Source organism: Abramis brama (assembly GCF_963993115.1).
Source record: "Abramis brama genome assembly, chromosome: 3".
Taxonomy (NCBI): Eukaryota; Metazoa; Chordata; class Actinopteri; order Cypriniformes; family Leuciscidae; genus Abramis; species Abramis brama.
In genome coordinates this window covers 6,776,101-6,917,563 of record NC_139965.1, presented here as the reverse complement: position 1 = coordinate 6,917,563, position 141,463 = coordinate 6,776,101, and the positions used below count along the sequence as shown (strand labels likewise).

At 40.8% G+C, this 141,463-nt stretch overlaps 5 protein-coding genes and 2 long non-coding RNA genes across 10 annotated transcripts in view; 6 read left to right on the top strand and 1 right to left on the bottom strand.

Annotated features, from left to right (window-relative positions):
- The first annotated feature begins 23,519 nt into the window (after positions 1-23,519).
- On the top strand, positions 23,520-35,532 carry LOC311079163 (sterile alpha motif domain-containing protein 3-like). Of its 2 annotated transcripts, none has more exons than XM_084108369.1 (6): positions 23,520-25,105; positions 27,444-30,475; positions 31,264-32,240; positions 32,391-32,549; positions 32,865-32,960; positions 33,949-35,532. In XM_084108369.1, exons 3-6 carry the CDS (start codon positions 31,266-31,268, stop codon positions 34,264-34,266), a joined length of 1,548 nt encoding a protein of 515 aa, XP_083964495.1. In that variant the 5' UTR covers positions 23,520-25,105; positions 27,444-30,475; positions 31,264-31,265; the 3' UTR covers positions 34,267-35,532. The 2 variants fall into 2 exon arrangements, with proteins under 2 accessions (XP_083964495.1, XP_083964496.1); XM_084108370.1 differs by lacking the exon at positions 23,520-25,105 and having other exon boundaries at positions 25,141-27,508; positions 30,337-30,475.
- A 6,407-nt stretch (positions 35,533-41,939) lies between these two features.
- On the top strand, positions 41,940-44,717 carry LOC311079183 (aerolysin-like protein; the record flags this gene model as incomplete). The annotated part of the gene is made up of 2 exons (XM_084108395.1): positions 41,940-42,125; positions 43,538-44,717. 2 exons carry the CDS (start codon positions 41,940-41,942, stop codon positions 44,297-44,299), a joined length of 948 nt encoding a protein of 315 aa, XP_083964521.1. The 3' UTR covers positions 44,300-44,717.
- A 2,088-nt stretch (positions 44,718-46,805) lies between these two features.
- On the top strand, positions 46,806-51,041 carry LOC311079217. The gene is made up of 3 exons (XR_014605365.1): positions 46,806-48,605; positions 49,941-50,127; positions 50,856-51,041. It is a non-coding gene; the product is annotated as an uncharacterized lncRNA (long non-coding RNA).
- A 921-nt stretch (positions 51,042-51,962) lies between these two features.
- LOC311079177 (aerolysin-like protein) lies at positions 51,963-65,382 on the bottom strand. Of its 2 annotated transcripts, none has more exons than XM_084108389.1 (3): positions 65,069-65,382; positions 62,845-62,971; positions 51,963-55,487 (listed from the first exon to the last, which is right to left on the bottom strand). In XM_084108389.1, exons 2-3 carry the CDS (start codon positions 62,912-62,914, stop codon positions 54,520-54,522), a joined length of 1,038 nt encoding a protein of 345 aa, XP_083964515.1. In that variant the 5' UTR covers positions 62,915-62,971; positions 65,069-65,382; the 3' UTR covers positions 51,963-54,519. The 2 variants fall into 2 exon arrangements, with proteins under 2 accessions (XP_083964515.1, XP_083964516.1); XM_084108390.1 differs by lacking the exon at positions 65,069-65,382 and adding an exon at positions 64,828-64,898.
- An 8,986-nt stretch (positions 65,383-74,368) lies between these two features.
- On the top strand, positions 74,369-80,943 carry LOC311079176 (C-type mannose receptor 2-like; the record flags this gene model as incomplete). Its single annotated transcript, XM_084108388.1, has 4 exons — positions 74,369-74,405; positions 74,498-74,854; positions 80,064-80,414; positions 80,579-80,943. 4 exons carry the CDS (start codon positions 74,369-74,371, stop codon positions 80,941-80,943), a joined length of 1,110 nt encoding a protein of 369 aa, XP_083964514.1.
- A 32,284-nt stretch (positions 80,944-113,227) lies between these two features.
- LOC311079156 (Fc receptor-like protein 5) overlaps positions 113,228-141,463 on the top strand; it is a 353,766-nt gene continuing 325,530 nt past the window's right edge. The window contains exon 1 of the mRNA XM_084108360.1: positions 113,228-113,292. Within this exon, the coding sequence (XP_083964486.1) occupies positions 113,265-113,292 (28 nt within the window). The 5' untranslated portion in view covers positions 113,228-113,264. The remainder of the gene's footprint in view (positions 113,293-141,463) is intronic.
- LOC311079216 overlaps positions 118,472-141,463 on the top strand; it is a 246,342-nt gene continuing 223,350 nt past the window's right edge. Inside the window, exons 1-3 of one of the 2 annotated variants that reach the window (XR_014605363.1) lie at positions 118,472-118,578; positions 119,078-119,152; positions 119,243-119,813. This is a non-coding gene — a long non-coding RNA (uncharacterized lncRNA). Of the gene's footprint in view, positions 118,579-119,077; positions 119,153-119,242; positions 120,235-141,463 lie in introns of those variants that run through there. The other variant, XR_014605364.1, reaches the window with a different exon arrangement.

Sequence of the window (141,463 nt, the reverse complement as noted above, 5' to 3'; positions counted from 1 at the left end):
ATTTTGCAAACGGGCTAGACGGACTCTCAGCCGCGCGCCGTCTCTGGAATCTACAGAACATGGAGAGAATGGATCAAACGGGGGCAAGCCGGCCTTAGCATCGGCACTCACCTCCGCCCCAGCACTAGCTCTACCGCTCCGCTTATCCTCATCATCCATAAAGTTGAGATTTGCCACTGCAACGTCACCAATAACGACATTACCTCCCGCCTCATCATCACCCACAACATTTGCCATAGGAAGAACACTGAGCTCTCTTAAACGCTGTATCAGCTTACTCTTTATGTCACTCTTAAGAGCCTGTCTACTCACAACAAACTGATAGTGGTCAGCTATCAGCAATAAATCTTGTTCTCTTACGAGAGTTCTCTCGTACTGCGTTGAAAACGCTACGGGAAAAGTCTCTTTTCACGAAACACTGAAGCAAAAATTATCCTTTAATTTTTCATATATGTAAAACGCGTTGCGGCAGCAGCAGACAGCTGAAGCAAGACGGCTTGTCTGCTCATTGGCTGCTCTGCGGCAACTGCATAAGCCTATCGAGCGCAGGCTGATGCAACATCAGACCAATGAGGGCGCTTCGCGCCCTCCTCGCCACTTCCCGCCGAGACGGGCGTGGCTTACCTCTATAAAAGGAGCTCGAGAAGGCTGATTCACTTGATTTTTAATCTCTTCAGCGAAGCGCACGCATCGCTGGATCACGGAAGCAGCGTCGTTTGAAGCAAGCACTTCAGCGGGACGAGCCCTCGAAGCCGCTGGCCTACGCCGCCTTCTACAGCCGTACCTGCTGCGCTTTCCGACGCCCATATCCTTTATTGTGCTCTGTTTTGTGTGTGTGTGTGAGTGTTCTCGTAGCACTCACCCCCTAAAAGAGCGGCGTCTTTCTAAAGATGCCTAAATCCTGCGGCTCGTGCAGAGCCCCACTCGCCGGGGGAGACGACCACGTCATCTGTGTTTCCTGCCTCGGTGAGGACCATGCAGCGCTCGCGCTCGCTGACGGCGGCTGCCCTCACTGCGAGCTTTTGCCTATGGTGGCTCTGAGGACCCGCCTGGCATCCTTCTCGAAGCCTGCATTCACCGCCGCGATGCCGCGCCGTAAGAAGCGCCGCTCGCAGCGGGTCCCGGAACCCTCTCCACCCCGACCAAGCTCGCCGGTTCGCCCGCCAGCTTCACCGACCTCCCCCGAATCACTTCCTGATGCTCAGCGCCCGCAGCCTGCCGCCGCTTCATCAGAGGAAGTTGTTTCGGAGGCCGCGTCAGGGGAAAAGGATTCCTGTTCTCTCCTCGCTTCAGGCAGTGAGGATTGGGCGAGCTCTGAGGACCTCGCGCCTCCTGCCCAAAAGCCCTCAGTGAGAGCCAGCATTGAGACGGAGCTCATGCGAGTACTCGCGTTGGCCGCGGCGAGCCTCGGCCTCGAGTGGTCTGCACCGGAGCCCCCCTCTCGCACCCGGCTCGATGGTAGCTTCCTCCCAGGTGAGCGCAATTCTCCGGAATCTAAGCCCGCTCCTTTTCTTCCTGAGTTACACGAAGAAGTTGCGAAGGCTTGGAACGCGCCCTACTCTGCGCGTACGCGCTCATCTGTGTCGCCTGCATTCTCCTCACTGGACAAGGCGAATGAACGAGGCTACCTCTCTCTGCCGCCGGTGGAACAGGCTATAGCGACCCATCTGTGCCCGCCCTCTGCTGGACGGCGGACTAAACCGGTGTTGCCTTCAAAAGCCTGCCGCATGACGTCGACGCTGCTCGCGCGAATATTCTCCGCCGCTGGGCAAGCCGCGTCAGCGCTACACACCATGGCTACATTACAGATATTCCAGGGTGATCTCCTCCGTAAATGGGACGAGGTTGGACCTGATGCAGTCTGTATTGCGGATTTGAGGAGTGCTTCGGACCTCACGCTCCGAGCCACCAAAGCTGCCGCACAAGCCATGGGACGCTGTATGGCTTCCGCCACTGTCGCTGAGAGGCACTTATGGCTGACGCTCACGGAGATGGCCGATTCCGAGCGCATCCATTTCTCGACGCCCCGCTGTCTTCCGCTGGCCTCTTTGGTTCTTCTCTCTCCGAGTTCGTGGAGAGATTTACCGAAGCCCAGAAAGCGTCTCAAGCCTTCAAGCACTTCCTACCGAAGCGCTCTGGTTCCGCGGCGGGTCGAGACAAACGGACCCCGCGAACCTCACAGCCTCAGCCCCCGCCTTCGGCCTCCTCTTCGCAGCAACCTCAACAGCGCAGCTCGAGACCCCGCTCTCGATCGAGCGCCCGGCGCCCCGCGACCGAGGATTGTGGTGAAACCAGAGGCCCCGAAGAAGTCCTAGCCCGCCTAGGGAAGCGCAGGTGTGTGAGTCCCGTTGCGGCCGGCCTCCCACCCAAGCGCCTCGCTGTCTCAGCCCCAAGCTTCGCGGCTGTCCCAGCGTTCCCTTTCAAGGGAACTCGCGTTGCGTCGAGTTTGACGCTATGGGAACGCTTTGCGTGATGACGTCTTGAAGCACATGTAAAATCAGTCCAATGGTGTGGCGGAACGTCAGAGGCGGGTGACGTCACGTACCAGGAAGCTATAAAAGCCGGCCCGAAACAGAAAACGAAAGCTTTCTGAGTCTTCAGTTGCGCTCTGTGTGAAATCTGTCTGTATATTTGGTGTTGTCTGTCTATATCATATATATATATATTCAGTATGGCGAGCGAGCAGCAGTTTAGAGTGTGTGTCCATCCCTGCCCGCGTTATTTAACGGGAGGTGACACACACACTCTTTGTGTTGTTTGTTTGGGAGAGGAGCATGCCCAGTCAGCACTCGAGGGTGGTGACTGTGTGCATTGCTGTGCGCTTCCATTGCGTACGCTCCGATCCCGCTTGGCTCGGTTCAATCCCGACCACGCTCCCCAGGGCTCGGGTCCCGCCGCTGCCGAGGCACGGCGTCGATCTCAGACCTGGGGTTCACAGATGGATTTATCAGTGGATGTTGAGACGGGCTCTGCCTTATCTCAGCATCCGTCTGATAGATCCAGTGCCTCTTATCAGGGTGTGGAAGCACGCACTGCGGTTTCTTCCCCCCCGATAGAGGTACCAGTACTGCAACTATCCAGCTCTGAGGAGTTGGATGTTGTGAGTATTGTAGCTGAGTCTGAGGATTCGCCACCTCAGTCTCATGCGTTTGAGGAACTGCTCGATGTCATTACTAGAGCTGTTGACAGACTGTCTATTGAGTGGCCAGAAGATAGGCAGGACGTTCGTTCGAAAAGTAAGCTCGACGAACGCTTCCTGCCATCTCGTGTGCAGCCCCAGCGCAGGAGCCTGCCGTTTTTCCCCGATCTCCACACCGAGGTGTCGAGATCGTGGGCGAAACCAGTGTCATATCGAGTGTATACTGCACAAACATCACACTATTCATCCATTCACAATTATAAAGAGCATGGTTATGGGGAGATGCCGAAGGTGGAAGAGACGCTCGCGAGCTATCTCTCTCCAGCAACGGCATCTTCTCTGAAGGCTCCTGCACTTCCATCCAAGCCAGTAAAAGTTACTTCTTCCCTGGTTCATAAAGTTTATGCCGCCGCCGGTCAAGCTGCAGCGTGTTTACATACAATGTCCATAATGCAGGCTTACCAGGCTGAGTTATTGGGTGATTTTGAGGAGGGCGGGGGTATTAGTGCTGATGCGGTGTCTGAACTGCGTAGAGCCACGGATTTGTCTCTCAGGGCCACCAAGGAGACGGCTAAATCCATCGGCCGCTCTATGGCAGCCCTGGTGGCCACTGAGAGGCATCTGTGGCTCAACTTAAGTGACATAAAGGACAAAGAAAAACATGTTCTTTTAGATGCACCAGTATCCACGCAAGGGTTATTTGGAGACGCAGTTAATAGTGCTGTAGCGAAGTCACAAGAAGCTTCAAAACAGGCAGCTGCACTTCAGAAACTTCTCCCCCGCCGTTCTTTCTATGAGGCTGCTGAGCGGGAGCAGCCTCACTCCTCTAAAAAGAGCGCTGAGCACCGCGCCACTCAGAAACAGAGCGTTTCCTCCCGTGCTCCCCCACAAAAATCTCGGGGACACGGAGGGCGCTCTCAAACCCAGCAGTCTTCGAGGGGTAAAACGGATCTGCGGACCGTTATTACCGCCAAGAAGGCTGCTGGGAAAAAGTCCTGATGTCTGAGGGCTCAGGACAAATGAGGGTAGTCCCCCCGAAGCAGAGCGGTTAACACCTCTTTTCACGGTGCCCGTCTCTCTTCGGTGCCCTCAGGGGACCGTTCTGCCAACCCTGCCGCCTCCGGCGTTACAGGGCGCAGCGGTCTCCGGCGAGCACATATCTCAAGGTCCACCCGGAAACGTAGTGGCCTCGGGATGCCCGCCCCCTCTGAGGAGGGTGCTAGAGCAGTCTGTTTGGTCGTTCCCTGCCGGTGCGCCGTTACAGGGCGACGAACCGACTGCTCAACAGCAGGAGAAAAATACGGTGCCGTCTCTCTTCGGTGCCCTCAGGGGACCGTTCTGCCAACCCTGCCGCCTCCGGTGTTACAGGGCGCAGCGGTCTCCGGCGAGCACATATCTCAAGGTCCACCCGGAAACGTAGTGGCCTCGGGATGCCCGCCCCCTCTGAGGAGGGTGCTAGAGCAGTCTGTTTGGTCGTTCCCTGCCAGCAGTCTGTTTGGTCGTTCCCTACTCAACAGCAACAAAATCCAGAAACCAGTCTCGAGAGACTGGTACCTCTAGTAGAATCTTTGACAGCGTGGAAGCTACTGTCAAATGTTTCTCGTTGGGTCCTGCAGACCGTGGAAAAAGGGTATTAGATACAATTCTAGTAACGCCCACCGCGGTTTATGGGGGTCCTGCCCACAATGGTGGGCCCCGAGCAGGTTCTGGTTATGGAACAGGAAGTAAACACTCTGTTAGAGAAAGGGGCCATAGAATATGTACCTCCCTCCAACAGGGAAACCGGGTTTTACAGCCGGTACTTCATAGTTCCAAAGTAGGACGGGGGATTGCGTCCCATTTTAGGTCTTCGAGTTGTCATGCAGCTCAAGTTCAAAATGTTAACATTGAGACAATCGTGCCACAGATTAGTCCGAGGACTGGTTTGTCACGATAGACCTCAAGGACGCATATTTCCATCCGTCCGTGTCATTGGAAGTTCCTGAGGTTTGCTTTCGGGGGCAAAGCATACCAATATCGAGTTCTTCCATTCGGCCTGGCTTTATCACCCCGCACTTTCACCAAATGCGTGGATGCAGCTCTGGCGCCTCTGCGCCTCCGGGTATTCGCATCACGAACTACATCGACGATTGGTTGATTTTAGCTCAGTCGCATTAGATGGCGGTTCAACATCGAGATGTTGTTCTCGCCCATATGAAAGAGTTGGGGTTACGGCTGAACGCCAAGAAGAGTGTGCTTCTCTATTTTAGAGGACCACTTTTTTAGGCGTGGTTTGGGATTCAGTGTCGATGCAGGCGCGCCTGTCATCGCCACGCTTCGATCCTGGCAGCTGTGAGAAGTGTAAAGCTAGGCCAGCTACTCACTGTCAAACAGTTCCAGAGACTGTTGGGTCTCATGGCAGCAGCTTCCAACGGGATACCTTTTGGACTGCTGCACATGAGGCCCCTGCAGTGGTGGCTCAGGACCAGAGGGTTTTTCCCCGAGGGGCAACCCATTTCGCACAATCAAGGTCACGCGGTGATGCCTACGTGCCTTGGTTATGTGGAAGAAACCTTGGTTCCTGTCCCAGGGCCCAGTGCTGGGAGCTCCTTGTCGTCGCAAACTGCTAACGACGGATGCTTCCCTCACGGGTTGGGGAGCGATCCTGAGGGTCGCTCATCTCAAGGTCTGTGGGAAGACCATCATCGTTCCTGGCATTCTATAGCCTAGAGATGTTAGCTGTCTTCCGGGCTCTGAGGAGCTTTATCACAGGTCTCAGGGGACACCATGTGTAGTACATACGGACAACACGTCGGTAGTCGCCTATATCAAGGGGGTCTGCGCTGGCACGCCATATCCTCTTGTGGTCCCAGGGGAAGTTGCTGTCACTCAAGGCAGCCTACATCCCCGGGGTCCAGAATATAGGAGCAGACACTCTGTCGAGACAGGGGCCGAGGCCCGGGGAATGGTGGCTCCACCCCCGAGGTGGTGGAGCTGATATGGAAATTTTAAGTGGATCTGTTTGCGTCTCGAGAGACGTCTCACTGTCCACTTTGGTTCTCCCTCACGCATCCAGCTCCTCTGGGACTGGATGCTATGGTACAGACGTGGCCGAGGCTACGTCTGTACGCCTTTCCCCCAGTTGCTCTGCTCCCGGGAGTTCTGGAAAGAGTTCGCAGGGACCGGGTTTGCCTGCTTCTTATAGCCCCGCGCTGGCCGGGCAGAGTATGGTTTCCCGATCTTGTGTCCCTCCTCGACGGGCCTCCTCTGGAGCTACCCGTCAGGAGGGACCTTCTGTCCCAAGCAGGGGGCTCGATTTTTCACCCCCGACCAGAACTGTGGAACCTGTGGGCTTGGCCTCTGAGGGGGCCCAGCTCATAGAGTCAGGTCTCTCAACTGAGGTTGTTGAGACCATTCTACAGTCCAGAGCTCCCTCCACGAGGAAACTTTATGCCCTGAACTGGAGAGTATTCACCTCTTTGTGTAGTGACCGTCGGTTGGATCCAGTCAACTGCCCAATTGGTACAGTTCTGGAGTTCCTGCAAGAGCGGTTCACTGCAGGTCTGACCCCGTCCACTTTAAAGGTTTATGTGGCGGCCGTAGGTGCTTACCATAGTCCTTTGGGTGGAATGTCTGTGGGGAAAGACCCCTTTGGTATCTCGTTTCCCTCGTGGCACTTGGAGGTCCTCCTCCCTTTCGAAATCGGACCAGGAGGCGAATAATTTGCTTTGCCCTGTTCGGGCGTTAGACGCGTATGTCCACAGAGCTGCCCTGTGGCGTAAAAGTGACATTTGCTCCCCTAACAAGGGAGGTCCAGTGTCTAAGCAAAGGATGAGCAGTGGGTGGTTGAGACTATCTCACTTGCTTATGAGGCGGCTGGACAGCCTTCTCCTTTGGCTGTCCGGTCGCACTCTACGAGGAGTATGGCGGCCTCTAAGGCCCTTATATCAGGAGTTTCGTTACAGGACGTTTGTGATGCGGCAGGCTGGTCCTCACCGCACACTTTCGTCAGGTTCTACTCTCTGGATCTAGACTCTGCTCCAGGGTCTCATGTTTTGTCTTCCTAGTGCTGCTCACCAGATTTCACACAGGACAGACATTTGTAGCTATGGAGGCGTTGGTATAGACGTTCCCATAGCGTCAAACTCGACGCAACGCGAGTTCCCTTGAAAGGGAACGCCTCGGTTACGACTGTAACCTCGGTTCCCTGAAGAGGGAACGAGCGTTGCGTCACCTTGCCATATCTCCTTCATGCCTGTCAACACGACTTCAGACTTTACGAAGCTTTCGTTTTCTGTTTCGGGCCGGCTTTTATAGCTTCCTGGTACGTGACGTCACCCGCCTCTGACGTTCCGCCACACCATTGGACTGATTTTACATGTGCTTCAAGACGTCATCACGCAAAGCGTTCCCATAGCGTCAAACTCGACGCAACGCTCGTTCCCTCTTCAGGGAACCGAGGTTACAGTCGTAACCGAGGCGTTTTCTGCAAAGCGCAAGCCTGTACAAGTGCCCGCTTGCCTGCACTCAAAAGCCGTTTTTACGGCTACCCAGATATGTCTCGAAAAGAGTGTGATTTCTGGTGTCCCGGCCACGGCCGATGGTGCTATAAATGTAGTGTTGATGCCCACTCCTCTGTGCCCATCCATACACATAAGCACAGCCCTGCACTCAGGGCTCGCGCAAATAAAATCGACTCTGGTCGATTGCGCCCCCCACATAGTAAAAGTGCCCACTACTCAGTGCCCACGAACACTATGTCTATCAGATCACAGGCTCTCTGTAAAAACGAGACCTGTGAGCGCGCGCGCGCTGCTTACACAAGCAGCGTGCCCCAAGCAGTAAATGTGCCCGCTCCCAGCCCACATCTACTCGCACACATGAGTCCTACGGGGCTCGCGCAGCCCTCCCTCACTCAGTCAAACACTGTTGTAAGGTCGAGGGCGAGCGCTCCGCCCACTGTATTAAGCGCGCCCCCCCGCCTCAAATGCCGCAGGCATAACGCCTATGTTTGTGAGCCCCGTAGCACCTCTGTCGCACGGCGAACAGAGCGCGCTCTGTATCCGGCCCCTAGCCAACCATGCAGATGCATGGGCAGCGCTTCCCGGGGTTTCGGACTGGGTCTTAGGCATTATAAAGAGAGGCTTCTCGCTACAGTTTTGTCGGCGGCCTCCGCGCTTCACAGCGCGCGTCGAAACTTCGGTTCCGCTGAATGTAGCACACCTACTTCGCGCCGAAATATCAAAACTGATAAGCAAAGGGGCGATAGAGCTTGTCCCCCGTGTTCAAAGCGAACAGGGGATATACAGCAGATACTTTCTAGTCCCCAAAAAGGACGGCGGTATCAGACCCATTCTGGATCTAAGACGACTGAACAGAGTATTAGTGAAACGCCGTTTCAAAATGCTCACAACCAGCAAAATTCTTGCGCATGTTCGCCGAGAAGACTGGTTCATGTCGATAGATCTGAAGGACGCGTATTTTCAAATACAGATAGCGTCACATCACAGGCGATTCTTGAGATTCGCCTTCGAGGGTCAGACATACCAGTATACAGTCCTGCCTTTCGGCTTGTCCCTGGCACCTCGTACATTTACGAAATGCATGGACGCAGCGCTCGCTCCTCTCAGACTCAGAGGCATGCGAGTGCTGAACTATTTGGACGACTGGTTGATCCTAGCCCAATCACGATCTCAGCTCATAGAGCACAGAGCCATTTTACTCGATCACCTCGAGAATCTTGGTATCACGGTCAATTGGGCGAAGAGTTCACTGAACCCCAGCCAAACGATTCAGTTTCTGGGTATAGTTCTGGACTCACAGTCTATGACAGCGCGGCTGTCGCCACAGCGCGCGGCGATGTCTTTCCGCCGCGGCGCTTTCACCCCGCTCAGAAAATTTCAAAGGATGCTGGGTCTCATGGCCTCAGCATCGTCAGTTCTCCGGCTGGGCTTGCTCCGCATGCGCCCGCTGCAGTTCTGGTTGAAAGCGCGGGTTCCGCGCAGAGCGTGGGTGTCCGGTCATTTACGCCTCAAGGTCGATCAGGACTGTGTCACAGCCCTGGTGCCTTGGATGGCGAACGACTGGTACCAATCAGGTGTAAGCCTGGGGACTTCCTCGAGGGTGAGGATGGTGTCTACGGACGCATCCACCTCGGGATGGGGAGCGCTGCTCGAGGGCAGACCGTCCTTCGGCCTATGGTCGGAACGGGAAAAGCTCCAACACATAAGCTGCCTAGAAATGCTGGCAGTGCACAACGCGCTGACGCGTTTTTGTCCCCACATCAAGGACCAACACGTCATAGTCCGTTCGGACAACATGGCAGTGGTGTCCTACATAAATCGCCAGGGCGGTCTGAATTCCATACCCCTGTACAGGCTGGCGAAACGCCTCCTGCTATGGGCTCAGCACAACCTGCGCTCGCTGAGAGCAGTACATGTGCCCGGGCTGCTGAATGTGGGCCCGGACAGACTGTCCAGGAACAACGTTCCTACGGGCGAATGGTCTCTACACCCACAAACAGTCCGGCTGTTGTGGGAGAGATTCGGCAAAGCGGAGGTGGACCTATTCGCGTCCCGCGAAAATGCTCACTGCCCCGCATTCTTTTCAAAGACCGACAGCGCGCTGTCCCAAAAGTGGCCGCGCTGCCCGCTATACGCTTTTCCCCCCGTCTCCCTCCTGCCTCAGGTGTTGGAACGGGTCAGGAAAACGAAATGCCCAGTGCTGCTTGTAGCACCGTTCTGGAAGAACCAGGCATGGTTCCCAGTTCTGATGCAGTTAGCAGACATCGCTCCATGGCCAGTGCCGTTGAGGAGAGATCTCCTCTCGCAGGCCAGGGGCTCGATCTGGCACCCACACCCGGAACTATGGTCCCTTCATGTGTGGGCGCTCAATGGATACCCGTTGGTCTCGCAGAGGGAGTCATGAATACCATCACGGAGGCTAGAGCGCCGTCAACCAGGCGACTCTATGCTTCAAAGTGGTCGGTTTTCTCCGGCTGGTGTACAGCTCGGAGCCTCTCACCCCTCGAATGTGAGGTAACGGAGGTTCTCTCCTTCCTACAAGAGCTGCTGGATAAGGGCAGATCCCCTTCCACGCTCAAAGTGTATGTGGCGGCTATTTCAGCGTTCTCCGGTTCAACGCTGGGTCAGTCACTAGGAAGGAATGATTTAGTCATCCGCTTCCTCAGGGGAGCTAGGAGACTGAATCCACCCAGACCTCCGTCAGTCCCTATGTGGGACCTTTCTACGGTCCTGGCGGCCATGAAAGGTGCCCCTTTCGAGCCTATCCAGTCAATCAGCCTCAAACATTTGTCTTTCAAAACAGTGTTTTTGATGGCTCTCGCTTCAGTGAAGCGCATAGGCGATCTGCACGCGCTCTCCGTGAGCCCGACGTGCTTGGAGTTTGGTCCTAATGACTCTAAAGTCATACTCAAACCTAAGCACGGCTATGTGCCGAAATCCCTCAACACGCCTTTTCGGGCTCAGGTCATTTCCCTGGCTGCCCTGCCGGCGTCGAGCGAGGAAGGGGACTCGAGTTTTCTTTGCCCTGTTAGGGCTTTAAGAACTTATATGTCCCGCTCTGCTGCCTTTAGACAGACAGAGCAGCTCTTTGTCTCGTTCAGCGGACGTTCCAAAGGAATGGCTGTTTCAAAACAAAGTCTATCCAGATGGATAGTTGACGCCATAGCGCTGGCTTATACTGCCAAGGGCATTCAATGCCCGTTGGGAGTCAGAGCGCACTCTACGAGAGGCGTTGCCTCCTCGTGGGCTTGGTCCAGCGGGATTTCCTTACAGGATATATGTACGGCGGCAGGCTGGGCCTCTCCGTCTACATTTATCAGGTTTTATAACCTAGAGGTTCCCGCCTTACAGGCTAAGCTTTTGTCGGTGTAATCTAATTACAGGCGCAATGCGCTACCGACTATACTGGGCAGAACTGTGTAAGACCCACGTTTTCCCACATTAGTGCAGGCTCCCTACCCTGGCTATGTGATGTCATATTCGCGTCTGTGGACATGTCTATATAAGGACGGAGGAAACCCCTCCTGTCTTTAGACTCTCCCTGTGAGGTCATGTTAAGCCTGCGGACGCTACAATAAAGGGAATTAAGGCTTCCCCCCCTTATTCCCTGACTCTGTGTGAGTCTATCTGGTGATTATGCACTGTATGCCTGAAATAGCTTCCGGTGATCAGTGTTCTTATCCCAGCACGCACGGCGTTTTGCAAGGGGTTCCCGTAGCGTTTTCAACGCAGTACGAGAGAACTCTCGTAAGAGAACGCACTCGGTTACTAACGTAACCTCGGTTCTCTCTAGAAGAGGGAACGAGTACTGCGTTCCCTTGCCGTGCGTTTGGTTCACTCTGGTTCGCTTCGGCGATCAAAATCAAGTGAATCAGCCTTCTCGAGCTCCTTTTATAGAGGTAAGCCACGCCCGTCTCGGCGGGAAGTGGCGAGGAGGGCGCGAAGCCATCATTGGTCTGATGTTGCATCAGCCTGCGCTCGATAGGCTTATGCAGTTGCCGCAGAGCAGCCAATGAGCAGACAAGCCGTCTTGCTTCAGCTGTCTGCTGCTGCCGCAACGCGTTTTACATATATGAAAAATTAAAGGATAATTTTTGCTTCAGTGTTTCGTGAAAAGAGACTTTTCCCGTAGCGTTTTCAACGCAGTACTCGTTCCCTCTTCTAGAGAGAACCGAGGTTACGTTAGTAACCGAGTACGTTTCCTGCAAAAACTAATCTGTTCCAAAGACGGATTGGCAATAAACCTTTGCAAGTTAAACATCTCCATAATGCACAACCAGCAAACGAGCGCGACAATACCAGTCCGCATAAGTAGACTATGCCGCTAAAATAACGTAACATCAGTTGCCACCAACACACACACAAATCATCACAACTATAATTTTATTTTAGGATTTAACTATCCCGGACGAGAACCCCATTAAATGTTACAAACTCTTATGAATTGCAAGGTCAGAAGAGTAAACATTGAAGTCATGACCCTATTTGGTGTGGTAAAGGTGGCAAAAGACAACATGGCAACAAAATAAAGCGGAAAAAGATAGTTTATTATACATAAATGAAATAACTATACAAAAGAAAAAAAGATAATGATAATAATAATAAGAAGAAGAATAACAATAATGAGGAATGAATATAAACGATGAAAAAAAACAACAACAGGCGGCTTGTAGATCAAAAAGATACTAGAAAGATAAATAAACCAAGAGTAATGAGAGGACGCAATTAGTGAAGCCAAAGAAATGAAAGTAACAAAACAAAACTCGTTCTAACTCGTAGTTAAACCTCTTACCTAACTAATAAACAAAAGAAAAGAAAAGACAACCACTCTTCAGCTTCACACGCCCTAACTTCCTTACTCTGCCTCACAAACAAAACATACAGGGGGTGGCATTCACTTCCTTACCTGATGTTCTATACAAATCGAGTTACCTACGTGTTTGTAATGTAGGTCACGTGACATATAAACTGTCCTCTGAGCTCGATAGGGTACTCTTTCCGTAACACGCCAAACAAAAAACAAAACTGAACGAAAAGAGAAAAAAAACAAGGCAACAACAAAACAAACGGCAGGAAACAAGTTGCATCCACGCTCTACGTCAGCGTCCTTTTAACTGCTGTCGAGGAACTCGATTGGCTGCAGTGGAAGTGGCGTCACGCCACGGATAGCAAACGATAGCCCTCCAGCAAACGGGAGGTGGAGCAAACCTAAGAGCGAGAGAGAGAGAAAGAGAGAGAGAGAGAGAGAGAGAGAGAGAGATACACAGGCACGCGCAACCACGCAGGGACGTAACAACACTGATAGCAAAAAAGCATTTCATGAGAGAAAAAAGAATATTTGAGAGAAAAAGTTTTCATACCAATAGCAAAAAATAATAATATTTGAGACTAAAAAAAGTTTTGAAAGTATTTTCTCATAGAACATAAAAAAATATAAATTTGAAATTTTTAAAATTATTTCTGAGAAAAAAAATCTCTCTCAAAATACTTTGAAAAAAACTCTCAAATATATATTTTTTGCTATCAGTGTGAAAACATTTTCTCTAAAAAAAAGTGTTTCTCTCAAAACGCTTTTCTTTGCTCTCGATGCAATTTCTTGCTCTCTTGTCAGGATTTTGCTTTTGCTGTGAGAATTGTGTCATGGGCGGGGCCACGTTCCTATTGGCCAGTCGGTGAGCATCGTCTTGTCTTGGGAGTCGAACTGAATCATTACACCATTGTTCAGTTCACCGGCATATATGCCGCCTTATGTTATGTTGGCCATTTCAGTAGATTTACTCACTAACATTGTTGTGGAAACACATTAAGCATGGAAACTAACATATGGTAGTATCGCGCTACAGCGCACATTCTATCAGCTGCAGTTCTGGCGCCTCAGTCCCAATACTGTAAAACTCGACGTACATTCACACCACATGTTAATGCAGTGGTAGAGTTACACTCACAGGACACTGCACTTATTTGCAATCACAAAAGTTCATTATTTGCTCGTGCTTTAAAGCTCTGCCAGGTAAACATTTCATTGGCGTTCTGTTCTCACATGATGCACTTTTTCTGAGCGTGTACGCCCGAAGCGCGCGCGCACTGTCAAACAGCGCCAAACTGGATTTTTGTTGGGTCAGACCCATCTGCTAGCGATGGAAAAATATGCACAAAACAATCCACTTTTAAATTTTAATTTATCATCAGATGGACAGATCATTTCTCAGGGGAGGCAGGGCTTATCCTAGTGTCGAAACACTTGTGAAACACTCCGAAGCTTCATTTAGCCGTAGTCACGTGACATGGGTGTTTTGAATCACGCTTCGGATCAGTGTTTCGAAACATCTCGAAAAGCTTCGGAACGTCAGTTTCGCGTCAGCCATCCCTATGATTTGTGCACAGTGTATAATGTGGAAAGAGGTGTGTTTCCAGCTATGTTCAACTCTTCAACTTAACCAGTATAAAGTGATCTAATCTATGTAATTTGGGTCTATAATGTATATCTAGATTGTGCTTTTGAACATGTATCCAATCTTTATTTCTCATATTCTGTAATACATTCTATCGTTTTACTTCCAAATATTACGCTGGTTTTGCGGTTCTAAAGAGTATAATGTGACTGTGCATGATGTTTTGAGGGAATATTTGTTTGATTCGTACAAACATTATTCTTATGTTATTACTGATATGTACATCCAGCCATTTTATTACTTTCTTTATTTTTCCTTTAACAACAGTAATGGATTGTTATTACTTTAATGTGTAGGCTACTACATAATGTTAAACATGTATACAAAGTGAGTTACGTCAGCCTGAGATCGCAAATGGATGCTTGCGAGGCAAGACGCACTTGTTTTCTTCACTCTTTCCAGTTAATATTGTGTATAACGTGGAAAGAGGTCTGCGCAACAGATAGTATTATGATCAAATTGTCCTATGTGTACGGTGGCCGAGAAGGGTCACAACACAAACAAACGCCACAACAACTACATATGCAGAAAACACCTCCAAATTCAGAAAACACATGCAAACGCCACCACAACAACTACATATTCAGAAAACACATACAAACGCCACAACAACTACATATTCAGAAAACACATACAAACGCCACAACAACTACATATTCAGAAAACAACTTCGTCGATTTCACATCACGTACGCTGCAAATATTCACAGCACGAGCAAATAGGGAAACGAACTGCAAACTGCAAAGACACAACGGAAATGTTTCCAGTGGGGCCATAATCAGTGACGGCTACAAGAGGTAAGTGTTTCTCTTTTATTATGACAGACTTGTCGATGTGCTCTGATACCGAAGTGGTTTTGTGTGTTTTCAACATATTAAGTTATTGTCCCCATAACGTATTAGTCCACGCAGATAATTGTTAAACGTTCTGCCAACGTTGTTAGCTGGAAACTAGCTGGCTAGCTCGCTTCTGGTCACTAAATAGATGCATTACCGGTGTTTGTACATTGTTGTCCTGATATCTGAACTATTTATTTATTTTTCAGATTGAAATGTTCTGTCCGTTTTGTGCTGCAAACCACTTCGGTATCAGAGCACATCGACAAGTCTGTCATAATAAAAGAGAAACACCAGAGAATGTCTAATAAGGCCGTAGACGGGCTCTGGAAACACTTACCTCTTGTAGCCGTCACTGATTATGGCCCCCCTGGAAACATTTCCGTTGTGTCTTTGCAGTTTGCAGTTCGTTTCCCTATTTGCTCGTGCTGTGAATATTTGCAGCGTACGTGATGTGAAATCGACGAAGTTGTTTTCTGAATATGTAGTTGTTGTGGCGTTTGTATGTGTTTTCTGAATTTGGAGGTGTTTTCTGAATATGTAGTTGTTGTGGCGTTTGTTTGTGTTGTGACCCTTCTCGGCCACCGTATATGTGTTTCCAGGGTCAATAAATACAGTCGTTTTGAAGCCATCCTGCTGTCTGCTGTGTGGAATTCCTTATGTACAGAACTGGATCTGCTACACTTGCATATCTCGCATTACATGTGGAACTCTCTCGAAAACTTTTACTATTACAGCTATCGGGATTAATGAATCGTGAGAAGTTTAGGTATTTAGATCTATTCCCATCACATAAAAGGTTGCAGTGATGAGCAATGAGCAGATGACAGCCTGTTGATCGCGTGAATGAAGATCTTATCTTTGCAACAGTTTCTGCACTCTCACTAATGATTTCACCAATGCAAACATGAGGGGTAAGTACAGTAAGAGCTTCGTTGTGCAGCGTAACAGCGTCATTGATTTCATAACGAGTTTTGGCAAGTGTCCAGATAAACTCGCGCTGTGTGATTGACAGCTTGGGTGACTGGCAAAGGATTGTTCTTTGATCGCTATCTGTATATTAATCACAGTTTAAGTAAGATTATTTTCATCCTGCTAAGTGAAACGACGTGAAGTTGATCGTTTAGTCACTGGCTTGATTTACTGATGCATAAACAGTATTGAACGACTTTGAGAGAAAGATTATCTGTCTGAACTTGAACAATTACACATCAGACATTCACATAACCCACTGGTTCTTCAGAGGCTCGGATGAAGGAATTAAAAAAATACTTTTGTGTTCATTTGTACATCCAAACACTGAGCAACTGCCATGCTTCGCTCGTTTGCAAGCCATGATGTCTCTCGAGGAAAAAACAATATTGCGCTCGCGCAGCTCATTTTCTCATGGGCGGCCAAAGAAGAGAAAGGGGAGGTGACCTTTCCCCTTATGACGACATAAGGGGAAGATTTCTAGATTCGCCTGTCTGAGCTTTCATTTTCTCAAAAATACCCAGGGCTTGGTTTACACCCATCAAAATGTCTAGCCACTGGGGGACCATAGGCAGGCTAGGGGAACTCATATTAAGGTTAAAAAACCTCATAAAGTGAAATTTTCATGCAATGGGACCTTTAACAAATGAAACCTTGTTGTAAATGATGTACTCATATGGGTAATAATCAGTCGATTATAAAGTTAATAAAGATAGTCAAAGCTTTGAACAAGAAACACTTACTGAGACATCTCGTCTGGTCGATTCACTTCACCTCTATCAGACATTAAGCATTTTCAAAGATTACTATAAAGATCATTCATAACTAACAATACATAGTGCTGCTATAGATGTATATATATTGTGTGTGTGTGTGTGTACTTATTGTAGTTGAATGTCACTTTGTTCTGTTTTCCTGTAAGGACCTATGCACAAAATATTTTATTCATGGGACAGACTTAAAGTTGTCGCAAGTTAAGAGGTTGATATTTATATAATAAAATAATCTGTTAAAATGCTAAACAAAAGTTAAATAAAAATGTTTCCTTTCATAATTTTTAACAAACAATTTTTGATTATTAATAAAGTTTTATTAAAGGAGATTTTCAAATAATTATTTTGCCACAATGGCGCCCCCTCCCGTCCGGCGCCCCAATGCACTGCACACCCAGTTTTTGCACCACTGTACAAGTTATGGTGAATCAGGGTGAATCAGGGACGGGTTATGACTTGCAAAGGCCCTGGGGCCATTTATCTCCAAAGAAAAGTGCAATATGTTATAGTGTCCTTATCAAATTGCAAAATGCTACAATTAAATTAAACATATGAAGTGCAGACTTTGCTCACATTATCAGCTCAAGATCCAGTGTTTTCAGAGTGGCTCGGATCAAAAGTTTTTACTCCATTGCTCTCTCTAGGTCCATTTTGTTGGATCATTTAGAAATTAGGCAATGTTTTAAAATGTAGTCTTCAACTTATAGAAAATAGTTCTGTTTCCAAGACCTTTCACATAAAGACAGAAGCTCAAAGAGTGGTTTGATTTATTTGAACCACTCTTTATGAAGGCCCCAAAACCTCTTATAGAAATATTGTCCATAAGAGGTTTTGGGGCCTTCATATTCACATAGAGCCAACAGTAACAGAAGTTTCCAGGGAGCCCTCATAGCCTTGTTTAAGGGCCTTGCATATGCTATGAGACATATATTCAAGCATAAATAAACATTTTGATGGGATTTCTGAACCCGCCCTGTAATGAAATTCACTTGATTATTTGAGAATTTCTTACAGAAAGTGTTAAAATGCATGACTGTGTTAAAAGTCGATTTTTAACATTTTTAAATATATGCAGTGTACACTTGGCTATTGTAATGTGATTCATTTTGAAGTCTAAATAATGTTTAAAAAGTTCACACTGGCAGAATCATGTTACAATCATACACACAAATCCATAATAAATACCAACAGCACACTTAAAAACTACAGTTACACGCAAGAAAGTGTGTGTTGTGTCTGACCAATCGGATTTTGTTGCTCGTTCTCGTGGTTTGCGGATGAAGTGAGGTGGTCACATTCCTGAGATTACATTTGACATCGCAGCCTGACCTTGACAGAAGTAAATATCCTTCACCAAAAGTACCGGAGAAAAAGTCTCAGCTGTGCTCAGATCTGTAAACCCTACAGTTGCTTTGGTTTTTCAGGCTGCACCCGTTTCGCCCCGTGGCTCAAAAGGGACGCAACAAAAATAGGGACACACGAGAAAGCCAAAACAGAATGCAAAAGTTATTAACAAAATAGAACTTTACAGAAAAAAAAAAAAAGATTAACTATACAAGGTAACAGTGAACAAATTCATAATCCGTGCACGCTTTCGAACCTTATTCTTTCGCAATAGTTGTTTTGTAATATTCAGTTCCTGTGAAAAATTGTGGAATACTGTTCCAGTAGGTGAAGTTACACAACAATATTCTGCTTACACAACAATAATACTTGGATGTAATATTCAGTTCCAGTGAAAACCTGTAGTTCCCTTACGAGAACGTTCTCTCGTACTGCGTTGCAAACGCTGTGGGAAAACTCCTTTTCTCGAGAATATTGAAGCCTTTATTTTAAAACGCATTGCTGCAGCATAAGCGAGAGCATCAGGCTCGCGCGAGCTAGCTGATAGGCTATGCTGCATGCAACTGCACGAACCAATGGCGAGAGAGCAGAGGCGCACGAACCAATCAGAGAGCTTGGCGCCCTGCCATACTCGAGCGCGCCAGATAGGGCGTGGCAGAAGAGTATAAATACAGAGAAATCTCGCCATAAAACAGATCTAATCTCCTTCAGCTTCGAGACTCACCTCTTCGCTGAAATCTCCAGAGAGAAGCCGCTCGTCGTTGAGAAGCCCTTCAGCGGAACAGCTTCAGGTTTTGGCAGATCATCCTCGCAGATCGCCGGCTGAGCGTTTCCCTGTGGCATCCGACGAGTATCCTTTTTGCACTATCTAAAAGAGCATACCGCTGTTTTCACAGCGCGCGAACAGCGTTGTTTCAAATGTCTGTTTGCGAGTCCTGCGGGGTTTCCCTGCATGTGTCTGACAGACACACACTGTGCGCGGTCTGTCTCGGTCCTGAGCACACCGAGGCAGCGCTCACTAAAGGCGGCTGTCCACACTGCGACAGCATGACCATGGCGGTTCTCCGGTCACGTCTCGCCCTCGCTACTTCAGAGGGCGAACCCGCTTCACTTCCGTCTTCGGCGCCCCACGAGCCCCGTAGGAAGAAGCGACGAGATCAGAGGATCCCCGAAAGCGGTGAGGTTGAAGAGCTCACGCCGGGTCTCTCCCCGCGTGCTTCACCCGCCTCCCAATCCCCGGTTCTGTTCGTGAGAAGCGACCAACGCCCCTCTCTCGAAGCGGCGGGACTCGTTTCTTTTGGCGGATCGGCGGATGAGGATGACGCTGTTTCTGTGGCGGCATCCGAGAGCGAGGAATGGTCGGGCTCTGTGGACCCCGCCCCCTCTTCTCTGAGCAATCGTCCTGACACACGTGCGAACATCGACGCCGAACTTTTCCGTGTCATGTCTCGCGCTGTCGACGAACTAGGACTCAACTGGCTTTCCCCAGCTGAACCTGCAAGAGGCCGCCTCGACGAGTGGTACCTGCCGGGCCGCCAACAGGCCCCCCGTCAGCGCGCCGCTCCTTTTCTGCCGGAGGTCCACGAGGAGCTCACTAAAAGCTGGCGCGCGCCCTTTTCAGCGCGAACGCGCACTTCCGCTTCTCACACCCTCTCCTCTGTCGACGGCGCTAAAGAGAAGGGCTACGTGTCTCTTCCCCCCATCTAAGAAGCGGTCGCCGTCCATTTATGTCCTCCCACTGCAGGCAGTTGGAGGTCTAAGATGACGCTGCCGTCTAAGCCCTGCAGGGCCACTTCAGCTTTAGCCGCCCGTGCCTACGCCACCGCTGGCCAAGCTGCCTCGGGGATTCACGCCATGGCCACACTTCAGGCGTTCCAGGCCAAACTCCTCCGCTCCATGGATGAGTCAGGCCCTTTCCCGGACACCCTGAAAGACCTCCGTAGCGCTTCAGACTTGGCGCTTCGGGCCACGAAGACCACCGCTCAAGCTCTCGGCCGCAGCATGGCCAGTTTGATTGTGCTTGAGCGCCACCTGTGGCTTAACTTGACGGAGATCAAGGACGCAGATAGAACCGCCTTCTTAGACTCTCCGATCTCCACATCTGGTCTCTTCGGCCCATCTGTCAGCGGCTTCGCGGAGCGCTTCACCGAAGCACAGAAGGCTTCTAGTGCTATGAAGCACTTTCTCCCCAAACGCTCCAGCTCGGCTTCACGGCGTCCCAAGAGCGCGCCGCGGCCAGAGAAGTCAGTTCCTCAGGTTCATCAGCCCCGCCCAGCGGCTGAGACCGGTCAGCGCTTAAAGCCAGCGAAACGTTACCCTTTCCCTAAGCGCCAGGGACCCAGACCGAAGCTCACGCTCGACCTCGAGCCGAAGAAGCCGTCCTAACCGGCAGAAAGAGGGGTTCATGTCCCGCCGCGGCCGGACCAGCCCCGAAGATCGCTCGAACACTGCTCACAGCCCCCTCTTCAGTTCAGGCGGCTGGAGTAGTTTTAAATGCAGAAATAGGGCCTGCTATCTGTCATGCACCTCTGCACACAAACGCTGTTTTAACAGCGACCCACAAAAAGCACAAATCGAGCAAAATTTCACTTTCATGTCTAGTCGAGCCCCCGTCTCCGGGCGCTCAGTCTTCAGATATGATCATACCTCTGGTTCATCGGGCTCTGGCATGGCAGGCCATACCCGGAGTCTCAGAGTGGGTAATGAACATCATAAAGCGCGGTTACTCGCTTCAGTTCTCCCGCAGACCACCACGCTTTCGAGCGGTTATTCAAACTTCAGTAAGGAGCACACTAGTTCATGTCCTCCGCACCGAAGTACAGGGTCTGCTGGCAAAGGGGGCTATCGAGAGAGTTCCCGCTGCACTAAGCGAGTCAGGGTTTTACAGCCGTTACTTCCTCGTTCCGAAGAAGGACGGCGGCTTAAGACCCATTTTAGATCTCAGGCATCTGAACAAAGCCCTCATGACACGGCCGTTCAGAATGCTTACAACCAAACACATCCTGGCGCAAATTCGCCCAGGCGATTGGTTCTTTTCAGTGGATCTAAAAGACGCGTACTTTCACATCCAAGTGAACCCCCACCACAGGCCATTCTTGAGATTCGCCTTCGAGGGGCAGACATACCAGTACACAGTTCTACCTTTTGGACTGGCACTGGCACCTCGTACGTTCACGAAATGCATGGATGCAGCTCTCTCCCCCCTGAGACAGCGGGGAATGCGCATCCTGAACTACCTCGACGACTGGCTCATTTTGACTCAGTCAGAGGCGGAGTCCAATACTCACAAAGCCTGGCTTCTCAGTCATTTAGAATGCCTGGGGCTCAGGGTGAACTTCTCCAAGAGTATTCTGTCCCCCAGTCAGCGTATCACGTTCCTGGGAACAGTTCTAGACTCCGTACTTATGAGAGCGTGGCCCACTTCTACCCGCGCTCTCTCAATCCAACAGCTCGCCGCGTCGTTCACGAAGGGCACTCATGTACCCCTTCGAACGTATCAGAGGATTTTGGGCCTTATGGCTTCGGCAGCTTCAGTACTCCAACTAGGTCTACTGCGCATGCGTCCTCTTCAGCTGTGGCTAGCACCTCGGGTACCCCCTCACGCTTGGCGTACAGGTATCCTGAACATCAGGGTGGACCAGCATTGCATTCTAGCACTGGCCCCTTGGATGAACGCCAGCTGGTATCAGCAGGGCGTGAGCATGGGAGTGGTCTCAGAAAGGAGGGTCATTTCGACAGATGCCTCCAACTCAGGTTGGGGAGCCCTGTACGAGGGCAGGCCTGCCTCCGGCCTCTGGTCGAGCTCGGAGAAACGCCTACACATAAACTGCCTCGAGATGAGAGCAGTTTTTCTGGCCCTAAAAACCTTCCTTCCACACCTGGCAGGACACCATATCTTGGTCCGGACGGACAACATGTCAGTGGTGTCCTACATAAATCGCCAGGGCGGTCTCAGATCCCGCAATCTGCTCGCCATAGCTACCCAGCTGCTACTTTGGGCTCAGACCAATCTGCGCTCGCTCAGAGCAGCTCACGTGCCGGGCACGTTGAATACAGGAGCAGACATGCTCTCTCGGGGCAACGTTCCCCCAGAGGAATGGTCTCTCCACCCCCAGACAGTTCTCCTATTATGGGAAATCTTCGGACAGGCAGAGGTAGACCTCTTCGCCTCAGAAGACAACTGTCACTGCCCAATCTTCTTTTCGAAGAAAAAGGACGCGCTGGCCCACGACTGGCCCAATCGTCCCCTTTACGCGTTTCCTCCGGTCTCGATGCTGCCTCAGGTCATCGAACGGATCAGGAACACGGGGTGTGCGATCCTCTTGATAGCTCCTCTCTGGCGGTCCCAATCTTGGTTCCCAGAGCTGATGCAGCTGTCAGTTTCAGACCCTTGGCCAATTCCTCTGAGGAGCGACTTATTGGCTCAAGCGAACAGAAGGATATGGCACCCCCGTCCCGACTTGTGGGCCCTTCATGCCTGGCCGCTCAACGGCTACCCCAGGACCTCCCAGAGGGCGTCCTGAATACTATTCTGGAGGCTAGAGCTCCGTCTACTAGACGTCTCTACCACCTTAAATGGTCAGTGTTTTCCAGCTGGTGTCAGGCTCGAAACCTCGACCCTCACTCTTGTGAAGTACCGTTGGTTCTTTCCTTTCTCCAGGAGCTGTTGGACGCGGGACGTTCCCCGTCCACACTCAAAGTGTACGTGGCAGCCATCGCGGCTTTTCACGTTTTGGTGGCTGGCTCTTCTCTGGGAAAATGCGACCTTATTGTTCGCTTCCTTAAAGGAGCCAGGAGGCTCAACCCGCCTCGGCCTCCCTCAGTGCCGGCCTGGGATCTTTCTCTGGTTCTACGGGCCCTCAAGGGACCCCCCTTTGAACCCTTGGGGTCCACGGACCTAAAGTCCCTTTCCCTGAAAACTGCTCTGTTACTGGCACTGGCGTCAGTCAAAAGAGTAGGGGACTTACATGCGCTTTCCATAAGCGCTTCCTGTCTTGAGTTTGGCCCCAACGACTCTAAAGTCCTTTTGAAGCCAAAACACGGTTACGTGCCTAAGGTGCTCTCTACTCCGTTCAGAGCGCAGGTAATTTCGCTGTCGGCCCTCCCAGTTTCGGGAGAAGACAGTGATGCTCATACGCTCTGCCCTGTTAGAGCGTTGAGATTATACTTGGAGCGTTCGGCCTCGTTTAGGCAGTCCGAACAGCTCTTTGTCTGTTTCGGGGGCCGAACCAAAGGGTTGCCGGTCACGAAACTCACGCTATCCAGATGGATAGTTGATGCTATTGCTTTAGCATACACCTCACTGGGCCTTCCTTGCCCCATGGGTGTCAGAGCTCACTCCACGAGAGGCATCGCCTCCTCGTGGGCTTGGACTAGTGGTGTCTCTATTGAAGACATTTGTGCGGCGGCAGGCTGGTCAGCTCCGTCCACATTTGCGAGATTTTATAACTTAGAGGTCCCTGCTTTACAAGCACGGGTTCTCTCAATCTAACCTCGGCTCTCCGATCCGGGTTAAATTTCTAAGTTGTATGGGAACTTTACATGGGCTGGCCCCTTTCGCCCTAGCCTATGTACACACCAAGTATCTTTAGACCCGATGTTCTGGTCTGTGGTATTCTGGCTACTTTCTATCCCGGAAATTCCTGGATTAGAGTAGCCACGAGACTTAGCACGGCGTTTTAAAAAGTGTTCCCACAGCGTTTGCAACGCAGTACGAGAGAACGTTCTCGTAAGGGAACGTACTTGGTTACTTACGTAACCTCGGTTCCCTTAGAGATAAGGGAACGAGTACTGCGTTGCCCTGCCGTGCTATCCTCGAACATCAGGTATTTTCGTTCAGTCGATTAGACCTGTTTTATGGCGAGATTTCTCTGTATTTATACTCTTCTGCCACGCCCTATCTGGCGCGCTCGAGTATGGCAGGGCGCCAAGCTCTCTGATTGGTTCGTGCGCCTCTGCTCTCTCGCCATTGGTTCGTGCAGTTGCATGCAGCATAGCCTATCAGCTAGCTCGCGCGAGCCTGATGCTCTCGCTTATGCTGCAGCAATGCGTTTTAAAATAAAGGCTTCAATATTCTCGAGAAAAGGAGTTTTCCCACAGCGTTTGCAACGCAGTACTCGTTCCCTTATCTCTAAGGGAACCGAGGTTACGTAAGTAACCAAGTACGTATACACAGGTGATGTGTAATATTCAGTGCCAGTAAACTCCACCCGCTGGAACAACTGAATAACTGCACTGTAAAAAATCCAACTCACAAAAAGTTAGACTAATTATTATATTTAAGTTAACTGGACAATTAAATGCAAAAATGTTGGCTTAACTAGTGAAAAGTCGTTGGTTCAACAATTGTTGAACCAACATAGTATTAGTTGTAAATTCGATTTGTAAATGCGAGTTAACAAGCATACAAGTTGGGTTGGAAGTTGGAGCATGCGCACTGTAACGACCACGAAGTTGGCGCATGTGCAGTGAAGCGCGCGAACACCGAACAGTGGAAAGACGAAGGAGCCATTTTGACCATCAGCGTGCGAGACCTACGGATTTACTTGCATCCAACTGCACCCAACGTGTTTCTTCTCAAAGTCATCGTTTTATGTAAGTAATAAGTAGAATATATGCATTATTTTGAAGTTGTTTGTGAAATTAGTATGTATTATTGATCGCAAAGCCCTGTTAACGCGTATGCATGGTATGATTTTTTTTTTCTACGAGCAAGATTAACTGTTAAACAAGTCTCCTAACTTGCATTCAGCATGTAAAATGTTTATAATAGAATCTGAGGTAATCGTTTTGAGTTAAGAAGTTCGAAATCGCCACTTATTTTAAACTAACTTTATTTAGTTTGGGATTTTTTGCAATAACGTGACACCAAAGAAATATTTTAAAGTCGACTCTTTATCTTGAATTTATAGGCTAATGTTATTCACACACGCGTTGCCGTGGGCTAATATAAATTTCCCATTTCAGACAACTCAAAGTCAGTGAAAATCTGCACATTTCGTCCTTGTGCCATTTGCCTGGCTAGGCATTCTCACGTGTTTCTACTCATCGGAATCGACAAGACTGCTAAGTTAACGGCTCATTTAAAGTAAGTATCATTTTATGGAGTTGATTTTGATTTGATATTAACATATGCACATAAAATCAATGAATTTGCAAATGTATTTTGCTCTCCACAAACATGCATGTCAACTTGTGTCTGTAATTTATTTGATCTAATTCAAAGTAACGTTACCACAAATTGTATTAACAAACATGTCTTTTTTGTAACAGTCTCATCCCAAAACGTCATATACTATAACGTCAATATGAGACGGTTCGGGTTATGGTTAGGTTTAGGTATGGGTTAGGGGTACCGCTAGGAGGCGCTGCTGGTGCGCTTATGTCTCCGTCTCACATAGAGGGTTTTCACGACGCGTCATCAATCCGGAAGTCGGCCATTTTGGAGGCACTGAACGTAAACAGTGCCATTGAACTGAACGGACTCGCAAATTTGGCTGATTATTGCTTCTGAAAAATGGTCAAGTTTTGGTCTGTACTCATCGGTCGCACCGAGAAAAAACATTTATAGTTCTATAGACTGCCGAAAATTAAAGAGAAGAGTGCAAAAAACTGATGAAAGATGGCGTTTGTGGTTGAGAGAGGCACAGCATCAGCCACATGTGTAAATGAAGCGTTATGGCTAAAATTTTGACGTAAAATAGTTAACTATGGGTACATACACGCTGTCAATCCGACTATCTTTGTATCCGATTGGAATATGATCTAAAATGATGTCCACACTGTATTGCAACTGTTCAGGTCCAATTTGTGTGTCCACGCAGCTCTTTGACAACACGGCAATGATGTTGCGTTGATGGAGGGGTTTGCTTTTGCAATATAAATGTTTTCTTATTTAAATTTTACAATATGGAGATGTGTAGCCGCTGCGCTGGACTACTGCGTCTCGAGCTGCAGAACTGTAGGAGGCTGGTACTGTATGCACAACTCTTTTTCCGCGCCGGTTTCAAAATACTTTTCAAAAATAATAATGTTATGCTTGTCCGGCACTTTGCAACAACACAGCCTTGTTTCGGCTGCAACTTTCAGCATGTTCCCTATAACAATGTCTGATGTTTACATTTTACGTGGCGTGAGAAAGTCACATAAACCACGCGAAAGAGCGTTCAGACTGGTGGATTTCCTGATATGTGATTTGAATAGGATATTAAACCACATATGGATGTAGCTTGAAACGGATTTCATGTGCTTTTTTTTGGACTGACAATCTGAACGTAGCCAATGTCGGGATGCGAAATAGAAGTAAGGACTAACGTTAGTTAGAGAAGCTAGCTCGTTCGGATCTTTACCACATATTAACTTAAGTTTGTCAAAATGTTGAGCTCTTTCCTGCTTTAAGTCCTTCTCTATATGATTTCGCAGCTTCCATGTGTTGTTCCCGTGGTTTAGACATCAGAAATTAGTGTAACAATGTGTTCAGTAGTACATAAACAGTGCAATCCATGCTGTTGTTTACATCCGAGTAACCTCCAATATGGCCGCGCATCCGGGTAACTGACCAAATCGTGACGTAGGTGAAAACCCTCTATTGATGTTGTAGGGGTACCCTTTTCGTTGTATGTGGTCAAGACACGTCAGTAATGACGTCTTGGGATGAGACATTTGTACAAATCTCTGGACATTCATTTAATTCTGAATTTCACAGACACAATTTTAAATGTTTTTTTTTTGTTTGTTTGTGGACTGCAAAGAAATTAGCAAATTTGACCAAGTTCATGAATTTGAGTGCATGTATTTAAAAGTGCAATATGTTATGTTACATTTTTTTTAATAAAATAATGAATACGTATGTGTTTGCATGTAAAGAAAAATCTGGCTACATGCATATGTCCACAAACATCCATTTATATAAGAAATATAATTACATCACACGGACCGTTGAGGCTGAGCGATATGGCTGAAAACTTTATCACAGTATCAGTGTTTCATATCGGTCAATATCGATAATTATTGATCTTTTTTATGATAATTTTATTAATTTTTTTTTTAATATTTAAAATATAACATAACATATACATATTATATATAAATATATTACATGTAAACCTTTTTTATTTTAAACTTACCTTCTGGTTATAATCCCCACAGTTATCAAGGCTAAAGTGCAGCAAATCGTCGATAATGTATACTGACTTCACCCTGTGCTGCAATATACGTTTAGTTTTACATTCATTTAACGTTACAGAAATCAGCTTGTAACGATTGTAACTGTATTGACAAGCATAACATTATTGTGCAGTGTGCCCTTTAAGAGACAGATAATGTCACGTCAGACGTGCGTTGTGATAATGTGATAATGTCATTAAACATAACAATATTGCTGGCCATAAACTGAGAATGTGCACGTCTGGTGTGCTGTGCGATAGGCTACCTCGAGTTGTCCTGACCATTGATGTCCTGACGCGCACGCTGCGCTTCCCGTGACCGTCCGGTGAGTGACCGCCTTTACTCCCCTGTCACTCCCTATGCTAACTCCCTACGTTGCTAGGTTACGAGAGAGTGAGTTCTTTTGTTCATGCAACCAAACTTGCTTCGCAACCTCTTTTTCTTCCGGCGAAGATTTTTTTTTATCGAACGTTATATCGAATGCGTTTTTTCTTGATATCGATTACGTGTCTATCGCGATACATATCATTATTGTTTTATCACCCAGCTCTAATGCTTTTGTATTCATTTTGGGTTTTAAGGTTACATGCATACAGTTCTGCTCTAGCAGTGTCCTTATGTTTGGATTTCAGATTTTGGCACTCATCAGCACATGCAATGCAAAATTTGCAAATTTTCCCACTCTGCTCAAGATGTCCTTCTGAAACACATTAGACTACGACATGGAGGAGGAAGAAATTGGCCCTGTTTTTATGACAATTGTGTCTGCACCTTCAAAAACCCAAGTTCACTTAAATCACATCTTTCCAAAATACACAACAGAAGCAGAAAAAGAATAGAAAATTCCACATTTTTTTGTGATTTGTGTGATTTCAACGAGATCTGCACTGAAACTCAGTTGTTCTCTCATCTTGGAAAACATCTACGGAATAAAGAAACTATTCTGTGCCCCTTTCAGAGATGTGGATTCAAAACAAATAATCTCACAACCTTTAGCAGTCATAGAACAAGAAAACATAAAAATCAGACCGTCAAAGATTTCAGATTAGTATGCAAAGAATCAGAAAAAGTCTTCGATGACACAGAGCCAGAGGTGTACAGTGATCCTGAAGAAGGACCATCATCACATGACCAAGACAAATCTATAGAGCAGAACACAGAAAGTGTTGATGCTGAGACGCTTGAACATAAACTTGCGCATCTTTTTCTTTCTATGCAAACTGTATTGCATATTTCTAAAAGTGCAATACAAGAAATAGTGGAGCAGTTACATGACATTTTCCATTTTTCTAAGTTCCTTGCGGTTGATAAAGTAAGAGAAATACTTGCTAATCATAACATATCAGATTGTCAGGTTGTCCAAGACATTACAGATGCAATATTTCAAACAAATCCTCTTTTTGTAACTACATCTGCGAAAGGCAAATTATCTACAGATTACAGAAGAAATTTATATTTTAAAGAGCAATTTGCAGTGATTGAACCTACTGAATATTTGTATGACAAGTCAAAAAAAAATTCTTATGTTTATGTTTCTATTACAACCCAGCTACAATGTTTATTAAGCCATAAAGAGTTTTTAGACAAGGTTGTATTTAATCAGGAGTCTTTGCCTGGCCATTACAAGTCTTTTCAAGATGGAAGATACTACAAAGAGAACAAACTGTTAGGTGAAGAGGATGTTAGTATTTCTTTAGGGTTATACATTGATGACTTTGAAGTCTGCAACCCCCTCGGTACCTCAAGAAAGATACATAAAATTACTGCTGTATATTGGGTCGTTCTAAATTTGCCATCAAAAAGTCGCTCCACTCTCAATTTAATTAATCTTGCAGCTCTGGGAAAGAGTGATGATGTGCGATTGTTTGGTTATGAAAAGTTCCTCGACCCATTGATAAAGGATGTAAAGTCCCTGGAACAGGTGGGGATATTTGCTCCAGCTTTACAGCAGTACATAAAGGGTACTGTGTTTTGCATTTGTGCAGACAATCTTGGTGCCCATGGCCTTGCAGGCTTCCAAGAAAGCTTCATTGTTGAGAAATTTTGCAGATTCTGCTTAATATCTCAAAAACAAATTGCCAACACTGAGCCTGGAGATTTTTTGTTAAGAACTCCAGAACAACACAACTCTCTGGTGGAGGAACTTCAAAAAGGTGACCAGCCCCAAAGTTTGAATGGTGTGAAAAAGGAGTGTGTTCTTAGTAAGCACTTATCCTACTTCCATCCAATCACAGGATTTCCTGCAGATGTTTTACATGACTTTTTTGAAGGGATTATTCCTGTTGAACTATCTCTGTGTCTTAAGCACTTGATTTCAAAAGGATTTATATCACTAGATGAACTGAACAGTCGTATCAAGTCCTTCCCTTACAAGTATGCGGACCGTGTAAATAAACCACAGAAAATTCCCAAATCTATTTTTGCCAAGGGAACAATTGGTGGCAATGGGCACGAAAATTGGACACTCTTGCGATTGCTACCTCTCATTATTGGATCCAGCATACCTGAAAATGATCCGGCATGGGAGATTTTGATGGACCTCAAACAGATTGTAGAATTGGTTGTATCTACAAAGTTTTCAGAAGAGACATTATGCTATTTGGAGGCTAAAATAGCAGATCATCGGAAGTTACTCACAGAGACATATCCAGATTTCAAATTAAGACCAAAGCACCACTTTGTCGATCATTACCCACACCTGATCCGCTGCTTTGGGCCATTAGTGGAATTATGGACCATCAGATTTGAGGCCAAGCATAGTTTTTTTTAAAAAGTGGTGCATGATACCCACAATTTCAAGAATGTGCTTCTCACTCTGGCAACAAAGCATCAGCAAATGTCTGCATATTATTTAGAAGGACATTCTCTCTTCAAGCCACAGTTATATGTTGAGAACATTAAAGTGGTTGAGACCAATTCTTTAGATACAACACTGAGGGTAGCCGTGACCAAAAAATGTCCTCATAAAAAAACTGTTTCTTTAAGCTCTGATGTACGTCTCCAAGGTGTCAGATATGTTAAGGACATGGTCATTTCTGCTGGCCAGTGCAGTGGTTTGCCAGAATTCTTTAGGATTGTTAGTATTATGATTGATGAAAACAATGTATCATTTATCTCTAAAAAACTGTCATGCTGGTATTTGGAACATTACAGATCCTTTGAACTTACTGAAAGCAGTTACACGCCAATAGATATTCTGGAGCCGGAGTCTTTGAATGATCCCACCCCACTGCAAGCATATAAAGTAGGAGGAAAGCTGCTGGTATCTCTAAAAGTCTTCCTCCATTAAAAGGTAAGTGCTTTTTATTGTTGTTTTTCAATTAGTTTGTAAGAAAGTAAATTTTCTTGCAATATGTAAATCTTGCTGTGGTGAGCATGATGAGGTTGAGGGCCATGAGAGAATGGCATTAGGCCGGTGGTGTGATTACTGATGACCGACACCTGCGTGATGCACCAGTCTTGTATCTCTCATGGAGCGGAAGCATAAAAGTAGGAGTAATCACAGTGAAGGACGAGATGTTCACGATCGTAGTTCCTACTTTTATGCTTCTGCTCCTCCGTTAGAGATACAAGACCGCTGAGACATGCAGATGTCGGTCATCAATAATCACACCACCGACCTCACGCTGTTCTCTCACGGCCCTCAATCTCGTCCTGCTCACCACACGTGTATTCTCATACACTGCAAAAAATGCTTTTCTTTATCAGTATTTTTGTTTCGTTTCCAGTCCAAATATCAACAAAATTCTTAAATCAAGATGCATTTACTAGATGAGTTAAAGGCCATACAGATATTTAGTCTTGTTTTCTTTTTAAATAAATCAAATTTAAGTGAGTTGTTGCTTAGAACAAGCCAATGGCACTCAACAGAAAACAAGACCTAATATCTTATGGCATTTCACTCATCTAGTAAATGCATCTTGATTTAAGAATATTTTGATGTTTGGACTAGAAACAAGACATAAATACAGAGTAAGAAAATCATGTTTTGCGGTGTAGTTTACACAAGCTTAGTGTGTAAAGTTGTAATTATGCCTTTCACACATAAAACAAAATATTTAGGATATCTTGTCTCCACAGAAATGTTGCTTCGGGTTTACATCTCACCCCAAAACATTAGGAAAATCAACCTTCCACAGCTGCCGGCCTCGGTGGATGATTTACAAGCAGAGCTGAAGTTGAAGTTGCAGCTTCAGGGAGAGTTTATGCTACAATATGAGGACCCCGACTTTGGAAATGAACTGTGCAATTTATCAGACATTTCTGAACTGCCTGCAGAAAAGGCTGTGTTAAAAATTGTGTGGGACAAAGATTTATCTGTTTTTGATCAGTCTGATACACAATCTGTTTCCTCCCTTGGTACTGCCAGTGTGTCCTCAACTGCTTCTCCTCAGACCTCATCAGCCATCATTCAGAGCAATATGAGAAGTGCATCACAGTGGCCCTCACCCTTTCCAATTCCTACTTTCTCGTACGATGTTGAGTTGAGGCTTCAGAAAGGAAATGACGTTTATGATCAAACAAGCAAAGCTTTAAGTTTACCAAGAGAAATGAAGTCACACATTTTGGAAAAAATTGCAGAGACAATATTTGCTTTGAAAGCATATCCACGGCCTGAGGAAATTGAAGATGTTGCTTCTGCACTCGTACTGAAGCATCCCTGCCTTACAGAGCCAGGAAATGGCAAAGGATTTGATGGCTGGAAAATGAGTATAAAGTATAAACTTGGTAATTACAGATCTAAACTCCGTTCAGCTGGTTGCAACGAAGTCAGTATCAACAGGAAAAGAGGAGGTGATGGAGCAGGTGCTGTGAAAAAGGCCAAACGAGGAGAGGTTAATTATTTGCCAGATCATCCTACAGGCCAATCTGATGATTCTCTCGAGGAGGAAAGGCTCTTCTTGGTAGAGGAAATGAAGAAGAAAACCAAGAATGAAGTGCTTCTCAATCAGAAAATGAGCTTGACTTTCTCCCTCCGACGAAAGGAGATTGTGGAAGTAGTGCCAATGGTATCTGAAGTGCTGGAACGATGGCCTGCCCTGTTTCTTCCAAATGAGGTAAAATGAAGATGGTTGAAGTGAAATTATTTGGGTGTAGATGATCTTTAATGCATTTTATTGTTCTGTTGCTTGTAAATGTCTGTTGTAAGCCATTTGAAGCCAGTTAGTCAATGTTACGACCAAGACCTGTTTTATTTCTATCAACAGTTATGTAATGAATTCAAACGCATTACCAGTGTGGACCTCCTCGATACTTTCAGATCAGCAATACACCAGCACACTCCACAACTCCTCAAGTTGTACAGAGCAAGAAAGGGGGCATTTGGAAACGAAATGGAAGATCTTCTCAACAAGCTTGATCAGCAGGTAACTTGTTAAAGTTACCAATAGATAGATGTTTTTAAAAAACGATTTATAAGAGCCATTTGCTATTTTATTTTCAGAAGATATTTTTGAAGAATTATGACAATGTATGTCAAGTGTTCACTAGCTGATTAGATTTTGGTTCTGAACTTACTGCATACAATACTGATTTCCTATTAAAGCCATCTATTTTGATTCATGGGCTCATTAGCAGAGGCTCTGTGACTTAAAAAATACATGCAAACTCATAACAAAATTAAATTAATAACAGTGCATTACAATATTTTTGTTGTTGTTTTGTACCCATTTTTTTTTTAGACCACAAATATTGTGTCTCATAGAAGGCAAACCGTCCTGGAAGGTCTCCCAGTGTTTCTCAGAGAAGACTCTTCAGCACTTTTTAGAACATGCCAGGTGAGTCATGTTTATTACTTATACATCATCTTGCCATGGTAATGGGAATTTTTGTGTTAAAGGGATGGTTCTGAGTAATTTCAACCTTAGGGTCCTTTGCACCGTGACCTTGAGCCAAACCCCCCCCAGGTGGGTGTTTAACTCATGGTCATAGTGCAAAGGACTCTAGGTTGAAATTACTCTGAACAACCTCTTTAAAGGAGAACTCCGATTAATTTTAACATGGAGATATTTTTTATTTTATTTTTTTGTAAATTTGGAGTGTACAACGTCAAAAATCAGTGTTGCCTACACGTGTTATCCTCTTTTTAAAATTTGCACCCTGTTGACTTAAATGGGACTAGTTTTAAACCTGCTTTTAGCCTCTTAACATCCTTGATATGACATTTCAAGTGCCCAGCCATTATGAGTGATTCCTTCAAGAGGGAGTATGGTGAATATGACTGACTGCATTAGATGTAAAAGATATGAATAAAAGTGATGTTAATTCAGCCAGCACACATCGTGTTTACATCCTGTTTTCGGTCGACTGTTCGACAGTACCCAACAGTGTACACTGTTCTATGTACTGTAAAATTATCTCAATGTTAAAATTGACTGAAGTTCTCCTTTAACAACAAACAGATTGTTTTGATTATTCATTAGTTATTGATTTAAAGTATATTTTTGCAAATACACCATGATTCAGTCAATGATTTTGTATGCAATTTGTTAATCTCTAATATTTTGAATTTTAATGAAACTGAACATATACCATCTTGGTTATTATAATTGCTTTTTTGTGATGTAGCTTATTCAGGGCAGTACTAAATTGAAAAATAGCCAATTGTATTTTGTGTATTTATGTACTTTATAAAATTATTAACATCTTGCAGATTCTGCAGGTGGGATTGCAAAATTTAGAGCACATCAATTACTTTTTTTGTTGTTGTTGTTGGTGTCAAGTGATACTGATTTATTCTTTTTTTATTATTATTATTATCATCAGGACAAGACTCCAGAGGACAGACAGACCAGAGGGATGAAGGTGGGAATCCTTATTGTAATTGAAGATGATGCCTGCCCCAGCACACTGCCCAGTGTCATCAAATTTTCTGTTGTGTTGGAGGAGGTAATTGTACTGAAAGATGCTGCAGATTTGCAGTCTGCACTTGCTTACCTCTTCGGCCTTCTGTTTGCCTTGGATTTTGAGTACCCGAAGCAACTAAAATACACTTTCGAGGTTATTGAGAAGGTGTTCATGGAGATGGGCAGCACTCATTGTTCTCCTAGGGTAATGTCCCTAAAAAATAAGCTATTGCTGTGATGTTGCATTTATCTTAAGCATTTAAGATGCAAGTACATAGTTTTTTTTGTATTTTTTGAAATGTGCTTGCATTTTGTTTGATTTTTTTTTTTAACTGTAAACTTGATTGTGATAAACATTGTGCCACTCTTTCAGCACTTTAAGGCCAAACGTTAACCTGCACTTGCATATACTTGTTCGGCCTTCTGTTTGCCGTTGATTTTGAGTACCCAGAGAAACTGAAATACTCTTTTGAGGTTATTGAAGGTGTTCATGGAGATGAGCTCTCATTGTTCTGCTAGTACCTCAAAACTAAGATTTTACTGTGACTTGTTTTTGTTTAAACTGTAAACTTGAGATTTTGATAAACATTGTGCCACTCAGTCAACACTTTAAGGCCAAACGTTAACTTGCATGTGCACATACCTGTTTGGCCTTCTGTTTGCCTTTGATTTTGAGTACCCAGAGAAACTGAAATACTCTTTTGAGGTTATTGAAGGTGTTCAAGGAGATGAGCTCTCATTGTTTTGCTAGTACCTCAAAACTAAGATTTTACTGTGACTTGTTTTTAAACTGTAAACTTGAGGTTGTGAAAAACATTGTGCCACTGTTTCAGCAATTTAAGCCCAAACGTTGAAGGAACACGCCAACTTTTTAGGCCATTAGCTTATTCACAGTATACCCCAGAGTTAAATAAGTCCATACATACCCTTCTCATCTCTGTGTGTGCTGTAACTCTGTCTGACGATCCACTGCCAGCCTAGCTTAGCACAAAGACTGGAGGCAAATGGCTCCAGCTAGCATACTGCTCCCAATATGTGACAAAAAAAACAGACCTTGTTATTTATACTAGCTGTAACTATACAAATCTTAACATGTAAATAGGAAAATGTTGGTGTTATTTTGTCACTTATTTGGGATTGGTATGCTAGTTTGAATCATTTACCTCCAGTCTGTGTGCGAAGCTAGGCTAGTGGTGGGTGTGTCAGACAGAGTTACGGCATGCACAGAGATGAAAAGGGTGTGTATGGACTTATCTAACTCTGGGGAAACAGTAAATAAGCTAAAGTCCCAAAAAGTCAGCGTGCTGCTTTAACTTGCACTTACATTGCTCATTTGTGTTTCATATTAACAATTTTAAATGTTACGCATAGAACGTGTCAATGTGATAACACTTTGAATGTTAAAGAAAAAGTGTTTTTTCTGCATTTTGTTTTATTACTTTAAGAATAAGTATAGCTGTTGAACATTGTTTTTTGCTGTTATGAAATAAAACTTCCAACAAAATTTCAAGAATGTAGTAGTTTTATTTTTTTAAGCCTGTAATGTTTAAAAACACATTTTTAGTCCACTTAACATACTTTATTAAGTTAAGTTAACATAACATTAAAAGTTGAAATTTTAGAATTTTCTAAGTTTTTTTAACTACAAAAACTCAATCAGCTGAACAAAAGATCTTAAGTTGGGAGAAATGTGACTTTACTTAGTGAATTGAGTTAAGTGAACTACTTGATTTAAAAGTTGAGTAAACTCAAAAAAGCCATGCAGCAAGTTGCCTCGAAATTTTAAGTTAAGTCAACTTTTTTTTTTTTACAGTGTGAATATTACACCTGTTCAGTTTTGCAAACTGTACTCACATATTTGTGGCCTATCCCTTATTTTAGAAATCAGTTTTTCTGTATATTGATTTATAGTGTATTGTTAAGATGAATACAACTTAACTGAATTTTTCTATGATTTGGCGATGGGGTGTGTAATGTATAGATGACATGAAACCAACCGCATGTGGTTGAACTGAAACCACCAAGGTCTCCCATATTTTGGTACCCAAATGTTGACAGGTATGGTGTTTACTGAGTTCATAAATCACAGAGGTAATGTGAATCTTGTCTGGATGTTACAGGGTCAGATGAACACGTGTGTGTTTATTGAGTTCATAGTAACGTAATCAACAGTTTCCTCCAAAGGCGAGATCTTTGAGCAGCTGCACGACGTCTCCTTTGTGCAGACATTACAAACATTGCAAACGCTGAGGAAAACTTCATACGTACTAGGTAGAGTTGTCGAGTTACTGATGCTATGAGGTGTTAGTGAACCTGTCGCTTGTATATATATATATATTTTTTATTGCAGAACTTCTAATTATATACAAGATACCATAGTTGTATCTTTAACAATGAACAATCACAATGATCAAAAACAGCCTCATATTCACAATCACATTCACACATTCACGTTCACATATATGGACAATTTAGTGATTCCAGTTCACCTATGCAGTAAATCTATGAATTTTATTTGCAACAGTACAAATATCTATTAACTTTTTTATAGATAAAAATTTATGTAAATACTGTTTCTACTGCTAACTTTTGTCCTACTGATTTGGTTCAAATCAGTTGAGCCAGAAGTCAATTTAACAGATTCATTACAAAGTTAATTCAAATGATCTTTTTTTTTTTTTTTTTTTTTGCATGCAATTTGGTTAAAAATAAACAAATACTATGATTGTAATTGGCATATGCTTCATTTAAATGTCTTAACACTTTATTTTGATGGTCAATTTTGAATATTCTTTTGACTATAAGTAATGTTGCACCTATGAGTCAACTAACTCTCATTAGAGTATTAGTAGACTTTCTGCTTAATATCTGATAACTCTTTATTGTGATGGTCCTCCAACAGACATGCACTGACTATAAGTAACTTTGCAACTACGTCAATTTATCCTACTTAAATTAAAAAAATAAGTTTTCTGTAAAGTAAAATATATTATTATTGCTATTATTTTATGCTGCCCTCCAAGTATAAGCCTACAAGGCACAACAAACCTGTTTTTTGTGAATTTTAAATCGCAATTTTTACCAGATATTTTCAGAAACCCAAATTTTCCACAAATCGTGCAGCCCTAGTTAGTGCTGATATCAGCATGTTCACAGTTGTTTTTTACAGGGACCAGATGCCACTGATGAGTCCTGCTGACTTCAACATTCACATCTCTTTAAACTTCTCATTATATTGTTTTATGTGAATGAGCGAACAGGATGAATTTCATATCGTTTTGAAGCAAACATTCTAGGCTACATGGTACAATTTTCAAAAGTCTTGTGAACAAATAATCATTTTGGGTATTATGGCCTTATTTCAGTGACTAAAATATATATATATATTTTTTTTTTCTCACAAACCACGCATAAACGTAATTTTCTCAAAACTACAAACTTTTACGTACATGCTGCACACATATTATTGTAGCAGAGTTTGTGCTGAATACAATGAAATCAGACTTTAGCCATGACAATTTTACAAGCAACAGAAATAAGCACAAATGTCAGAGCATGTCAGAACACCTCGAGGGCCCAGAAAACATCAATTCTGCAGTAGTGATGTCCGTTGAAGTGGCTGCGTTGCAACAGCGGTCTAGAGGCGCTAAATAGACTCCCACAAAATATAGTGATAGGCTTAGATGTCTCTTTCTGTAGCACTTAATTAAAAGCACACCTATTTTGTTTCTCCATTTTAATCTCAGGCTTAATTCACAACAGCTGCTTGGCTGTTTGGTAACAGACCTGAGAGTAGAGTACTGAACTCAATGGAGCGGTTTAAGATTTCCCAACTATAGATTAGACACGATTTTGTAAAATAGAATAAGAATCCTAAATCAAGTTAAGTTAATTTACAATTCTGTACCATGAATTTGTGAAAAATCCTAAATTAACTTGTCAGTTCTTAACTTAAGTCTTAAGATAGAAAGTTTCTGTAATATGCCCCCTGGACTAGAGTTAGAGTTATAGAGTTAGTGATTCATAGTTTGGCGAGGCTGACCTCTGTCGATCGTTAGAAAAACTATTCTACTTTATTCTACTTTTACATAGTTTTGCATTCATATTTTCATTCAGACCTAACCTTTTATCAGAATGTTTATATTACAAGCTGCATTCCGCATGGTTTTAATATGACACTCTACTTTGTGAGGTGGAGCGGATTACCTTGGAAATCATTGATCAATCACTCGGGGTGTGTTTTATGGACTGCCTGTCCCCTTCAGAGCTGTATTTAAGCAGCAGACTCACCAAACACATCACACTTTTCCAGCTTTGACCAGACGAGCTGCTCTTGAGAAGAATTTCAGACTGCAGTCATCCAAGTAAGTATACTTTCACTCAAGGGCACTTGACTTAAGATGTAGCTAGCTAACAGTTTATAATACTTTGCATGAGATTATCCAGCCCAATTTCCTCCCACTGCGTATCTATAGCATGAGTTCATGTTTTCAATTGCCATGCTTTTTATGCAAAATTTACCCATTGACTTTAATTGGTTGTCTAGCAACTGCATTCCAACAGGTTGTTTAAATGAAAAGTCAAAATATGTTTAAGTTAGGTTTAAAATGTTATGGGTAGGTTTAGGGAAAGGTTTGGGGTTATATTTACGAAAATAATCAATCTGGATCTGGGCCTCCTCAAAAAACTGGATGAGAAAAAAATCCATATTATAAAAATAAATCAAAGCAAATATTACCAAATGTGACATGAAAAAGTGTATAAATCTATAGTTTTTCTAAAGTAGCACTGTCCAACAGTGGCATCCGCGGGTAAAGTTACAGCGGGAGTCCGCTGTGTTCCTCTTGGCCACGACTTATGTTGAGGAGCTGCGGGAACATTTTAGTACCACGAGAGCAACTCAAAAGCATAAGGAGCCTAAACTAAGCCTAAGCCTACTGCTCTCTATTCGCTCTCGCAGTACTTTGATGTAATTCACCGATCGGTCTGTGCAGCGCCGGTTCAAGTCCAACAAGCCTATTATCAGGGTGCTGGAGGGCGGGACATGATGCTACATAAACGCTTTTTGACTTTCTCAGTTTGTGTAAATCTACTTAGGGTTCAGAGAATTTATTTTTTCCCACAGTAATTTCACACGTCTCATACAATTATGTGGTTTTGTTACAGTGTATACGTTTTTCTTGATATACCCCGATGGAAGTGAAATGTGACAACATGCCCCATAGGTGGAGTTCATTGTAACATGACCATTTGACAGCTTAAAATGGTATCTGATCTAATCAAAAAAAAAAATATATATACAAGACAAACTATAATATTTTCTGTATATTATGAGAATTTTTTTTTTTTTTTACCTTTGATGCATGTAAACCTGTTGTAGGAGACTCCAAAACAACATTAGGAAACTTTAAAATAGCAGAATAGGGGCACTTTAAAGAACCATATCAACTGTTAAATAACATATTGGATATTACAATAATATCAGATTTAAAAGAGGGGTCATTCACCAATGTTTAATGAATACAAGTTGTTTTATTTTCTTTAACAAAAGTTTTTTCATTTTTTTTTTTGAGAAGTAGAAAATCCCGCGGCACACCACTATATAAAAATATAAAAAAAATTGCACAAACATGCATTGCTTCAAATGGCATATAAAAATAGATATTAGGCTAAAAAAAAGTAGTACTTACATTTAATGTGTAAGCTTAAGTCAGATAGGAACACAGTAAGTATGATGTTGTTGGTGATGCTAAAACAATAAATTTACATATTGTCGCTGTCGGGCGGAAACCTTGTATTTAAACACTGTCGTCGAAGTTGGTATTGTGGCTTTATGGTCAGTGTCATTATAATATTTTAATTTTATGAAAATCAAGCTCAAATTGAGTTACATATGGCAAGCCGTTTTAACTTTTATTCATTTCCAGGATATGAATCCTTGATATCAACAATTCAATTTTCATTAGTTAAAATGATAGTTATTGATATCAGGAATTAGATTTCTACTAGTAACAATGGCTATTTTTGATATCAGAAATTACATTTCCACTAGTAACAATGATAATTCTTGATATCAACAATTGAATTTCAACTAGTAAAAACTATAATTCTTGATATCTGTTATTGTATTTTCACTAGTGAAATGTCACCATAGGCTGCCATTCAAAATTAATTGTTGATATCAAGAATTTATTTCTTACTAGTTGAAATTCCAGTTTCACATATCAGAAATACAATTCTTATTAGTAAAAACATTTATTTTTGATATCAAGAATTCAATTGTCACTAGTTGAAATGTCTATTCTTGATATCAACAATTGAATTGCTACTAGTAACAATGTTCATTTTTGATATCAATAATTCCATTTTCACTAGTGACAATGTTAATTTCTGATATCATGAATGTGATTGTTACTATAGTAAGAAAGCCATTTTAGATATCTGAAATTATATTGATATCAGAAATACATTTTCAAATATCAAAAATTAAAAAATGTACTAGTAGCAATTAAATTGTTGATATCAAGAATAGACATTTCAACTAGTGACAATTGAATTCTTGATATCAGTAATTCACATTTTTACTAGTAACAATGTAATTATTGGGTCCGTGTACTTTTTTGTTCATTCATTATTCTATTTCGGAATGAAAGATGAAATTTAAAAAAGGGTGCAGCTTTGTTTTTTGTTTAAAAGAAAAAAAGCAGAAATGGCTGTATTGTTTTCCAAATGTATTGTTGTCATCAAATAATAGTATTAGAAAATTGGACGACATTTCCGATCGTTTTTTAATTTGTAATATTTATTTGTACGTTTATTGTATTTCATTTGACTGATCCCATCTTTACCCGGAAGTAAATTACACCGTCGTGCAAAGTCATAGATATATACACTAGATGTCGGACATAACCTATTTATGTCCGACACGGTCAGACATGTATTTATCATTGAGTCCAGAGAAAATTTAAAGGAACACTCCACCGTTTTTTGAAATAGGGCTTATTCACCTTCTTTTCTACATTTAGATAGGTAGGCAAATGCATTTTTGTCTCAGTGCATGCATTGTTTTAGTTTGACAGGGTCGGCGCTAGCTTAGCTTAGCATAATGAATGGAATCCTTTGTTGCCAGCTAGCATGCCCTGAGTAAAAGTGACATAAAAAAAAAAAACCCACCTAATTACTTCTTGTGGCCTGCATATTGAGAACAAGTACAAATAGTGATGCAGATTAACACTAGGCGATTTCCTAGGCAGATATTGACTTGGGACTATATTAGGGGGAAGCACAGGCGAAGCACTGCTACTTGGGCGCAGAGATATCACGCCCATGTAGCAGTGCTTCGCCTGTGCTTCCCCCTAATATAGTCCTTAATATATAAGTCAGTATCTGCCTAAGAAATCGCCTAGTGTTAATCTGCATCGCTATTTGCACTCGTTGTGAATACGCAGGCCACAAGAAGTAATTAGGTGGAGTTTTTTATTTTTTATATCACTTTTACTCAGGACATGCTAGCTGGCAACAAAGGATTCCATTCATTATGCTAAGCTAAGCTAGCGCCGACCCTGTCAAACTAAAACAATGCATGCACTAAGACAAAAATGCATTTGCCCACCTATCTAAATGTAGGAAAGAAGGTGAATAAGCCCTATTTCAAAAAACGGTGGAGTGTTCCTTTAAGGTTTTGATATTAAGATAATCTACTTTAGCATGTTTGCCTATTCAGACACACCTGATTCAAGTCAGCTTATTAGTAGATACTCACAGACCTGAAATGAATGGGTCAATTAAGAAAGAAGTCCAGCGTGTGCTGTTGTTGTGTCTACAGAAACTGGGTTGGGAAACACTGCAATAAAGTGTAAAGCTGATGTTAATTCTGGTCTGATATTATTTTCAGATCGATTTAATTCCAAGATGTCCGACACAACAACTCTTCAACAAATTGGTGGACAAGGAGGTAATGCATTCTCATTTACTGGTCAGAACAACGGTGCCAGTTTAGAGAAGATTGGAGTCTGGGTGGGAGGATCGCAGGTGAAGGCTGTCCGGGTCTGGCTTTCAGATGGGAGAGTTGAAACTTTTGGAGTAAGTTCTGGACCGTATCAAGTAGAGGTCGACCGATTCATCGGTTTCGCCGATTAATCGGCACCGATAGTTGATTGTTGGAACTATCGTTATCGGCAAAAATACATACCGATAGTTTTTCCTGGTTGCGTCCATTGCTGGAGCGGCTGAGAAGCGCGCGCTGTCATTCATTACACAGTAAGAGAGAGCTGAGAAGGGTCTGCTGGCATCATGCAGTACAAGAGCGGCCTCTAGAGGTGTAATAAAAACTATCGCTGATGCCTCGTGTTGTTTATTTCGACACGTGATTCTGCGTGCTGCACTGTGAGCACATGCTGACATCAGATGCGCGTTTGCTAAAATGTATGTATACAGTACATTTTGTCATATCATTATAAAGTGATTAATTTGTTGACTAAATGCTGCATTAGTAGAGAAAGAACAGCACAACAGTATGTTTGTTTGCCTTCAAGGCTGAGGATGCTAACATTAGTAGTACCTCAAGCGGTTAAAACACTGACAAAAATAAACGTAAGTCCGACCCGAATGTTTAATGTCACAATTGTTACCTCTATTTGCATTAGTTTATATCCAGCTGGTCACTTTTATGCATTGAATATGCAGAGAAGTTGCATATTTAAAGCTAGAGACGTAAGATAGCAAACTGATATGTTCATACAGCCGACAGAAACATAAACAAACCATAAAAGCATTCGATTTCGGTTATTTTTTCATCATCACTTTAATACATATTTTGTGATTTTGATTAGATAATCATCAAGTGTTTATAAAATAGAAGCAAAAGTGTGAGACTACATTTAATATTTATTTAATTTCAATGCTCTTGTAGATATTTAAGCATGACTGTTTGGCTTTATATGAAATAACACTTACAATAAAATTCCATATGTAACATTAACTAAGGTTAATAACTTCTGTATAAGGATTGTTCATTGTTTGTTAATTAACATGTACTAATACATTTTTAAATTAAGGTTTTTATTTGTTAACCATAGTTAATGCACTAATCAAACTAACATGAATGATCAAGGTGCAATTGCATTGCTCAAATATTATACCGATCAAATTTTGTTACTTTTTTATTCATTAAGTTGGCTTGAAAAAGAACAGTTAAACAGTTGCATTTTGAATGTAACTGGTTTTATTTGTTATTTAGACTATTACTTTTTGTTTCAGTTTGAATGAATGTCTTTTATTGACTTCAATATTTATTCATATTATATATTTATTTCATTTAGCATGTTTTCATGGTTCAATACAGTTTTATTATGTTTATAATAAAGTTCAGCACTGTTTTACTTGGAGTGCTATGTTTGTTTTTATCCAGTATAAATTTTAAAAACTATCGGTTGATTAATCGGTTATCGGCAAGTATGGCCCAACCTAGCTATCGTTATCGGTAAAATCCACTATCGGTCGACCTCTAGTATCAAGAGTACAAGTTCACACCTGGTGAGTGTTTCACCTCACTGTCCCTGTGGGGGAACGGAATAGGAACACGTCTTGGAGCCATCAAATTCAAGACCAGTCTGGGGAAAGAATTTTTTGCAAAGATGACATTCTGTTGTTTACAAAAAGAATATCCCATTGATGTCGGGTCTGGATATTGTTTGGGAGTCGTAGGAAGATCTGGTTGGGACATTGACTACATGGGATTCATGTTTCTCAAAGCAGTTGAATCAACAGTTCTCACCGATGTCCACTATCCCACTCTCCACCAACTGATACCAAAGGTGACAGTAGAAGAAATCAAATCCCTCACTTTCAGGAACAACTCCTCCACCACACAAAAACAAAAAGTTGAAAGCTCAAAGAAAATAACTAACAAATCTTCATGGTCTGTGGGTGCAAATTTATCTTCAACATTTAAAATGGACGTGAAGGCTGCAATTCCAGAGGTTGTAGACATTACTCCAGGAATTAGTGTCACCATTGGAATTGAAAGTTCTTATAGTCAGGAGTACACAGATGAGAGAACCGAAACTCTGTCTACAGATGTAGATGTGCCACCAGGGACGAAGCTGCATGTTTCAGTCACTATTGGCAGAGCCGCTTTTGACCTGCCTTACACTGGCACAGTGAAGATGACCTGCAAGAACGGCAGTGTGTTTGCGTATGGAACCAAGGGCACATACAAAGGCGTCACTTACTCTGATATCAAAGTGGATACCAAGGAATCTCCTCTGTAATGTCAAGACAGATTGCACATGTAATGCACAAGTTCTTTGATTACTTCTAATTGTGTCGATCATGTATCAGTTGCTTTACATTCAGGCTTCATTGCATTTTTTGGGGTGGTGTTTGGGTGTTATGGGGAAATACACTGTATATATATTCAATATTTGTTGTTTTCAAATAACCTTATATAATACCAATACACAAATATTCATATAGCTTCATACTTTGTGTAATCACTTTAAAATAATCTCCAGATACTGATTCTGTAATAATGTGTTTAAAATGACATTTAATAATAAAAAAAATACAATTTATTAAATAAACCCTGTGTTGCAAGCATTGTTCCCTCTACTTTTCTTATTTTCATTACTTTTCTCTAATGGGTGAACATTTCGGCCACATGAGCAACGGTCTTTATACCAGACCTGAAAAGGGAAACAATGTGGTTTTAATTATATAGTTGTAACTTGCAACTTTAATGTGCTATTTCTGTTTGATTTGACCCTTAAAATAACTTAAACTTTTAAAAACAAGCAATTCAGGGTCTCCAGTTGTTTACAGTCCTGTATTTTCTTTTTTTTATTATTAAATCCCATGCAGAACAGTTAAACTCTTCATATTAATTCAATATAGTAATATGAAAAAAGAAATTAAAGCAGTTACACTGACTTGGTTTGTGACCTTCTGATCAGTGTCAGTGATCAAGTATTAGTTCTTATATATTTAACTGTAATTTTCTTGGATGTTCAGGGGAACTATACATTCAACATGTTTTTAATACAGACACATATGGTGTGTTCACACTCGGCATGTTTGGTTGGATTAAAACAAACCCTAGTGTGATTGCTCTGTTAGTGTGGTTCATTTGAATAAGTGTGAATGCTGCCATCTGAACCTTGGTGTGAACCAAATAAGCAGACTGAGAATGCTGAAAAGAGTCTTTTCAGCATTCCAAATGGCAAAAAGTTATGTAGTTTAAAAATAATATTTTTTTATTGTTTATAGAATTTTTATTTTAAATTAATTCATTAATGATTTAAGTAATAATTTATGTACAATATTAGACATTTTTGAAGTAGAAATCCATTTTGAAAGTTCAAAACACTGTTAATTACAATAACTAGGTTAGCTGAAAGAAATATTGTTAAAGGTCCCGTTGCATGCGATTCCATGTTTCAAAGTTTAGTTAGTGTGTAATGTTGTTGTTAGAGTATAAATAATATCTGTAAAATTATAACGCTCAAAGTTCAATGCCAAGCGAGATATTTTATTTAACAGAAGTTGACTACAAAAAACGGCTGGATTGGACTACACCCCTCTACTTCCTTCATTAGTGACATCACCAGAACCGTGTTTAGACTAACCTCCGCCCACAGGAACACAGGCGTATTGATGGCGAAATGTCAACAGACGGTTGATGTTTATCTATAATCGGATACCGCAAAAGTTTAATTCGAAGTTGTTAGTTTGCTCTGTCCATTTCACCACGGACTGTTTTTCTAACCTGGGATAATATCAAGCAGGCTTCTCTCAGCGTTTCATACTGACGAAGGGGGCAATTTCAACTATATTCCAGCAAGCGGTAAGTAGTGATTTAATATGGAAGTAGCGATCACTCTTCACATCGTTTCTCTTAGTAGGATGAAAATAATCTTACTTAAACTGTGATTAATATACAGATAGCGATCAAAGAACAATCCCTTTCCAATCCCCCAAGCAGTCAATCAATCACACAGCGCAATCTGGACACTTGCCAAAACTCGTTATGAAATCAATGACGCTGTTACACTGCACAACGAAGCTCTTACTGTATTTATATGCCTCATGTTTGCATTGGTAAAATCATTAGTGAGAGTGCAGAAACTGCGTTGCAATGATAAGATCTTTTTTCACGCGATCAACAGGCTATCATCTGCTCAACGCTCACTGCAATTTTTTATGTGATTGAAATAGATCTAAATACTTAAAAAACTTCTCACGATTCGTTAATCCTGATAGTTGTAATAGTAAAAACGTATAATAGCTGTAATAGTAAAAGTTTTCCAGATAGTTCCACATGTAATGCCAGATATTTCATATGGAAGCATTTCAGCCAATCACAGCAGTGGGCGTTTACACTGAAGTCTCACAGCAGACACGCCCCTTCAAACAGAGTGTTCAAACCAGGGAATGAAATCAGGCTAGGAAATATGCCTTTTATTTCTAAATTATAACAATTTTTGATCTAAAAAACATACTAACATTATAAGGGCACCCCTGGAAACATGATAAAATAATAAAAATAATCCATGGAATGGGACCTTTAAAAAAAAAGGTACAAAGACTTGTCTTGGACTTGGCCTTTAGGGACTTGTGAACATGTCTGCTATTAATCATTTTTATAATCAACTGTATGTTTTGTCATCAAATGAGATGTTTGCTCATTATGTATTTACACTAGTTGAGGAGTTATTATTATTATTATTTTAATTATTATTTCTAAAGATTTGGAACATTTTAGTAATACTTTGTAGTGATTCCAAATGACTTTTCTTTTACAGATCTCCATGAAGTTTTCGTGTATCTGTAACAGCGACCTCCTGTGGAAGTTCTACATATCCCTTGAAAAGTACACAATTCCTCTCCTAAAACTCTACAGGAAGAATGAATGCGTTTAGAGAAGAAATTAGGACTCTTTTGGACAAGCTGGATGAACAGGTAGATCCTTTAATTGTCACGGAACACTAAACGAGAGACGAGGATTCAAGTGCAGAGGAGATTTAATAAATAAACACAGACAAAGTACAAAAACTCAGAACTCAGGTATCCAACAGACAGGAACATCAAGGACAGGTAACTCGGACAACGAACCAGCACAGGACTACAAACACAGGGAGGCTAAATAGGGGAACAAACAAAGGAGGGAAATGAGAAGGACAGGTGGGACAAATTAACCAATAATTAGATAGCACTGAACTTTGTGTCTTGCCTGGCTCTGTGCGCACACAGAAAACAGTACGCAAGTTCCAGTCTTCTTGCGCTTGATGTTTAAACTGACAGGACTTAAAAACACATGCAATTGATAAACTTTCACTCTATGATGGTTAAACTTTGCAATTAATCCGCGAATCACAAGCGTTAAGGGCTGGGGGGCAGCTGGCCCATACGGATCATGAATCATGGATCAGCTACCTATTCTTGACATCCCACATCCTGCGATGTGACTATCGTGCACTGTCAGAAAAAAGTGTTTTTGAACACTTAGGGTACAAATGGTGAAGTTGTACCCTCAATGGGTCATAGTTAGACCTTAGGGTACTAATATGTAATAGGGTACAAAAGCAATTTTTAAAAGCAGTGTAGACGAAAACTATTCAATGTTTATTTAAAATTATGTGGGGTACTTTTACTTTGCTTCAAAGTACAAGTACACGCATTTGACCAGCCAATGGGATTGTAGCCTGCGCAGTGCACTTGAAGAAGTTGGGAGGGACTGTGCACAAAAAAATGACGGTTATTATTCAGAAAGAGGAGGAGGATCTTCTTCAGAAATTGAAAGAAGCCGGAATAAATATCACAGAAGACGAAGCACAGAAATTCAGAGGTATGTTTATTTTTAATTATTGTGAAAATTCGTTGTTATGTGCACACCCATCGCTATGGGTGGGCCATAGGGGTCCGGGCCCGCCCCCAAAAATGCTTGTGCCTGCCGTAATATATATCCGTAAGTGGTTGAAAAGCCCACCAACAGTCTCATCTGCCAAATTGGATACGACACCGACACCTCCTGATGTTGTAGTTGGAGAAGGAGACCCTGGACGACAGTCTGAGCCTGATGCTAGTAGCTCCGTGGAGCCCGACCCTGGGCCTGGCAGGAACTGCCCTGGGCCTGGTATTAGCTGGAACTGATGTGGTTGAACCTGAATATAATGTGGCTTGTGAGTTTCTGGTGAAGAAAATGACTGACACCCCGGTTCCCCCCGAAGATGGAAAATGGACAATAGCCAACATTCTCAGCACATTCAACTGTGCACTCCAGGCTATGCCGACTGTTCTCACAGCCTACACCCTTGCCCTAACTTTAGGAGCTTCCACAGCAATGTGTGAAAACTCATTTTCCACGCTCAAAAGCATCTTCTCAGAGCATCGGCGCAGTATGCTGCACAGACACAAGGCCCAGCTGATGCAGCTTGCTTTTGAAAAGGACCTCACTCACAAGTTTAAGTCCGAGTGGAAGGATACTTTGATGAGGAGGTTCTGCTCGGAGAAACGCCGCCTCCCGCTGTACTGACAGGAGGGACTGGAGAGAGGACAGCGCTGCCTCCACTCAAAGTACCTGTAGGTTCAAAGTCTCTGTGCATGTGTGTGTGTGTCTCATGGCAATGCATATCCCTTTGTTGACTGCTTTAAAATGCAATGTTTTGCATGTTTAAAATTGCAATGTTTAAAATGCAACACCAGAAGAGATGCTTCTGGTGTTACATCTAATATGTTGTATAGTAAAGTGTTTTATGGATATTCATAACATTGCTTCTATGTAATGTGGTGTAGGCTATAGGCTACCTGGTCATATTGCTGTTGGTTATGTTTAACGTGATGATTACGTGCTGCGTGAATAGAGTATCCGATTATTATAAATATACGTACTGTAGGCTAATAATAATTGTGCCCTCCCATGCATTTCATATGCCCTCCCTTAAGACTGAGGTGTGGCGACGGCACTGGTTATGTGCACTTGACATAGCGTCTGTAACGTTAGGCCTACTGACGCGTCAGGGAAATCCTGACCTGACAAAACCAACGTATGGTTATTACATTTTAAACTTATTGTTATTACAATTATTTGTATTTTTTAGCCATAAATTAAGATATAAATTTTAGCATAACTTATAACGTTAACTTACTCTACCGCGAGACCGCGGCCATAGAAACAGTTCAAACCCATCGCGTTTTGTGTAAAATAAAAAATTCAAGATAAACCAACAGATTTATAAATTCAGTTTCCCAGAATGTACTTAACGTTACAACTCTTACTTAACGTAACCCGTGTTCTGCCCAGATGCGAGCGAACGCTTGGCCTGTTTCTATTTTAACGCTTCACCTAGTCAGTCTGGAATTAAATAATTTAACGTTACCAATATCTGTGAGTTGATTTATATCAGTTTTATTTGGTAACGTTACATTTTTAAAGTTTTATAGTCCTGTCAGCCATCACGAGCGAACTATGTAAGCAGCAGTCCATTGAGGCGAGGGCTCGGAGATCGAGGCGTGTGTCAGCATCGAGCCCCTCCAATAACAGAAAGTGAAGTTTGTTTACCATTTATCAAAACTGGTAAACTCGTGAAATAAGTTTCTAGTGTTCAAGCTGCTATTTTAGTGTGCTTCTAATCATACACTCCGAAAAAAGGTGACCGTTACTCTCTGTACATATTTGGCCTAGTCCTTCAAGTGTACATATAGGTACCTTTTAGCTTTTGCACCTTAGGGAACTGCCCCAGTGACAGCTTTGTACCTTTTTTCTGAGAGTGTATACATACAGAGTTATTATAGTGTATTTTTCTCAATTAAAGTAATAATTTATACTATTGAATTTCCATTGAAAGACATTGATTGTATTGTTGTTGTTAAAACCTCAAGATCACATTGATCATTCTTTCTTTATCTTTTTTTCAGAAAATGAGGTGGACGGGGAAACAATAGAGTGAGGCCTCACAGAGAACATGATCTTATATTTATTTCAAGGCTCCTTCAAAAAACAGTCCAAGTTCAACAAATTTGTACATGAGATGAAGGAGGTGATAACACTAACACTAGAGCCAGTGCCAGCAGAATCCCACCAACAGACTTCGACTACAGAAATGCAAGTATATCATTGACTATTGTGTACTATATTTGTCCTATGTTTAGTGGTCAACCGATATAGATATTTTTCTTTTATGCCTGGTGGCGATATCTTAGAATGCAGGGTGGCCAATACAGGGCTCAACATTAACGCTTTTCCGGGACAAGTGGATTTTTTTGAAGGGGCAAGTGAAAGAGAATTTTTACTTGCCTGACCGAACAAGTAGTCTGATTAAACCATCAATAACAATAAAATATTTAAAAAGAGAGAGAAATATTTGAATTCATTGTGCAGCCTTAAATGTATTATCTCTCTTTGTGATCATAAAAATGTAAGGTAAGGAAATAGTGAATGATGTGTTTTTGAGGTTTAACTTTTAATAGTATTATTTATTATTCTGTACTTTTAAATTTGATCCAATAGGAGATTGCTGTCATTGAACTGTCTTGATTGCTGTCAAAACACCCTCAGGGGTCAGTGATATCACTGATTTTATATCAGTTCTCAGCTTAAAATAAATGTTGAATGTTGATGTAAGCTAGCTAAAAGTATACTAAAATGATAATTTACAGTTATAACTCTTTTGTAAAAGCACTGTAATTTTCTAAACCCTCAGGTGAACAAATATATGCACATTCAAGCTTAGAATGAATGCAATGAAAGAGGAAACATAGAATATTAAAATTTCTGATTTTATTTTTTTAGTTCATGTGAATGATTAACTTTCTCTTTCTGTCTATTTTCAGTTGTGTGATGAAGTTGACCGAATGCATTCATCAACTGTCAGCTTAAGCCAGCGCTTCAAGGACGGCTTGACCAGTATTGTGCAAAAGGTCCTTGAGCTTGTTCAAAGAAATGCTCCATTAGCCAAAATCTACGGAGAAGCAAGAGAAGAGATGCTTGCAGAAGATCTACCAGGTATTGACATAAAACATAGCGTTTTTTTGATAATATATTTCTAAACTTTAAGGACCGATAGTTTTGTTAATTAAAAGTATAGGTGCTCAACAAATACATTTGTTGAAAATGTGTGCTTAGTTTCCATACAGTATATCCTTGAGAAACTGTGATCTAGCGCTGGGCGATATGACCAAAATCTTATATCACGATACGAATCATTTTATTTCATGATAATGATATATATATATATATATATATATATATATATATATATATATATATATATATATATATATATATCACAATATAGGTATTTTTGTAGGAAATAAATTTGATTAAAAAAAAAAAAAATTAAAAAAACTAGTCTATAAAAAATACTAGTCTAATGTAGAGTAAAACATTCTCAAACTTATTAAAGTAAACAATAATAAAATAAGAACAAAGAATGTAATTACAAGCTATAGGACAAATTACAACCGAAAAAGGATAAATTAAATGTAAAATCCAGTTGTGATTGCTGTGGATTATTAGGCTGCCAAGGCTTAGTTCACAAAAAATGTCATCAATTACTCGTGTTATTCCAAACCGTAATTGTCCAAAACTATTGTTCATCTTCGAAAACACAAATGAAGATATTTTAAATTAAATCTGAGGGTTTTCTGTCCCTCCATTGACAATCCACTCAACTACAACTTTGTTGCTTAAAAAAGTTTATAAAGAGTTCATAAACTAATCAATATGAAGTGGTTCAGTCCAAATTTTCTAAAGAGGCTTGATAGCTTTATATATATATATATATATATATATATATATATATATATATATATATATATATATATACAGACCCTTTCCAAAAAATTAGAATATCATGGAAAAGTTTATTTATTTCCATAATTCCATTCAAAACGTTAAACTTCCATAGATTATAGATTCAGGGCCCACAACTTAAATGATTTCAAGTATTTAGTTGTTTATTTGTACATAATTTGGGCTTCCAGCTCATAAAACCCACGAAAACAGGATTTCAAAAAATTTGAATATTACATGAAATCACACAGTAATTACACAGTGATACCATGGTCATTGAACCAGGTTTTGGTTCTTTTGGCAGTGTGGGCAGGTGCAAATCCTGCTGGAATATGAAGGAAGCATGAAGTGCTCTGAAAATGTCCTGGTACACCAGAAAACAGTTAGTCAGTTATATCTTAATTTTCTGTTTGGGTTTGCCCTTTCATGCGCAAATTGTATCATTGGTAAAACATGTGTTCACTTGAAACCAGCTTGTAAACAATTTCATGCATTTTATGCAACATTTGTTGATATTTCCAGTTACTTTGATTTTAGCAAATTGCAGTCATTTTGTAATACTCTGATACAGGTCTGGTTATTCAGTTCTGATGGATGTTGCATTGTTTTACTGATAGATGTTTAACATATTCTTTTCTTCTCACAGTTTGATGCTGATACTCCATACCCAACCATACAATTGGTAGAAACTGACTGGGAAATGGCTTTCTCCAAGAGGCTTCAAGTCCTTGTCAAAGTGGATGGTGTGGAGGTGTGCAGGAGTTGAAGAAGGGATAATTGAAGCATTCAGTGCTTACTATGTTTTCAACTTGGCTTATCCACCCTACATGAAGAATACATTGACCTTCCTGCAGCATGCCATAGCAAAGTCTACTGAGGTGGGTGGCAAGCCCCTTCCAATGACTGTCTCCCGAATAATTAATATCCTGTGCTGAAAATGCCTGGGAATTTTCCACTCCCAAAATCCTTTATGAATTTGAGATGGTAGTAGGTGTATAGAGACTCCGTTGTCATCGCTACCATCAGACCTACAGAAAATTCTCACAAATGTACATGGAAATGAAGATTTGTGCAAAGATATTCAGCGTATGCTTTAAAAGATGTATTCATAGTTGACTATTTCCATGCAGAAGAAATTCCTCTATTTTCCCAAGTTGAGTACATTTTCAATGTCAATACTGTATGGTTTCTGTGTGGCAAATTTTGTCGTATGATTTACACTTCCATACGTACACAGTCGTGATACGCACAAAGTCGACTTTGAATGGAGTATTATGAAATCAGGGCAAGAGATGGACTTTCAGGCCCTTTGACACATACTCTGCAGATGATAAATTGTTTGTGATCCTCAAGAATATTTAAAAAGTTCAAATTAGATGTGCAGTACTGTGTTTGGTGAAATGTGTGTTTTTGATCAAATGTTTTAAAGGGATACTCCTCTTTTTTTGGAAATAGGCTCAGTTTACAACTCCCCCAGAGTTAAACATTTTAGCATAGCTTAGCATAGATCATTGAATCGGATTCGGACAAGACCATATAGTATACTCTCATTCCTGCGTAATAATCAAGAAACTTTGCTGCCGTACCATGGGTCCAGCAGGCGTAATGATATGACGCAGCGCCTGAAAATAGTCCCATGCACCCATGGTACGGCAGCAAAGTTTCTTGATTATTACGCAGGAATGAGAGTATAGTTCCTAGCCATATCAGCCTAGAAAATCGCAACTTTTCATTTTCCGTCGGTCTTAGTACACGATGTAACTACAGAAGAGTCAAGTTTTAAATAGGAAAAATATCGAAACTCTTTGGTCATTTTTTTGAGAGAGATGCTAATGGTCTTGTCCGATTCAATGATCTATGCTAAGCTATGCTAAAAGTGGTACCGCCAGAACCGGAGACCGGCTGAATGGATTTGAAAACGGTAAAACTCAACTGTTTAACTCTGGGGGAGTTGTAAAATTTCCCAAAAAAGTGGACTATCCCTTTAAGTGTATAAAGTTACAATTAATGAAATGTGTACTGCTGGAAAAAGATTGCTTTGTCATTCTTGATGTTCAAAACTTTTTTAAAAGTAGAAAAAAATTCTTAAAATGAGATCTAGTACTGATTTGAAAAAATGAAATTCTTGATGTTAACATGATTTATTACATTGTAAAAAAAAAAAAAAAGAAAAAAAAAAGGTTAATGAAATGTATTGTACTGATTTTGAAAAAAGCTAAATATAATAGTAAGCTTAATATTCTTACTGTTTACAATTAAAAAAAAAACAAAAGTATATAAAGTATAAAAAATAAAATTGCTCAATATGCATCCTGTTATGACACATTGTGATAGTGCTTAAAATGTGAGAATGTAATCATTTTGAATGTTTAATAAATGATAATGAGCATTCTGGCCTTTATAATGTGCTGTATGGAGTACAAATTTGCCATCATAAGGTACAAAACGCTTGTCACTGGGACAGTACCCTTAAAAGGACAAATTTGCACCTTATTTAGTCACCAGAGGTACATATTTGTCTTTGAAAGGAACATACTGCAAGGGTACTGATATGTACCAATGTATAAGGGTACAACGGGTGTACCCTTGAGGGTACTGCCCCAGTGACAAGCCGTTGTACCCCTAAAGGTACAAATTTTGTAGATGTGGTGTGGATGCGCACACCATGATATCGATGCTAAATCGATACAGCCCTACTTGACATTACAGAGGAGATTCCTTGGTATCCACTTTGATATCAGTGTAAGTGACGCCGTCGTATGTGCCCTTGGTTCCATACGCATACACTCTGCCGTTCTCGCAGGTCATCTTCACTGTGCCAGTGTAAGGCAGGTCAAAAGTGGCTCTGCCAATGGTGATGCAAACATTCACCATCTTCCCTGGTGGGACTTCTAAATCGGTAGTCAGAGTTTCGGTTCTCTCATCTGTGTGCTCAAGACTATAAGTGCTTTCAGATCCAATGCTGACACTGAATCCTGAAGAAGCTTCAGCAACCTCTGGAATCCCAGCCTTCACTTTCACACTAAATGTTGATGTAAGGTTCTTACTCATTGACCATGAAGATGTTTTGATCACTTTTTTTGAGGTTTCAACTTTTTGTTTTTGTGTGGTGGATGAGCTGTTCCTGAAAGTGACGGATTTGCTTTCTACTGTCACCTTTGGTATCAGTTGGTAGAGAGTGGGATACTGGACATCGGTGAGAACTGCTGATACAACTGCTTCGAGAAACATGAATCCCATCTTGTCAATTTCCGAACCAGATCTTCCTACAACTCCCAAACAAAATCCAGAGCCGACATCCATGGGATGTTCTCTTCTTAAAACCTGGCTTGTCATCTTTGCAAAAAATTCTCTCCCTAGACTGGTCTTGAATTTGATGGCTCCAAGACGTGATCCTTCTCTGTTCGCCCACAGGGACAGTGAGCGGAAAAACTCGCCAGGCTGGAACTTGAACTCTTGATGTGGTCTTTGTGTATCAAAGATTGTATGTCGTCCACCAAATTGTTTATGTCTCCCATTTGAAAGCCAGACCCTGACAGCCTTCACCTGCGATTCTCCCACCCAGACTCTGATCTTCTCTAAACTGGCACCATTGTTCTGACCAGTAAATGAGAATGCATTACCTCCTTGTCCACCAATTTGTTGAAGAGTTGTTGTGTCGGATATCAAATCTGAAAATAATATAAATATAAAATGTAATAATTTAATATAAATTAAATTATTAAAATTGAATATAAAAATAATATCAGATCAGAATTAACATCAGCTTTACACTTTATTGCAGTGTTTCCCAACCCAGTTTCTGTAGACACAACAACAGCACACGCTGGACTTCTTTCTTAATTGACCCATTCATTTCGGGTCTTGGAGTATCTACTAATAAGCTGACTTGAATCAGGTGTGTCTGAATAGGCAAACATGCTAAATGTGCAGTTCTGGCATTCCTCTGGGAACAGGGTCGGGAAACATTAGCCACTTTTCCACTGTCAGGCCAAACGGATCTATTGTTTAAAAATTTATATTAAAGGCACACCGCAGACTTTGTGACCTAAAGAGTTGACGCATATGAGTTATTTTAAATGATTCCTCAGGCCAATATACAGCGCTTGACACTATCAATGCTCCGAGCGGGGCTGCCCTCTTGAAATACCGCCTATGTAAGTTTGGAGAAGGCGCACCGTCGTTGGCCAGGTCATGTGACCTGGAGAATGCCTGGAGAACGTATCGCTTTACGACTGTCACGTGACCACAGGCTCTGATATACTCATGGAGCTAAGGCTTTTGCTACTATTTTTCCGCCTGCTCGACTCCTGGCCATGGCTGAGGCAAGGAAAAAGTTTAAAACTGCATCTGAGGAGGCAAAAAAGAGAAAACGCGAGAGGGATCGTGCTCGAGGAAAAACAAGAGTCGATCTTGGAAAGGAGTTTGCTCGTTGGCGCAGGTTGAAAGAAGAAGCTGGATATAAAACCGATTCTCTTCTCTCAACTTTATTATTAGACTGGTAAGTTAACTCTTTGCCCCTAGTATACAGTCATATGTCTTTGTCATTATTTTCGCTGTTTAGTAGAACCTAAATATGGGCAGATGAAGCTAACAGGCTACAAACCAAAGCTAAATGGAACCCCATAGCCTAAATGTGTAAATCTCAGGCTTTTCGCGCAAGCGACAGATTCCTACTTTCATAAAACTAACTTAGTAGTGGTAATTTTGTACGCCCATGATACTGCTTCGCTGATTTTTTTTGCATGTAATTGGTACGGCGGCTGTTTTTGCCTGCGTAGAGCTAATAAGCTAACAGGCTGCTATTAGCGAATGCTAACGGGATTTTCTAAATATTGGGAAAGGTTTGCATTCAGCAAACACTTTCTCCTCTGATTCAGAAACGAAACAAGGATGCAACTTAACGATTAGCAACAGGCTTTGTTTAGTTTGTATGCAATTCATCTGGTAGCATTAGTATCTGAGTTAGTTCCCAAAGCTAACAGGCAAAGAAGCCAAGCCTTTATATTGTATAAAAGGTAAGTTACAGTTATAGTGATTTGCGAACAAACTACTGATTCAATGAAATGACAAAACTTTAATTTATAGGCATACTTTTGTTATTGCACCTATTTGTTGTGGCCTTTTTGAACACGGGAGGCTGGCCGGCTGACTGTTTGTTGACTTTTGCGACAGTGCTGCGGCGCTTGTGGCCTCTAGGGGCGCTAGACGTGAAAGTTACAGGTCTAGTGCCCCTAGTGGCCAAAAGTTACACGGTGTGCCTTTAACTTATTTTCTTTCCGTTATTCGAGGTCTGACAACACTGCATCTTTTTTGTTATTTTGACCAGTTGTCTTTTCTGCAAATAAATGCTCTAAATGACAATATTTTTATTTGGAATTTGGGAGAAATATTGTCAGTAGTTTATAGAATAAAACAAAAATGTTAATTTTACCCAAACACATATCTATAAATAGTAAAACCAGAGAAACTGATCATTTTGCAGTGGTCTCAGAGTTGTATATGTGTGTGAACATACATTCACATTTATATGGAACATGTATGTGCAATATATGTACACAATAAAGGATAAAACTTAGTGAATATTACATGTAATGCTATTTTTGTTTTCATTCACATGATATTTTATATGTATTAATATACAGCCGTACATGGTCAATGCATATATTGCAGTATATTGAAAAATATAAGCACTAGTTCCCTTTCGAAAGCTACAATCGATGCTGCGCTGCTCAGCGCATTGGGAACATATTTTATCGTGACCAGCTGTGAATATTGTGTATAACACGTCAATGAAATTGACCCGGAGGTAGTATAGCCTCGGTCGGTGACGTCATCGGCGCGCCCCCGCGACACGAGGCTATAAGTAGATGAGCCACAGGTGCATCGTCAGGTCTTTTGTCTTCAGACCATTACTGTGCATGTGTGAACGTCAAAACTCTCTCTCTACCTTTTATCTGCTACAGATCTTTGCTAGGAGTTAGTTTATTCAGGCAGTGTGCAGAAAATTTCTCATTTCTCAAGCCTTTTTCTCTCTCGCACATCAAAGAGTTTAAAAAGTAAAAAAGAGGAGAAATGAGCCAGCAAAACAATAAGTGTTGTGTTCCTCCATGCTCCCATTACATGTCAGAACTGGATACACACACTTACTGCTTGCTTTGTTTGGGAAAGAACATGCTGCCCTTGCATTTGAGCATGGTGATTGCGAGCACTGTGGAATGTTTACAGTTAAAGTGCTTTGCGTTCGCTTTGCTTATTTCAAGGTAGCGCCCATAATGATTGTGGGGCTCGCGTGCGATCTGGCTGAGAAGCGAGAGACGGTGGTTCCCTATCGCTCGCTCTCTCTCCAGATCGCGATGTCCTTTTGCCTGACTACCGAAGCGTGCCTCGGCGCTTCTTCGGCTCGGGCAGAGGACATTGAATCTCGTGGGTTTGTCGCCTCCGAGCGTTTCTCCAGTGATGATAAAAGGAGATCGCTCGTGGCGATCGTTCGTGCAGTGACCAGATTGATCTGATCACAACAAAAAGAGTCACATAAAACACAGTCTATAAATAAATAAAGATTGTAAATATTTATGTCTTGTGTCCTCGACATCGAGCCATTCTACTATCGCGGGTGCGAGGGCACGCGATTATATGATATTGCCTCAGTTTGGAGAGACGCTCGCGGACTATCTCTCCCCTGGGATCATATTATCTTATCAGATGCATTTTCAGCGGTTAGGCTGGTACTGCGTTGTACACTATGGCTGTGTAAAAGGCATACCAGGTTGATCTTATGAAAGATTTAAACACAGCCTCTCATCCAGACCGTGTTTGCTTGTCTGATTGGGATGTGTTTATTGCTGAGGAACTGATATTTATATTTATATATACAATATTTATATAATATAATTATATATATATATATATATGTATGTATTATATATAATATAATATTGTCTGGCTGTTTTCCGGACACATTTAATTCTGAGGAATTAAAGCTGCCTCTGAACACATCTCTCGTTATGTTAAAACGTTTGAGAGGTTCTCGAGGTGGTGACTTGTGTGATGGTCGGATTACAGCTAGACTGCCCTCCTTGAGGATCTCCATGACGTTAACTTGGTTATGGGAAAACCTTATTCTTCGTGCATCTTTGTGCCCTTGACGTATTAAGACTATCATGGGTGCAGGGGTGTGTGGTTATACGATGATGGGCCAGTCTGAAGAGACATTTTCTTCTCTTCTTTTTGCTCATCATCATTTTAGGAGGGTTCAAAAGCAGAGTGTAACGAGTTGCGCTCCCCCTCGTGAAAACTGGGGACCGGCTCGTTGTACTCAGCAGCTGCATAATAGACCTAAGACAAAATCCTGAGGGTTGTTTTGTCCCAGGTCTGTGGGGGTGTGCCCCTACGGGACGAGACATGTAAATCAAACAGCTCCTACCTGACACCCTCACGAAACCACTGTACTTCCTCGCCACCTCTGGTGATTCGGGGAGCAGCGGTTTCCAGCGAAATGTTAGATGTTCTGTTGCTTTTCTGCTGTCATCCAGGACACGGAACATCTAACATCCCCTCAAAAGGAAGTGTTAAGTTGATACCACTCTCAGAGAGTCTGGCAGCGTGGAAACTTCTGCCAGGTTTTTCTATTTGGGTATTAAGTACAGTACAAATAGGATAGAATCCAATTTATTAATCGTCCTCCGCGTCTCAACGGCGTGGTATTCACTTCCGTGAGACCGGAACTGGCGCATGTACTGTCACAAGAGCTACAATCTCTGCTGAGAAAAGAGGCCATAGAACATGTTCCTCTTCCAGAGAGAGAGTCAGGCTATTACAGCAGATACTTCCTGGTCCCCAAAAAGGATGGGGGGTTGCGTCCAATCTTCGATCTTCAAGGCTTAAACCGTACAGTTAAAGCACTCAAGTTCAAGATGTTAACGGTAAAGACGATCGTGTCGTAAATTCAACATCACGTTTGATTTGTCATGATCGATCTGAAGGACGTATATTTTCATATAGAATATTGCCACAACACAGGAGGTTCCCAAGTTTGCTTTTGGGGGCAAAGCTTACCAATATTGGGTCCTTCCATTCGACCTAGCCATGTTATCTCTAGGGGGCTGAGGTCAACGCCAAGGGCGTTCTCTCTCCCACCCTGAGGGTAACATGTTTGGGGTTAAATGAGACTCTGTCACCATCGGGCATAATTGTCTCCCGCTCGTGTCAGGACCAATTTTAACATCCTAAGCAACATCTAGCTAGGTCAGGACATTACATGGGTCTCATGGCAGCTGCGTCCACAATGATTCCTCTGGGCCTTTTTGCGCATGAGACCATTTTAGTTGTGGCTCAAAACGGGGGATTTCAACTACAATCCCCAAGGGCAAATAAAGGCAAGAACACTCGCTGAGTGCTTCGTGTCCTTTCTAAAATCCATGTTTATGGTGAGTCACGCGCTGAACGCTTCGTGCACTTTCTAAAATCCATGTTTATGGTAAGGGTTACGCGCTGCGGCTTCGTTCCCTTTCTATGTGGTTCAGACCCCGGTTCCTTGCTTTGGGTCCCACTTTAGGTGTGTCTTGCTGTCGCAGAATGCTAACGGCAGACGCCTCCCTGATGGGCTGGGGTGCGGTCTTAAGTGGTCGTCCAGCTCAAGGGGAATGAGGGGCATCAACTGCTTCAAGCTGATGACTGTATTTTTGGCCCTGAAATACTCTCTCCCTCAGTTGAGAGACTGTCATGTCCTAGAGCGGCACAGCGGCAGTCTCTCACATAATCACCAGGGAAGTTTGTGCTCATGCAATCTGAACAGAATAGCGGGGCACATCTTTCTCTGGGCCCAGGAAAAGTTCCTGTCACTCAGGGCAGTGTACATCTCAGGGCACCTGAATGTGGGAGCGGATTTACTGTCCAGACAGAAACTACTGAGAGGGGAATGGAAACTCCACCCAGAAGTAGTCAAACAGATTTGGATACGAAGTGGAGGTGGACCTCTTCGCCTCTTATCAGAAAGCGCGATGTTCCCTCTACTTATCTCTGAATCACCCAGCCCCTGGGTCTGGATGCGATGGCGCACACATGGCCTAGAATGTGCATGTATGCGTTTTCCTCCAGTTTCTCTGCTCCCAGGAGTTCTAGCCAGAGTTTGGTTCTCCGAGATAATATCTCTCCTCAACGGCTCGCCTTGGACGATTCCGGAGAGGAGGGACCTTCTGTCTCAGACGGAGGGCACGATATTCCATCCCAGGCCCAACCTCTGGAACCTTCATGTTTGGCCCCTGATGGGTACCAACTGAGGGGCACTGGGCTTTTCGCCTGTTGTTGTTGAGACCATTCTCAGTGCTAGTGCTTCCTTCACTAAAAAGAGTTATGTCAACAAATGGAGTGTCTTTGAAAGGTGGTGTGTCATAATGCAGATCCGGTCAACTGCCAGATTGCTTCAGTTCTGGAATTCCTGCAGGAAATATTATCATCAGGCACATGCCCCGCCACTCTCAAGGTTTATGTGGCCGCTCTTTCGGCTTGCCATGCCTTGGTTGACAGGGTGCCACTCGGGAGACATCCTCTGTTCGTTCAGGTCATTCATGGCGACTGAGGCCTCTCATAAAACCAAGATCCCATCATGGGACTTAGCTTTAGTCCTAGAGGGTCTGGTTGAGACTCCTTTTGAACCTCTAGAATCAGCGTCTGACAAACTTCTGACTCTAAGATTTTCTTATGGCAATAACTTCTTTGAAAAGAATTGGAGATATGCAGGCTCTGTCGATTTCGCCACCCTGCTTAGACTTTGCCCCAGGAATGGTGAAAGTGATTTTGCATCCTCATCCTGATTACCTGCCTAAGGTGCCTTTTTTGGCTATACATCCTGTCACGCTTGAGGCCTTCTGCTCTCCGCCGTTCACGATGCCGGAACAGGAGAGATCTCATAGACTATGTCCAGTCCGTGCTCTTCAGGCCTACGTCCACCGCACTAGCTAGTGGCGTAAGTCAGAGCGACTTTTCGTCTGTTATGGGGGCCGCAACCGTTGGCTGCCGCCACTAAGCAACCATGTCACATTGGGTCATGGATGCTATTGCTCTTGCCTATGAGGCGCGCGGCCAAGCTTCGCCAACGGGTTTAAGGGCTCACTCCACCAGAGGGGTCGCCTCCTCTGCTGCCTTGGCAAGAGGTGCCCCTTGCAGTTTATTTGTGATGCGGCAGGCTGGTCCTCTCCGCACACATTCATAAGATTTTATAGTTTGGATGTTCATGTCACTCCGGGCTCTCATGTCCTTGAGTCGACATCACAAGCTAATGTCTAGGCCTTCTTGCGTTCTTGTGAAACACACCTGCACAACCGTGGGGGTCCAGACATTTTCAAGCACGGCGGCGTGGGTATTCTCGTTCCCAATGCGCTGAGCAGCGCAGCATCGATTGTAGCTTTCGAAAGGGAACGTCTCCGGTTACTTAACTGTAACCTTGTTCCCTGAGAAAGCGGAACGAGATGCTGCGCTACTTTGCCGTGCTGAAGATGTCCCAGGACTGCTCTTCAGACAAAATATCCTGACGATGCACCTGTGGCTCATCTACTTATAGCCTCGTGTCGCGGGGGCGCGCCGATGACGTCACCGACCGAGGCTATACTACCCCCGGGTCAATTTCATTGACGTGTTATACACAATATTCACAGCTGGTCACGATAAAATATGTTCCCAATGCGCTGAGCAGCGCAGCATCTCGTTCCGCTTTCTCAGGGAACAAGGTTACAGTTAAGTAACCGGAGACGTTTCCCAAATATGGAAATGTATGATGTAATATAACACATTATGTTTTGCTGTATATTCCCATATTTATTTATTTTTTTTACACTCTTATTAGATATTTTTATCTCAGAAATATTGGAGGCTGCAGGAATTGCAAAAATAAACATTTTCAAAACATCTTTTGAATTCTCAACGTTAACCTCGGCTCACTGAGGATTGAAGTGTGGTTCTATCATGCCAAGATCAAAAGATCTGCCTGAGAAAAATGTGGCTCAAAAATTCATAATGTAATTTACTGACCACATGCCATTACAGGAGGATGATCCATGTCGTCGTCACTGGAGTCAGAGTCGCACTGAAAGCCATACATTTTTACTGTCTCTTAATACAGTCTCAGTCAGAGATGTGCTGTCAGACTCTTCAAAACCTAGAGAGAAGGATGACGCAACGTAGGATGAGTACAAATCCAGATAAAACCTGAGTAACTCAAATAGATGCACAATCACATGGTCTCTGCCACTGAAATTTACATATTATTGATCGTAATATGTTACACACAACTGTTCCTGATACTTTTCTTACGTGTTATTGACACACATCTGTTGAATATTTACTGGATAGAAATAGTTTAGCATTTTCGAAGAAGTCCGTAGGCATCTCACCCGTTTTCAGAAGAGATAACGTTAATTGTTAGGCTAACCTAAACTCTTGTTTAAACAAGTTTGGGCTTTTATTTAATTACGTCTTATGTGTAGACGAGATTTTTTGTTTGTTTTGTAAAAGGAAGTTGGCTAATTTATTTAACAAACTGATATTTAATATAAATGTATGTTCTGTTAATCGATGACGTCACTAACACGGAGCGCAAAAACAATGTCTGAAACTAGTTCAAATGCGTTTTTATCTTTCACAGTAAACAAATATTGATAAATGTTCTGTTATTTTAGCAGCGACAAAATAACCCCTTAACAACAGAGGGAAAGCTCCACGATTTCAACATTTCTGAAGAGAGGAAACACAGGTGAAATGAGGAAGCTTATTAAACTTCATATCCATTTTTCCCCACAATATGTTTTACCTATATCACCATACATCTGTTTTTTCCTCTTTTTCTTTTCCGGCTTTGACATTCAAATGTAAGTGAGCAATATTCAATGAATATGTAAACCTAAAACATAGATTCTGTTATCCTAAAAAATTATTTTCTGTATATTCTTCTTTCTCTTTTCTGCATTTCACCTTCTTCTGTAGCTTATTTCCTTTTATGAAACAATAATAAAGAAACTGCTGAATCTTTTTATTTCTTTCTTTTAAATGTCTTTATTGTTTTTGCGCCAAATTATCAATAAGAGTATTGATAAGTATCATAAAATCATTATTTAACTACACCCATCCCTAATGATAAGACACTTATTTTCAATAAAAAATAATAGTTGGTTACATTATTCATTGATTATGTTTTTTTTATTAATTATTTGGCGTGTTAAATTTCTGTACTCATAACTTGTTAACACTTTACATGGTTAAAAAAATCGTTAATGTTCAAAATGTATTGGCTTAGTAATTGTACAAAGAAACACTGAATAAATGCTGATTAATAAATTAATTCAGTGTGGTTTTGGGCCATTTTCTATTTAGAATTTAATAGGGGTTTGTATTGGTTTCCGTTGCATGTATTGATATCTAAATGTATTAACTGAAAACAATACACAATTCCCTATTAGAATTTATAAGGTTTTACTGCAGAGAATGAAATGTTTGAATTTATCAGTTCTATGCGGATTTCAAGGTTATGGATCAAGCACATCTTAATTCCCAGGAATAAAAGTGAGAAGTGTATTAAAAATAAATGCGGAAGTGGGATTTTGGTCGTTATACATTGCCACGCTCCAGCAACGTAGCCTACCACTATTATTAAATATGATATATGATAGTAATAATGCGTTTGAACGTTTATAACGTTTAGTGTGTCTAGTTTCGGTTTCGTTTCGGCCAAGCGTTTTTGTTTCGCTGTTAAATAACAACTATAATTTAATAACTTAATAATGAGAACTGAAGAGTGAAACCTTGTTAAAATCTTGATCGGATCGTTTGAGTATTTTGCGTCCCAATGATCGCGTCGATCGGTGGAGAAGCTCGAGCTCGTTGCAACAGATGAACTCTGTTTTACAGCTCGACAATAGCCTACGAACTAAATTACATTTAACTTGCTCAGAAACATCCAGTTTAGTTTAAAAAACATTGATGTAACACAAATAACAGATAAACAAGGCGTAAATCTACCCGAAATGGAATTTAAACAACGACAGAAAACTTCAGCGTGACTCATCCTCTCCTTTTTTCCTGTTATTTTCCGCCTCAAACGGAAAATAACGGCAGCAATAGGCGTGCCAAAAGGCATGAAAGCGAGCCATAAACTCAATCACCATTGTCCAACAAATAATTATATAAGACTAAATACCCTTCTTTCACTGTAAAAATAGCGATAATGATATTGAGAATATTACATTCGAAAGTGCGTTACCTTCTGAACTTCTGCATGGCGCGGGGTTACTCACATCGCCACATCACCACATAGGGTGCTTCTCATTTCTTATTTGTCCGTCCTCGTTTTCTTTCCTTGTTTCCTTTCCTCGCGTCCTCCACCCCCTGTAGGATGCGAGAGAAGACTGCAAGGAAAGAAAAGGAGGACGAATGAACGAGGAGACGAGGAGGGATATTGGGAAGCACCCATAGTGGATCAATCATCAAAAAAAATGATAAAAAACAAATTACAATCATTATTTTAAAGATAAAAATGTCTAGCGCGTGACTCTGACACTCAGTGGCGTGCAGACCTCCCCAGGGGCGGAAGGACAAAAGAAAGAAAGAAAAAAAGAAGAGTTCCTTGTTTTTTTGTTTTTGTTTTTTTATCCTTTATTTCCATGGCATTCTATGAAAAGACGTTGATACAACTAGAATGCATAACACATCAAACGTAAATATGGAAATTATGATAATATTACTAAATATTATTTACTTTACCAAACAAAACAGTGAGAATCAAGAAGGTAATTATGAGGAATTCATGTTTAGTTTTGTTGATGTTGTAAATTTTATTTATGTATTATATGCTTTGTTAACATGAACTAATAATGAACTGCACTTCTACAGCATTTATTAATCTTAGTTTATATTAATTTCAGCATTTACTAAAACATTATGAAAATCAAAAGTTGTATTTGTTGACATTAGTTAAAGGACAATTCCGGTGAAAAATGAACCTAGGGGTAATTAACACATGGTTACCGAGTCGATCGTTCTCTGGTATGCGTTTTCATGATAATCGAATGTAAAGAGTTTTATCTCTAAAAACAGATTAGCTTATAACGCTAGCATATGGGGCATAGAATAAGTAAAAGTAAATCGCTAGTTAATACCACTAACAAGGCTCAAAATAGCCTCACACTAACACGGTAGCATAATGAGGGTCCCTACATGCAAACCGAAGCATTGAGAACTTTGTAAGTGTACAGACAGTTTAATAAGAAGACACTTTATAAAGACAGTACATTACACGTATACAAGAAGGAGCCATCTTGGAAAACAGTCTCGACTAGTCGAGTCACGAACGCCGTGCTACCTTGAGAACATCATCTTTGTTTCCAAACACAATGACTTCAGTTTTGTCTTTGTTTAACTGAAGAAAGTTTTGGCACATCCAACTGTTGACTTGATCGATGCATTGGCACAGGCAGTCAATGGGGCTGTAATCGTTAGGCGATAGGGCTAAGTAGATCTGTGTGTCGTCTGCATAGCTGTGGTAAGAGATTTGGTTCTTTCTCATTATTTGGCTCATTGGGAGTATATACAGGTTGAACAGGAGTGGCACAAGAATCGAGCCTTGAGGGGCTCCGCATGTCATGGATGTCCACTCAGACTTATGATCTCCTATACTCACATAATAACCTCTCCCATCTAAGTATGACCTGAACCATTTTAGGACTATCCTAGAAAGCCCCACCCAGTTTTCCAGCCTGTCAAGAAGTATGTTATGATCGACAGTGTCAAATGCAGCACTGAGGTCGAGTAGTACCAGCACCGATAATTTGCCTAAATCAGTATTTAAGCGAATATCGTTTATTATCTTTATGAGCGCTGTCTCTGTGCTGTGGTGCGGTCGGAAACCAGATTGAAAATCGTCAAAGTATCCTTTCGAGCTTAAGAATTTGTTCAGCTGATTGAAGACAACTTTTTCAATGATCTTGCCTATGAAAGGAAGATTTGAGATCGGCCTATAGTTGCTTAATATGGTCTTATCCAGATTGCTCTTTTTCAGGAGGGGCTTGACAACTGCAGTTTTCAGGGAGTTTGGAAAAGAGAGAAGAAGTGAGGCATTTACCACTTCTAGAAGATCTGCTTCTAAACTTTTTAACACACTTTTGAAAAAAGATGTGGGAAGTGTGTCAAGAGCGCAGGTTGATGTTTTAAGGTGCTGTACGGTTTCTTCCAAAATTTTGCCATCAATTTCTTTGAAATCAGACATAGTAACTACTTTCTCAGGTGGTCTGATCTGTCTGACCCCAGGACAACTCAAGGATGTGCTGATCAACTTTCTGATATTATTGATTTTCTCAGAGAAGTAAGAGGCAAACTCACTGCACTTGTTGTCTGAGAGCATTTCACTGGGAATCTGGCTTGGGGGGTTTGTCAGTCTCTCTACAGTAGCAAAAAGAGTGCGTGTGTTGTTTAAATTGCTGTTTATAATATTTGAGAAGAACGTCTGTCTAGCTTTGCCTAGTTCCATATTGAAAGCATGGATGCTGTCTTTGTAGATGTTATAATGGACTACAACTTTAGTCTTCCGCCACACGCGCTCTACTTTTCTGCATTGTCTTTTCATATTTTGCACTGCTGTTGAGTTTCTCCAAGGTGCTTTTTGTCTGCCACTCTTCTTCCTGACTTTAACAGGAGCAATATCATCAATTACACTTTTAACTTTTGAGTTAAAGAATCAAGGAGAAAATCAACAGAGTCTGCAGATATGCTTGTTGTTAAGGATATAGCCTTCATAAATAGTACACTAGTGTTCTCGTTTAAGCATCTCTTCTTGACAGACACAGATCTAGCTTCAGTGGCAGGAGAGATCAATATATCAAAGAAAATACAGAAATGATCAGACAGTGCTACATCCTTAATAACAATCGATGAAATGTTTAGACCCTTACTGATGAGTAAATCTAGAGTGTGTCCACGATTGTGTGTGGGTCCATGTACATGCTGAGTCAGATCAAAAGTTTTTAAAACAGTTTTGATTTCTTTTGCCATATTGGTTTCTGCATTATCTATGTGGATGTTAAAATCTCCAGCAATGGCAAAACAGTCAAACTCTGAGGTAATTGTTGATAACAGTTCTGTAAAGTCCTCAGCAAAGGCTGGAGAGTATTTTGGAGGCCTGTAAATAATGATCAGTAAAATGCGTGGAGCACCTTTTAACACAATACCCAGATATTCGAAAGAAGGGTAATTCCCAAATGATATTTGTTTACATTGATAGACATCTTTAAAAAGAGCAGCTAGACCCCCACCTCTCTTAACAGCTCTGCAGACACTCATAAAAGTAAAGTTAGGAGGGGATGTTTCATTGAGGACTGTTGTGTCTTCTAGCCAGGTTTCATTTAGAAGCATAAAATCCAGGTTGTTTGTGGTTGTTAAGTCGTTGACTAGAAGTGATTTATTTTTAAGTGAGCGAATGTTTAAAAGTGCTAACTTAACAGACTTACTTTTTGTCCCACAGCAATATTAGTTTGACGTGTAATAGGCACCAGATTAGTTGGGTTTGCTGTACGGCTATTGAAGGCCTTAGACTTTCTATCTTGTAATAGAACAGCAATAGAGAAAGATACAGGCACACTGGGTTCCCGCTTGTTCTGTAAACATTTGAGAAAGTTACTGTTATCATAGCAGGTACCCAACACATATCACTGAGAGCTGGTATCAGTTGTTTTTGGTTCACCTCGAGCAGATAGAGGAGGGTGTGGGCCCTGGCGTTGTGGCAGAGGCCGAAGAGCTCTCACAGGAGGAGGGGGAGCTGGCACTTTAATTAAATACTGCAAAACTACCCCTGATGTAGGACATTGCGTAGAAAAAAAAGTGTCTCTTTCAAATTTATCCATCAGTTTAACCACACAAAGGAGTATTTCATTTTAAAATGTCAGTTTTATTTTTTAATTAGACTAAATAAATATTGAACAGCCTACATATTAAATATGTAAGGAATCTATCCTCTCAGCCGGAACCAGAAGAGATCTGTCATCATTTACCATAAATGGGCAAGTAAGTGTGACACATCTGTGCAGATGGGTTTTCATTGGCTGTGACTTTATCGCAGAACTCACTGTGATTGGTCTTTCTTTTAATGCATATAAACCGGCGCTTCATGTTACAAAGTATGTTTTAGTGTGATTATTACGTTAGTAAGAAAACGTCACTGTAATGAAGAGGCAGCAGCATTGAGATCCATGTGCAATATTTTTATTATAAGCAGTAGACGTAGAACAAACAGGCAGGGGTCAAACACCAGCAAAAGAGATATCCAAGGCTGAACACAAACATAGTTAAAAGGCAGGCAGAGTTTCAGGGCAGGCAGCAAACACAGTAGCGAATATCCAGGCAAACAAAGCAGAGTCACAAAGGTAGGGATGGCTGACGCGAAACAGTTGTTCCGAAGCTTTGCGAGATCCCGAAGCGCAGATGCTTCGAAACACTGATCCGAAGCGTGATTCAAAACACCCATGTCACGTGACTATGGCCAAACGAAGCCTCGAAGTGTTTCACTAAGTGTTTCATCAGGTGTGGTCCGCCGAATCAGCGTCTGATTGACACGGTCGGGAACAGACCACGCAATCGCACATCTGTATAAAAGTGAAATCAACGCATATTGACCTCGTGGGTTTTTGTGAGAGGAGTTTGATTTTGAGATAGCAGATTGTTGGTGATATAGTGACATAGTAGGCTAAGTCCTTCCACAGCAGAGAAATTAATATTTTTAAATAAAAATCTCTAAAAAAGTGAGACATTGTGGCTTGATTTCTTTTATTAATATTCATTTTGCAGGACCAAAATAACATTATGCACAGTGAGGAGCCTATAGGTTACAAGCTTCACATATTAGAACATTATAATAATAAAAAAACAACACATTTTTTTAATGGCTCGTCAAGGTTGTTTCAGATCAACACCTGCAAGTGACCACTAGGTGTCACCGTTGAGACGGGTGTCGGATTGATTCGAAGCCTCGAAACAATATGGCACATTTGGTTCAACTGTTTCATTGCTTCACGAGGCCTCGATCTGGCCATCACTACACAAAGGCAATAGGCAAAGGGTCAATCCAGGGACAATAAAAAGGAAACCGCTCAGAAATGTTAGCCAGGGCAGAACAAGACCTCGCAATGAAGCAGTAGAGAAGTGCTGTATAAATAGTCCAGGTGATAAGGAGCAGGTGTGCAGATAATCAGTCCGGGTAAGGGATCATGGGAAATGGAGTTTAAATGGATAATGTCAATATTCGGGAGAGGGAGCCCTCTGGTGGCGAGTAGGAGGAACCACAGAGGCTTGACTCATGACAGTCACACAAGCAAGATGTATGACATTTCATGTTTATGATCCTAAGGTGAAGATCAAATTCGTCAACACTTACTACCTCCATCACTGTCTTTCAGTGTATATAAAAGGAAGTTGGCTTGCTTGTTTAACATGTTAATTGTTGTTTACATGATGTCAACATGAAACGAGCCCTTCATGCTCTCCCAGTGTATGTGTGTGAGGAGGACCCACAGTCCTGTTGATTTTGTCATTGTGGACAATGAAACCACTAAAGTCCTGCCAGCACTGCAGTTGTGATGTAATATGATCTTCCTGTGTGTTTGACATGTTCAGAAATAGTGTCACAAGGTTTAAAAAACACCTGTATATAAAATAATTTGTATAGCCAAAGTTGTGTTGTTGTTGTTGTTGTTGTTTCAACTTCAGCTTGATGAGTTAATGATTAGCCTGAGCTATGCATAGGTGTATTATTTGAGTTAGTGTTCGTATTTCATAAAGTACCACTACATTAAAGGGTTTGAGAAATTAAAAACATTATGTATGATAAAAAATATTTTTAAGTACAGTGCACTTAAACATTAAATAAAATAAAATTGACGTTTTTAACTTCATTGTTATTTATAAATATTGTTTACTTAATTTTAGTTGATTTACAAAAAAAAAAAAAGGAGTTTACTGAAATAATCGGGTTTTACGGTGTAATTTATGTTGTACATGGTGTTAAAGGTTGAAGAACCTTGGTCAACAATTGTTTTTAATGGTGCTATATAAATAAAATATAGTTGAGTATTTGTACAGGCTTTACCTTTTTATTTCTATGTTGTAATTAGCAATTCATTTAATTTACCTGTGAAGCAGATTTGTTACGTGACAGCATTAACTACAGTTTGACAGCAAGTCATCATCATCTCCTGCACTGCATCAAGCAACTCGCATAATATTAATTCACAGCTTAAACTAACTCTACATCATGTGCGTAAGAGTAAAATTATTAGGTAATTATTCCCTCATAGCACAAATAAATCTCTCAATGTGTTACGTCTTCCCCTTTAAGTCTAGGGGTAAATAGGGAATGACGAACAATAAATGTATGGAGAGATCTTGAGGATCTTCAACTCTCCATCCCCAGAGTCACAAACAACCAAACACTAGGCTTTCAAAAAAAGATGGCATGTCTGACTTTAATTTTTATTTCAAGCAGGGGTTCAAAAGTAACCAGGGATAATAAATAAAATATACAAACAAAAACATTACCTCGGGAGGAGGACCAAAACAGAAATACCTCTAACTTAAGGGGATAACATTATCTCAACTATATACATAAAATAAGGACAAATAAAAACAACACATACCTTCTTCCCTCACTCCCTAACTATACATCAAACAGGAGAAAAAATATAGGTATCCTCCACCCTACGTTACCCACAACTTTTAACTTATCATTAATGTCAACAACTCAGCATTATCTCTCTCTCTCTCTCTCTCTCTCTCTCTCTCTCTCTCTCTCTCTCTCTCTCTCTCTCTCTCACACACACACACACACACACACACACACACTCAGATCGATGAACAGGTTGTAGTCTGATGTATCAGGCAAGCAAACACAAGAAGAAAGAAAGACAGAGGCTGAATCCGAAATCGGCCCCTAAACCCTCATTCACTTTTCCCTACGTTACTCCACTAATACTGTTCACTTGAAGGAGTGAAGGAAAACGAGTGAGCGAATTCTGACAGCCGTTGAGCGTACATCGGTTGTACACTCGTTATTGCAGTGCAATGTGGGATTGAATAAATTGACTCAATAACGTCCACTATGGTTTTGGACACAACTACAAATGGCCGACCCCTCAAATAGCACGCTATTTTAGGGGGTGATTTCAAAAGGCAGCGTTTGTGCACGAAGGTTCCTCACAAAACTGATTTCAGTCAGACTTCTGAGGCAGCGTGACGGTTTATTGATCTACAGCAAAATAGAGCGAGCTTTAGTGAAAAGTAAGTAAATATTTAATGACTACAATAGTAATTGCTTGCTAGAAATGACATCATGCGTGGAAAACATTGATCAAAAATGTACATTTACACACAAACTGACGACCAGCCGAAACTTTCAGACGCCATCTTTATTTTCTAGCTCAACTGTCACAGAAAGGAAAGCACAGGATTGTGGGATATCAAAGGCAGTGGAGGATGTATCTGTGCTGCCTTCTATAATCGATCAGATGAAGGAATCTCAGAGACCGGAAGTGAAACTAACATTCAATTCAATTCAATTCAATTCAATTCAAAACACTTTATTTGTCCCAAGCGGCAAATAACGAGGCCACGTAGAGTCACGTAAACACTATATATAAAAAACATAATACATTAAATAAATAACACATTGTGCACGGAATACATATTAATTGTAATCTGCTACAAGCGGATATCTAAAAACTAGTCCATTCCATGTATAAGAATGAATAAATAAGTAAATATATGTTTATAACTGTGTGCAAAAAAATAAAATAAAAATAGAAGTCACGGCATGGTAAACCAGGGGTCCAGAGATGGTTGAGGATTTAAAAGCTGCACCGAATTTGGAATAAAGATTTCCTTCCTCCTTTGTGTCCTAACATTGCATTCGAACGTGCCTTGATGCCTTCATCAAGTTTTCGGACGCAGCCTGAGAAAGAGAAATAAATATACACTCCTATATTTTACTACGTGTAAAATATACACAAACTAACCTATTAAATTGTATTATTTTAATTTAATACTGTGAAGCTGCTTTGATACAATCTGTATTGTGAAAAGCGCTATACAAATATACTTGACTTGACTTGACTTGACTATAACACTCCTTATATAAATATAACAGAAACATTTTGAATACATCCTTTGGACGTAACAATGAGTAAAACTGGCTGTGTCTATATTAAGATAGACTACACAACATTATAATAGCCATTATTTTCTAATAAATAATAGTAAATTTTAGATTAAAGCAGCAGTGGCTGGGACAGACTTTCAGTAGGCTAGCCTGTCACCTCCGCTTAAAAAGATGCAATGTAATCTTGTTCCCATGAAATAAGCCTGTTCCCGAGCAGGTTTGCGCTTACGAACCTGTTGCTATGACAGCAACTCCGGGATGAGCTCAGAAGAATCGAACGATCCTGGATCATGTCAAATCGTGTCAAATCGTCAACAATGAAATCTGAGTAATCCACGTTTGAAGAACGGACCACTGGACTTCAAGTGATGCAGCCTCTGAATTGGGACACGTGTTATAGTGTAACTTTTACTGCTGCAATAAAACTAACAGATAAATAAGACTGAATAAAACATAGTGAAATGTGTCTAGAATAATAACACTCGCTGTTTATCCTTCTGTTTCATGTCAGAGATGTAAATATTGTTCATCCTGAACGTCTAATTGTGGTGTGGACATAAGCAAACGCGTGAGGAGGATGTGTTTTCATGAAAATGTGTTCATGTTTTATAAACAAACATTACACTGCAAGAGTATGAAACTAAACAAAATAAGAATATTCACAAAGCAATGAATTAAAAAAAAAAAAAAAAAGGTATAGGCCATCCAGGACCTGAGTTTGAGATCACTGATAAGACACATTTATTCTGAAACAGCAGAAGATGATGATATTATTTCAGTGAGATAATGACAGTCCAACAACCTTTACTAACATTAGAAATGGACTTCAGGGAAATGAAAGCATGATATGAGCACGTTCATGTCTTCCTCTCGTCTCTGTTGTGAATGTCTGCTGTGATCTCCGCTCTCGGAAGAGAAATATGAAGAAACCCCATCAAAGCAATAAAACAATTCTCCCTCCTTTTCCAAAGAAACCCAAAAGAAAAAAAAGAAAACCAATGTTAATATGCAAATCAAGGGAAGAAGGTGGATAAATACACAAATATAGAGAAAGTAAATAGAGGAAGTAAATTTTTTTGAGTCATAAACAAATGATGTGATGAGCTGAATGAGGGATGAGAGCAGATATAATAATAGCGTAGTGTAAATCTGCAGACAGAAACATCAGACTCAGGACAGAAACACACGACCTCTAAAGTAAGAACATGTTCATTCTTCAAACACAATTACACTTTCAGATGTTAATATTGTCTGAATGATTGTGAACTGTGTTTTGCTGCTATTTTTTTTTTTTTTTTTACATGATCATGTTTTACTCCAAAATGAATGTGTGAGAATTTGTGTTTTTCAATGTGTTTTTCCTCAGAAATGGACCAAACTCTTAATTTGATTCTTCTTCTCATTGGTGAGTGTGTTTGTTGTTTTATTTATGGTTTATAGTTTCATCAGGTTTGACCCTGTTATGAAAAGCATTAAATCAAACGCTCTCTTTCACAGCTCTCTGCTCCGTATCTGAATGTGTTCAGCGTCAGTATCACTTTATAAACGTGAACAAGACCTGGACTGAAGCTCAGAGATTCTGCAGAGAGAATTACACAGATCTGGCCACCGTTGACAACATGAACGACATGAACGAGCTGAAGAAGAGTGTGAATGATAGAGGTGTTAAGTATGTCTGGATTGGGCTACAGAGGACGAGTGTTGATAAATGGCAGTGGTCTTCAGGTGAACCTGCGCTCTATCTGAACTGGGCTGATGGACAGCCTGAAGGCAGAGATGAGTGTGTTATGATGATGAATGGAAAATGGGAGGATGTGCCATGTAGTGATAATCGTCATTTTATCTGCAACAACAGTGAGTGCAGCTACTTAAAATTAAAACAAACATTCATTTTTAGATTCACCATGTACAAATTTGTATTGCAGTACTAAATGCTACTTTTTAATGTGGTTGTAGACAAGGGAGAGTGTGGATGTATTTCAGATTATTATTTTTTTGTATAGAAACAAACTGATATTTAGGCCTGTCACGATAACTACGTTTTGTTGGCAATATATTGTCCCAGAAATAATTGTGATAAACAATATTATTGTCATTTTAAGACCAGTTTATGCCACTGAATAGATCATTATAATATAACAGCATAATAATGCAAGTGGGCCTACACTTCCAAATGACAATGAACTTTTAATTCCTAAGAATATTTAGATAATGGAAATGCTGTCCAAAAATGAATTATCCAAAATAAAATAAAATAAAATAAAATAAAATAAAATAAAATAAAATAAAATAAAATAAAATAAAATAAAATAAAATAAAATAAAATAAAATAAAATAAAATAAATATTAAAAACTAAATATTTTCTAGGAAAAATTGTACAAATAGAAGTAGAAAAAACACTCACTTGCAAATGCACAAGGGTACATATCTGGAGTTTTTCCTTCTACAGATTTTCCCCTGACACTATTGCTGAAAAACATAGCAGTCAGATGTAAGGCACAGATGCCTCAACAGGCCATATCAGCTGATATAACTATTTTTCTAGAGACGTGTTTTTTAAAAGTTGAACTTTTTTAACCTGAGACCACGCAATAAATAGCATGATTATTCATGAGATTCTGCAAAAGACATGTCTTTTTATATAGAAAACAATGGAAAAACAGCGCAGTGGAATGCAAAAAAAAAAAAAAAAAAAAAAAAATCTGGTTACTAAAGTAACATTGGTTCCCTGAGATAACGGGAATGAGCATTGCATCATTTTCTGATACTTATGGGGAAAACTCAAAAGTTTTTCTCCAAAGCCTGATTGGTTCACGTCTAAGCAGGTGTGTTTTCAGCCAGCCAAAACCGGCGGGGCTGACTGCCTATTTAATTCACGCTGAAAACCATTTTCATCAGAATTTTTCGACTGAGGAGTGGCAGCGTCGACTCGCGTATAGGCACAGTAGCACGACAAGCTAGGCAATGCTCATTCCCGCTATCTCAGGGAACTAAGGTTACGTGAGTAACTGGAACTCTCCCTTTCAAAAACGGTTCACTCGCATTGCTACCGTTACTGACACTTATGGGGAATGCCACCAGCAATTCAATAGCGCTGTGCTAATAGCGCAGAACGGAAGCCATCCTGTGAGGCTGTACCCCGCTTGATGACTAATGTAGGCTACCCGGGAACGGAGCTCGTGGATCCTGTTGCCTCTCAGAAAGAGCGCCTTAGGTTGGGGACTGGCTAAGCAGACAAAATCCGTGCCTGATGGCTAAGTTATAGAACCTGGCAAAGGTGGACCAACCGGCCACTGCACAGATATCAGCAATGGACACTCCGCTAGACCAAGCCCAAGAGAAGGCCATTCCCCTGGTGGAGTGGGCCCTCACTCCAATAGGGCACTGCAAGTATGAGGACTCATAAGCTAGCACTATTGTGTCCACTATTCAGTGGGATAATCTCTGCTTCGTAACTGGCAGCCCCTTTGAGCAGCCTAAAAAAGAATAAAAACAGCTGTTGTGAATGTCTGAACTCACTAGAGTGCTCAATGTACACCCTAAAGGCCTGATGGGACCTATATGTATATGTATATGTATATTTACCGCATATGTAAAAGACCCAAGAGAACTACTGAGGAGGCTGCTGCCATGAGGCCCAGTAGCTTCTGAAACATTTTCAGGTGGAGGTTGTCCACATATTGGAGGATGCATCTGGTCTGCCTGCGAATTGGAGCGAGTAACCCCTTTTGATTTTTCCTAAAACCCATTTGGCTTCCCAAGCCTGGCTCTGGGTGGCGAGGGGTTGAAGAGCCGCAGATGGCAGCCCAGCGGGGACCTGACACTTGTGGTAGGATAATGTGGAGGAGAAATGCTTCTCCGCCCAGAACTGAAAAGGGGGTTGGGAGGTGAACACATAGACAGTTTAAGGGTGGTCCGGCCTTGGCGGGACTCAGCCTCCTCCTCCTTGTGCCTGAGACATCAGGGCTGCTTGGGAGGCTCAGGGTCCAGCACCAGCTTAGTGTGGAGTCCCTGATGCTGGGGAAATGAGTATCATTTTGCTGGACTTTTTCTGGGGCTGAACGGGTACGGGAGCCAGGGAGCAGAGTAACACGCTCGTTTCGGCAGAGAGTGGCGAATCGCTTGTGATGTCTTCTGTTCCACTCTGAAGCACTCAGCGAAGCCATCCACTGCGGAACCAACTAAGCCAGAGTGAGAGATGGGAGTCCAGGAGGGCTGTCTTGTCAGCATCCTTGTTCTCGGTTAAGTTTAACCAAAGGTGGTGCTGTAGGATCACCAAATTGGCGATGGCAGGACTGATCACTTGGGCCGTAGACTTAGTGTCGCACAGGGCAAGGTCGGTCCTTGAAGGCTGCCGGGTCAGGACCACTCTCGTCCATGGTGCGGAGAAGTTAAACTTGGACTGCCATCGCATATGTTGCTCTGCACAGCTTGGACTGGTTCTACCGTCTCGGCTCGAGAGGAAAGCAATCTTTAAGAAAGCGATTAGTAAGTGCAGCAGTGTGAGACTCATGCTCTCTTAGCTGGTCTCTGTAAGTGCAGCCTCTGTGTGGGCCCATCCCATGCAGGCGACACACTCAGTGTGCTCATCTGAGGGGAGCAGGAGAGCCCTGCATGAGCCATACTCATGGTGCGATATTTTGCAACAAATTTTACTGCTCTTTTAGAATGAAATTTGCTCTTTTCCTTTGGCCGGATAGCCGTAGGGGAGAAGCGCTGAAACAGTTGGAGTTGCGAAGCACCTTTAATTCGCTGCAGGTGGCTTGCTTTGATGGCGAGTAGAGAGGCTTCTGCCTTGTCGTCTTTGGAGTCAGCGAGGAGATGATCTTTGCACTTGAAGGAGAAAAATTCAGACGAAATTGTCTTTCAGCACGACTTAAATAGTTAGTTGGCCCTTCCTGTTTTGGTGGGCTGAAAAATCATTTGCAGGTGCACAAACATGAACCAATCAGGCTTCAGTATTCTGAGAAAAACAGAGTTCTCCCCATAAGCATCAGAAACTGATGCAATGCAAGTGAACTGTATTGAAAGGCAAACACGTTTTCTGTGAAAATGAACTAAACACTCCGTCTATTTGCTGCGTCCCGTGTGAAACGACCTTAAAGGGGGGGTGAAACACTCATTTTCAGTCAATCTCATGTTAATCTTGAGTACCTATAGAGTACTGCATCCTTCATATCTCCAAAAAGTCTTTAGTTTTATTATATTTATAAAAGAAAGATAGGCAGTTCCGAGTCTTTCCGGAAAAAAACGAGCGGCTGGAGGCGTGCCGTGTGGGCTGTGCTTACGCACCGATAGCTTACAACACACAGACATTTGAAGCAGACAAGCAGTTTTACTCACGGTTCCAACGCACGACCGTGAACCTTTATCATTGGGACTGCATCCTTAAGTATTAGACGATCTGCAAATCCGGCGTCGAACTGGGCTTTGTTTATAAAACAATCATCGTCGAAATGCAGGGAACAAACAGTCTTGCATCAACTCCGTTGATGCTCTGGAAAAACAAACTCCATCCACTGGTCCCTTAACGCCGGGTTTTTTGGGAATCTGTGCAGGGATGTCTTGCCCTGGCAACTAAAAACCCACTTCTTTAGTGACACTGACTTCCCTAAAGCCGAGCACAGCGCTGTGATGATGGGCGAACTGCTTTCCGCTCTCTTGCTCTGGTCTACGGTTGCGCGCGCGCCCGCGCTCTTCCGATAGAAGTGCCCTTAGGACCAGGGCCGGATTAACCATTAGGGCAACTGGGCACTTGCCCAGGGGCCCATGAGTTCTAGGGGGCCCTGACAGGTAGGAAATTCACAGAAATTTAATAAAGTTATCAAACTCTTTTCAGTCTTCACTGCATAAAGTGCATCTACGCGGGTTCACGCAGACTTTCCTCCCTCCCCGCTGAACGCCAGCGATTACTAATTCGTGAAATGCACTCCCGCTGGTTGAGCGCGGTAAAGTTCGTTTCAGGCCCAATATTAGCCGGACATTTGTTCTATAGGGTCGGTAGTCTAACAAAGATATCAATAGCAAGATTAGTTTTAACATTATGTGACCATTGTATATCGACATGATGAAATATTCGTTCAAAATCATTCATGCATTAATGCTGCATAATTATACCTGAGAATGCTTTGACGCGTTTCCACAGCGCACAATGCTTAAGGGAACGTCTGCCAATTCCACCAACTGCGTTAAACGTAGTCTATAATTTGTATTATTTAAAATTACTTTTAACATTTAAAAACAGACGTTTTCAAATCCCAAAGCTTGCAGAAGGTTCCTAATGACTTAGGCTACAGCTTTCCTGGTAGCCTTGAGTAAATTAACATGTCTAAGAAAATGATTCATAAAATGTATAAATATCAGTTGAGCCTATGTTTACTTTCGTCACTGACACAGACGAAAATTAAAAGACTATCAGTCAAAGTTCAGCTTTAGGAGGGGTAGAAATAGGCCAGGATAAGAATACTGAGAGAATAAGAAATATGAAGATGAGGAGAGAGCAGGTATTGACAAATAATCTAATGACAAGGTTTTAAAGCTAGCCTATTTCTTATAATTTTTTGGCCTTCAAAAGTCCTAAATTGCACATATGTAGGTCAGAGAAATCCAAATTTTCTCGGGGGAGCATGCCCCCAAACCCCCCTAACTACGGGGGAACTAACTGCCTTGAGTCTTGTTGCCCAGGGCACAGGAAATTGTTAATCCAGCCCTGCTTAGGACCCATATAAGGAAATTCCGCCCTCTCTGACGTCACACATGCCCATACTCGAAAAAAACGTACAATTTAATTTTTTAAACTTTGTCCATGTTTAGCATTGGAATCCAACTCTTTAACAGTGTAAAAAACTCAGTATGCATGAAATAGCATTTCACCCCCCCTTTAACTACAACTTTGAGCGTGCACCATTTGGCGCTGTGACGTTTATATACAGTATGTACTCAAACAGTGGATTGCAGCTTTAAATTTTTATTTATTCTTCCAAACTGTCACACTGGGGATCTGCCATTAAATATATGATATATTATATTATATAAATCGGCCTCCGTTTGTTTTTCTTAAAGGGAACCCAGGACTTGTCTTTGTCAATCAGATGATGAATTGGAGAGACGCTCAGAGTTTCTGCAGACAGAATCACATTGATCTGGTCAGTGTGAGGAACCAGAATGAGAATCAACAGGTTCAGAAGTTCATCAATGATAATCACATATCTGATGATGTCTGGATCGGTCTGTTCAGAGTCAGAGGCTCATGGCAGTGGTCAGATCAGAGTAACTCCTCATTCAGATACTGGAGGTCTGGTGAACCTGATAATGGCAAAGGTCGTGAAAACTGCACAATATCGAATCAGATTGCTCGGGGACAATGGGCAGACTTCTCTTGCAAAAACCAATATCCTTTTGTGTGTCATGAAGGTGAGCAGATCCTCACAAACACACACAATCCATCCATCACCTCCAGATCTCTTAAAGTTCACGCTACATGTCTGACATGACAGATTCCTCCACAGTGTTTGTTCTGCATGTTGTTTTTGATCAGTCTCTCTCTAGTTTTTGCTTGTGGTTTGTTTTGTGTCCAGATAAACTGATTCTGATCAAAGAGAATCTGACGTGGCCTGAAGCTCTGAGATACTGCAGACAGAATTATACGGATCTGGTCTCGGTTCAGTCAGAGGAGATGCAGCGTCGTGTGATGAATGTGGTTAAACGTGCGTCTACTGAGGCGGTGTGGTTGGGTTTACAACCGTACTGCAGCATGAACATGTGGTTCTGGGTGAGCGGAGAGATCTTGTGCTATCAGAACTGGGCTCCAGGGAACGGAACGACACCGGAAAACTGCAGCCTTGAGGAGAGAAAAGGAGCAGTTCAGTCTGGAGGAGATCAGCACTGGATCAGCCTTCCTGAGACTCACAAACTCAACTTCATCTGCAAAAATTATGAGTGAATGTTTGTGTTTACTTACATTCACAGTCACCATACTTCACTACTTAATCTTATACAACTGATTTGTTCTTTAGTAACTTCTGAGTGCATCTGTTAATTGTGTTTTAAAAGTCTCTGTTTTATTACTGTATTTTAATTATCACGATATAATGATGTTTAAATGTTTAGACATTATGTAAGTGGTTGCCACAACTGATTGTGACACAGATTTTACTGCTTATTTCGAAGTGACAATCTTGATTAAAACATTAAAACATGTAAGCAAACATTTGTGTATCATCTGAGACTTCATAGAGTATCAGTCCAAAATTGAAAATTTTGTGCGGTGGTGTAATGTAAATAATCGTATTGTAAAGTCTGTAAAAAACTAAGGAAATGATAGTGGATCCCTAAAAGATTAGGTGATTACAGTCCAGTGATCATTCATGATAATATCATTGAGCAGGTGGATACCTGTAAATATCTAGGGGTGGTCATTGAGTGTTCATTTACTTGGAAAGCCCGCATTAATTATCTCTGTTCAAAATTCCAGCATCAATTGTATTTTTTAAGAAGACTTAGGCTGTTTGGTGTAAATCAGAGGATTATGCAATTATTTTATCAAGCAGTTTTAGGTAGTCTGTTAAATTAATAGATGGAAGCTTGGTATGTCAAACTTTCAGTCCAATCAAAATCACAGCTTGCACCTCTTGTTAAAACTGCAATGACAGTCACGGGTGTAAGAGAGTACACATCACTTCAATTAATTTATGAGTCGTTGGTTTTTAAGAATGCACAGACAATAGTGAGTGATTCAAGCCATGTTTTATTTCCAATGTATCAACTAATGTAAGAGCAACCGTTCCAAAAAACATTTATATCTGTATCTATTAATATTTTAAGTGATGCAGTCATTGTTATAAATTATTTTTAATGTTTTAATTAGAATTAGAATTTTTTCTTCCCCTTTAATGTTGTTGTCATGTGTTGTGTGTGTGTTTGTGTGTTGTGTACTGGTCACCGTGATTTTGCCAAGTAAGATGTGTTCCTGGATCAACAAATTTTGTTGATCCTGGATCAACATTTAATCAGCCAATCACAAGCCTCTGATGTCATCAGTGTGTGCCGACCAAATCCAAACGGTCCATTTTGAACCTTCCCTCCTCTCTTGCCTCAGGCTGACTGACAAAAGGTAAGTTATTTTGTCTGTCCTCTTTCTTTGACCCTCTCTGCAACTAAAAATCTGACTTTGTAAATGTATTTATTCACTAAAAAATCCTGAAATAGAACACTTAAATGGCATAATGTAATGCAACCGTGAACATTCATGCAACAGCCATGAGCCGTTTAGCTAATAGCTAAGCTTTACTCCACAACCCCTAAAAGTCTTCTTTCTCTCATACCTTTACACACAAATACACATTTAATATTTAATAAAATGTTATAATAATGTTTAGAAATTTAAATAAATTCCAGGTCTTTAAAACAGATTACTATGATTTTAGTCTGAATAAAGTGTGCAAAAAGTATATGACATTTAAAAAAACAGTAGAATAATTGCTTTTTGAATCTGATTGTAATCAATTTTTTGATAATTGCTATCGTCATAATTTCAATATGGGGTAGATTCGCTAATGTTTATCCAAGACCATCATGACCAATTCAATATGGGGTAGATTCACTAATGTTGATCCAGGACCTTTATGATCATTTCAATACGGGTAGATTCGCTAATGTTGATCCAGGACCATCATGACCATTTCAATATGGGGTAGATTCACTAATGTTGATCCAGGACCATCATGATCATTTCAATATGGGGTAGATTCGCTAATGTTGATCCAGGACCATCATGACCATTTTAATATGGGGTAGATTCACTAATGTTGATCCAGGATCATCATGATCATTTCAATACGGGGTAGATTCACTAATGTTGATCCAGGACCATCATGATAATTTCAATACGGGGTAGATTCAATAATGTTGATCCAGGACCATCATGATCATTTCAATATGGGGTAGATTCACTAATGTTGATCCAGGACCATCATGATAATTTCAATATGGGGTAGATTCAATAATGTTGATCCAGGACCATCACGATCATTTCAATACGGGGTAGATTCGCTAATGTTGATCCAGGACCATCATGACCATTTCAATATGGGGTAGATTCGCTAATGTTGATCCAGGACCATCATGACCATTTTAATATGGGGTAGATTCACTAATGTTGATCCAGGACCATCATGATCATTTCAATACGGGGTAGATTCGCTAATGTTGATCCAGGATCATCATGACCATTTCAATACGGGGTAGATTTGCTAATGTTGATCCAGGACCATCATGATAATTTCAATATGGGGTAGATTCGCTAATGTTGATCCAGGACCATCATGACCATTTCAATACATGGTAGATTCGCTAATGTTGATCCAGGACCATCATGACCATTTCAATATGGGGTAGATTCACTAATGTTGATCCAGGACCATCATGATCATTTCAATATGGGGTAGATTCAATAATGTTGATCCAGGACCATCACGATCATTTCAATACGGGGTAGATTCGCTAATGTTGATCCAGGACCATCATGACCATTTCAATATGGGGTAGATTCACTAATGTTGATCCAGGTCCATCATGATCAGTTCAATATGGGGTAGATTCACTAATGTTGATCAAGGATCATCATGATCAGTTCATTATGGGGTAGATTTGCTAATGTTGATCCAGGACCATCATGGTAATTTTATTATGCCGTAATAATTAAATAATAAATTGTATTAAATAACCAAAATCTATCATGATTCCCATAAATTAGCATGGTAAGCAAATTCTCCAACATTTCTATTGTAGTTACGGTCAAATTTAATTGAAATCTTTGCGTTTTGTTACTTTTTACAGTGTTGGATTAAATCTAGATCTACTATTTTATATTGTAGGAAGTGCTACTGTAATTGTAACTGTAAATCTTAATACTCAGTTTAAGGAAAAATAACTTAGTTAATCACTGTAGTCACATTTTACAGTGTATAGTAAAACTTTTTTGGATACTTTTGCCTTCATTTATATAATTAATTAGCTTAACCCACATTTCTATTTTATTCTTGAAGGGGGCTATATGTGGAATTCACTAACCCTTGTTATTCTATATGCTTACACAGACAACCTAGGAAGTCAGGGAAGGTCTCGTTTTTTAAGCATCATAGTAAACATTGGCAAATAAAAAAGTGAATAATATATGAAAATTCTTACATATAGCCCCTTTAAATTGTTTACAGAAATGCTTCCTAATGAACTGTGACATTCTTGTTTTCCAGCTTTCAACGTATGATTCAACCTGACTAGTAAGGGTGCGCATTCCGTATCACATATACATACATACCCTTTTAAATTTGTGCTAATTACTTTTATATATATATACCCTATATACAGATATACAGCCTTGGGAGTCCTTAGTGGGCTGTGTTGGGCCAAAAAGCATTTCAGCTGCCCATTTAAAAGCACTGAATGAGCCAGGCTACATACCAGATGTGGTGAGCTATAAGTGTATCAATTAATTGCAGGTGTATTTCAGAATTTTATGATTTCTTTCAGGTTCTAACTAAAGTTAGGTAATGGATGCTCTCATGAGTATCACCTGCAAGGTATGCAATATATAATATATTATATTATACACTGCCATGCATAAGTTTAGACACCCATGCTAAAGTTGACTAAAAAGAGGAATAAAAAAATCATCTTTTGGAAATTGAACTTAATGCCTTAATTAAAAAAATGAGGAAAAATCCAACCTTTAAGGACACCAATTTTCTTTGTGAATGAATAATGTAACATAAATAAATAAATGTTCTTCCTTAAAATACAGGGTGCATAAGTCTGGACACCACTATGTTAAATTCCCATAGAGGCAGGCAGATTTTAATTTTTAAAGGCCAGTTATTTTATGAATCCTGATAAAGTTCCCTTGGCGTTTGGAATTAAAATAGCCCCACATCATCACATAGCCTTCACCATACCTAGAGATTGGCATGGTTTTATTTCAATTAGCCTAATAGCTGGTTTGATTTGCATTGAGAGATGATCTTATGGAAAGTACCCCATGCCAATCTCTAGGTATGGTACCGTACATACATTTTCAATGGAGGGACAGAAAGCTCTCGGACTAAATCTAAAATATCTTGAAGATGAACGGAGGTCTTACGGGCTTGGAACGACATGAGGGTGAGTCATTAATGACATAATTTTCATTTTTAACTAACCCTTTAAGGTTGTTAAATCTGACAATTAGCTTTTATGTTTGACATTTTGTTTATACAGAGGGTTCATCTCTTCAAAATGTTCCCAATTAATCGAGAACTAATTTAATCAGGGGTCTTTTATTTCTGTAAAATACCCTTATATTTGTGTTATATTAATAATTTTGTTAAATCAATATGCTCAGTGTAAAATAAGATTCTTACATCTTTAATATGTGGAATAATTAAAAATGTTTTATTTGATGAATGGTGTATGATTCCTTCTTATGAACACAAACAGAAACATACCACATGTCATCTAGCCACATTGCAATGGTACTGTAACGGTAATAATTAATAATAGATCTAAACATTGACGGAATCTCTTTTTTAGCACACAAAATACATTACATTGAAAACAGCTTTGAGGATTCTTCCGAAAACAGTATTGTTTTGAAATTAACATCAAGTTAAACAAAACATTTGGCCACACTAAAATAGCTCTTAATTTGAGCCCAAAATTCATACAAGATATTCGGCACCCAATCATTCACGTTTTCTTTCATTTTCTTACTCTTTTTGGGTTGTCTCTTTCTTATTTTAAACCCTCCTGAATTTGTGCCAGACATGCAGGTTTTCTTGGAAACCTTGGAAGTCTTTTTTCTGTTTTCTTTGCACTGCATGGGAAGAGTGGCTGTATCTTCCAAGCAGGCACCGGACGTCAATATGACGTTAGATTGACGTTGGACCCAAACGTTGGAAAAATCGGGTTGGCGTCAAAACCCAACGTCAGTCTGACGTCAATATCCAACGTCTGTCCAACGTTGGAAGTTGACGTCAATCTGACGTTTGGTTATGACGTCAACCCGATTTTCATTTTCAATCAAAATGCAACGTCTTTCCAACATAGGATATTGACGTCAGACTGACGTGGATTATGATGTCAACCCGATTTTCATTTTCAACCAAAATGCAACGTCTTTCCAACATTGGATATTGACGTCAGACTGATGTTGGGTTATGACGTCAACCCGATTTTCATTTTCAACCAAAATGCAACGTCTATCCAACGTTTGATGTAGACGTCAATCTAACGTTGTGTTATGATGTCAACCCGATTATCATTTTAAACCAAAATGCAATGTCTGTCCAACATTATAGTCCAAGTGACTACAGTGGCTTAATCTTAAGTTTATAAAGCGACGAGAATACTTTTTGTGCGCAAAAAAACAAAAATAACGACTTTATTTCACTATAAATTTCCTTCTCTCTGGGCCTCGACTCTTTTACGTAGTGTTTTTGCGCAGCGCGTCAGTGTTACACGTCACCACGTAGGCTCACTATTGGCCGACGCTGGTCATGTGTGTGACGCGCTACACAAAAACGCTACGTGAACTCACCCTAGGCCCAGAGAGAAGGAAATGGATAGTGGAATAAAGTCGTTATTTTTATTTTTTTTTAGCGCACAAAAAGTATTCTTGTCGCTTGATAAACTTAAGATTAAGCCACTGTAGTCACTTGGACTATATTAACGATCTCTTTAATAACTTTTCTGGGCTAGCAAGTTTCAGTCCCTTAGAAGGCTATGGAGGAGTGAGACAGCACTCAGATTTAATAAAAAATATCTTAATTTGTGTTCCGAAGATGAACGAAGGTCTTACGGGGTTGGAACAACATGAGGGTGAGTAATTACTGACAGAATTTTCATTTTTGGGTGAACTATCCCTTTAAAGAAATATATGGTTATTTTGTTGGTATGACATCGAACTTTTAGCAAAGCCAGGTTTTCGTTGTAAAATAAAAATCAACATAAAAAGAAACTTCATGTAACAACAAGATCAAACAGATGTCAAGATCCAATGCGAGATAAACCAAAAGTTTTTATCTTAAGACAAGAGCAAACAGAAAATTAACTTAAAAATCTTAGTGAAACTGGAATCCACAAATGATGTTTATTAGATAAATGACAAAGAAATTAAATGGATTATAAAATAACCTTTTATTTTATTTTTTTACATTATTTTAACAGAAGGATTTCAACAATATTCGTTAATATTTATCATTATCATTATTCTAAAATCGTACAAATGTTTTTCCTGCCACCTCCGCCCACCCTGTCTGGGGCATATTTTAAACATAAGGCGACCACCGCTCCAATGTTTGCCTCCGTCTCCTTTGAAGTCCTCTGGACACTCTCTGTAAGAAATATTAGAAAATTAAAATGTATGGGGAATATAGGATATGATGCACTACAGTAAGCATTAAAACAATAAATATTGCAAACAGTTGTAACGACACTGACAGTCTGTCCGGTCAGATGTTCTGAAGTAGCGAATCCTGATTGTTCTTCTACTTCATACATGTTCAAATTCAGAAAGCCCTAATTGACTGGCTTGGTGTCACAATAGCTACAAGTGTCTACAAGCAGGCCGCTGGTTAATGTTTTACGACGACTTGATGAAATCAACAACAGGCCCCTGTTGTTTCTCAAACTATCACGTGCTGCAAGGACAACCTGTTTGCTGTGTTTAACGTTTGTTATTTGTGAACCGAAGGCAAATTACAAGACTGGCTCCATTCAGAGACTAGGACTATCTGCTTCCCTCAGCAAAATTCTACGACGCCTCAGGCTGTTAAGTGAATTTGCCCACAGAACTACCTTTGTCTTTACCCTCACGTGGTATGCACACCACGAGATGCAACAGATGCCGACCTCACAGATACACACAGACACATATGGACTTCCACTAGTAAAATTTAATTTTACCAACTATTACAAATGTATAAAGAGTGTTCCGGGTGATTTGCATGTTCTCCAGCGTGATATTAGAATAATTGTGTTTTTCGAATCACCGTAGTATAATACTAAAATACCTCTGTTCAACATAAGGATGTATCTCTATGTTTCTATCTGTGTCACTATTCGTTCTTGGTCTTTTTTAATCCCCTTTGCACGACAAAGGAGATTTTTGATAAGAGACTGTGATAAACGTGATGGTTCCATGCGTTTTAATTCCCCAAGCATAATATCATATTTTGCCTCCTCGTGATTCCACACGAGGGTCGGGCTGCATTAACACACAAAGAGAATCTTCCCGCTCGAAAATCTCGGGAGATGATTCGCCCTCCCCGCAAAAGGGGCGGGGACGAGATTTCCTCAAAAGACAGAACTTCCCTTCTCTCTCTCTCGCTTCTCTCTCTCTCGCTTCTCCCTCCTTCGGAAAACTTTGGAAACCCAAGTCCGGACCGGCTTCGGCCTGCTTCTCTTCTTTTTTATTTCTTTGTATGTTTTCTATAGTCTAGTTTCAATTTCCTATTCACCTCTGTTCATTCACGAGCTGAATGAACTTAGCCTGAGTCATTCTCGGTAACATTACGTTCAAGTGAACCTTCAAATCTTCCCGCTACACAACTTCGGAAGAAACCTGGACACGCAGCTCCGCTCTAAAAGGGACCCACAGATCCCTTTTTCTCAGCTCCACAAAAGAGTGCCTCAAACTGAAAGTATCTGACATATTTTAAAGCTGAATCTAGGTGTCTCTCAAAAGGGTTCTTTGTCTGTAATAAGTTGCCAGTCTCTTCTTCAATTCTCTCTCTCATTCTCTCTCTCATCCTTTTCTGTCATTCTATCTTTCTCTAATTCTGATCATTTTATTCTCCCTCTCACTGTTATTCGTTATCTTGTATTGTTTAACTGTATTTTATGTACATAGACATATAATCTGTGTGTATTGTGTAGTTTGATATATTCGTAAGTTTTGCAAAATCCATTATATTCTTGATTGATTCTGTCTATATTTCCCACATTATGAGTCCCTGAAATGTTTGATCTAGCTACAGGCTTTACAATTTGATTATGGTTTAGTAACCTAAATTTATAAGGACAGGAGAATAGTTTTCATGGCCAGAAGTGATACAAGTGATAACTTTTATGAGAAGTTTATGAGAAGTTGATAAGTTAATCTTATGGTCGTTTGCGGGACAAACAACTGTTTGATAATTACATTAATTTCCATTAAAGGATATCAGGATAATTGATCTGAAGAACAGAATATTGATATTCAACTTATCTATTTTTCAGCTTCATTAATTTGAATGTAACTACAATATGCAATATATATTAATCATATTCCTGATTAATTATTAAAATTCCCTGTATATCATTTGAGCTAATGTGTTTACGTTACACAGTCTTAATGCTAGGGTAGGAAATTTCACAGAGGCTAGCAATAGCAAGCTAGCTTTGAAAGCATACGATCCCACCCTCCCTTCAGAGTGTCTCCAAAGCCATGCCTCCTCTGCAAAGAGCCAAGAGGAGAGACAGAGTTGGTGGAGGAAAGTGCTTTTAGATTACCTCATGTCTTATTCACTGGTGAGACAACAATAATAATGAATGTGAATAATGAAAATTTTTTGTGAATGAATAATGAATAATATTCACATGAATAGTGAATAATTTTTTTTTTTTACATTTTGTAATAATATAATGTCATAAGTTTTTTTTTTTTTTTTTTAAATAAAACCTTTTTCACTTGTTGGTTCAAGAGGAACTGCTAATGTTTGCCATCTATTCTCACTTTCTCTGCGCAATGAACACGCTAATGTGATCCACTTCTTGATCTCATCCACCAGCTGAATTCAGAGGGTGAATCTGCTGAAAATGACCATCTTCTACAGAAACATCATGTCCATTGTGCTGGTCAAATATTCTCTGCACAACAACTTTGTGTCCTTTCCAATCATTTTTTACTTTAAAAGAGAGGTATGCTTTACACCCAACAGCTCTGTGACTTCTTTCATATACATTTCCAGATCTTCTGCAATGGAAAATATAATATCCTCTTCTTTTATCTTTTAAACTGGAGCAATTTGTGGTCCTGAATGATTTTGTGTGCTCTTTGTTAATTATTTCTGTGATAAAGTTCTCTTCTTAATCATCTGGTTTAAGAACATGCACCTTGAGTTAAATGTTTTTCTGTCTTATTTTTCTCCTTTCATCATTTTCCACAGACTTTTTAATAAACTCCTCCATCATGGAACATTTCTGAAATGTATACACACAAAAAATAATACTTAATTAATTTTCAATCAGCATCACCAAACACATTTACTAACTTTAAATGAGGAAACACTAACAAAGAGCTGATGAGTTTAAATATTTTTTTATTAAAGCTCTCCACATAAATGTAAAGGGATTGGTGATTCATTGCTTCTGAATAAATAATGGTCCTGAATCAACATGAGTGGATTTACCGCATATTGAACTGATTGTGAATTTACCCCACATCGAAATGATCATGATGGTCCTGGATCAACATTAGTGAATCTACCCCATATTGAACTGACCATGATGGTCCTCAATCAACATTACTGAATCTACCCCGTATTGAAATAGTCATGATGATTCTTTATCAACATCAGTGAATTTACCCCATATTGAAATGATCATGATGATCCTGGATCAACATTAGTGAATCTACCCCGTATTGAAATGATCATGATGGTCCTGGATCAACATTAGTGAATCTACCCTGTATTGAAATGGTCATGATGGTCCTGGATCAACATTAGTGAATCTACCCCATATTGCAATGGTCATGATGGTCCTGGATCAACATTAGCGAATCTACCCCATATTGAAATGATCATGATGGTCCTGGATCAACATTAGCGAATCTACCCCGTATTGAAATGATCATTATGGTCCTGGATCAACATTAGCGAATCTACCCCATATTGAAATGATCATGATGGTCCTGGATCAACATTAGCAAATCTACCCTTATATTGAAATGATCATGATGGTCCTGGATCAACATTAGCGAATCTACCCCATATTGAAATGGTCATGATGGTCCTGGATCAACATTAGTGAATCTACCCCATATTGAAATGGTCATGATGGTCCTGGATCAACAGTGAATCTACCCCGTATTGAAATGATCATGATGATCCTGGATCAACATTAGCGAATCTACCCCATATTGAAATGATCATGATGGTCCTGGATCAACATTAGCGAATCTACCCCATATTGAAATGATCATCATGGTCCTGGATCAACATTAGCGAATCTACCCCGTATTGAAATGGTCATGATGGTCCTGGATCAACATTAGCGAATCTACCCCGTATTGAAATGGTCATGATGGTCCTGGATCAACATTAGCGAATCTACCCCGTATTGAAATGGTCATCATGGTCCTGGATCAACATTAGCGAATCTACCCCGTATTGAAATGGTCATGATGGTCCTGGATCAACAGTGAATCTACCCCGTATTGAAATGATCATGATGATCCTGGATCAACATTAGCGAATCTACCCCATATTGAAATGATCATGATGGTCCTGGATCAACATTAGCGAATCTACCCCGTATTGAAATGGTCATCATGGTCCTGGATCAACATTAGCGAATCTACCCCGTATTGAAATGGTCATGATGGTCCTGGATCAACATTAGCGAATCTACCCCGTATTGAAATGGTCATGATGGTCCTGGATCAACATTAGCGAATCTACCCCGTATTGAAATGGTCATCATGGTCCTGGATCAACATTAGCGAATCTACCCCGTATTGAAATGATCATGATGGTCCTGGATCAACATTAGCGAATCTACCCCATATTGAAATGGTCATGATGGTCCTGGATCAACAGTGAATCTACCCCGTATTGAAATGGTCATGATGATCCTGGATCAACATTAGCGAATCTACCCCATATTGAAATGATCATCATGGTCCTGGATCAACATTAGTGAATCTACCCCATATTGAAATGGTCATGATGGTCCTGGATCAGCATTAGTGAATCTACCCCATATTGAAATGGTCATGGTGGTCCTGGATCAACATTACTGAATCTACCCCATATTGAAATGGTCTTGGTGGTCCTGGATCAACATTAGTGAATCTACCCCATATTGAAATGGTCATGGTGGTCCTGGATCAACATTAGTGAATCTACCCCATATTGAAATGGTCATGGTGGTCCTGGATCAACATTAGTGAATCTACCCCATATTGAAATGGTCATGATGGTCCTGGATCAACATTAGTGAATCTACCCCATATTGGAATGATCATGATGGTCCTGGATCAACATTAGTGAATCTACCCCATATTGAAATGGTCATGATGGTCCTGGATCAACATTAGTTGATCTACCCCGTATTGAAATGGTCATTATGGTCCTGGATCAACATTAGTGAATCTACCCCATATTGAAATGGTCATGATGGTCCTGGATCAACAGTGAATCTACCCCGTATTGAAATGATCATGATGATCCTGGATCAACATTAGCGAATCTACCCCATATTGAAATGATCATGATGGTCCTGGATCAACATTAGCGAATCTACCCCGTATTGAAATGGTCATGATGGTCCTGGATCAACATTAGCGAATCTACCCCGTATTGAAATGGTCATCATGGTCCTGGATCAACATTAGCGAATCTACCCCGTATTGAAATGATCATGATGGTCCTGGATCAACATTAGCGAATCTACCCCATATTGAAATGGTCATGATGGTCCTGGATCAACATTAGTGAATCTACCCCATATTGAAATGGTCATGATGGTCCTGGATCAACAGTGAATCTACCCCGTATTGAAATGATCATGATGGTCCTGGATCAACATTAGCGAATCTACCCCATATTGAAATGGTCATGATGGTCCTGGATCAACATTAGCGAATCTACCCCGTATTGAAATGGTCATCATGGTCCTGGATCAACATTAGCGAATCTACCCCGTATTGAAATGGTCATTATGGTCCTGGATCAACATTAGTGAATCTACCCCATATTGAAATGGTCATGATGGTCCTGGATCAACAGTGAATCTACCCCGTATTGAAATGATCATGATGATCCTGGATCAACATTAGCGAATCTACCCCATATTGAAATGATCATGATGGTCCTGGATCAACATTAGCGAATCTACCCCGTATTGAAATGGTCATGATGGTCCTGGATCAACATTAGCGAATCTACCCCGTATTGAAATGGTCATCATGGTCCTGGATCAACATTAGCGAATCTACCCCGTATTGAAATGATCATGATGGTCCTGGATCAACATTAGCGAATCTACCCCATATTGAAATGGTCATGATGGTCCTGGATCAACATTAGTGAATCTACCCCATATTGAAATGGTCATGATGGTCCTGGATCAACATTAGTGAATCTACCCCGTATTGAAATGATCATGATGATCCTGGATCAACATTAGCGAATCTACCCCATATTGAAATGATCATGATGGTCCTGGATCAACATTAGCGAATCTACCCCATATTGAAATGGTCATGATGGTCCTGGATCAACATTAGCAAATCTACCCCGTATTGAAATGGTCATCATGGTCCTGGATCAACATTAGCGAATCTACCCCGTATTGAAATGGTCATGATGGTCCTGGATCAACATTAGTGAATCTACCCCATATTGAAATGGTCATGATGGTCCTGGATCAACAGTGAATCTACCCCGTATTGAAATGATCATGATGATCCTGGATCAACATTAGCGAATCTACCCCATATTGAAGTTATCATGATGGTCCTGGATCAACATTAGCGAATCTACCCCGTATTGAAATGGTCATGATGGTCCTGGATCAACATTAGCGAATCTACCCCGTATTGAAATGGTCATCATGGTCCTGGATCAACATTAGCGAATCTACCCCGTATTGAAATGATCATGATGGTCCTGGATCAACATTAGCGAATCTACCCCATATTGAAATGGTCATGATGGTCCTGGATCAACATTAGTGAATCTAGCCCGTATTGAAATGGTCATGATGGTCCTGGATCAACAGTGAATCTACCCCGTATTGAAATGGTCATCATGGTCCTGGATCAACATTAGTGAATCTACCCCGTATTGAAATGATCATGATGATCCTGGATCAACATTAGCGAATCTACCCCATATTGAAATGGTCATGATGGTCCTGGATCAACATTAGTGAATCTAGCCCGTATTGAAATGGTCATGATGGTCCTGGATCAACAGTGAATCTACCCCGTATTGAAATGGTCATCATGGTCCTGGATCAACATTAGTGAATCTACCCCGTATTGAAATGATCATGATGATCCTGGATCAACATTAGCGAAATTACCCCGTATTGAAATGGTCATGATGGTCCTGGATCAACATTAGCGAATCTACCCCGTATTGAAATGATCATGATGGTCCTGGATCAACAGTGAATCTACCCCGTATTGAAATGATCATGATGATCCTGGATCAACATTAGCGAATCTACCCCATATTGAAGTTATCATGATGGTCCTGGATCAACATTAGCGAATCTACCCCGTATTGAAATGGTCATGATGGTCCTGGATCAACATTAGCGAATCTACCCCGTATTGAAATGGTCATGATGGTCCTGGATCAACAGTGAATCTACCCCGTATTGAAATGGTCATCATGGTCCTGGATCAACATTAGTGAATCTACCCCGTATTGAAATGATCATGATGATCCTGGATCAACATTAGCGAATCTACCCCATATTGAAATGGTCATGATGGTCCTGGATCAACATTAGTGAATCTAGCCCGTATTGAAATGGTCATGATGGTCCTGGATCAACAGTGAATCTACCCCGTATTGAAATGGTCATCATGGTCCTGGATCAACATTAGTGAATCTACCCCGTATTGAAATGATCATGATGATCCTGGATCAACATTAGCGAAATTACCCCGTATTGAAATGGTCATGATGGTCCTGGATCAACATTAGCGAATCTACCCCGTATTGAAATGATCATGATGGTCCTGGATCAACAGTGAATCTACCCCGTATTGAAATGATCATGATGATCCTGGATCAACATTAGCGAATCTACCCCATATTGAAGTTATCATGATGGTCCTGGATCAACATTAGCGAATCTACCCCGTATTGAAATGGTCATGATGGTCCTGGATCAACATTAGCGAATCTACCCCGTATTGAAATGGTCATGATGGTCCTGGATCAACATTAGCGAATCTACCCCGTATTGAAATGGTCATGATGGACCTGGATCAACATTAGTGAATCTACCCCGTATTGAAATGATCATGATGATCCTGGATCAACATTAGCGAATCTACCCCATATTGAAATGGTCATGATGGTCCTGGATCAACATTAGTGAATCTAGCCCGTATTGAAATGGTCATGATGGTCCTGGATCAACAGTGAATCTACCCCGTATTGAAATGGTCATCATGGTCCTGGATCAACATTAGTGAATCTACCCCGTATTGAAATGATCATGATGATCCTGGATCAACATTAGCGAAATTACCCCGTATTGAAATGGTCATGATGGTCCTGGATCAACATTAGCGAATCTACCCCGTATTGAAATGATCATGATGGTCCTGGATCAACAGTGAATCTACCCCATATTGAAATGATCATGATGGTCCTGGATCAACATTAGTGAATCTACCCCATATTGAAATGATCATGATGGTCTTGGATAAACATTAGCGAATCTACCCCATATTGAAATTATGACGATAACAATTATCAAAATATTGATTACAATCAGATTCAAAAAGCAATTATTCTACTGTTTTTTTAAATGTCATATACTTTTTGCACACTTTATTCAGACTAAAATCATAGTAATCTGTTTTAAAGACCTGGAATTTATTGAAATTTTTAAACATTATTATAACATTTTATTAAATATTAAATGTGTATTTGTGTGTAAAGGTATGAGAGAAAGAAGACTTTTAGGGGTTGTGGAGTAAAGCTTAGCTATTAGCTAAACGGCTCATGGCTGTTGCATGAATGTTCACGGTTGCATTACATTATGCCATTTAAGTGTTCTATTTCAGGATTTTTTAGTGAATAAATACATTTACAAAGTCAGATTTTTAGTTGCAGAGAGGGTCAAAGAAAGAGGACAGACAAAATAACTTACCTTTTGTCAGTCAGCCTGAGGCAAGAGAGGAGGGAAGGTTCAAAATGGACCGTTTGGATTTGGTCGGCACACACTGATGACATCAGAGGCTTGTGATTGGTTGATTAAATGTTGATCCAGGATCAACAAAATTTGTTGATCCAGGAACACATCTTACTTGGCAAAATCACGGTGACCGACGTGGGCAACCCATCTGTCTTCTAGTAGCTGTGCAGAGAGAAATCTGAATCATTCCCTTCCGAAACTTGCAGAGACGGAGAGTGTGAGTAGGAGCTGTCCATGAGCTGGAGCAGGAGAAACTTTTGCTAAGTATTCTGATTAATTACTTTGTCATTTTGCCTCCACATCCCCCTGACTGCACGCAAGCTTCTCCTCCTGTAATCTCTCTACTGTGCGACAGAGAGTCGTGTGGTTATGACGCAATCGTTAGCCTATTTTTACAAAAACTGCTTCTACGGGGCCGTAACGGAAGCTACAAGGTAATGGAGGCTTTTATACATTTTTGTGTTTCTTTAGAAATAAATAATGGACAAATGGAGTCTCAGATGTCAAGTTATTCGCTGTCAAAGTGACGCCAAAATGAATGGGAGTCAATGAAATGCTAACAGCAGGTGATGGTCTGCTAGCCAATGGCTGCGCCCGGGGAAGCTTCAGTATTTTATGAAACAGTGCCCCCCTGCATTGTCAACACTACTTATTTTCTTCCTACTTTTTAACAGCAGACAATTCTCTCTCACAGCCTCTAGTGGACTGGCCCATTATTGCAGTCTATGAACATTTTTCAGCCCAATTTCCATCCATTTATGAATTATGCCCTTAAACTATAAATGTATTTCTGGTATCAGCACATGAATAAACACATGAACACATTCAGCAAATGTTTTCAATTACTTCCCTACCATAACACTAGTGTTCCCTTATTCACTCTTTTTTCACTTTACTCTGTAGTCTTTAAACCAGAGAGTTTACCCTCAGTGCAAGATATTGCTGTAACAACACTATGTAGCTCTTATTGTATCTATTTTTTTTTCTAGTGTTTTTATTCAATGTGTTTTTCCATTCTTGTTTTTTGTCTTTTTTGTGGGGCTGCTGTAATAAGTGGATTTCCCTGGTGTGGGATTAATAAAGTCTACTTACTTACTTACTTACTTAACTGACTATAGTAACATTCTCAGTTCAATGGTTAACCTGATTATCTCTCAGAGTGTCTTCCGGAACTAGAGACAAGTGAGCCGCGCTACATTTCTTTCCATCACTAAAGACAATCAATGGTCCCAGTTTCTTATACACTGACAACGGAACAATGAATTTCCCTCCAGCCTTTGGTCCATGCATAGGTTTTCTTGCATGTACACAATCTCCACACTTGAAGGGTGGTGGTCTAGCTCCACGTTTCATCTTTTGCTGAACCCGCTGCACACAGTCACTTATGCAATTGTCACTTCCTCACCACGAGCTGTTGTGGTTGACAGAGTGTTAAACTTTTGTGCGCATCTTCCTTCCTCTTAACAGTTCAGAAGGTGATACGCCTGTGGTTGCGTGCGGCGTAGTTCTGTATAGTAAAACAATTCCACAACTTTCCCTCGGTAATGAAAGCAGGAAACAGTGAGAACAGCTGTATTTATGTGATTATGTTACATTACATTTAATGCAAACAAATATAATCTATTAAAAGAGGCTAGTAAATAAATACACAAACGTACATTCTGTCATTTTTAGTCTCACCACTAGAGAACACTCTCCATAAAACATGTGAGAGGAGAAAGAAGATTTCTGAATTCATTTTGATTTCTGAAGTGATTCAATTGCTTTGCAAAAGGATTAGTTGTGTTGAGTTGCTGGGAGCAATAGAACAGCATGACACTACAGCAACGCAAAAGTCATGGGACTGTAAAGACTGGTTTTCCTGCTAAGAACAAACTCACACACAATAAAGCCATAAAACGCATCCTGGACAGAAGATAGCAAAGACAGAGCACAGGGAGTGTGACTTTACCTGTCCAAACTTTTCTTCTTCCTTATCTCTGCATCCCCCTCTCCCTCCTCCTTCCTCTTCTCGCGAGTCAAGTCACCAAAAGTTCACTAAGAATGTCTATATATCACATATGGTATATCTTGTGAATCTATTTTTTTTCCTTTTCATGTTTGGTATCATTTTAAATGTCTCAGTGTGATTGGTAAAATGGTCTTAATTTCATTGCAGTCATTGGTTTAATGAGAAAGATTGAGAACGATCCCCATACAGTGATGTTTCAGTGTTTTCCCATTGGAAAACACTCACACACCACTGTGTGTCTCTGTCAGGCATGCATTGCTTACTTTTAGAGTCATCTTTGATGTCATGTATTTATAATTTCTGAATTGGCTTTTAATCATTTACTTGTGTAAGTGGCATGATACATTTTACCTGACAAATAAATATTACATCTTGATTTATTCTGCATTTTTCAGAAATTATTATTTCCAGTAGATTAAATTGAAGTCTGGTGTTTCCGCAAATCTCTGTCCAGGATAGATCAAACTGAAGGCACTTTGAATGGAGCATGGGGAGATCATTAAGAAGACCTTCTGATTTCTGACTATCACTGACTTAGCACGTTGCAAGCTCCCAACTATTAAAAAATTACACCTTTGTTATGAGTCAGCAGTGAGCGGCCGCTTAGGGTAAAGTAGTTGCACTGCACCCTCTGACTATTTCAGACTGGCTAGTTTGTGATCGTGAGCGCACATTCACGACGTGACGTCTCAAAGTGACACTAGGTCCTTAATGAAAGAATATTTGAAATTATGAGAAGCCCAGAATAATCAAAGATCTAAATTAATTCATAATCAATATTTATGATTATTTTCTAATCAGAAACACAAATCATTTGAAATTGGAGTCAGATTAAGCGTAGCGCTAAAGTAATATTGAAACTAAAGTCCAATAAATTAAGTGAACTTCACTGGAGCACTGAAAAGACATACACACATTATTCCTTCGCCCAGGCTGTTGGACTCCGTCATTGGGCCAATGGGTGGTCCTTACAGTGACGTATTGTTTGCTTTATGGAGCAAAAAAGTTGAGCCTACCTTGTGTAAACTCAAGAAAGAGTACATTGGGATTAAATGTCCAGATAAGGAAATGCTCCAATGGTGGGACACAATTGGCAAACATCAAAAGAAATCAAAACATGATGAAATACTTGAGGCTTTAAACTTCATAAGTTTTACACGGCTACGTGAGTTAACAACGCGTCTATCTTCAAGTATAGATGCTAAATGTAAAGAAGTGCAATCTAAGTGTGAGAACACAGCTAAATAATTTACTAGCTGAGCAGTTAGCCCTGACTGAAAAGTGTAAAAATCACAAGGAAATCATTGCAGATCTCAAGGCTAAGCTAAATGCTAAAAAGTCACACTTAACAGTGATGGGACTAAAAAGCATGTTCACTTCTCAGAGGAGGTGACTTGCTCTAATCAATCTGAAACATTTAGTTCAGGAAATGCATGTGCAACTGACCAAGAAAGTGTGCCTATTTCAGTTCTTAAATGATGAGTCTATATACTGTATAGTACTGTAAATCCTGAAATGTACAGAAGGACATTGATTGGTGTGGCAATACATTTGTTTTAATTCAGTGACTTCAGAAAAAAAGCTTTATCATTATAATCATGTTTATTTATAAATATACGATAAAGGCAATAAAACACATTCTGTTGATCTGAATTTTCCCTTTGTCCTGATGTAGAGTCATGAGTGTGCTATAGTTTGATTGCTGTAGATCATTAACCAACAGCAGCATTGACTCACAGGAAAGGAGAGAGCAGGAGCTATTTCCTTAGAGATTGCTCAGACATACGCAGATATCACTGGACATAAGTCTAAATTACTGACAATATACTGTTAGAAAACGGATGGAAATGTATTAGAAAAGGTCATCATATCATCTGTTTTTATTCGCCAGGTAAGATGATTTATTTTCTCTTTGGGATTTTTTTTTTTTTTCACAGCGTCTCCACGACATGGCGGCGCCGGCAGCAACAATAATAGAGCGAGAATAAAAGTTACGCCTTCTTTCTTCGCGTAAACATTTGGACGGTGTTTTAGGTAGACGTGGCCTTAACTTTTATAAAGAATATCTCTTTAGGTTTGACACTTTGAGCTTTGTAACTCTGCAGATCTTATACTTGCACTAACAGCTGTTATATGTGTTAGCAGTGTTACATAACACAATAAAGAAAAAGGAAAACATGAAATCGCATCGCATCATGAAACCCCTTTAAATCTCTTGACAAACTAAAAGATGTAAATGACATTTGTATGTATTCTAAATAAAAGATACAGATTGTACTCAATGCCATCGTGATTATCTGGCTCAAGATAAGGATTTATTAAAGTTAATGCAACAAGTTGTTCCAAACCTGTATGATTTTCTTTCTTCTGCTGAAGACAAAAGAAGATATTTTAAAGAAGGTTGGCAATTAAACAGTTGCTGGTCCCCATTGACATCCATAGTATTTATTTATTTTTTTCTATGGAAGTCAATGGGGTCCATCAGTCGTTTGGTTTCCGACTTTCTTCAAAATATCTTCTTTTGTGTTCAGCAGAAGAAAGAAAGTCATACAGGTTTGGAACAACTTGAGGGAGAGTAAATGATGACAGAATTTTCATTTTTGGGTGAACTATCCCTTTAATCATACTGTTATTAATATTGAGATATATAAGAAACAAACAAAAACAAAAAATATTAAGAATATATAAATATTAAATGTATACAAATATTATGTGAATGTAGTATTGCAACTTATAACCACAACTAAAGTGTAGCCACAAGCGTGGTCATGCTTCATTTCAAACAGAGGATGATATCTCTAAAATTATAAGCAAGAGTATGTCCAACGCTATCTCACGACCAATTCGTACGAATTCGTACAAATGATAAAAAGATGGCTAATTCGTACGAATTCGTACGACCTCACTCGTACGAATTTGTACGATTTGTCTAAACCCACGTGATGGGTAGGTTTAGGGGCGGGGTCAGGGGTAGGTCATTCGTATGAATTCATACGAATTGGGCAATTCGTAAAATATGTACGATTTTGCAAAAATCGTACGAATTCGTACGAGTGAGGTCGTATGAATTCGTACGAATTAGCCACCTCGTAGAATTTGTACGTTTTCCCGTGAGATCGGGTTGGTATGTCAGGGGAGGTTTTTTTCAGAAAAAGCTGATAAGATGCTTATCAAATATTGTATTGCCCTGTAAACACCCATTTACAGTCTTTGACTAATGTCTGAGAGGAGAACTGGGGCATTCATGCTTATTGTAGTTAATTGACAAACCTTTCATACCTCTGCCACGATGAGACTTAATCTTCATTATTCTTTTATCCTTATTCTTTTGTTTGCATCATGCACTTGATTTTAAGCATGCAGTCATAATTCTGCACTAACCACCATTTTCCATTAAAATAGAACAGCTTATCGACAACGACTTTTAAAATGAGATAATCTAATATATGATGAGAGATAATGTATTCACTTGTGTTTTCTTAATCACAGCAAAAATGGCATCATCCAATCCTCCCCGATGGAGCAACAGCATGGATGAACCTCCCGATTTAGTGTAAGAGATTGTCTTATGTAAAATAAACTGAAGAAACTCAGTTTCATCAACTTAAAACAGTTAAATATATTTATATTACAATAAATGACAAACAAATCTTAATATTTATGTTCTCTTTAGAAATAAAGTTATTCGTCTCAGAGAGGAATTCATTAGTCTCTATGAGAGAGATCAGCTTGAACTCCAGCAGTGCATCGAGTCACTGAGTCGTCTCATCAACACATTTGAAGGAGATTTCAGACGTGATATTAAAGACAGCAGAGATGGAGGACTATTGGGAATAGCAGGAGGAGTCACCGTGATAGCAGGATTAGCTTTAGCTCCATTCACCCTGGGAGCTTCTGCTGCGGTTGTTGTAACAGGAGTAGCCGTAGCCGTAGGTGGAGGAATCTGTGGTGGAATAATAAACTTCATGAAAATGTGCCAGCAGAAGAAATTACGGCAAAATGTAAAAAATGGACTTGAAAAAATTCAGAAAAAAATCATCCCTATGACTAAAATTATGGAAGTAATTTCTCAAAAAACTAATGAAATACTGAGCATCCTTAATACACCAGAGCACAGTATCAGTGGTTTTAGTAAATGTGTTGCCGCCGCCAGTGAATTAGCATGCTTTATACGGCTGCACAGATGTTTAAAGCTGTGCTTTTGACTGGAACTCTTACAGGAATTGTTGCTAGCGTTAGCCTTGTGCTCGACATTCTCTCAGTTATCGAAGATACCAAGGCACTCGATGACATAGACAAGCTTGCACGAAACGGCCAAATAAGTGAAAGTGAGATCAAGTCAAAAGCCGGGAAATTCATTGTTGAAATGAGGAAAGCAATCCATAAGCTACAGATCATCATGGATGAGTTTAAGAAAATAAGAGGCTCAATGTGTATAAGGAATGAATCTAACTAAGCAAATTTAAACAATGTGAACAGCTGTGACTTGTTGGCGATCTCAAATCACCTGACAGAGGAGGACAGCCTTCTAGTAACCAACATCTCATTATATTTCATGATTTGAACATTCTTTTGTAACATGCTTTTGTAAAATATAGTTAAAACAGTATATACACACACAGACACACACACACACACACACACATGTTTTGAGATGGCTGTTTTATCATTTTATGGTTAAATCTGCGCTACTTGGAAGAAAAACCTGATTTTTTGATAAAAGATTAAACTAATATGTGGCCAGTCGGGCTGTTCTACAGGGGAATCATCGTGCTGTCATCACAAATGGGAGACAAATTGGAGGATAGCGACGGACTGGGTGCTTTGATGTGGATTACTGCGCCTTGTCCAGTAGATTTTTTTCCATTCGGATGCGGCTTAATTTGGATAAAACCACTGTATTACAGCAGCGCCTCCTGCAGAATTGTGTCAATATGACGGCCGGCGGTTGCAGCGTTGAAGAGGAACAATTACAAAACAGTTTGTTTCTTCAGTTGCTCATAGACAAGGACGGAGATCTGCTTCAGTCAAGAAACGCTTGTTGATTCTTCTGCTTCCTCTATCAGGCAACATTCACCCTCATCCAGGCCCTGAACTGGCACAACTTGAAACCCCAGAAGATCTTAAAAAAAACTGTGGATTGCTTTTCATCCATTTAAATGTACAGAGTTTAATTAATAAAATTGATGCAGTGAAATTATGGTTTTGTAAAAAACGTGATACAACAGATACAACATTTAAAGGACAGATCACACTAATAAAGGAGGGGGAGTTGCAATCTATGTGAAAACAGCATGGATTGAGTCGATCAGTAAAGTGTTTTGAATTGTCTGTAATTAAGTTACATCTTCCCAACGGTGTGGATTTTACAGTACATCGGCATCTCATGAAGCTTTAACACTGCTGTCGGATTATATGGAAATGTTTTCAGACAATGATTATGTATTACTGGGAGACTTAAACTGGGACTGGTTATCAAAAACTTAATACGTTTTTAAGGACATCTGTGATGGGTTAAATTTTTCACAATTAATCAACTTTCCAACGTGGTTGAATTTAAAACATTATATAGTTCATTGGTTTCAGCTGTTCTGTTAATTATCCTTGTTTGTGTTTGCTATATAAGTTCATCCCTCACACTAATTCTCTGTTCAGTCTATATTGCATTTAGTGTGTGTTGCAGTTCCTGTCTGATTATTATTTTGTATTATCATCATTAAACTTTGTATGGGAACTTTATTCTTCGTCTGCATTCCTGCAACCACCCGTGAAAGACCAAGACTCAGTTCAGACTGAGATCCTCATTGTTTCTGTGGCAGATAAATACATGAGTTGACCAAAGCTGCCGCTCTGTGGGAGAAAAAGTAACAAGTTAGCAACTAATGCTGTATTTTCATAAAAAAAAAAAAAAAAAAAAAAATATAATGCATGTAGTTTATTTTTATTTTTTTTCAGGACACTTAATATGTTATATAAAATATAGCATGTTGTTTTCAAAGTATCATTTCCGACCGTTGCTATCAGTCCTGCCAATGTCTTCAGTATCTACAGTATCTTGAGGATGTTCCACCAGATGACGCTTAAGAGCGGATGAGATGTTCTGAACTCGTTTCGGCTCATGTAAAGAAGACAATAGCTGTGTCCTGCATCCTTCGAAGGCCACTGATGTGCAATGAATTCTGGGGCATTTGAAGGAGTCATTGGTTTGGGACAGTCTTTGTCGCGCCGCTGTGACGCAATCGGCGTTCGAAGGATTCAGCCTCTGTATTGGGACACAGCAACTGGTCGTTCTTCTCAATACTCTAATCGATGTTTCCTCGTCTCCTCGCTCCTCCGTCCTCCTGCCTGTGAGCCGGAAACCGACTGAACTCCACCATCTTGAAGGACAACCGTGAGGAACGAGGAGTGAGGAAGCTTCCAGACGAGCGAACGTCCACAGGTGTTTACATATAAGTCCATTTCTAATTTCTTAAAGGGACACTTCACCCATTTGCATTAAGCTTTGTATTGTTAGAAACCCAGTCATATATTATAATAAACGTGGATTTTTCATTAATTTTTCCCTGAGATGGGAGAAATAAGGATTTAAGTGTTTTACTTCCTGCTTATTATGACGTAAAAATCATCATTTTGCGTCATAATAAGCAGGAAGTCATATTTCATTGAAAAGTGTAGAGACTACAAACACTAGCTCCTCATTATTCCAGGGGGCGGGACCCGCTCACGCTACAGGCCTATTACAGATCAGTGGGTGGGACTTCACTTTCTGAAACTGAAAGCAATATCCTCCATCTTGTTTGGAAGCTAAGCTAACAGGCACTGTGGAGCCAGCTGTGAAGATATGACAATAGCGGAGGGTAACGTTACTCAATATGATGTAGAAGAAGAGGATTTCAGAAGTCTGATGCTCGAATCAGGTGTCTGTATCCATCTTTACAAGCCGCATAGCGAAGAGCAGCCGAGGCAGAAGACCTGCCTGTCGCGGACGAGAAGCCCAGACTGGCTCGAGCTGGGGGCGGACTGGTGGCGCCGGTGATCTCACTATGCAACTACGAACACAGAGATAGAGTCCGTCTGCTGCAAAGAATTTAAACGATGCCAATTTCTCCTGGACGAAATCTCTGAATCAGACGAGGACACGGACGTTTGTGTTGTGAACCATCCTAGTTTCGCACCGCATCTGACTGAACATCCCGGTAACGTTACCATGCAATAATTCACCACTTCGAAAGAAATACAAATGAGGAGTAATTCACTAATGAGTTCGCCAACTAACTAACGTTAGACATTTTGTGTGAAATGAATTTCAAGCTCCGGTGGTAGCTAGCCTTATAGACGGATGAGTGATTCATATGCGCTTTCTGGATTAGTGGGAGTGGCTTGCGCAGCTGTGCAATGTGGTGCATTGTGGGAGTTGTTGTCTTTCATACAAATGCGTCCTGAAGTTACTTTCTTTCTTTCCTCGGTCAAGAAGGCACCAAATTCAAAATTTATTTTACATTTCGACTACATATATGACCCACTTTCAATAAAGATCAATGTTCCCATGGGTGAAATGCTCCTTTAAGTCTTTTTTGTACATCCTCGTTTCCTTTCCTCGTATCCTAAGGGAGCGGAGTGGAGACTTATATGTAAACACCTGTGGACGTTCACTCATCTGGAAGCTTCCTAAACTTATGCACACAGCTTTATCTAGTAGTGAAGGTTTGAAACAGTGTGTGCTTTTGTGACAGTCTGTGTCAGTACAACTGACTGCCACCTTCCTGAACATGATCTTTTATACGATAATTCATGGCTGAAGCTGAATGGCTGGTGCATTGCTAGGGTTTTCTCTTTTACTAGTTGTATTTAGTGTGAATTTGTTTCGTTTAAATTGAGACTCGCTGTTTTTGTGCCAGATAAGTACGTAATACATATAAAGCTAGGTAAATACTATTGCCATCTGCTGGGCAAATAGTGAAGTGTGTGACATTACAGAAGTTTAGTGACTGATTAATCCAACGTAACATTTTATTAAGGGAGTGAACATTAGTGTTACTTTATTGGGATATTGCTCTTTCTGAACAACAGCAAAGATGAAAACTTATTCTGATGTTCAACCACATGCTAAATAAAAGATTAAATTTTGCATCGAAATCATGTGACCATTACTCGACATCAGAGAACCGTTTTTTATTAAGAAATTGAGAACTTTTATTAAAATAATAATTTAAAATCTCAGCTACTTCAAACTAACATTTTAGGTCTAAGGGGTTTTGATGACAAAAATGGGATTCCTTGCTGTATGTCACCAACAAAAGTAAAAGAAGTATTTTACACAATCTCATGCAGTCTCAAACCTAGATTATGTGGAGCTCCAGATATAATAAATGCAAGGAGCACTTTCTCAGATTTTTGTTTTTTTGTATATCTTCATGTTACACGGAGAAATACAGTAATTATACCATGTACATTTAAAAAAACACTTTAAGAAGATATTTGGTCAAAAAAACACTTTAAAGCATCATTATAGTGAAATGATCTGCTGTGATGGTGACGGAAGAAACTTATTGTTGCTACATTAAATGATACCTGAATTTTTTCTTGAATTAGTGTACTAATGTTTAACAAAACAAGTAATACATGTTTATCAAGAGATAAGTAGCCTAAAAAGGACAGTGATGAGACACAACTACTCCATTGAGAACTAACAGGAGGATGAAATCTGTTATACGAGACTTCACGTCTGTCCTGACAACCCATTCTCACTCCCAAGGCGTCAAAAACTGAAGCATGGTCAAGCGCCCTCGGCATCACTCTATGACGAATTTGGAACTCCATTGCTTTCAATAGGAAACCTGTGGCGTCAAAAACAGACGCGAATTTTATCAGTAGGAAATCGCGCTGAAGTCTCATTCTGAACACATTGCGATGTTTGGCATCAGTTCACGTGTGCCAGATGTTGGTAAGTAAATACACTGTTGTCACCGGGTGAAAAAAAAAAAACTTTTTACTTTTCTCTGTGAGGTAGTGTGTCATTCCATTGTCTAAAGATTGAAGTGAGCACGTGTAAAGATTTAAAGTGTTTGATGCATGCAAGAGGGTGGGCGAATTAAACGTTACCATCACTCTGAAATCTTTGCCGGGGATCGTCTAGCCCGGTGGGGCATCAGGAAATAATCTGATCTGCTGTGTGTGAAGCTCTGTACAGGTGTCCCAGTCCAGGCTGCTGTGGTGGAGAAAGGAGAAGTTCAGCCCCGTGTGCCGTTGTGAAGATCTCTATTCAAGCTCATGGTATTATGTTCCATCGTTGTTCTAAGAACAGAGAAATCCAGTCAATCACGTCGTCCTAGATTCCTATCCCAAGGATCGCCGCATCCTCCGTTGCTGCTCTGTGGACGGAGAGATCCTGTTATCTGCTGCTGCATTCCCCCTCTGCTGCCTGGTGAAGAAGGAACATCCGGTTATCTGCTGCTGTTCTGCGAACGGAGAAGACTCAGAGATCTACTGTTGGGTTTCGCCCTCACCACTGTGGTCCTGTGAACAGAGAGATTCGGTTACTTACCGTGGTGTTCAGTCTCCATCGCTGTGTCCTGGAGAACAGAGAAAATTTGCTGGCTGCTCGTGGAGGTTCCTTACCCGAGGGCCACTGTCCTCTGCCCACCTCATACTGTCATTCCACAACAGAGATATCCAATCATCCGCTGCTCAGAGTCTTCCTCCCTCGAATCCATTCAAGGAGTAAGATATCAGTGACAGTGACATTGACTAACTGTGCGTTCACACCGCCGCCGACTTGAGCTTCCAAAGTTACCGGAAGTCATTCATTTTCAATGGAAGCTGGCTTCTCTCAGCTGCAAGGAGCGTCAAATTCCTCGGCGTCGCGTTTTGGGCGTTTTGAGCGTTTTGAGTGTCAATCTGAAAGTTGAGAGAAGCTCAACTTTATGGTAATGAGCTATGACGCGGTTCAGCGGCAAGCAGCGGCAAAACGCCAGCAACCAATCGGAATATAGACGTTCTTCGCGCTGGCTGATTCCAGAGAAACATACGATGTAAACTTTCGTTCCTACCAAAACATTAGTTCCGAGAAAAAAATATTAATTGCAGAGTTTAACCATCATAGAGTGAAAGTGTATCATTTGCATGTGTTTTAAAGTCCTGTCAGCTTGACAGGGCATAAGAACGAGCAGAGAGAGAGAGAACCCCGGCCCTGGCGCGCACTCACCCGAGCGCTGTCTTGAATGCAAGACTCTTGCTCTCTCTCTCCCTCGCGCATATTAATCAAAATCAATTGATACGATGGTGTCGAAAAAAAACTCTCCAGGGATGAAATGTTTTCTGTGTTGACAAATCTTGCGCGATATCCTAAATTGCCGAATGCATTGTTTTTTCTGTTTACATTTCATGGTGTGACACTTCTCTTCTCCCATGATCGAACACAGAATGCTGCTACGTCAGAGCGGCCAAAGCGTCAACAAGCTTCCCTGTACTTTTTGACAAGCGTCTTTGACTGGGCGGCCAGAGCTTCTTTGCAGCTCAAGTCGGCGGCGGTGTGAACGTACAGTTAAAGTGTTTTATACTCAATAAAGAAATCAAGCTTTTATCTCACGTTGTTGTCTCGCCTCGTTGGTGTTCCTTGGTGTAGCTCCTCCGGAGTGGTGGTTGACCTCGGCCCTAGCGATGACACGATTCTACGTTTGTGTGGGACATGTTACCGACACTAAAACATAACCTGAAACTGTTATATAGCCTAATGTTTATCTAACTTAAAACATTTGTATTCTGGCTTTCAGCTGATCAAAATGATTTGTTCTTTAGTCCCTTCCAGAAAACACCATTACATAACAATGTAACATAGTCTTTATTTTACATGTCATTTAAATTCAACCTCACTCAGCCCAAAGGCAGCAGCATCATGCAGATAACTATTTTATAAACAGTTCTGACCAAGTCCAACTAAAATCCAACAAAATTAATAATGAACAAATAAAATACAAAACAACATAAAATTAGATCATTGACAGTCTTATATTTTAAGAATAAAGTAAACCAAAAACTTTCATATTTTTAGAAAGGATGTTAATTAAAACAACCTCAGAAGGCAACAAGTTGATAAATTCTGTTAAATTTTAATTTTACTTTACCGAATTATCCATTTGTTTTCTGACAGGGAACACATGGAACGAATCACTGCTCCACATTTTGATTGACAGCCGTCACAACCTATAGTGACCGTGTTTACTCCTTTACTTTCAACCATTGGATAGGATTTTAAAAACGGCTGTTGTGTTTGTACTTCTGATGAAGCGCTGTTAAATATAGGTGAAAAACTACGCCGCAAAAATAATAAATAAAATGCTTTCTTAAAAAGGCAAAAGAACGCATGCACGTTTTCTTAATATGATAATTAAAAACCAACAGACTGATGAAAATGCGGGACATTTTCTCAATATGCGACGTGCGGGACAAAGGGTGAAAATGCTGTGCGGTACAACACCAAGCGGGACGGGTGGTCACCCTAGGATGGACACAAGAGAGGTGTCCATCTGCTCGACCATCCATCAAGCCTACACATCTGAGAAGGTCGCGAGAAGTCAAAAAAAGAGAGATGGAACCTGGGAGAAAGTGAGCATTCCAGTTCCTACTCCAGTTGTGGAATACAACAAATACATGGGGGGTGTGGACTTGTCCGATCAGCTCATCCAGTACACCTCTGCTCACCACAAAGCACATAGATGGTATAAGACTGTGTTCTTACACTTTGTGGGCATAGCCACATGCAACAGCTACATCCTCCACAAAGAACTGTGTAAAGAGCAAAAGACTACACCGCTGACACACAGAGCCTTTATGGAGGAGCTCTGTGCTCAACTTGCCGGGGTGACAACTGAGGTAACAGTGGCTGCAGACAGGACAGCTCATCACACACCCCTGCCCATTGCCCCCTTGGACCAAGCAAACCCTACACACAAGCCTGCAGATATCAGAAAGTACTGCAGCACTGCAAGGCAAGCAGAGTGTACAACAAGACCCTCTGGCAGTGTGGGGCATGCCATGTGCCCCTCTGCAACTTCCTGGAGAGGCCTTGCTTTGCTCACTGGCATGCCTAAGAAAAAACGCCTGGGACTGTTTGTAAAAAAAAGGTCATTATTTCATTGTTCTTTACATATTTGATTGAACAATTACAAATGTCTGTCAAGCAAAGGGTTTGAAAAATATATTTTTTGTTGAAAAACTGTTCACTCTTGTTGTGTGAGGTGTGATTTTCAGTAATAAATGACAAAACTCAAATTTTCGTTTATTGTACATTTTTCACTCATACTTCCTTTATAAACACATTACATGCATGCTTATGTTAGCTTAGGGTCCATAGATACCAAACACACGGTGTTCCATCTCCATTACATATGGTTTATAAGCCTCCTCAACATTGCTTAAAGCAACATCAAATGTGAACTGTGACCGGTGTAATTTTTAAGAGGCTTCAGTGTTTCACATATTCGGAGGAGCCACCAGTGTCACAAATTAAAGTACGATGGCCAGCACTTTTCTCAGAGAGACATGCAAATTGTGTTGATTTGAAGAGTTTGGTTCCAAAACGCGATAAATCCATTTTGATTAATTTGAGTAAAAATGTGTTTTCTTTACCAAGAATGTGGCAAGATGAAAACCACTATTTTCTGTTTCAAACTTTCACATAGCATCTTTAGGTTATAATAAAAAAAAAAAAATTCAAATCCAGATTTTGATTTTCAAAGATGTATTATAAAAACTGATAATTTTTTCCCCAAAATGCAATAAATTCATGACACTTTTTTTTCAAAATGCAATTAATCCATTGAATCAATATAAAAGTTAATTTTCATATTGAAACTGTTGAAAATACACAACAAAATAAGTTGATCCACATATGACAGCCTCTGAACTCGGTCAATATCTTATTACAGGCACTGGACTAAAAATACATTCAATCAGCTATCGCTAGGAAATACCTCCTGAACTTTTTTGACGGCGATCATCTGTAAAATGGCTTGGTCCTGCTCGGTTTTCGTTGACTTTGAGTAAAACAACTGAAAGTTTTTCAAAAGATCCCCTGGGTTCAACGTGTCAGTGTGACAGAAGTTTGATGCTGTCGTGTGAGAACAAGCAACAGCCGCATTTTTCCTCCTCCCGCGCCTCGTCTTCTTAATCTCCTCACGTAAATGATTAGATTTCGATGGCTTACATTTCTTCCCTACCGCAGAAACCACCAGAGGTTCATCAATGCCATCAAAATTATAAAAGATTTTGTTTGATTGTTGATCAAAAAGTACAAAGTAGATAGGAAAAACTAGGATGCCGGGTGTATTCAGAGCGCCGCCGTTACTGTTTACAATGCGTGGAATGGTGCGCTGTGATTGGTTGAGCGGATTTATCGCATTCTGCAGAGAAAGGAGACTGGCGTTTGACGCGGTTTGGAAAGAAAGGGAGAAAACATGACAGAATAACACGGCGGATATCGCATTTAACGTAAAATTTAAAATTGACTTTTCAATATCGACCCTATACAATACTGATTTTTGTGGGAACTCAATTTTTTTAAAAATGGCGTTTATCGCGTTTTGGAACCAAACTCTTCATTTGTTTCTGTGTGCTTTGAATTTATAAGGAAATCTTGGGCTATGAAAGTTGTGCTGTTCTATTAGAAGATATGGGCAAACTTAATATCCTAAGATTATGACCAGTTCTGTCATGTTGAGTGACATGAAAATGTTTTAACTTCCTGCATGATGTTTTAAAGGGTCATGAAACCCCCCTATTTCAGCTCAAGTCTAGCTCACAATATTTTTGAAAAATGCAACTTTAATGGGCGTGGATGGCTGTGAGAAGAAGGGAGGAGAGTGGGTGTGGTATGGCACTTGGTTGAGGGGAGAGGGGAGAGGGGGGAACTGTCATCGCCAGTGGCCCATGCATATCGACTGTCACTAAAAATCAGTGGTAAAACGTGAGGAAATGGTAGATTTTTTTATAGCTGGCAAAGTTAAAGTCTAATGAAATACACTGACACCTTATTTTTGTCCTTTCAAAAGTAACTGAATGCCCTGCTACATATATTAGCCTACAGTAATCGTAATTCTATTCAAAATATATTGGGCTCTATCTTGCACCCAGCGCAATTGACTTTGTACACCGACACCTAGTTTGCACACGCGCACAGCAGACTTTTCCCTCCACAGACGCACGTCGGTAAATTAGGAAATTAACTTTTGAATGGTTCAGCGCAAAGAGGAGGCGAGTTCCAGCGCAAACGTTCCCTGGTGCTATTTTGCAGTTTTAGAAAACCATACATTATTACAAGGAAAAATATTAACACACGAGGGAAATCATTGTTGTGTCCATGAAGATGTGAAAAAATAGGCATAAATCTAGTTTACACATTTACCCAAATTATTATACGCCTATTTAACCGAAGCTAATCTGGGTGTGTTTCTCCATCCCCAATGTCACTTCTCTGTGTTTTACGGCCCTGACGAGAACGTCGGAAGCGCGCCTGCTCTTAAAGGGAATGTGAGATGTCGCTCTGATTGGTTTATTTCACGTTACGCCCAAACCACACCTATGAATAATGAAGCGACTTCAGACCAACACATTTTAGATTTTGCCGAGATCCGCCCACAAAGTTACTTGCGTTTCGCGTTTGATACTTGCGTTTCAGATCGTTAAAATAGGGCCCATAATGTACATGTATAATTATAATGTCATTTTAAAATATATATATATGTTAATATACACACTATAAATGCATAAGCCTATATTTGAAAATAATTCATTTTCCACTTTAAAAAAAAAGTGCCCCCTGAACCCCATAATAAAGATGGACAGTGACATAGAAATTTGGCAAATAAAACGGTCAGGGTTACATTTCAGACACACACACACACATAAATTAATAACTAAATATCTTAGACTGGATCTCTCTTTTCTTTATCTGTGTATTTCTGTGTAGAGTTTTGTCTCTTCCTCACTCATCTCTTCTTGAAGTGTGGAATGACAGACACAGGAAGTGTGTGTTTTAACACAGTGCTGTTAACACAGTCTATTAATGTGACAGTATGGGCTCCTGTGCACTGCCTCTCATCTGTGAGTATTTGATCATATTCTTTACTATCTTCTGTTTTCTGTTCCTAATGCGATGTATTCAGCTGAAGATGGGATATAATAATGATTGTAGGAGAGTATGAACCCACAGTCTCACTGCTTATTGTTTTATGTATTGATCAGATCTTATGTGATGATGTTACGTGTTGATCAGATGAAGAGGTTTATGATGCATTTATCTGTGTGATAATGCGTGTGAAAGATGGAGGCAATGTGTGCTTGTATTTTTGCTTAGTTTTGTTGTAATATCTTTCTTCATATTTCAAGTAGTTGAGATAAATCAGATGTATTTGTGTTGATGTGAGTTAGTGTTGAATGATGCTGTATCTTTAAATTATCTCTCCATCAGAGACTCAGAGAGTTTGAGAACAGAGACCGAACACACAATCATCTTCTCTATCACTTCTCTTTCTCTCTGACTCTCTTATTGAGAAATAACTGCAAAAAGTATCTGGCCAATTACATTTCACTGTCATGCGGACACACAGTTTATCAAACAAAGTAGAGCTTTTCTCAGAACTAACTTCTCTTTTCTGAGACACGTTTCAGTTCCCTTTCAAGGCGGTCACTTCGACATTACGTCATACTGACGTATATGGGAACTCCTTCCTTCTCCATTTCCACTGAAATCTTATAGGCTAACGCCAGCTGGAGACAGCTGGCCAATTGACGCGAAACATGCAAATGCTGACCGGACCGCGGGCAGTATAAATAGCATGGGCGCGACAGTAACGTCAGAATCTCTTTCTTCATGCTAGAAGTCTTATCTGAAGTCATCGTGGAAGTTGCAATAGAGGTTACTCACCATGTTTCCTCCCCGCATCCGATGGCTGCTACTACATGCCAGATATGTGCGGGTCCTATTGACTCGCTCTACCCTCACAAAAAGGATCAACCGAGGAGCACTCACGGACGACAGGCATGTGCCGGTCTGCCAGTGCGCGCCCTCAGGGGAATAACCCGGGCATCAGCGGGGATGAGGCCCACTGCCACCAGCAGGCCGCTGGTGGGCCCTCTCCCGCCCAAAGACGAGTTGACGCTGCCCGTCGCCACTCCGGTCCTTTTCGCGGGCTCGCTAGAAGGACTCGACGCGATAAGCTCCGTTGAAAAGGATACTTAGCCCGGTATCTCAGCCAGGCTACTTCAAGAAAGACTCCGTCTTCCACGACGTCCTATGGTAAGTCGTGCGCAAGACGCGCGTCTAGAGAGACGAGGCAAAGGCCATGGCTTCGTGTCTAAAAGGCGCGGAAGTGCGGATGCTATGAGTCTCTATTACGGTCCAGCCTTCCTCGATGTCTCTCTTCGTCGGTACCTCGCCCCGCCTAAATTCGGCTAAGCCCCAAATCGGCTCCGAACCCGTATGAACCGGATCTTCACCGTTGGCAGAGGGCGGGACCGGGAATGTGGCGACACGGGCCACGGAGAGCGCCGCGCCAGACGTGGGTCCTTCCCTGGCTTGCCTCAGACGCTCCCCTCTGACAATGGAAGTGTTTACCCCCCTTCTAGTCAGTCTTGACTACGGGGTTGCGCAGTCGTTACCGCTTATGCTGTTGACGCTGGGCCTACGTAACATTACTGATGTGCTTACAGCTTATGTTGTCAGGCTGCCCTGTATCCTTCAGTGCAACTGGCCGTTCTGATTTAACTACGTATTCACAGTTGTTGTCGCTACGCCACTGACGCTGTGTTTGTGCACACTGATATGTGCTATGATTTGTGCCGTTATATATTACCCTGTTTCCTTCAGTGCAAAATGGCTATTCTGATTACCACGTATTCACAGTTGTCGTGCGATGCAAATGACGCTGTGTTTACTTACACACCGCACACTGATATGTGTTCATGATTTATGCCGCTATAATTGCCCTGTATCCTTCAGTGCAACTGGCTATTCTGAGTCAAATATGTATTCATAGTTGTTGTGCGATGCCACTGACGCTGTGTTTATGTACACTGATATGTGTGTGTTATGCTTATGCCACGATATTGCCCTGTGTCCTTCAGCGCAACTGGCTATTCTGATTACTACGTATTCACAGTTGTTGTGTGATGCAACTGACGCTGTGTTACGTACACACCGCACACTGTTATGTGTTAGGATTTATGCCATTATATATTGCCCTGTATTTTTCAGTGCAACTGGCTATTCTGATTACTACGTATTCACAGTTATTGTGCGATGCAACTGACGCTGTGTTACGTACGCACTACACACTATTATGTGTATGATTTTTGCCGTTGTATATTGCCCTGTATCCTTCAGTGCAAATGGCTATTGTGATTATACGCAGTACGTATTCACAGTTGTTGCACGATGCACCTGACGCTGTTTATGTACACACTACACACTGATACGTGTTATGATTTTTGCCGTTGTATATTGCCCTGTATCCTTCAGTGCAAATGGCTATTGTGATTATACGCAGTACGTATTCACAGTTGTTGCGCGATGCAACTGATGCTGTGTTACGTACGCACTACACACTGTTATGTGTATGATTTTTGCCGTTGTATATTGCCCTGTATCCTTCAGTGCAAATGGCTATTGTGATTATACGCAGTACGTATTCACAGTTGTTGCACGATGCACCTGACGCTGTTTATGTACACTCTTCACACTGATATGTGTTATGAATTTTGCCGTTGTATATTGCCCTGTATCCTTCAGTGCAAATGGCTATTCTGATTACTACGTATTCACAGTTGTCGTGCGATGCAACTGACGCTGTGTTTATGTACACTCTACACACTGATATGTGTTATGATTTACGCCGCTATAAATTGCCCTGTATCCTTCAGTGCAAATGGCTATTCTGACTACTACGTATTCACAGTTGTTGCGCGATGCAGCTGACGCTGTGTTTATGTACACTCTACACACTGATATGTGTTATGATTTATGCCGCTATATATTGCCCTGTGTCCTTCAGTGCAAATGGCTATTCTGACTACTCGCTGTGTACACACTACGCACTGATATGTGTTATGATTACGCCGCTAAATATTGCCCTGTATCCTCAGTGCAACCGGCTATTCTGATTACGTATTCACAGTCGATGTCGCTATGCCTCTGACGCTGTGTTTTTGTACACACTAATGTAACTATGCTATTACGTTGCCCTGTACCCTTCAGTGCACCTAGCTATCCTATCTAACTGTGCATAGTCACAGTTTGTCGCTACGGCGACTTGCGCTGCATCTGTGTACACACTGAAGCGTTATGCTGTTATGTTGCCCTTCAACGTAACTGACCATTGTGTTTGAACTGCGCATATTCATGCCGTTTCGGTCGCTTCGGTGACTTGCACTGCATTATACACACAGATGTTTAAAATGTGCACACTGTTGTGTTATGCTGTTATGTTGCCCTCTATAGTGCAACAACCAGCTGTCCTATCTAACTGTGCATATTCACAGTTCTGTCGCTACGGCGACTACACTGCACTTATGTACGTACAAGGACCTGTTTTTGCTATTTGTTGCCCTGCTTCCTTCAGTGCAAAACTAGCTATCCTAATTTATCCGTGCATATTCACAGTTTCTGGATGTATGTACACGGATGTGTTATGCTGTAATGCTGCCCCGTTTCCTTCAGTGCAGCTAGCCATCCTAATCTAACTGTGCATCTCAGTTTCTGTCTCTACACAGTTTCTGTCGCTACTACGCTGCGTTTATGTACGTACATGGATGCGCTATTCTTTACGCACTTGTGTTATGCAGTCATGTTGCCCTGTATCTTTCAGTGCAACTAGCTATCCCAGTCGAACTGTGCATATTCACAGTCTCTGTCAATACGGCGACCTGCGCTGCATTTATTACACATGGATGTGTTCATGCTGCGGTGTTGCCCCGTATCCTTCAGTGCCTATACTGAGCTAACTGCGTATATTAAGTTGGCGCTACACTGTAAAAACTAAAGGAGCCTCAAATATCCTGTCGGATACTCAAGGAACTTCAAAATGTAATTTAGGTGCCTCTAAGATCTTTCTCCTATAGTAGGGTTACTGGAGGAGCATTGACAATCTTTGAGGTTCTTGCTGGAACTTATGGGATCCTTTAAGCACTTTGTATTTAGTTCAGAGGTTCTGGAGTCACCTTTTCATTACCATGAGACCTCAAGTGCTTTGGGGGAAAATAGAGGAACTTGAATGTGATAAAAGGGTTATTGGAAGATCTTTTAACATTTAAGTGGTTCCTGGAAGATCTCTTATGTTAAAGCCAGCATCTGGAGGAACCCAATGGTTCAGTGAGGCCAGAATAAGATTATTATTATCCTATTATTATTCTTATTATTATTATTATTATAGGCTACTTAAGTTTGATTCAGTATACATACCCAGGTGAAAAAGACGTACTATGTATTAAAAATGTACTTGAGTGTGTTTTTAGTAGACCTACTACAATACAAATATACTTTAATGCATTTTAATACATTTAACAGTAACCTACGTCTTTTTCACTTGGGTTACATATATTTAGTATAGGCCTAGGCTATTTTATTAAGTAATTTAAACCTTAAAAAACAACACTAAATAATAATAATATTATGAAGAAGAAGAACCAGGAGGAGAAAAGTTGTATTCTGTCACGAAACTGCTGCTATTCCTCTGCTGTCGTCACTTCAGTGATGCTCGCGCTGTATCCACTGACGTCATCGGGTTTGAAAGTAACGGCTCCCCTCATCAAAGCTTCCACCGTTTGTTCGGCTCTCCGTTACAAGGTTTGTAAACTCGCAAATAAATATAAATACAGAGTCTACTCACTATATATTCAAACACACATATATATAAATTAAATTTATTATACATTACTACGTTTTTACAGTGTTTACCACTCGTTTATTGCACAGTATCTGGTATGAAGGTTTTAGCCGCGATGCTAACTAACGTTACTTACGTTGATCTAATGAACAAATGGAAATTATTGACTTATTGTCTTAGATTGATTTAGTCATTCAATTCAACATATTCTGTACAACTGTGTCTTCAATTTGCTGATATAGCCTAACTAATTTAGCTGATTCCTGCTGTCATTGGCGTTTGTTATGAATAACAAAAGCAGGTTAATATAGTTTGGTCTGTTATTGTTTAGCCTAACTTTACTTACTACATGTGTCCTCATTCTCTCAAATACATTACAATTTTAAAGCCATTTACTGGTCAATAAATATTATGTTGTGAATAATCAGCTTTTTTTCTTTTGTATCCCCAGAACAACCATTACATTTCTAAAATAATCTGAACATTTCAGTGGCAACATTGAATTACAGTAAGTTACCTGCACCACATGCAAGTACTTTATTACTATGAACTTTCTCTGTGTGCAAACAATTGTATTGTTTGACTGTGTACTAGTGTTTTTTTAATCAGTTATTCTCTGAAAATCTTCCCTCATGCTCTCAAATCTCATTCATGTTACTCAGAAAAATAATATTAGGTTTGGGTTACAAATAATGCTATGCATTTTTTTCTTAGATCTTTATCATTTGCATTTGAATATAATACATTTTAACTCTGAATTATAACTTAAAGTTTAGTCTTTTTCGACAAAAAAAAAGGAAAAAGCTATTATAGCTTCAGAAGACTTACAACACAACCCATAACACATGAGTTGTGAACTCATTGATTATTTTTAGGATCTTTTCTGGGACATTTTTGGAGCTTAACCATTTTTACATAAATTGTTGCATTGAATTGCACTAGACAAGTGCACATAAGAATGGTTTCCTGAATGATTTACACAATTTTTTTCTGCTTGTTTCATGCAGTGAAATCGAACGGTGGCTGGGGTTGCATTATGCCTGAGATCTGCTTTTGGGTTCCACAGACAGAAAGTCAAACAGGTTTGGAACGTCACAAGGCTGAGGAAATTATTTAAATTTCACAACTATCACTTTAATAACCTTACTAACAGTAAATTTTGTACTTTGCAGGGATCTCGGTAAGCTGAAATACAAGTTTGAACAAGAATAAAAATCCTCCTGTAGACCTGAAAATCACTGAAGTGCCTGGACCATCCACCAGAACAGAGGAAAAACACACAGAAATCGAAGCTGCGGCACCTCTTCACTTTTCTAACTCTTTAAGTACCTCACACCAACTTGGTCCCATAGTGACATTTTTGACCACAAACGAAATTGCTGACCATGTAAATTCTTATTGAAATGACTGGAATTCACCAGTGAACATTCACAGAACAACAGATCATTTTACTGCACCTTAACTCTTTTATAATGGAAAATGTTTTCTGCTTGTTGTGACATAAGGAATACTGTTTCCGGGTCGAAGCCTCTACTTCTACTTCCTCTATCTTGTTTCATGAGAATACTCAACAACCATTTATGAACACTGTTGATTCAAGTCACACATTTAAGCTTTTCAAAAGCCACAGCACAATGAGTGTATATTAGCACTGTTTGTTTGTTTTTGGCATCTGATAGAGCTTTTGGACTTGGAAACAGTGATGTCAGACTTACCATCGGACTGAAACACAAATGTTTTAAAGTTAAGTAAAGATTGACATTTTTAATTAATCAAAATGTAATTTTTTTACATTGATTTATTTTGTGGAACATATGCGTTTCCATGCATTTTGTTGAGATATCTTTTCTTGTATAGCCTATTGTATATACATGGTTGATTATTCATGTTGCTTATGTATTATATTATTTTTTGTGTATTCATTGATATTAATCTATAGTTAGCTTTTTTTCCCATGTGCATGGAAGTGTATGTATAAAAATGAATATCAAATATGTAATAAACAATTCTTATTTTGTATTTGGTTCAATTTGTTTATTATAATAGAAGTCAAAGGTAACCATAGTAACAACATGAAATTAAATATTTAAAAAAAATGAAATTTGGTTCCTGGAGGCACCCAAAGTGGTTCCACACAGTGCCTAATATAAGAGTTCCTCAGGAAACTTGTGTGGTTCCTCAGAGAACCAGCCCTTTTTAAAGGGTGCCTAGAGGATCTACAGACGGTTCCGCCGGTGTGGCAAAGTGAAGAACCCCAAAAGGTTCCTCCAGGCACCTTTTATTTTTACAGTGTACAGTGACCTATGCTGTTACGTGCATGTGCTACGTTGTTATGTTGCCCCGTTTCCTTCAGTGCAACTGGCTATTCTGTGCTAACTCGTATATTCACAATTGTAGCTACGGCTACGACTGTGTTTGTGTACTTACTGAGGTGCTATGCTATTATGGGGTTATTATCTAACTGCGTGTATTCACAGTTGTTGTCGCTACGGCCACTGGCACTGTGTTATGTACATTCGGTTATGTGTTGATTTGCACTTCTGTACATCGGCTATGTTCTACAAGGGAGTGTCAGTTTCTCCGGTTCACGGACCTGAGAGAGTTATGGGGCTCCCACATGACAATCCCCCTCAAGAAGGTCCTGCTTCTACAGGCAATCGGCACGATTGGCACCCCAGCCCCAAGCTGTGGAACCTTCTTGTGTGAGAGTTGGACTGGAACCTCACGCAAACGCGACTGTCTGAGAGAAAGTTGTCTTGTTATCTGTTTATTGTGAGTGCTGTGCTCGGCACGGTGAACGCGCTACGTGCGCACCTTTTGTTTGTTTATTTATTATTTTTGTGAATAAAGCAGTGAGTGTTCCAGTCAAGCCGACCCCTGTCTTCTTCCTTCCTTTCAACATAATATTGAACCTTACTACAGTCGCTTACACCGTTCAGAGCACAGATTGATCCCTGCCCGCCTTATCTGCTGAGCCGTCAGCCTCACATGATGCTGATGCTCAGAGTGCTGTTGGCCCTGTAAGGGCTTTGCGGATGTACGTGGATCACTAGGCAGCAGTCTGACCAGCTGTTTGTGTGCTTGGTGGATGGTACTAGGGACGTACTGTTTTATACAGAGACTTTCTCACTGAATTCGATGCTTTTCAATGTTGGCTTATGCCTACAGGATTTAGGTATGCTGGCTGTCTTCTCAGAACACGTTCGCCAGGGTTTCAAGTTTGATGCACCGCCTATAGCGTTGTGGGTTCGGTGAATTTTATTCTTGTACTCATGAAACTGTTACCTCCAGCTGTGCAGTAGTCTGCATTATGCAGAGTTACTGTACCATCGCTGCTAACTCTGTGTTATGACTATAATGTTACATAGCTGTTTCCAATTACGCAGTAGTTTCCAATGTACTGTTAACTCTGTGTATGGCTATAAGGTTATGCAGCTGTCACCGCTAATGCCGTCGACACTGTGTTAACTCTTGTGCTCGAGTGCTTATGGTGTTGTGCTGCCCTGTCCAGGGCAGCCTTCGCTTCATTGCATTGGATATGCAACTTTGGTAAGGTCGGAGCAGACGTTTCTTGGTCTAGTTTCGCCTATCAGTTTTGAGTGCTCCTAGCGGCGCTGCTGGCTTAGAACTGTTGTCTCTTGTGGGAGTGTAGCTGACCCCGTTCAGGGCTTATCTTCACTGCGCTCACGGCGGGATTCTATACAGTTCCCATATACGTCAGTATGACGTAATGTCGAAGTGACCGCCTTGAAAGGGAACGTCTCCGGTTACTTTCGTAACCTCGGTTCCCTGAGAGGCGGGAACGAGACATTACGTCAGCCGCCGTGCTCGCCGTTTGATCAGCTGTGCTAGCGTTCAGTCTTGATTCTGACGTTATTGTCGCACCCATGCTATTTATACTGCCCGCGGACCGGTCAGTATTTGCATGTTTCGCGTCAATTGGCCAGATGTCTCCAGCTGGCGTTAGCCTATAAGATTTCAGTGGAAATGGAGAAGGAAGGAGTTCCCATATACGTCAGTATGACGTAATGTCTCGTTCCCGCCTCTCAGGGAACCGAGGTTACGAAAGTAACCGGAGACGTTATTTTTAACCAGTTCGCCTGAACTTCATATTTAGTTGTTGTATGATGTTGTTCACACGTGTGTCAGAATAACCACAGGTTTCCAGAATAAGTTCATTACGTCGACATATGAACATGTTCCACCAATGCTTGACAATCAGAAAGTGTCTCAGACATTTTCCATTTAAATCACATTTTTGGTCTATCATCAATCATATCTGCACTTTTCTCTTTAACATCTGTCATCTTTGTTCTCTTATCAAAAGAGTATTTTTGTAAAAAATGTACATTTTATAAGTGTTCACTTTATACAACAGGATAATTCTCATTTGCAGTTAAGTTTTGTCACATTTACACTATAAGAACTCACACTTCAAAAATAAACATCTCTGCCTCATAACTTTGGCACTCAGTTCTATGAACTACGTAAGGAATAATTGACGACAGGCCGTTGAATTATTAGAAAAATAATGCACACCCGAGGTGGTAATGCGGTCACGACGCGAAACGGAGTGGCCGTTACACCTCGGGTGTGCATTATTTTTCTAATAATTCAACGGCCTGAAGTCAATTATTCCGCTTATACTACAGTTACCACACCTCGAAACATTGTTCAGATTATGTATTTCAAGACGTTTGTAAAGTTTTTGTCATTAAAATGCTCTTGTATGTAGGACTAATTTCTTACGCATCTAATCCAATGCCTCCGTTGCTAATTCCAAAACGTCATTTCAGAGTTAGTAACGGAGGTTTGAGCCACTGATTAGCAGACTAATGCTGGGGACACACGACTAGCTGACACAATACCTGACTGTTTTCATCGACTGCAGCAGATTTTAAACACCGACTTTGAACACAGACTGAACGCGCTGAACACGCGTTTGGGCATGATCAGTCATAAAGATCAAATTACATTCATTATGCAGTTATTAATGCAGTTATTAGAGAGAGATGTTGCAATAATGAGACAGAAAAGCATGTGCGTCAATATTATTTTCTGCTTTATTCAGGCTTCAGAAAGTCAAACCAAAGTCACACACAGAGGAAATAATAATGTACAAATAGCGTAAATTACTTATTTTCTAAATAATAAAATATTCTACATTAGCCTATAATGTCATATGATGTTGTATGTTGTGAAGCTCAGTGTTCAGACTGCTTAATTGTTGTTGAGCATCAGTGAATCAAACAGTGAATCAAACAGTGAATCACTGAATCGACTCTCGTATCAGTTCACGAGTCCTGTGACGTCAGTGTGTGTGATGATGTTAAATGCTGGAGAATAATCCATCAGTTCTCCTGAATGAGCATCACAACAGAAAAACACTTTCAGCTAATGTAGAATAAACTCTGTTTCAGTGTGTGATTTACATTGTGTTGAATGAATGGAAAAGCTTCATATCTGTGTTTCTTCTGCTTTTAGTGCTGATGTCCCTCGTTCACTCTGGACTCAGTCAAGGTACTGTGTTTTACTGCAGTACATTTTAGTTTTTAACTAATGTGAATTGTGTTATAGTAGTTTAATATATATGGTTTATAACCATATTATCTTCATGTTTTTTTTTATTTTTATTTTTTTATTAATATACAAATTTAAAGTACAAACATTTAAGGCAGAAATGAATAATCTAAGAACATAACAAAAATACAAAAAACAAAAAAACAAAAAAAAAAACAAAGGGGCGAGGGTCTTAGTCCAATAATTTAAACATATCCAAAACAAAGAGGAGTTTTAGGGCATTTTTGTCCATCATCCAATGAAGAGACTTCACAAATAGCTTTAAGTCACTCTTCCATCCATTGAAATGGGGTTTGATTTTTAAATACTTGCATCTGTGAATAAAGTGTTTACCTAAAGCAATCAGATTGTTTATCAAAAAATCTGAGTATTTATCACTCAGAAAGACTCCAACTTTAATTGAATTCACATTTAAAGGCTGAAACAATATCTCTTTAGATTGCAACCAACTTTGAAATGTAAACCAAAATTCTTGCACAAATTCACAGTAAAAGAAGATATGTTCTACAGTTTCAATTTCTTTTTCACAAAATCCACAAGAATTGTTTTCCCAATTAAATCATGTAAAAAACAATTAGACGGATAAATATCATTCAAGATTTTAAACGTCACTTCTTTGGCCTTGGGGCCAATCCTGGGTAAGATAAGTAGCGCTTTCTTATTTTTTTAGCTTCATCATCACTGAAATCTTTTAAAACATATTTTCTTTTCAATTGACCATGGGTAATATTGTTTGGATAACACATTCCTAATAAACTTATTTGTAAACCCTTTACTGTTTAAATTTATTCCGTCAATACAAAGTGGTCTCATTTCTGAAGTATAGTTTGAATACATTACAAACTGTCTAATCATAATTTGCATGGGTACTGGAATGGCCTTTAACACTTTATTATATTCCTTAATTGGGCACTGAAAATTGAATTTTTCACACAAATCTCTATAATTCAAAAAAATACCACAATTATCCATCAAATGAGTTAATGCCCATAATCCTTTTTCCATCCAAGTTTCTAAAAACAAAGATTTTCTATTACTCAAAATATATCTGTTGTTCCACAGAGGTGTATTATGTGGTGTAAAGTTATGTTTAAACAATAGGTTCCAGTACAACAGAGCTTGCTGATGGAAATCAGACAGTTTTACAGGTAGTTTGCCTAAATCATAGTCACATCGCAATACAAAATCAATTCCCCCCATTTTCTGGAAAATTGCATTCGGGATGCTAAACCAAAAAGAGTCACTATGACACACAAATTAATTCAACCATTTTAGTTTAAGTACGCCATTCATCACAGAAAAATCTATGGCATTCATGCCACCCTCTTCAAAACTCTTAATCATGTCATTTTTCCGAATATAATGGCATTTACCCTTCCAAATAAAATTGAAATTTATTTTATTTATTAATTTAATCATGTTGTTTGAAATTTCTATGAAAAGGCAGGGTAGATGGCTCTTGATATACTCTCCGTCTTAGATAGAAGAGTCCTGCCAAAAATTGTTATATCCCTTTGCAGCCACGAATTCAAAATTACTTTACACTTATCAATATTTTTAAGAATATTTTCTTTTTCTCTTACTTTTTTATTTCTGGTGACCATTATGCCCAAATATTTGACATCAGATTTAACCTGTATATTATCAATCAAGTGGTCTGGCTGGTCATGTAAAGCTAAAATTTCACATTTATTAGTGTTCAATATAACACCTGATGCTTTTGAAAACTGGCTGATTGAATCTAACGCTTTGGAAATTTGCCTTTTGTCTTTTAAAATTAACGTTGTGTCGTCCGCAAATTGACTTATTATGATGTGCTTTCCCATGATGTTGAAGCCATCAGAAATATTCATTCTTATCCTAATAGACAATAGCTCAGCGACCATTATAAATAATAAAGGAGAACTGTTACAGCCTTGTCTAATGCCCCTCTTAACTGCGAATCGAGAGCATGTGCCGTGCTCCAGAGATACACAGCTATTAATATCGTTATAAAGTAGACAAATTAAATTTGAGAATTTTTGTCCAAAACCAAAATGATTTAGAGTTTCTAAAATAAAGGGGTGTTCAACTGAATCAAAGGCTTTGTAAAAATCTAAAAATACAATAAAACCCTTTTCTATAAATGTATGACTGTAATCTATCAAATCTAGTACCAACCGTATGTTATTATGTATAGATCTTCCAGCAAGGAAGCCAGACTGAGTCTCATTTATTATCTGTGGAAGGCCTATTTTCATTCTAGCTGCATTGATTCCGGATAATAACTTATAATCAATGTTAAGAAGTGTAATCGGTCTTAAATTATCTAAAATTCTTTTGTCTTTGCCATGTTTAGGAATAAGTATTATTAGACCTTGCTTCATTCTTCTCTATGCATTCTTGAATTGCCTTAAATAATAAATGTCTGATTTCTTTCCAAAAAAATCTATAAAATTCAGCAGTGAGCCCGTCGGTACCTGGAGATTTATTTAAAGACAATTTCATGCTTACGCCATCCAATTCTTCTATTGTTAAATCAGATTCACAGAATTATCTAAATGAAACATCAATCTTGGGTATGAAGTCCTTAATTTCATTTAAAAAAATTGGAAGAATCTATTTTGGAATATGCAGAAGTGTAAAGATTCTTATAAAATGTAAACACTGCATTTTCCATGGTTTTGTTGTCCTTACACTCAGCTTCATTTATCAGTAAACATGATATTGCCTTGCTTTCCTGTCTTCTCTTCTCTAAATTACAAAAATACGAGGTGTTCTTTTCTCCTTCCTCTATCCACTTTGCTCGTGATCTCACATAAGCACCTTGAGCTCTTTTGCTAAACATATCGTCTAATTTAGTTTGCAATATCAATAATTTTCTTCTATCTTCACTGTTTAATTCTGTCTTTTCACAGCATTTACTAATTTCCTGAAACAAATTCATTTCTTCTTTTCTTTTTTCTTTGGCAATCTCCTTGCTAACCTTAATGGAACATTCTCGAATTCTATACTTTACAAATTCCCATTTATTGCAAAAACTCTCTATATTCTCATTATTTTCAATTTCAATTATTAATTCTTTTATCTTTGTGCAATAATCTTTATTTTTTAACAGACCGGAGTTAAATTTCTACAATGCAATGATCCGTTAATGGGGCTTTGGAAATCAAGATATCTGAGACAAAATCTTTAAGCGATTGATCAACGAGCCAGTAGTCAATCCTGGATTTACATGTGTTATTAGGTTTAAACCAGGAGTATTGTTTAACTCCTGAATTTAAACTTCTCCAAATGTCTATCAGATGGTTATTATTCATAAAATCCCCAATTATATGATTAAAGTGGTGACTATTAAATTTAGTGGGCCATCTATCTTCCCATTCATCAGGTGCCATATTCCAGTCACCTCCCATTATAATAAAATCTGTTGGATAAATTGTTTTAAACTCTGATAAAGTTTTTTCAACATCTTCAAGCATGTGTTTATTTTGGGTAAATGTTCTATGACCATATACATTAGTTAATATGAAAAAATAACCATCCATTTTCAAGACCACCACCAGCCAGTGCCCTTGACTATCTGTCCTGTATGCAATTATATCACCTGGAAACCTATTAAAGCAAACTGCAACACCAGCAGACTTGTTAGTCCCATGACTAAACAATATTCGATCCCCCCATTGGTTAGACCAAAACTTAACATCCTCTAGGGAGGAATGAGTTTCTTGTAATAATAGACATTGTGGTTTTCGCCCTTTGCAAAATAAAAATAATGCCTTTTGTTTAACCAAATCTTTTAGACCCCTCGCATTTAACGAAGCAAACGTGACTGAACAATTGAACATTGCTAGAGATAATGAAGATAACTAAAACGAGAGAAAAACAAAACAAAAAAAACTTGTAAGAACTTGTTTCAAAGCTTATTTACGCTTTTTCGCAAATACAAAAAGAGTCCCTTGTCCTTTTAACACACTCCTTTTCCATCTAGTGTAAGTAGATCAAACCTTTCTACGATTAACCAATTCGTCTACCCTCAATGTATCCGTGCGGCCCACGGAAATAAGCACGCTTTCCATCCCGACGAGTCTGCTCAATCTGCGGCCACAGTTTCTCCCTTGCCTCCCTGTCCTCTCGCGGTAGCATCTCGGCAAGGCGGACGCCTTTCTCCCTGCACACCCGGGAATCTTTGCATCGACGCCACAACTCCTCCTTGACAAATCTCCGCACAAATAAGACAACTACGTGTCTACTCCTGTTATCTTCTTTAAGACCGACTCTGTGAACAATGTCGACTGCTTCTTCGAGCTGCTGCCGTTCCATGTCGGGGGCGATCTCACTGAATAGTTGAATGACGTCTGCTCTAACGTTTTCGTCTTTTCTTTCCGATAAACCTCTCAATTTCAGACACCATCTCATCTTGTATCTCTCCTGCTCTCGAATTCTTTCTTTAAGCTCGACGTTTTCTTTGGACAGACGATCGTTGCATCTTTCCAGCTCATTGATTTTCCCTTTGCATTCCTTAACTTCTTCTGCATTGAATTGCACAGCTTTAGCAAGGCTAGCAACCATGGTGCTCGTTTGTTTAGCTTGCTCTCGAAGTTGCGACAGTTGCTCATTAAAGTTATTTTCCAAACTTTGAATGGCTTCCAATATGGTCAAGTTAGAGACCTCAGTTTCTTTTAAAGAAGTTTTGCTCTTCTTACCGGCTGGAATCTTGCTCGGAGTTGTTGGAACATTGTCTTTTCTTTTGCTGATTGTGTAACTTCCATAGTGTAATCGTGAACAGTAGATTGCTCTTGAATCTTTGCTTCCTTAACACTCATCGCTGCTTGCTTTCTTTCACTGACCCCGTCTTTAAAAATCAGTCTAGCTGGTTTGATCATACTTCATTGAACTTTTTATATTAGAGTGTCTTTAATAAGCACGTAATCAAAATTTGGGACAATTTTTCTTCCGACTCTAAAGCGAGTGACTAATCAACACGCCATCTTGCCCGGAACTCTATTATCTTCATGTTTTCATCAGGATCCCACATTTGTCTCTTTGCTGATGTTTTATGTTCATGTTTTGCATATTTCACAGAATCATCTGACTGTAGTTCCTTATGCTGCAAAACATTAGAAATCTGCTATTTATTCAATCAATCAAACAGTCTTGCAGTTGTAAAGTAGTTCAGTCAGACATTGATTTCAAAAGATCATAATCCACTGTATAAAACAGAAATGAGTTCTGCACAGTGAGTTTTTTTCTCATTTTTATTAATTATTGACTGTGTGTCATTAAGATCTTGAGCACCAATGCTTAGCTTTATTCATTCAGTGTGGTTTGGTTGAAGGGCTGGAAGAGAAAAGGGCTTGAGAACAGACAGACAGAAGTTAGTAAGTTCCCAGTTCAGATCTTTAAACACTCAGACTGTAAACAGCATCATCTACTGGTCAGAACTGGAAGAGCAATAATACAAAGGACATGCAGACTGGATACATATATCAGTTTCATTTAGTTTTTACCAATGCATACATTGTTGATGTAATCATTACAATTTATAAGCAAACTAGATTTTTAATTTAAGTGTTTTTCTCCTGATGAAGTTTTGAGTTTATGACAGAGATCTTGATACTGTGATGCTTTTCAATATTTACTTCTATGTTTCTCAGTGAAACCTGTAATGAAGGTGAAGCCAGATCAGCGTGTGTTCAGAGGAGAGAGAGTCACTCTCACATGTGACATACAGAGAGGAGGAGACATTCAGAGATACAGCTGGATTAGAGATGGAAACACTGACTATACAACACCAACAGCAGAGTTCAGTTTCAGAGCGTATGCGTCTCGCAGTGTTGAATACAGGTGTAGAGGAGAGAGATCAGACTCACTCACAGACTTCAGTGATGCTGTTACACTGACTGTATCAGGTGAGTCTTCATATTCACATCTGTTTAATTACCATTTAAATTAATATTTCAACACTTATAATCTTCAGCCACATCTGTTGTTATAAGAGGACTGAAGAAATTCACTTTTAGTCATTATTGAGTAACTGCACACGTGTGCGTGTGTGTGTGTGTGTGTGTGTGTGTGTGGTGCGTGTTTTGTGGAGGTTTTGGTTTATTATAAAATCATGTAAATTGTGACTTTCCAGTCTTATGGGCGTCTCCATCTTTGATATTTAGTCACTGTCACTATGGTTACAGGAGATTTTCATGAGTATCATGAGAATAGAAAAGGACTTGAGCGACTGAGTTCAGTTCTGATGAGTTTTGGACTGAAGTCAGAGAGAATGACGTGATTTACAGATTATTAGTTACAAGAGTGTTTTCACAGATTACACATTTTTGTACTAAAAAAGTTTTTAAAACATTTTTGTTTTGGTGATGGAAACTTTAAAAGTGTCAATTTTTCTTAGTGCTAGTGGAGCTTATTATGATTATTATTATTATTTATTTTTTTTTGGAAGGTTAGTATGATGTTCCTGAAATATTATTTTAACCTAATTTGTATTAACAACTCAAAAGTCCTCCTCAAAAAAACTAATTAATCCAATGGGGAAAGTTATAGTGACGTGATACACAGCAAAATCCTCAGTGTTGAATGAACTCGATGTCTAAATGAGTCCAAGAGTGTTAAAGATGAAGAAACTACAGTTGTTGTGCTAATTTAGAGAACATTATTAAAGACCAGATAACAATGAACAAACATTTTATTGACGTTACTGGAAGAATTTTTGTTCATAACTTTGAGAGATCCTTAACGTATAAAGTATATTTATCATAAAGGCTCAACACAAAGTTGGCACACCACATCTCCAATAATAGAAACACATGTATCTCATGTTCTCAATGGCCATTAGACTCGGAACATGAAATACATATATTTACATTTTCGGAGCTGTGGTTTTCCAACTTTCTCTTCCTTTTTTCAAAAGTATATTTATCATCATATGACCAAGACCAGTGTAATGTATTCCTGTCACAGAATGGCTCCATGAACTAAATCCCTCTGGAAACCGTTGGTCAAATGCTTTGCTCAAGGACACAATAGTGATGGTTAAAGGGATAGTTCACTTTGAAATTAAATTTTTGGTATGTTTTAGCTTACCTGAAGGGCATCCAAGATGTAGGTGTCTTTTTTTCCGCAGTAGTTTCAATTTTGATATTTTTAGGTCAAACCGTTCTTGTCTGTCAGTCATATAATGCAGGTCTATGGTCACGGTCTCAAAGAGCATGCACAGAGTCCAAATTAAAACAATTCCCCATCGTCCAAATTAAACAATTCCCCATCGTAAGTACACATTGATGGCCTAAGACACGAAACGAGCGGTTTGTGTGAGAAAACGACCAGTATTTATATCGTTTTTACCTCTTATAACACAACCACGTCGAAGTGATCTGAAGTCGCGGGCGGTTCCTGCTGTGTGACGTGTGCGCATAGATGTATATACACTAGATGTCGCCTTGGCTACGGCAGTTCATTGGAACGAATGTCTTTAATGCGACATCTAGTGTATATACATCTATGCACCAGTCTGCGCACACGTCACACAGCAGGAACCGCCCGCGATACGTCCGCGATATTGATGTGATTTGGCTCAGCTTGTCAGTTAACTACAGCTCTTTGTAGTAAATTCTGCTCCATCTGAAAGCAGGTGATGGCGAATTTACTACTAATCAAGGAACCGGCTTTACTGACAAGATGCGCATAACAATATCGCGATTTAAATCGCCCAGCCCTAATCATCACTACATCTGTTGATGTATTTCTTGTGTTTGTAGACGGTGAGGTGATTCTGGAGAGTTCTGTTGATCCTGTGATTGAGGGAGAGACTCTGACTCTACACTGTTTACATCGATCTACAAACTCCCCGATCCTCAGCGCTGATTTCTATAAAGACGGATCACTGATCCAGAATCAGACGACAGGAGAGATGAGCATCACTACTGTCTCAAAGTCACATGAGGGTTTCTACTACTGTAAAACAGAGAGAGGACAGTCACTCCACAGCTGGATCTCAGTCAGAGGTTATTTTATTCATGAGCATCTGATGAGATACGCCACACTATTCATATATATGAGTCTCTGTCTCTTATTTCTGCTGGAGACAATCAGGTATTGACAAATACAAAGTTCTGTCATGAAACTCTAGATGGCGCTGGCTGACCGGTCTTTAACTCAGTCTGCAATCACATCATCCTCTATAGGGCACAGCTGATTGGTTCCTGCTGTATCAGCAGCCAATGAGCTTGTGCGCTTTCAGAAACCCTCCACCTTCCCCAGCTCCACCTGTATAGATCTGCAAAGCAACATTACAAAAAATTAAACACTTTTACAAAGCTCAAGACAAATTGACATTTTGGAAAAAAAATGTACCTACCATAAAACACAATTACATGGGCTAAACACTTTTACCAAGGACAAAACAAATTAACATTTTAGAAAACAAATTAACAAGATGCAAAACACTTTTACCAGTCCCAAAACAAATTTACAAATGATAGATTCTTCACGGAAAGGGAATGGACCACATACCGGAAGTGATGAGGTGAAAGCGGGTGATAGGTGTTGTTGGTGAGCGCGGTCAATTCGTGTTGTCAATGTGGAGTAAATGGCGTGAATGAAGTGTATGGTGACCGAACATGGACTGCGGCCGAGGGATGTTTTGCCTGTTTTGTGGCAAATACATGAACAGCTTAAAGGAGCCGTATGTAAGATTGTGGTCAAAACTGGTACTGCAATCACTGTATCCCCTCCCCCTCCCCCCTGACTCGAGGTTGCCAGATATGCTGCAGGATCCAGCAGGAACGTAGGCTGCTACAAGGAGCTGCAGCTGTGGTAACTAGAGCAGAGCTGGCAACCCGGATGCCGAAACACTACTGACTTTGTGATTGGTAGATAGGTGGAGGGCAGCGCTTCAGGCCAAAACACAACATGACAACATCAACATCAGTTGAGGGCTGCAACTTCACTTTTAAATGACAATATCCTGGCCGGACTACTGTTGTCAGTGATACAAGTATTTGAAATGAACATGATTTCTTAATGTCTAGTGACATATCAGGGCCATTTTATGATTAATTGAAATACATTTCTTACATACAGCTCCTTTAACGCGGTTTTGCTTTACGTGTGGTCAGTGTTTGGAGTTTGTAAGTGTAACCCAGTGTAATAATTTACAAGTTTTTTTTTTATATACATGTTTATATTTCATGTGCATTTTATAAATGTATATATTTGTGAATAAGTTCTATGTTAATTAAGTTGATATTTATTATTTTTATTATTTTTGTATTTTGATCTATTGTTTATCCAATCGAATTCACTTGTCCATGTTGGGTGTCCAATCAATGCTCTAGATTAAGGTGAAGGGGGCGGGAAGAATTGAGGGCAAAGTTGAACGAGGAAGAATCGGGAGAGCACGAGAGAGAAGAGCGTGCGCTCATCTGGTGTGATATTGTTTCACAAAATATATAGTATAACTAATGCTATAATGTGTTTCAATAGTTAATGTAGTTAGTGTGTTGTCAAAACGAGAACAGAAACTTATACTACAGAGACGGGTAAGAATTCTTTTTCCACAAAATATTTCGGGTTGTGTTTATTCCAGCCTCCATTTACTAATTCAGCAAATGGACTATTTATAGAGACTGAACAGTGTCTATCTTGCTCGGATGGATTGTGTGTTTAGTTGGCGAGTCGTCAGCGTGAGGATTCGTGGCAGTTTCAGATGAGGATGAGTCCAGATGACTTGAGTTAACGCGAGTGCTCGGAATTCCTGTGGCCTTATAAGGAAATCACCGCGATCGTGGGGTTGATGGACATCTAACGTCGTGAGGTGAAACACGCTCTTCTGATTGGGGATATTAAGGTATTTGTTTTGTTTGTTGCTCAGTGTTGAGTGAAGCGGTCTTTTGTTTGTTTGTTGACCACAACGTACCCCAGCATCAAACAGGCCTGCAACGTGACAATGAAAGACTTACCGATTGAATAAGGTTAAGTGTGAGCTCATATTGCCGGCTTAGTATTTGGTTAAAGAGTATTTTGAATTCAAGTGAGTGAATATGTGAAATGTGTATTTGATTTATTTTTTTGATTCATCTGTGTGAATTGGTGAAATTCCTATTGCTTATTTACATAATTGTTATTTTATTTTACATTTTGAACAAATCCTAAAACTTGATCCTTTTACATTTTTCCAGTAAATTGCTATTTAACTTGCAGTATACTTGAGTGTTTTCAATTTATTATTGTTTGAGGTAAAACAAAGATTTATTTGAGATTTATTTATTTTTGGTAAAACAATTACTTTATTAACAGAAGGTAAATTCTAAAATCCTAATTAACTAGATGTACCGCATCGCGGTACAAAATATGACCGCCGCTCAGGCCTGCACTGGCTTTCCACAAAAATAAATGACGTGGAGTAATTTGGCTGTATTGCGTGTTTATGTATATACCTAAAAAAAGTAATAGTATGTGCATGTCTGTCTGTGTGTGTGTGTGTGTGTATGTGTGTGTGTTTGTGTATGTGTGTGTCTGTGTGTGTGTGTGTGTGTGTGTGTGTTTGTGCGTGTATGTATGTGTGCGTACATGTGTGCGCGTGTGTGTTTGTGTGTGTGTGTCTGTGCATGTGGATTTGTATGTGTGTGTATGGGTGTGTGTCTGTGCGTGTGGATGTCAGTGTGTGTGCATGCTTGCGTTTGTTTGTATTCCTGCATGTGTGTGTGTGACAGTATCATCCTAAACCAGCAACCCTTCGCTCAACAGCACCATCTACAGGCCGATGAGTGTACAGTCACTAAATGTGCACATAAATGAATTTATTTTATACCCCCCCATGGATGAAATTCTACAAAACTTAGCAGAGGATACCCCCAGAGGATGTCAAGTTAATCATACACATGAAATATGGTGCAGTTCTGAACATCTCCACTGAAGATAGGGGCGATTAAAGCAGAATAATATTGCATTTTCATTTTTTATGGGAGGGGCGCAAATCACAAATGAGTGATTATGGGCTAGGTTGATGTGGGTCCTTAAGAGCAACATACCATAAAAATTTCTTCATCCTCTGTGCCACGGTTCAGGTAGTTATTTAGGAAAAACTGCATTTTTTTGGGTTTGGGGGGGCCCAGCGCGGGGGGGGGGGGGCGGGGGGAGTGGCCCCCGGGGACCAAACGAAATTTTTCCGTAGAAGTCTAGTGGGGCTACATGCCCACCAAATTTCATGTTCCCCGGTGTTTCGGTGTCCCTGGTATCGTTGACGAAAAATTTACGGGGGCCCCAGCGCGGGGGGGGAAGTGGCCCCCGGGGACCAAACGAAATTTTTCCGTAAAAGTCTAGTAGACGAACATACCATAAAAATTTCTTCATCCTCGGTGCCACGGTTCAGGTAGTTATTTAGGAAAAACTGCATTTTTTTGGGGTTTGGGGGGCCCAGCGCGGGGGGGGAGTGGCCCCCGGGGACCAAACGAAATTTTTCCGTAGAAGTCTAGTGGGGCTACATGCCCACCAAATTTCATGTTCCCCGGTGTTTCGGTGTCCCTGGTATCGTTGACGAAAAATTTACGGGGGCCCCAGCGCGGGGGGGGGAAGTGGCCTCCGGGGACCAAACGAAATTTTTTCGTAAAAGTCTAGTAGACCAACATACCATAAAAATTTCTTCATCCTCGGTGCCACGGTTCAGGTAGTTATTTAGGAAAAACTGCTTTTTTGGGGGTTTGGGGGGGCCCAGCGCGGGGGGGGAGTGGCCCCCGGGGACCAAACGAAATTTTTCCTTAGAAGTCTAGTGGGGCTACATGCCCACCAAATTTCATGTTCCCCGGTGCTTCGGTGTCCCTGGTATCGTTGATGAAAAATTTACGGGGGCCCCAGCGCGGGGGGGGAAGTGGCCCCCGCGGACCAAACGAAATTTTTCCGTAAAAGTCTAGTAGACCAACATACCATAAAAATTTCTTCATCCTCGGTGCCACGGTTCAGGTAGTTATTTAGGAAAAACTGCATTTTTTTGGGTTTGGGGGGGCCCAGCGCGGGGGGGGAGTGGCCCCCGGGGACCAAACGAAATTTTTCCGTAGAAGTCTAGTGGGGCTACATGCCCACCAAATTTCATGTTCCCCGGTGCTTCGGTGTCCCTGGTATCGTTGACGAAAAATTTACGGGGGCCCCAGCTAGGGGGGGGAAGTGGCCCCCGGGGACCAAACGAAATTTTTCCGTAAAAGTCTAGTAGACCAACATACCATAAAAATTTCTTCATCCTCGGTGCCACGGTTCAGGTAGTTATTTAGGAAAAACTGCATTTTTTGGGGTTTGGGGGGGCCCAGCGCGGGGGGGGAGTGGCCCCCAGGGACCAAACGAAATTTTTCCTTAGAAGTCTAGTGGGGCTACATGCCCACCAAATTTCATGTTCCCCGGTGTTTCGGTGTCCCTGGTATCGTTGACGAAAAATTTAAGGGGGCCCCAGCGCGGGGGGGGGAAGTGGCCCCCGGGGACCAAACGAAATTTTTCCGTAAAAGTCTAGTAGACCAACATACCATAAAAATTTCTTCATCCTCGATGCCACGGTTCAGGTAGTTATTTAGGAAAAACTGCATTTTTTTGGGTTTGGGGGGGCCCAGCGCGGGGGGGGAGTGGCCCCCGGGGACCAAACGAAATTTTTCCTTAGAAGTCTAGTGGGGCTACATGCCCACCAAATTTCATGTTCCCCGGTGCTTCGGTGTCCCTGGTATCGTTGACGAAAAATTTACGGGGGCCCCAGCGCGGGGGGGGAAGTGGCCCCCGGGGACCAAACGAAATTTTTCCGTAAAAGTCTAGTAGACCAACATACCATAAAAATTTCTTCATCCTCGGTGCCACGGTTCAGGTAGTTATTTAGGAAAAACTGCATTTTTGGGGGTTTGGGGGGGCCCAGCGCGGGGGGGGAGTGGCCCCCGGGGACCAAACGAAATTTTTCCTTAGAAGTCTAGTGGGGCTACATGCCCACCAAATTTCATGTTCCCCGGTGCTTCGGTGTCCCTGGTATCGTTGACGAAAAATTCAGTAAGGTGACGGAAAAAAAAAAAACTTTGACAATCCCTATATGACCGCTTTCGCTAGCTACGCTAGCGGCGGTCATAATAATTGTTTATGTGATTCTTATTTTAAAGTTTAAGGGACCCAAGGAGCTAAATAACAAACACAGTTATACAGAATAAGTTGAAGTGAGTAAATAGGCACACTTAGCTCACAATATTTGATAAAACAAAGTTTATTCATACAAACTCAGAGCGCTTCATTATTTAACCATGTAAGAAAGGGTTAAAAGCGCTACATAAAGGACGAGGACCAGACGGAAACATTGGAAACACAGGGGACTTCTCGACAGCCGGACACAGTGCTAAGCAAAGTAAGTGTAGCAAAACGCTAGCTATCTGAGGACATGTGTAATGCTAATGATTTTTCAAGCGGCTTCTAACTTTCTATTTTGAAACAGAACTACATTTCAGCAGAACAACAATTCCCATCATACAAACAGTTCATGGAGTACACAAGCTCGAAGTCAAAAGAACGACAGTATTTTAACTATGGGCCAAAAGGAAGATATAGGCCTAAAGAAAGAAAACACAATCAGGTAAGTTGTACTGACCGTCCTATACAATTTTGCAATGTTCTATATGTATTTGTGTGTGTGTATATTTATTTTACCTACACATTAATTATATCTTTGTTATTTTACTAGATAAACGTAGGATTGATGGGGCCACATGGAACTGACTGAACTGATTTAAAACCTCTAAGAGGGAAAACACTCCCGTTATTTACAGACCCAGAGGTAGCAGCACCAGATCTACTGAAACAAGCTGTCGCACGAAGGACCTTATGTCCTTTTGTATCCAGACTGCTCAGAGGTGGTCCATGTGTCTGGGTCAGAAAGGTCATTTAAATGAGCAGAATATAAAAAGGAAATATGAAAGGCATATTCCAGGATTACTTTTTTCATTTGGGAATTACAGGGAGTTCACAGAAACATTAGCTAAATATGACTCTGTCCTGTCCACACAATTCGAGTCCTCAACTGTGTTTTCTGGAATGTCCCATACTATTCAAAATGACTTGATCTCTGCTCTTGCAGCCACCGTTTCTGATCAGATCAGAGATGAAATTCAGGATGCTCCCTTTTTTGGATGACAGGTGGATGAAACAACTGATATATCCTGCCGTGCCCAACTCCCTGTCATTGTTCGCTATGTGGATAGTGCAGGTAAAATTCAGGAGCGCTTTATTGGATTTTTTTATGTTTCTGGGGGGCAAGATGCTCAGTCCGTTTTTGATATATTAAATGAGAACATGCAAGGCTACAATTTTAAGGATAAGCTTGTGGCAGGGTCTGCAGGCCAAAGTGAAAGCAATAGCCCCCAGTGCAATGTTTGTGCATTGCTATGCACACAGACTGAATCTGGTGCTGTCACAGGGGTCTAAATGCTTGCCCGGGTGCAGAATTTTTTTTTTGCATCACTCTCTGGATTTGCCACATTTTTTTTCAAAATCCACAAAGAGGACATCTTTTCTGGAGTCTGCAGGCTGTTCAAGGTTGCCCAGAAACGCTCCTACTCGATGGAATTTCACATCATGTATAGTGAGCACTGTGGCAAACAATTATGATGGCCTCCTGCAGACATTTGAGAACATCATTGCAGATACGACAATGGATGATGATACACTGGATTGTGCCAAAGGCTTTGTGAGGAAACTGGAGGATTTTGAGTTTGTTCATGTTGTACACATATGAACAAATCTTCTCTGAGACTGATGTGGTCTTTGATATTGTCCAGCAGAGGGCGATGGATATTCTTTACTGCAAGAAAAGAATTGAATCTCTTCTTGCATTTGTCAAAGAGAAGAGGTCAGAGGGGGCTTTCCAAGCTGTTTATGCCAAAACAGCAGATCTCACATCAGACCCAAGAGATAAGCCCATGAGATAGCGCTGTCTGACCCAATTGCAGGATCCCCAAGAGCGATACAGAAATCTGTACATGGCCATCCTTGATAACATCTTGGAGCAGATTCCTCAACGTTTTTCAAATTTGGAAAGTATGCTCTTCTTAGAATTAGTCAATCCAGGGAAATTTGATGACATGAGACAGGTATTTCCAGAGGAGGCCTTCAAAGTGTCCTGAAAAGTTATGGCCATCACTTAGATTCAGGGAGACTGAGGTCAGAACTTCAAGTCCTGTATTCAGATCAGGACTTGCAGGGTAACAGGGGAAAGCTGTGTGATTACTTGGTGTTCCTTAAGGCGAGACACAGCAGGCAAAAACATCGATTTTTCATGCATGGTCAATTTTGAGATTTTGGCCTAGTTTACTCCTTCGATATGTGTTCTTTCAAGCTGCTATAAAGAAAACGCTGAAAATACACATTAAGATGTTTATTTTATTACATTTTGTTTACTTGCGGGAGTAAGTTTCTCCCAAATTTACCAGGAAGTTAGCATTACAACGCGACGCGCCGAGCTCCGTCTGTTTACTGAAGTCTGTCATGACCGGTATCATTGTGAAGCTCTGAGTCTCCTGCACAACGCTGTGTAACCCAAATATGGGCATTTCCTTTCTATCAATAACCATTCGTGAATGTCCAAAGGGGGATTTAAAGCTAATGACAAAATCTCATTGGCTACTGCTGGTTTCTGCCTACGTGAGTGGCTCAGACGCATCACGTGTTGTACTTGTTGACGCTTCCGTGTTTACCGCGGGAATTTCGAAAATGCCGCTAACAATGCAACATTCACAGAAACAAAAGCAACAGTTACGCTTTGCAAGATGTGGAAAAGGAAAGCAATCGGATGGATTAGCTGAAAAACCATCAGGAAGCAGCACATCTGACCGTAAGCTGTCATTGGGAAACCAGGGGGGGTTTAATGACAGTGCCACTGACTGTGCGACACAGCAGTGGCTGATTATTCATGTCGCACGTCTGAATGAATTAATAAGTGATCTCGTGTGCCCTAATTGTGCTGCATCGGACCTATTTATTAACATTGATCCAGTGAACCATGGATTTTGTAGCAGTCTGCTTCTAGAGTGCAGTACTTGCAAAGGAGAAAGTGGGTATAGACGAATCGTCTACACATCCACACGGCTGCATAGCGAGACGAGAGGGGATGTCGCTTTTGACGTCAATGTCCGCATGGTGCTGTTGGCACATGAATTAGGGATGGGATATGCTGCACTGAGGAAGGTCAGCAAGGTGTTGGGGATCCCTTCCCTTCACCTGAAAACATACCAGAGGCATTACAAGAGAGTGACAGGTAGGCTTTGGAAACAGGGATGGGACAGGGATGTTGATTTTGGAGTTCTAAAGACCTGTTACATTTATCATAGTGTTGTTGTAACAGTGAACATATTTCATTGTGTTGTATTGGTGAGTTTTACTTTTGCAGTACAACTTTTTAAAAGTTTTTAGTTTTAGAGAGACACGCACATTAACAGTAGGCTGCATCACACACACACACACACACACACACACACACACACACACAATTATGGATCTGTTGTAATAGTATAACATTAGTCAAGTCAAGTCATCTTTATTTATATAGCGCTTTTAACAATGTAGATTGTTTCAAAGCAGCTTGACAGAGATAAATGGATAATTTAATGTAACAGATTATTTTAACATTATTGTGGTTCTTGAAGAAAGTTATTTTCCAGCTAAAGTTAGTTTTGATTGATGTACTTCCATCGCAACAATCATTAGTTATTAAATTAGGGGCTGCTCTACTTCTACACAGACTTTTTCACATGCGCATTAGGAATTGATTCTATAGTTATGTGCGTTTGAATATATGTGCACATGTTTGTACTGTAATTCCCTACAAACCAAGCATAAATTAACTACTTGTCTGGCCTATAAAATTTGATAGAGAATTTTATTTGATCACTTCGGGGTGGGTACGCGAACAGAATTTCCTGACAGCGCTTTATTTCTAGAGTGGTAAAGGGATCATCCATAGGGAGAGGCTATGGCACTTTAGCGCTGCAGCCATTATAGGATGGCTTTTTTATTTATAGTCATTTAGGGTTTGCTTGTCCTATTGGCTGCTAGGACTGCATGGTCTATTCCCTGCTCCTTTCCAAAATAAATTGTTTTTTTGCACAAAAAAAAACAAAACAAAAAATTCTTGACACAACATGCATTTTTATTTTAGTAGCGGAAATTGAGAGAGGATTGGAGTCACTGCACAAGGCTAGGGAGCAGATCCGGCAGGCCTATTCAGATGTTGATCCAGAGTTGGCAGAGTTGCTGAGGGAGGATGCTGATGCTGTAATAAACATTGGTGTCTCTTTTGATGGGACTTGGCAAAAAAGAGGCTTCACTTCTCATTATGGCATTGGTGTTTGTATTGATATTCTTACAGGACTGGTCATTGACTTTGAGGTCTTATCCTCTTATTGTCATGCTTGTGTCCTAAAGCAAAGTGCCAAAAATGAGGGTAAGATTACTGTGGAGGAATTCAACAGCTGGAGGGAGACGCACACTGACTGTGCACAGAATTTTACAGGGTCTAGTAAGGCAATGGAGCAACAGGCAGCAAAGAGAATATGGGCTAGATCAGTCAGTCGCCACCAGCTGTGGTACACTGAGATGCTCTCAGATGGGGATAGCTCTGCTTTTAAGGAAGTGTTGTCACTGAAACCATACCCTGAGCATGATATTGTAAAGCTGGAATGCATTAACCATGCTCACAAACGAATGGGCACAGCGCTCAGAAAATTTAGTGCAGAGCGAAAATTGGGTGGCAAGGGTTTGGGGAAACTGACCGCAAAGAAATGCAAAACACTGCAAAATTATTACAGGGGGGCAATTTT

Excerpts from the sequence above, each read along its gene's own strand:
- LOC311079163 (XM_084108369.1), top strand. The coding sequence starts at position 31,266 with ATGTTGCTTCGGGTTTACATCTCACCCCAAAACATTAGGAAAATCAAC. Across the intron at positions 32,241-32,390 it reads CCCTGTTTCTTCCAAATGAG|TTATGTAATGAATTCAAACG; the intron begins GTAAAATGAAGA and ends TTCTATCAACAG. Across the intron at positions 32,961-33,948 it reads CACTTTTTAGAACATGCCAG|GACAAGACTCCAGAGGACAG; the intron begins GTGAGTCATGTT and ends TATTATCATCAG.
- LOC311079177 (XM_084108389.1), bottom strand. The coding sequence starts at position 62,914 with ATGTATGGCTTTCAGTGCGACTCTGACTCCAGTGACGACGACATGGAT. Across the intron at positions 55,488-62,844 it reads TCCTCCTGTAATGGCATGTG|ATTTGATATCCGACACAACA; the intron begins GTCAGTAAATTA and ends TATTATTTTCAG.